This window comes from Corvus moneduloides, chromosome 17 (assembly GCF_009650955.1).
Source record: "Corvus moneduloides isolate bCorMon1 chromosome 17, bCorMon1.pri, whole genome shotgun sequence".
Lineage (NCBI taxonomy): Eukaryota > Metazoa > Chordata > Aves > Passeriformes > Corvidae > Corvus > Corvus moneduloides.
This window is the reverse complement of record NC_045492.1, coordinates 6,230,914-6,355,318: the sequence shown is the minus strand read 5'-3', so window position 1 is coordinate 6,355,318 and position 124,405 is coordinate 6,230,914. Positions and strand designations below refer to the sequence as shown.

Here is a 124,405-nt window from a genome sequence, read left to right as displayed (position 1 = left end):
TTACTGGGGGCAGATGTTGTTACTGGGGGCCGTTGCCTGAGGGGGGAAGAGAACAGGGAGGAGCCAGGGCAGAGCAAAGCACTTTCCAGCCTCACCCCTCTCATCACCTTCCTGCACACCCTGAGGAGCAGAATATCACACCACCAAATAATTCATTGTCATCTCCCAGTCCCTAGAAAACTGCTCCTTGCGCTGTATTTATGCAGCTGGGTACCAGTTTGGCCCTGCTCCCTCTCAGTGCTCCTGGGTGAAGTGTGCCTCAGTTTCCCCACTCAAACCAGCTTTTCCAAACCTTCCTGTTTCCATCCTCACCAGTGCCAGTGGTTCAGACTGAGAGCCCTCACACAGCCCTGAGACACATGCTGGCTCCCTGGGCCTGCACTGCCCTCTCCCCCATCCTCTCCAGAACCTGCCCCTACAACCCCGTCTAACTGGACTGGCTTTATTCCCTGGCACTGGCAACAGATCCAAGGGTGGGAAATTATCTCCAGGTTCCCAGATTGCTGAAGATGGGGCATGACAAAGCCAAGTGTCATAAAGCACAAGTTCAGATGTCCAGATCGCTACACACCTGTGCCTGCAAACCTCTGGGTGATGCTCACAGGGCTTGGAGAGGAGCAACAGCTCAAGAAGCCCCAGTGCTCTCTGAGTCTCCTGACCGGTTTGGAAGTGCGACACACCTTGCTAATTCTCGAAGTGACCCCCAGCTGTGCCTACTTTGTCCAGTTTGGGCGGGCACCCCGGGCTCTTGTACACAGCAAAGGCTCCTGGGCTCTGCCTCTGTACAGGCTACATAACACCCAATAGGCAGAAATTAATTTGTGCTCTCCAAAAAATAACTGAATACCTTTAAAGAGCCATTGCTGCTTCTTTCCATGAAGGTTGCAAGGCAGGCAGGACACCTTCTAAGCATTTTAAAGCCAGTGTCCATCACTCTGGCCATTGATTACACATCCGCCATATCTAAAGCAGTCCAAAAAAAAAATCCTAATCTCAGCTGAAAAATGTTCTTAAGGAGCCGCAGGGGTTGGAGCTGCCCCGGATTGCCGAGCTGGCAGGCAGGCAGGCAGAAGGCAGGAGCCTCGGCTGCTGACTCCTCTATTGAAGCGATGCGTGCACGTTTCCGTGGGAGCCCCGCCACGAGCGGGGACGGGCTGCGAGCCCACCCCCAGCCCCGGCGCCGCTGCCGCCACTCTCTGCTGTGACCCCGCGCCCACCGCCCCGCGCTGCCCACCCCGGCCGGGGAGCTGCAGCTGCCCCGGGAGTGATGGGCTGGCAGGAGCCCATGTGATGCTGGGCTAGCGCCGCTCGCTCCCCGTCCCTCTCCCGCTCGCTCGCTCGCTGTCATGGCGACTCCCAATAATGTTACTCCCACCAACTGCAGCTGGTGGCCCATCTCGGCGCTGGAGAACAACGCGGGGAAATCCACGGAGAGGGAAGAAAATCACGACCCGACAGACCCCGCTCTCAAATCCCAGGACAGACTGGTTTTGTACCACTGGACCCAGTCGTTCAGCTCACAAAAGGTAAAGAAAACAATCGCTCGGCCGGGTTCCCGGGCGAGAATCGCCTCCAGTTCCCAGGGCATCCCCTTGCTTCGGGAGGATGGATGCACTCGGGGGAGAGCGAGGGTCTCGGCCCCGAGGCTGGCCGGGGCAGCAGCGTGTGGCCAGGCAGGTCTTTGTACCTTTTAACAGCATCTGCCTGGGGAGGGATGGGGATTGGGATAGGGATGGGGATGGGGATGAGGATGGGGGGGCTCAGCCAAATCTTGCCTTTGCTTTGGGATCACGGCTTGCATCGGGAGCCGCCTCGGCTTTGTGCTCGCTCCCAGCCCCACACTGGCGTGGCCGGGAGCGCAGACAAAGGCAGAGCCGGGCCCGGGACCACCCTGCTGCTGCGAGAGGGGAGGCAGCCCCGAGCCAGGCTGGTGCCCGGGAGAGGATCCCGGACCCCAGCACGCAGCGATGATTCACCCCTGACACTGCAGCAGTGCCCTGGAAATTCTATTCCCGGGGTGCCCCAGCAAGAAATCCCGTTTTCCAGACAACAGTAAATGCTCATTTTGCAGCACAGCAGCTGAGTAGCAAACCCAACCTTCTCCCCGGCCCTAAACCCCTCATCACTCGTAAGCCATTAATACCATATGGAGAACGGGCTATTCGGAGGGCTGGGTGGCGGAACACCAAGTTCCCCGGTGCCAGGGCCTCCCCGAGCTCCACAGCCCGGAGGGAAGGCCGGGGCAGTGGTGCCCGTTCCTGCGTGCAGACACAAAGGAGGGAGGATGCCCAATGCAGCAGGGTGGCTGCACATGGTCGGCCCGCAGCACGGGACTGATGGGCTCCGGATCCGCACTGGCGGGGGATGCTCGTGCCCGGCTCCCCGCGGCACCCCGCGCTTGCTGTTATTTTTTGTCTCGCTCGTTTGGCCGCCGGCAGAAGGGAGGGAGCGGTTGAGGCACTTCTTGTACAGGGTTTCCTACAATCGACCTCACTCTGCGGGGCAGGACACAGGGCAGGGGATAGGGCAGGGGACACATAGAGCCACCGCACCTGCTGGCACCGGCACTGTGACAGGCTTTGTTTTGAAGTCACTTGCATGGAAAGAGCACTTGCTGGTGTGATGGACATCGCAGGGTGGGGAACAGTGGAGGCTCCTCAGGACCCCCGTGCACAGGGGTTTTGCTCGGAGCAGGCTACAGTCAAAGCTTTTCCTCTTCTGCCCCGGGAGCTGCTTGGAACCACCCTCCATGGGCACAGCACTGTTTGTGGGAGGGATTCTCAGTCCCAGCAGGACGTGGCCTTGTCTGCAAAGGGATTTTTGGAGTTTTACACAAGATGACACCCATGCTCCCGGTGTAGAGAGCACCTGGGGGGGGGGGGTCCAGGAATGTTTCATCACCCCTGTCTAGCGTCCCACTTTGGGGCGCTGGCAGGGGCTCCCCTTGCCCTCAGGCACTGGGTACCCTGGGCTGCCTCATGCCCAGCAGCTGCCTCCTGCCAGGCCTTCAGCCTCAGCTCCTGATAGCAGAACAGGGAAGCACAGGGAGCTTGGGGCTGGTTACCTCAGGTGGTACTGGCTGATGTTTATTTTTCAGCTGGGAGGAAAAGGCCAGGAGTGAGTTGAGGGACCCAGGCTTTCTCTTGTTTGACTTTAAAAGAAAAAATTAATTTGCCATTCCTGTGAATAATTAATGACTAATTCCCTGGGAACTCTGAAATACTCACAGAAATGCTTATATATGTTAAATTGTATTTATAGCTGCTGCTAGTCAGATGAAAACAAGTACTTTTCCCTCATTCAGTGGTTCTGTAAATCATGGCTTTCTCACATCCCCCGTGGGGTTTTTTTTTCATGTCTGACATACCTAGTTCATAATAGTCAGGTTTTATAACCCAGAAGCCTAAAATGCCATCCCTGAGTGCATATTCAACACCGGCTCATGCACAGAGCAGAGCAGCAAGATCAGCCCTGAGGGCTGGTGATTAGGGTGGGGATGGGGATGGTGATGATGGCCCACATCCAGTCCCATTCCTGCCTCCTCCTGCCCCTCTGCAAGGGTGGACTCATCTTTCCCACCCCTGAGATGTGTGGGTCCCACCCCGCAGTGCTGCTTGCTGGCCCAGGGCTGAAAGAGGGCAGTGGCAGGGGAAGGGGGAGGCAGAAGGTTTGACACAAGAGGTGTGAAGGTGCTGGGTGGTGCCCTCGAGCTGATGTCATCATGGAGGAGGAGGAGGAATGCTGTGCAGGGTCACAGTGGCTACCTGAAACTTCCCATGGAACAGAACCTTCTCCCTGCTCAAAATGTGCTCAAAAAGCCAAAGTCCACTCATGAGAGTGGGACATACCTGAGTCAGCATCCAGGTCTCCTTCAGCCAGGCAGCAGGACTCATTGGGTGCACGTGTAAGGCATAACATTGCTGCAGCCTCTGCTTCCTCCTCTTCCTCCTTTTCTTCCTCAGGTATGTGCTGGGCTATGCTGGGATCCACAGCAGCATCACTCATTCCCCCCAGCTGGGGAGCTCCTGCCTCCCTCCACCCACTGCTGAGGGATTGGCTCTCAGCCCTCCAGCTCCTCTGCCTGTCACACAGGCCACCGGCGACCAGGGAGGATGGTCCATGATTCTGAAAAGACAGGATGGGTTTGGGTATCCTCTCTTTGCTGGGAAAACAAATTCTTTCTTGGCTGCCTGGATTTTGCAGCTGTCCCATGGCGACAGCTGCTTGGCTTCTTGCAGGGCAAGCACATGATCCTGGCATGTCACTGTGCTTAAGCTTTGGGGAAGGGTCTGGGGTGTAACGGGGTAGGGGGGACAGGGGACCAGCTCGGTGCATGGGGCTGAGCCCTTTCCCTGGCTTCTTGCCCCAGGTGCGGTTGGTCATCGCAGAGAAGGGGCTGCCCTGCGAGGAGAGGGACGTCAGCATGCCCCTGATGGAGCACAAGGAGCCCTGGTTCATGCGGCTCAACCTGGGCGAGGAGGTGCCCGTCATCATCCACAGGGACAACATCATCAGTGACTACAACCAGATCATCGACTACATGGAGAAGAACTTCACAGGAGGTAATGCACGGGTGGGGTGTGTCTCGGAGGAAATTCGTGTCTACTCCAGGTGCTGTTTGCTAAATGAATCCACTTTTTCCTTTAAAGTTTTGTCTTCACCCCAGAAGATCAGCAAGCCACCAGCCCTCCCCAGACTTCTATGTTTTCCCATGAAATGGAAGAATTTCCAGCAGAAATCCCCTGCTGGAGGGCTCTGAGGGGTGTGGTAGCTCAGACTCCCCTCTTTCTGTCCTGGAAGTCACACTCCCAAACCTGACAATGTCCCATGGTGCATGGTGGCATCTCACCAGAGTCCCCTCTGGGGCACCGCCCGTGGGAACACTTCTGTACTTTGGCTCTGGGTAATTGTATGAAGGGGCCATAAGGGGCCCTGCTGAGAGAAGGTGGCTTTAAGCCGTGTGCTGCTGCCCCTCTTTCCCCTTCCTCAAGGATTTCTGGGCCCCTGGCCACGGGCAGGGGATCCTGCTGTCCCTGCTGCTGCTGTGCCTCAGAGAAAATAGCCTCTTTAAAGTCAAACACAGCCAGCAGTGCTGAGGACCATGGGAGGATGATGTGACACAAACCCAGAGGAAGGGACAGCCAGGAGAGGGAAGCTCATATTCCCCCTGGAGCAGGGCTGCAGCCTGTGGCCTGCTGAGCCCGGCACACCAGGATGCCAAGACAGAGCTCAAAGTCAGCTTTGCTCAGCAGCTGCGGTGAGCAGCCTCTCCCCAGCATCTCACACCCCTCATTCCCCCAAACCTGGGGGCTGCCAGGCTGGGCAGGCTTCAAAGCTGAGCAGGGATCTCGGGCTGTGCCATCACAGTGTTTGCCCCAGCACCCATCCCCCTTGCAACAGAGACATCAAAAACATCTCAAAATAGCTCCCGAAGCAAGGGCACCTTGCCAGCTCAGCTGCTGTCCTCTCCCGGCCCCGCCACTGTGCTGCTGCTCCATGGAGGCACGAAGCTCGCTCACCGGTGGGGCAGCAGGGATGGGTCCATCAGGAGAATCCCACACTGGCAGCAGGTCCTAGGGAATGGCAGCTGCTTTCCTGCCTGGCAGCAGCCCCAGCATCAAGGAGCATCAGGGAGTGTCGGTCCCTGCACCACTTCACCTGGTCTCTGCAAAGGGCAGGTGGTCTGACATACGTGACAACAGGCTGTCCCCAGCAGGAGGGGGACACAGAGCTGTCCGAGCGCTGGGAAACTCCTGTCATTGAGATTTTCCAGCCAGGTGCAGTTTCTTACCTTTTTGCTGAGAAATGGAGAGGGGAAGCTCCAGGGAAGAGGGCCCAGAGCATCACTCCATGCTCCATGCTCTGCTCCATCCTATTGCCCACCAATGCAGCTGCCAAAAGCATTATCAGGATGTGGCAGTGCTGATCTGAGGGGGAATCCTCACAGGGGAAATGTGTAGAGTTTGAAAAGGCCTTTACAAGGTATTTTTACTGAGTTACATTTTCCCCTGGGCTGAGAGCATGGCCTTTTTCAGCTGCTAACACACACTGGGGGCCAGCTATCAGTAAAGGGTGGTGTGTGGAGAGATATTTTCCTTTCCCCAGAATAGCTAATAGGTGCCAATAAGCCACATTTGAGGGTGCTTCTCACTAGAAACCACTGATGCATTGACCAGGGCAATGTTCCCCCTGCGCCAGTGTGTCCTCCAAGGTCTGCATCCCCTTGCACAGCCCATCACTCCCTGCTATATGCAACAGCAGCCCATATGTGCAGGTTGCTGTGGCATGTAAAGGCAAGTCAGGCACCATCCCAATGATAAACCTCCCTGGGATGTGCTGAAGGTCGTGGGCTGGTGGCCAGCATGCCACTATTTCATTGTGGTTGCTCCATCTTCCTGCGGGATGGGGCAGTCCCTCTGGATGTGCTGCTCCCAGCCTCAGCCCCAGCCGGTCGGTACTGGCCAGGAGCCCTGTGGAAGGAGCACACAGGCTATAAGTCAGTTATTGTTTTGTTCATCTGGTCACTTTTCTCGGATGGAAAATCCCTGCTTGGAGAGCTGGAGCCCAGGCAACACAGGCAGTGAGCAGCCCATGGACAGGGAGGAGCCACCCAAACCTCCCCTTGCTCAGGGGACAGTGACACTGATGCCCATCGGTGGGAACAACTCTGTGGAGCCTTCCAGCAGGGACAGTCCAGGTCAGAGCCATGAGATTTGCAATACAGGAGGTACCCAAATTTGCCTGGCTCCTATCCAGCCATGGGCACCAGCAGGCACGATAATGGCAAAGCAAGATCCTTGCCAGGTGGGCACTGCCATGCCTGCAGCCCAGCTCCTGCCACTGGCAGCAGGGCTGGGCAGAGCACAGCTGTCACTTCAGGCCCGGAAATAAGGGGCTGCACTGGTCACATCTGCCAAAGTCCTTCTGCAAATGTGACCTAACTGAGGTGGAGACACCGGCACGTGGAGAGCCCAGTTCTGCAGAGAGGATGTTGGCAGTAGAGTCAGAGTCCCGGTGGTGGATTTACTCACTACCTGTGAACTGCTTTCTGCAACACCATAAAGATTTATGATCCCATAGAAAACTGGACCTGGTGCTCTTGAGAGAGACAAGAGCAACACTTTACTTCTTGTGGTGTCACCTGCTGTGTATTTTGAGCTGAAAGTGTAATAAAAGGCATGATGCAAACTGCCATCCACAGAAAGTGAATAAAACCCAACAAGGCAGGGAGGAGCGGAGCCAGCCAGGGTGAGGGATGTTCCTGCAGCTGAGACACTGGCTGAGCATGGAGGGAAGGTACACTGGGCTCCTTTGGTCATCTACTCCCATTGCCCATTTGGGGATTTTTAAGGAAGCCCAAGAGAATGAGGTACCTCACTGCCACTGGTGTAAAAACTATATAACTCAGGAGATCCTAAACTCAAATCTCCATCCTTTAGCTCGTTTCTGCAGAGCAGGAAGATTGTTCTCCTATCCTAAGAGATGTGAAATTACAGTGTACAAATCCAGAGGCTGTGGAGACTCAGGGCTGGCTACATTGACTCCAGGGATGGGTTTGCCCATCTCTGGGCATGGGCTGGCTGCACTCCTGGCCAGGATGGGCATCAGGGAGGGAGAGGGCAGAGCATGAGCTACAGATTTGAGTGAATGCTCTGCCTCAGCCAGCCCTGCCCAGAGGTATCTCAGCAGGATTGCACACTGCTGTCCAGAGCGGGCTAAGGAGCCACTAACAAGCGCTTGAGCCCTCCCAGGTCCTGCTAACACGTTTCCCTTTGCCCTGGCAGAAAACGTCACGCAGCTGATCCCCGAGCCGGGCAGCCTGCTGCACTCGCGGGTGCTGCAGTACCGGGAGCTGCTGGACTCGCTCCCCATGGACGCCTACACGCACGGCTGCATCCTGCACCCCGAGCTCACCACCGACTCCATGATCCCAAAGTACGCCACCACTGAGATCCGCAGTAAGTCGCCTTTCCAGCGGGGCTGCCCAGGGCTCCCCAGCTCCTTTAGGCTCGGTGTGGCTCCTCAGCCCAGCCAGGCACTGTGCTCCTGCTGCTCATCTCGCCTTTCTACCAAAGCAGGCAGGGACACAGCTGGGAAATGGCAAAGCACAGCCGATCTGGGAACTGCAGGCATCCTATAGAGGCTTCCTAACTCAGGGGGTGTCTGGGCTCCCATGGGCCATGCACTCTTCTCCTCAGCTCTTTCTGGGGCACAGGAATTTGCCCCTCTCCCTGCAGTAACTCTAAGGGCATAGGTGGGAGAGTGCAGCCAGATTGAGTTGCAGGCAGTGGATGAATCGGCATAAGTCTGTGTACCTGACCTTCAAGTGCTCATGAAACATTGACGATGCTTAATATAACTGAATGGCAGGGATTGCTCCTGGAGAGAATTCCTTGCCAGAAAAGCGACCTTGTCGGGAGGGTATTGGCATGTCCCAGGTCTCTCCCTTCCTTTAGGCTCTGGCCCCAGGCTGAGCCCCTAGATAACACTGTTCCCACCCCCATCCCTTCGGTTGCCTGGGTCCCAGATGGTCCTGCTGAGGTGGGATGCACTTGTGCACAAAGAGAAATAGGCAGTTCCTGAGGTGCAGCTGCTGGTCTGCCCTGCCTCTGCTGACACCCATCACAGACAGCTTTCCCCATGTCACCAAGTGTCACCTCCACCCCCAGACCTTGGGCTGACGCAGGCCAGAGCCCTTCCCCTCCCCAAAGGGTGCTGCTGTGATGGCTTCAGCCTCTGTCTGCCTCACATCGCCTCCCCAGCACTCTGCCAAGGTCCCTTGCTTATCTCTTTGTCCAAACCTCCTCACTGGTGGCATTTTTCCCAAGCCATTGGAGGGGTATGAACAGGTCCTTCCTCCCAAGCACATCTTCTGCACCCAGGCAATGGCTCAGCTGCCCTGTTCAGTGGCTGCTGAGGGAAACTGATGTCATTGTGTCCCGAGGAGAGGGTGAACCAAGGTTCCAGGCTCTCCCAAGGGGAACAGTGGAATGAAATCAGGATGATATCCAGATTTCTATCTGAGTTGCAGCCCCAGGAGAGCTGGTTGGCAGCCTTAGCAAGCACAAGCTCAGGGCAGAAAACAGGGAAATTCAGCATTTTATGGCAGTGTACAGCCTGCTGCTGGCTCCCACCCCAGCCAGCCCTGGCACCTCCCACACCAGCACACTGGCAGAGCCAAGGCCTCCCTTGTTGGAGGGAACACGGAAGGAAAGACAGGTGGTCCCTGGCAGGAAGACATTAGCCCAACTTTGGGTAATTTATGCCTTCCCTTAGGTGTTACTCTGCCTCTAGTATTCTTTTCTTCCTTTCACTCTGCTTCTTTCCCTTTGTTAGCTCCTTTGCACAAAGCCCTTCCCGTCCTCCCTAGGCGGGGGCTAGGAGAGGCAGAAGGGTGAGCATCTCTGCCATGCTCATGGTGGGCATCCCTGGACACCAAGCCAGGGCGGGGCAGCTCCACCCAGGAGGGGGCATTCCCTCCCGTGCCACACTGCTCTGAATGTACACCCAAGTGTGGGCAGGCAGCTCGGACATCCCAAAGGTTCAACCTGCTGGGGATGGAGCTCAGGGGTTATGGGCAAGCTCAGGGGTGTTCTTAAAACAGTAAGCAACAGACAGAACTTCCAGCAGCTCTAATATGAATCCAGGAGGGAAAATGAAAAGCTGAAACTCCCCCTGAAACTCCCAGGCTGGGACTTACCACAGGGAGACGGATCGGCCACACCCCGGAGCCAGCACTGCCCTGTGGATGGGATGGCTGATGGAGCCACCTGCTCTCAGATGTGGCAGCAGAGGAGTAGCAAGCCATGAATTTGGCCCATTTTAGCTCTCTGGGGTCTTTTTTCTTGGTGCTACAGCAATATTTTGACTGCAGGACAAGGTGCTTTGCTATCAGACACAGATCATCCCAGCCCCTCTGTCTCCCTCCAGGACATTTAGCTAACGCCACCACGGATCTGATGAAGCTGGACCATGAAGAGGAGCCACAGCTGTCTGAGCCTTACCTCTCCAAGCAGAAGAAGCTCATGGTGAGTGGGTCAAAGTCACACACATCTCTGGTGTTGGGGGGACATGACCCACAGACCTGCCGTAGGCACCTGATGCCTTGTGTCCCTGCATCCATCCATTCCCCATCCTAACCCTGCTCTCTACCCAGGCCAAGATCCTGGAGCATGATAATGTGAACTACTTGAAGAAGATCCTTGGAGAGCTTGGGATGGTGCTAGACCAGATTGAGGCTGAGCTGGAGAAAAGAAAATTGGAGTACCAAGGTAGGCACCGGGCTGTGTTTATGGGGTGTTTTTCCACACGAGGCTGAGGTGCAACACCAGAAACAGCCAAAAGCTTTGTACCCGATGAACAACTCCCATGGAACAACCACTGGTGGGTTTGGGGCTGCCACTGGGCTCTCCTGGTTTTGGGTACACTGATGTTGTTGCAGCCATGGTCTTACTAACCTCTGGCAAACCACCCCTGCACCCTTTGTCACAGGGGATAGCAGGATCCTTGTCCTCATGGGTCCTCTTTGGGAGCCCCAAAGTCATCACAGGGTGATGGCAGGTCCCCTCTACTACAGCAAGGGGCTGACAACAACCGATGCTCTGTCTGGTTTAGGAGGGAACAGATTGGGAACAGTGCACCATGAGGAGCACTGGCTGCTGAAAGTGCAGGGATGGGAACATATGATGCAGCCGAGCCCCCTCACATCACCAGGCTGTGACACATCCCAGTGGAGCATGGGCAGGGAAACCCAGGAATGTGAGGGGCCCTGGAGGGGAGAGCCTTTCTAGAACCTGCGTCAAATGCCAGCAGGCAAGAGAGAGGGACACCGGCCACCCCTGACATCAAACACGCGGTGCTGGGAGCCTGGCAGGCAGGGGTGCCTGGGCAAAGCTGGGCAGTGCTTGTCCCCCCATCACCCTTGGATGACGCTGTCCTTCCTCCTCTCTTCCCCACTGCCGGCAGGGCTCAGAGCCCCAGCCCCGGGAGGGCTGGCAGCTGCCAGCGCCGCGGTGCCAGATCCAGAGCAGAGCCCAGACACAGTTAATCAGGGGATGGTCCCACAGCTGCCCCTGCCCTCGGGGCTGGCCTTGCCTGTGGGGAGCCGTGCGTCACTCTCGGGGCCACACTGGAGGTGTCAAGGTCAGGCCCTGGAGGGCATCGGGCTGGGGATTTACCAAGAGCCCTGATGTGCTCACAGTGGCATTCTGCCTTGCCCTAATTTCCTCAAACACCCTCATTAACTGCTGTGAGGGGTGGCACAGGAGAATTTAGCCTAATGAGGTGCCCTGGAGGACATCCCAGGTGCCTGGAGCACAGGGATGGCTGCTGCTGCTGCTATTGCCAGCACACAGGTGCTCCAATGCCTTCAGTCCTTGTTTGCTGCTCCTGCCCTCTGCTCCAGAACCCCGAACTCCCACACCGTGCTCATGGCCAGGTCAGGATCTCAGCAGTGGGCACGATCACCACTTTGGCAACTTCCCAGGAGCTGCAGTGCAGCAGCTCTACTCCCACGCAGCCCAGGCTGCTGGCGATGCAGGAGGGAAGAGGGTGGGAGGTGCCGCAGGAACGCCAGGAGACCCCTGCCACAGGCACCCCATTGAGCTGCGACAGGCTGATCCGAGCTGGGGCTGCTCTGGATGAAAGGAGAAGAGTTGCCTTTGCCTGTGCTCCCACCCCACTCTGTGCTGGGCAGGGGTGCAAGGGGCTGGGGCAGCCCATATCCAGGTCCAGACCTCAGCAGAGGTGCAAGCCCAGAGCCGGGAGGAACAGGGGTGGATCACAGCTCTCTCCCGAAGTCCCACCCTCACATGTGCTTTCTCCTTTCACCTGCAGCAGTACCTGGGAGTGAGGCAGCTGCCTCAGTCCTGCTCCCCTCACCTCTTAGCAGAAGCACCCACAAGCTCCCCACCACACCCAAGAAGCTCTAGCTGCAGCACCCCCACAAGTCATTAGTCACTGAAAATATTTATTGACTAATTAGGCACAGGCAATCTGTCCACTCGGGCAGTGCCTCCAGCAGGATTAGGCAGGCTGCCAAGCAGCTACAAATGAGGGCTGCTAATTACCCCTAATTGCCCTGGCCTGATCCTGCAGGCAGCCCTGCAGCACCAGTGCCTGCTCTGGGATGCTGTACTGGGGCCTCTCTTCTCTTTCCTGGTATAATAGCCACAGGACAATGAAGAGCCCCAGAATTAGGAATTAGGAGCAAAGCTGACTGAGGGTGGATTTTTGTGTCCCTTCTGATTTTGTTACCTGCACCTTCTTTCATGTCCCTCAGCTCCATCCCAGCCCTGCTCCTCGGTATTGAAAGGGCGCTGGGCGAGTGCTTAACAACATCCTGGCCTGAAAATGCTTTTTCCAGCCTAAAAGCAGCTTGCTTTATTTTTGGATGTCTCTCTGGTGGGGTCATTTCCAGGATCACCTATTATCAGGGGCTGTCAATCCTTCGATGTCTTTCTTCATATCCTGCACTCACATTGAGCTCTGTCTCCCCCAAAAGCCTGGCTCTTGGCACAGATGTGCTGCCAGTTTAGGTGTTCTGGAGCAGGGTCCCTGGTACAGGAGAGAGAACAAAGGCAGAACCTCCCCAGCAGCACACAAGGGAGAGCAGCCAGGCCATCTAGCAAATGGTTTTGATTCCTGAGGATTTCTCACATCCCTAAAATAGGACAAGTTGGCGTGACACTCCTGAAGCAGCTCCGGGTGCAGCCAAGGGCAAACACTGCTGCTCTCCCCGAGCACTGACACAGCAGAAGGGGTCACTACACTGCATCTTCCTAAGTGGGACAAAGGGCTCTTTTCCTGGGTACAGGAGGATGCCATCTCCTGCTGCTCTTGACTTGGGGAAGAGGCAGCAGAGCCACTTTGCAGCCAGTGATTTGTATGTTCACAGGGGCTATAAATTACCATCTTTCATTCCCAGCTTCTCACACCCCATACCCTCCGTCACATAACCTGGTAGATGGGGTCTGAGCTCCTGGCCCATCAAAGAGCTGGGAAAAAACCATCCCAGATCTAATACAAATGCTCCAGTCTGTGCAGACCTTTTGAGCAAAGCTTTAGGTGCTCACACAAGGGATTCTTACCTTTGCTCTGTCTCTTCTCTCTCCAGGGCAGAAGTGTGAACTTTGGCTCTGCGGATGTGTCTTTACTTTGGCCGATGTCTTGTTAGGAGCCACCCTGCACCGCCTCAAGTTTCTGGGACTCTCTAAGAAATACTGGGAAGATGGCAGCAGACCCAACCTACAGTCCTTCTTTGACAGGATACAGAAACGCTTCGCCTTCAGGAAAGTTTTGGGAGACATACACACCACGCTCCTCTCTGCAGTGGTACCCAATGCCTTCAGGCTGGTCAAGCGGAAACCTCCCTCCTTCCTTGGAGCCTCCTTCCTGATGGGATCTCTGGGGGGAATGGGATATTTTGCTTATTGGTACTTAAAGAAAAAATACATCTAGTGCAGACTGCTTGGTGTTTAGTTTGGTGTCTCTGTGCTGTGTGAAATTATGATGAAGCCTCAGTAACTGTAATGAAATTTGAAGCAAGGTAATGAATAATTATATTGTTTAATGTAACATTCCATAGTCTAGAAGTAGAAACCTATACTGCAAGGAAATAAGACAACAACAACAACAACAACAAAAGCATCAACTTGTAAATGCCTTTTTTAGGTTTAAGTATTCAACTCCAGCGAGAGGCTCAAGGGTTCACGGGCTCAGCCGTGCCCACCGGGAAGCGGCACTGCCTCCAGCACCAGCCAGCTCCAGTGGGAGAGACAGGAATCCCAGGAGGCTTCCCGACACCCAAGTTGACTAATGGGACTTGGATTCTTGATCCTGTACATTTGTTTTTCCAAATTGTTCACTGGCCACATTTCACACATGCAGGTAGTGGGGACTTTCTTCTTCTAGAAGGTGTTGTGTTGTTGTGCTCAGAGGCTTTCCTGGGAGCAGGGTGCAGTAGCTGGTCACAGTCAAGGTGGATTTCTGTTCTTCAAGTATCCATTTAAAAAATTATTTTCATTAAAAGGAATATTTTTTATTGAGCTGCTCTTAGAATGTATCCACTTTCTACGTCTGGTTTTGGTGGGCTTTTTTTTTAAAGAATTTAATGTCTGTCTTTAACTGCCGCACTTTTTTCTTGAGATAAATCATTTTGACTTCCATCCTGAATTCTGGCACATGAAGGAGATTATTGTTTTAAGCCTTTTTGGCTCTGTCTCTTGAGTTTTCTTTCACGGATTTGCAAAGCATCTTTCACCAACTGAGCATATTTGGACTCTGAAAAAGTACAACCATTTTCAGAACTTTTCAGCACTTTCCTGAAGGTGCTTTGGCTTTCTTCCATCCGGGGCTCTTTTCTGTCATTTCCTCGCTGTGTGTTTTCTTAGGGACACTTTGCACAGAATCACATTGATGACTTTCTTGTGCCTTTTGCATGCTGGAAAGAATAACGGGCCTCACTGCTACTCATGCTTTGGAAACTGAGATCCTCAATAAACCATATGGGAGGAGTAATGGCTTCGCATCTCTAAATGTGTTCCACATCCTTCTGGTCCTAGTGCAAGGCATGCCCGAGGGCAGTGGGATGTGCAGGTGGTTTGTGCTTTGGCCCATGTACTGCATTGGTATAAAACTTGCATGGAAATTATACGTATTCCTCTTCCAAGCACTAATTTCTGTAAGCACTCAGCCTGCTGGCTTTCCAGGCACTCCAGTGATCCCTGTGAGCCATGCTGCATCTCGGGGCTTGGGAACGTATGCCAAGTGTGGCTGAAAGAATAGGACTTGCATTTGCCTCTGATTCAAAAGTTATCTTTATGTGCTTGAAAGCAGCAAGCTTTCCCCAGGAGCTTTTGGTACAATCTGGCAGCCATAGAATTGGGAATATTTAGCAGGAATTACCAGGGATAAGCATGGAGAGAGTGCAAAAGGCACACATTTATACAGTGCTTGCCATAAGGCTGGCCTGACAGACTTCTGGAATACAACAGGCTCTGTAGAGCTGCAGAGGCTCTGTGTCATCTCGTTACCTCCCTGTGGTTAGGGCCACACTTAAAATTGGCGTGTGGGAACCCAAATCCACCACCTGCACGTGCATACCTTGTTCCTGCAGCTGAGGCTGCTGAGTGACACCTTGCAGACACACGTTCTCTCAAATACATTCAGTATTTGCTTCGTGGAATCAGTGACTTCAGAAGAAATAGTTCTTTTCCTTCTGTTTGAAGAGGGAGGGCGGTTGGGTGCCCTGGCCTCCTCCTTTCGCTGAATCTGAAAGGTGTAAGAAAATGAACTGTGGGTCATCCTCTCTTTGGTCAATTAGCTGGTGATGAACTCCCCTGAAAGATTTATAAAGATACACCAACATGAAACCCTTACCAGGATTTCATCCTTTTACCTTTGTTTGTCCTACACACACACTCGCTGGTGATTTCCAAAAGCTGATAAAATGCAGAAATCTGGTGTAGAAAAGAACATTAACAGGGTCCAAGGCCACGAAACCCAGAGGGAAGGAGAGCAAATACTTCCTCCATTCCTAGGATTTCAGCCCAACAATGAGGCAGAGGGAAGCTGCTTAGCAAGCCTGCTGCTGGTTACTTTGCTCCTTGATTTTATTTATTTTTGTACTTCAAACCACAGAATAAATTTAAAGTCATGGTGCAAATCAGACCTCTAAACACTGGAGAAAATAAATGTGTGTTTTGCTCGGAGCACACTGTTGAAATGCAACTGTTACAAGGAAGCCAGACAGGTCCAGTAGCTGGAGCAGGGCATGAACAAGAGCTGTCACCAGTGTTGCACTGTGGGCTGCTGGGGAGCCACAGACGCTGTACTGGTGGATTTTGTACAGGTTCTCAGCTAGATACAGTCAATAATAAGCCTTTGCTCTGCACCAAATTTAAAAAAAAAAAAAAAACCGGCAAAAATTGGTGCCACTCCCTGTCACCAAGCCTTGTTTTCCTGCCCTTGTAATGAAAAAGTACCAGGACTTTGCTCCAGGGAAAAGCAATCAGCGAGAGTGATAAAAGACAATTACTGTGGCAGGCAGGGGCTGGATTGATGTTCGAGATCCCACGGAACAAATGTCAGAGCCCCGATCAATCCAGATTAGCCCGTTGCTGTAAGCAGCCCTGTGGTGATTACAGGCTGGCATCATAAAAAGTTGCTCTTGCTCCGACGGATCTCAGCCTGATCAGACCTTTTCTGCTCCAGTTCCACTGCAAAGGGGAACCCACTGTACAACCTGGCCATGAGCCAGGCACTGGCCCCATGTTCACTGCCCAGGGCATGTTCTGTACACAGAAACATGAAAATGATGGCAAAAATCTGTTTTCTCACTCCGGGACTTTATGCTTTACTCTCAGCAAGGTGTGGGGTAACAGCAGCGCCCAAGGGGAAAGGCAGCAAGGTGAGGCACCTCAGAGGTGCTATTTTATATTTTAGACAAGAGGAAATGGCTCCTGCTGCATCCTGCACCCAGCATTTCTGTGTACCTGACCCAACCCCGGCCAGGGTCTTTCTTTACTCGAGATGTATTTATTTACCCAAGCAAATTTTTATCCTTTGAAATCCCTGAGTTTTAGAGACAAATGTGCTTTAAGGCACCTCGGTGCTTTAAAATCTGTATCTGTGCTGAAGTGTGGAACTTCTCATTATCAGAGGCATGAAAATCACAGGCTTTATGTCAAGTCCAAGCACCCCTGAGATGCAGCTTCATGACAGAGTCTCTCCCTCCTGCCTCCCAAGCCTCCTGTTTAACGGGCTCCCAGTGGTCACATTTGCAGAGCTGCAGCTTCTGAAATCTTTTTATTCCTACAGGATTTGCTCAAAAGACTCAGTTATGAAAATTGAAAACGTACGCGTCAGCCTTACTGCTGGCTGGCAGCGTTTTCCTTTGCTTGGCAAGGGATGGAGGAGACCTCTCCATGCAGAATAAAGGATTTCAACACCAAGCTGGCCAGAGGACAGGGAACACACCACAGAGCCTCTCGCAACTTGCCAAAGAAATTGAGATCAAGAGCTGCCTAAGAATATCTATTTGGTGACCATTTGGTGGCCCCGTCAGAATTTATTTGCCGAGTGTTCCTCTGTTTTTGAATGAATAAACCATCCTTACCACCCAGCTGCAATTTCGGAATCCAGGCTACAGAGGGAAGAGGGGTGGTGTAAGAGCTGCTCCTTCCTTCCTTTCTGCTGTGAAAGTAAATGAAGGATTTCCTCACAAAACACCAAACAGAAAATATTAAAGCTTGTGAAAATATTTAACATCAGGTTGTGTTTGGTGGCATTCACTGCCATCATAAGGATCAAAGCCAAAACTGCCCAGACTGGATCCACAATGCAGGCAATGACAGCAACTAAATCCCTCAGGTTGCTGAAAGATATATGGGATAATATGAATATGGTATTTTGAGATGGCCAGGGATAATATAAAATATGATAATATGAAATTAAAAACAAAAACCCCAAAGTAACAGGATGTACAACCAAAGAGCTGACTATTGTAACCCCAAACCTGCAATTTCCTGCGGCATTGCTGAGGAAAATAGGGCCATTTCCATTCACAGCAAAGCTGCTGTTGTTACAGAAGTCTGTAGAAAAGCTCCTTCTGCCATGGTGGGACAGAATAAAATCCCCAGTTCAGCAGCAGTGCCCAGGGAAAAGTTCAAATCCACAGGTGTGCATGAGATTGAAAACATCTGTGTATGCAGTGAACAGGAATAGATCTTGTATCCTTGAAAGATTTCCTAAAGCATGGCCTCAGTGGCCAAATTGCAGATGTTTCAGACCCAGCCATTTGTAATTCTAAATCTAAGGTTATGAGCAGTAATGAAAACACACAGGAACTTGGATTCTCTGATAAAGCACATTCATGACAAACACATTTCCTGGTTTTCCCCTGGTGCTGATCCCCAAATGTGCCCAAAGGACATTTCACTATCGTCTTTCATTCTTTTAGCTCGCTTTCCTCTGGAGGATTAAACAGAGAGAAAACAGCCTGCACTGAACAGCTCCCAGTGGAAGCAGGAATAGCAGCTATGCCATAAATAATGAGGATGAAGAATTGCTCTGTCAGAGCACAGGTGTCCATCACTGCAGCAGTACCTGTGTGCTGCTTGCCAGGCTCTACCTGCAGAGAGCAGATTATTTCCATTTCCTTTTCACTTTGGTGCTGAAGAGCTTCAACAAGCAAAATGTCAACCTCCACCCACTTCTCAGGAGCTCACAGCATTTTTTCTTCCTTTTTGTTCCCTCTGCACAATGATCTACTTTCAGCCCCTTTTTTCTTTACCCCTCTCTGCTGTCCTACCCCTTTCCTCCCTCCTGGACTCCCTGGTGTCCCTCTCCTGTCACAGGGAGCAGGCAATGCGTGACCATCTCTCAGAGACGCTCCTGTTGTCAGGAGTCCCTGGGTTGTCGAGCTCTGCATCAGTGAACAAATCACCTCCCATTCCCCCTGTCTGAGGAAGAACTGCTAAGAAAGGAAGGAGATGGAATCTTGCTAAAAACTTCTTAACGAACAGCACAGATCAATGACTTCTAAAACATTCCTTTAAAAATAACACCATCCATCCCCCTACTTGCATTGCCTCCCCTTCTCAGCCCTTTCCTACCAGCACCTCATCTCTCCTGTGACCTAAATCCTTTTTAGCTCCAGAAGAGTTATCCAAATAAAGCTACTTTGCAATCAGAACAGAGTGTAAGCAGGTTTGAGGGTGCTATGTAATGCTGCAGGCAGTTCTTGACACAGAACCAAGTATCCTGCACAGTTAAGTGCTGTTTTGCACACACTCTTTACATCACAAGGTCATGGCACTCCACTGCCAGCCTCCTGAACACTCTTCTATTTTTGCTTACCAGAAGCAATTTCTTTCCATTCTGTGACCTTGGATCCAAGCACTACCCAACAGCAATAGTTTTTTTTCTTGGACACAAGAAAAAAACCTCTGAAAACAACAAAGAAAAACCCCCCAGTGAGCAAAATAAACTAAAAAAACCCCGGCACGATTTTTTCTCCTAACTTTCAAATCATGACAATCAACAGAAAAAACCCATATATTCTTAAAAACTTCAAACATCTATCACTCCCATTCTTCTAAAAACTGAATCAGGTCAGGCTGTGACAAAGCTGAAGCAACAGAGCTGTGCTCTAGAGTGACACGGTACCAAGCCCACACCACATCTGTGCTCGCTCCCATGACCTGCAAAACCTGCAGAGTGCAGGCCCAGGGTGCCATTCCCAACAGCACAATCCTGCTAGGTGTGGGAACAACAATTCACACATTTGGATACGGCCAACAGGCTCTGTGGGCTGAGCATCATCCTTATTTTCCACTCCTTTAGCACAGCTTTCTCCATCACAGTCGACTGTTCTGAGGCACAACCTATTTAGCTGAATTTTCCCCGGCGATGAATCACGACTTAAGCCTGTCCCAGCTACGTTAAGCCTTTCCCAGCTAGGTTAAGCCTGTCCCAGCTAGGTTAAGCCTGTCCCAGCTACGGTCACACCACGTGTGACCTCTCGGTGCAGTCCCCGTGAGATGGGAAGGCTCTGCAGGCAGGGCAGGACCCAGGGAAGGCATTTCGGAAGAGCTGACATTTACACTGAGGATATGCCTAGTTCCTGCTCTGACATCAACCATGACTGAGGGAATACACAGCCCAGACCTGCAAAATTAACCCAGACTGGACATGGGAAAAGGCTTCGGAGATGTGAGAAAAAAGTAATCGTTTGTATTTATTCTTGTTCCGCATTTTCCTTTCTTCAGCCTTCACCACTGGGGGGGATCCTCAGTTCTGCCACAGATCCCCTGCCACTGGACACATTGCCAGGAAGAGCACAACAGTGAAAGGGCATTTTTCCAAGTGCTGCTTTCCCATGATACCCAACACTCCTGAAAGACTGGTAAAGCTCTTCCCCTACTGCTTATTTCCTGTGCCATGTTATAGTCCCAAAGCTTTACAGAGAAGTTATGTGGCTCGTTACAAGCACATGGCATTGCCTCTGTTTTGTGATGGACAGGGGGTAGTTTAAAAATAAATAACATTTCAGATGAAATATTACAATCACGTAATTGCCTGAGATTTCATGGACTGCACTCAACCTTGATGGCCATTTCCATCTCTGCTTTTCCAGCTTGTAAACTTCATGCTCTGATTCCATATTTCATTTAATCACTAAGGCACCCTTCCCATATCCAAATTAATAATTTCCTGCTAAGCACCTGGGTGAAAGTACCCTTCACTGAAGTGAGTGCCTGCTCCCCAAGAGAAGGACAAAGGTAACTCTCCTAATGCATCGAGCTCTGCTGTCACATCACCTCTTTCCCTCCTGGAGCTCAAGCACATCAGGTGCAGTTCTGCTCCAATAAATAAACCACGTGCTTTTCCTCAGGTTTTCCACCAGTACAGTGACAGAGCAGCTCTGTTTAACAACAGTTAAACATCAGAGTCACAACAGCCTTTTTGTATCTATTAATTACTTTCATCTTAAGCTTTGCAAAATACCTCAAAGAAGGGAAGGCAAAATACTGAGAGAGAGCACGCATCCAGCAGAGGTAAAGAGCATTTATTACTAATCTGTGCTCCAGGAGGAGAGATGAAGCTATGAAAAGAAATAATTCTAGGAAACAGGTTTCTGAGCAAAAGGAGATAGCACAGGGTGATCAAAGAGCTGGAAAAGGCCTATTGCAGAGAAGCTGCAAGGAGCTACTTTAAGCTACAGTGGAAAAATCAGGTAATATTTCATGAAGTGACCATAGATTTGTGTTCACAACTAAAGACTGATTTTCCAAAATATTTAACGTATCTCAGCACTTTGTTCCATTAAAGTGCACCTCAGGGCATAACTGGGTGTTTCTCACTTTGCCACCAATTGCCACACACGAAAACAGAAAACAGGATTCTTTTTTTGCAGCCACCCACAACCCAAGTTTCAGCACACACACATAAATTGGGAAACCAGGAATATCATTTAGCACCAGTGAAGCATTCATGGATCACATTTGCTTAGAACAAACTTGGAGGAACAATCAAACCCTGGGTTCAGACATGTTTAAAGTCTGAGCTGCTCACATGGCTCTTATGAAAGACCTCAACTTTCCTGTTCGCGTGATCTCGCCTCCAGTGACGCAAACATTTGAAAGAGTCCCAGGTAAGTGAAGAGTGAAATGAATCCTAAGGCAGTTTTCCTTCCCACTGTGTTCTACCTGTTCCCAGCAGAGGAAAATGTTCAAGGCACCAAGACCTTCCCTGGCCACAGCAGTCAGGCCAAATGCTGCTTCTGTGAAAGAACCATTAAACATTAAACAGGGCCCACAAAATAGGCCAAACACAGGCAATGACAAATTAACAGACAGATGTTGAAATATGTGAAGTATTGGAGGCAAAAATTCCCTAGGTAATTCTAGAGACAGAAAGACAGCTCTGTGAGAACAACAGGAATACTTTAACGCAGAAAAGCAAAAAAACTCCACCCCAACACATGAAACAAACCAGTAATACCTGTTGAGAGCTGATTTGTGCCTTTGGCAAAGGATACCAAATCCAGCTGCTCCCAGCACTGTTTCTCTTTGGCTGCAAATCTGTTGTGGAGAGGCTGCAATTTTTATTTTAATGATAAAAGTGTATTTGGGAGAGAAAAGGAAGTCAGATAAATGTGATGGCAAATATGAGAATGAAAAAATTTGCAACCTTTAGTTTCCAGCTGAAGTACAAGGAAGCAGATTCCTACTCTGGAGTAGAGTCAAAAAGCACAAGTAACGCTCTGGAGCACAAGGGAACTGTGCACCAAGAGCTGGCCCATGGTGTCTGGGTACTGAGAAAGACACCAAGATTTCCAAACTCCCAAGCAGTATCAGCCCATGGGAATTTTCCCACACATTTCAGTGGATTAGGCTTCCCCTCTGCTGCAATAAACCAACATCCATGTCCACAAAATGAACTGCTTGGTGTAACAGGCACACATTGGGAAACTTGCTTTAGTCAGCCATGGCTTTTGTTTTGTTTTCTTTCTAAAACCCTACACTCCTGAGAACCTGTGCTCTGTTAACCCTTTCAAACAGTGCAGAACCTTCAGTGCCAGTTTGATCACACAAATTCTGGGGTCTGGATCGTCCAGGGAAGTGAAGAGCAACAATGGCATCTTTACAGACATGAGGAACAGATTCTCAAAGACACAAACACTGATAAAAGTTTTCAAATGTTTTTCATTGTTTAAATAAGACAATAACTGTATCCTAACTTATTTCCATTTAAAAAAATAATCTGCATGACACTGGTTAAAGTGGACAGAAATATCCACAGTGATTGCACAAAACATTTGTGAAAATGAACATCATTTCAGCAAGTCAGTTGGTTTAAGTAAACAACATTTCCTGTTCCAAGGGCTTGTCTATACAGCAAAGTTACATAAAGATAACCTAAAATAGAACCTTAATGAAATTAATCATAAAACCTTCTGGGTATATAATCCTTTTTCATGGTGAAAGTGGCTTGCGGTCTAGCTTAGCTCTGTTGGGAGCAGGCTTAAATTACATCAAAAGAGTGTCTGCAAATAAATTTGCATTGTTTAAACAAATTTAGTTAAACCCAATATGAGTTAATCAGTGCAATTTTCAAAGAGTCAGCTTAAAAGGCAATTTAATATAAAACCAAGAGCAGCTTGACAGAAAATACATAACCCCCTGGACAGATTCTTTCTGAGAGGTGATTTGTTCTAAGGACACACAACTCCCACCTGCCACCAAATTCAGTGGAAATTCCAGTGAATTTAGCTCTCCTTAGAGGCAGACCAGAGCGTGGAGCTAACACTGCTGTAGGAATTGCAAATGCTTCCACTCTCTTGCTGGAAGAGAGATGTTGAGATGGCAAAATGTGCCAGGATTGATCTGTGGAGAATCCCACCCTGTATCCAGAAAAAGTCACCTTGGAGTCTGAGCGACCCCACTGTAGGGTCAGTGGAGGTGACCCACAGCCTTGCCCACAGACCCTCCTGGCTGTCCTGTCATCACTGTCAAACACACTTCGTGCAACTGCATCATGAACGAACCTTTATGAAATAATAAAAAGCTTTTTGAGATAAAACCTATGCTAAACATCTGACTGATAACGATGAGCAAACCCATCTCACCCCTATTCATTATCTCATAGCAGGGTTTTATTCAGTAGTGGGTTTCCAGCCACATCAAAAGTGGCCACAGCTTTATGTGCAATCAAAATTAAATAGCTTATTGGTATTGCAAGAATAAATATTGCTTCAAGCACATTCTGCTTTGCAGCTCCCAGGATAAACAATGCATTTCACTCATTATCAAGCAGACTATTTGGGAAATAGCGGGATAAGCTAGCTTGTTCTGAACACCAGAATTCCACTGTTGTTCTTGTTGAACTTGTGAACAAACCCAAGGAATTTGTTGTTGCAAAGTGTGCAATGGATTAGATTTTTAAAAAATTAAAATCTCAATCCTCATACTAGACTTTTTAGCAAAACAGAAAGGAGTTTGGGTTTTTTAGTGTCAAGAATAAAATGACAAAATATTATTACATCTACTTTACCTAAGGAGAAAGTTAAGGCTTGTTTTTTCAAGAGTTTCCTTTTCGGAGGCAGGCATGAATTTAAAGTCACAGTCTGCTTAAGACATTGCATCTCAGATTACTCTCTGTTGCAAAAGGTGCAGGCAGTAATGAGGCATTTCTAGCAAGATAGTGTTTTTAACACTTGAGAACGTGCGATGTTCCAGTTTCACAACAGAACTGCTTTCACAAGAATTGATATTTTTGCAATGCTTAGCAGCACTGTGATTATTAGAGCTTTCCCATAAGGCAATACAAATAGGAACATTGAAAAAAGCATGAGGTTTGGATCATCCACAATATCTCGACATAATTCAAAAAGGAAGAGGGAGAATTAACTGAGATAAACCACGCTCCCAAAGATCAAAGGCCTCTTTTAGCCTTGGGTCTGCTTCTCCATTCATTAGTAAGAGAAAGAAATTCAGCTTCTGATTTCTCTGCTGATAATGCCAGTTGTCAGCTCCTAAACAAGAGCAGACCTCTTCCAACACCAATGTTTTTTCTTCTCCCAGGGAAGAAGCTCATTACCACCTGCCAGCCAATGGCTAGTACAGATCTGGTTTCCTCCAACCCATCACCTTGTTCCTTACAGTGGAAATACAGTAACCATTTCTACATTCAACTACTCCAGTACTGAAAGCAAAATCCCAAACATTTCAAACCCTCTTTTATCTGCTATAGCTGTATTTCTTTGAACTCAAAGATATATTTGGAAGAGGTAGTCCAGGAGAAAAGGGCTTTAAATACCAAAATCTGTATGTCCCATACCAAGCTGACAGACCTATCAGCACACCGAGAAGCTTTTGGCTGAAGTCATGGAAATACAGCGCAGTACAGAGGAACATGAACACCCAGATCACGGTGAGGGAACACAGGGAAACAAACAGGACGTTGACCACCACACGCAGCTTGGAGCTGTGGTCCATGGACAGCGCTTCCAGCACAGCCACCTCCTCCAGGATCATCATGGCACAGTACGAGAGCAGGAAGCAGTGCCCCGAGATGTCGAAGCCGTTCCAGACGCCGCTGTCCTGGCGGCACTCCCGCTTGGAGGCGTAGAGCCGGCGGGGCTGGCCGGGTTTGCCCTGGATGGAGCACTCCCCGGTGAGGTTCTCCACGTACACGAAGAGCTCGGTGCACAGGTACCACACGGCCGTGCCCACCAGCAGCGCGCTCAGGCGCCGCAGCACCAGCAGCGCGCTCTTGGTGCGGCCGTACCGGAACTGCCTCCGGGCCAGCTGGTACGTGGTGAGGGCGATGAAGGGCAGCAGCAGCCACAGCGTCCAAGCCCAGGCCACCTTCACGAAGTATCTGGCAGAGGAAAGGCAGAGGAGACACAAGCACGTGTGAGACGCCACAGCAATGGGGCAAGTGGTGGAGTGCTCAAGGTCAGTGTTCGGAACCATCTAAATTAGACACTTGTGCCCTCCCCTCAAAATACAGCTTAGCTACTGTCTTAACTCTCTTCCCAGTACTTCCCTCAAGCCCAAAACCCGAATACTTCCTTAGGCAGGTACTTGTTCCCAAGGCAGCATTCCCTGGGACCCAGAGCCCTCATTCATTGCAGCACACTTGCAGCTCAGTTTTGCAATCACTTATAGCCTACAAACCAGCTCAACTCTGCCCTACTCAAAATGCAGCTGCAAAGATTGTATTTTTAGCTTGCTACCCTGGCCACAGTAACCCCTTCTCTGATTCTTCCACCATCTCAATTATCCTTGCTTACAAAGCCTTTCACAACCTCAACCTCTTAAGATAGCCAGAAGGACTGGCTCTTTCCCCTGATCAGCCTGTGAAGCTTTTCCTCTCTCATGTCCTTCTAAATAAATGAAGCAGCACAATGTGCCTGTTCCTTTACTGTCCTTTCAATTGATTAAAGCCTTCTTTTGGCATACAGAAATCCTTCCATCTCTAAATTCACTCTCTGCCCTGAAAACTTCTGCTGTCACGCCCATAAAATCTTGAAAATCAGCTGACGATGTGCTGATATCTTGTTTAACAGAAGACAGTATCACGTAACTAGTTCTCTTTTCAAATCTTAAAACTAGAGCATGTGTAAGTGAATTTATTAATGAGTTAAGGAGGCCACAGTCCAGGATCTTGTTTCTCCCATCAGCACCTTCCAGTGGAGCTTGCTTCCAATCAGCTGGTGGGAGAGGTGAAGCCCCTTTGTTACCCAGAGTCCAGTTAGAAAACAGAGAACTGAATTCTGCTCCATGGCTGAGCTATGGCCAGACACACACAGTCATCATTTAATCCCCACCTGAGCATCAAAGGCCAAGCCAAACCAGTCTAGAGTTCTGCACCTTCCTTATGACCCCAACAAACCTGTCAGGGCCTTGCCCAGGATTTTGAGTACCTCCTTCACTCTTTAATTTTACAGGAGAATTGATGCCTGCGTGGCAACTACAGAGGCTACCATGGAATAGTAATTGAAAATAAACCTCCCATTTTATTTAAAATGCAAAAAAGGCCACCAAGGTTACTGCTGACAAACCAGGAGGCAAGGAATTTGTAGGGAAAAAATATTTGCTTCAGGAACTGTCAATACAGATAACCTTCCTCTATTTAAAAGAGAGAACTGAACTGAAATATGCTTTTACTCTAAGATCAATTTCTCTCTAAGTGCTCCTGTCAATTCTCTTTCAATCACACTAAAAGCAGCTCCTCTCCCACGTTACCAAATGACAAATTTGAATCAATAAAGGCCAAAGTTCCCCAAGTCACAGAGGAAAACAGCAATTTTAGTTCTACTTTCAGACCTGTAGCAGGACAGCACACGTGCTCTGGCCCAGCTCATTGCTTCCTTCAAAATGCTCAGACTAGTTTTGTGGAATGAGTAAGCCAGTTAGATCATAGCCCAAGTGCTAGGAAAGGATGGCAGCCACTCTGCTTCTAGGAAGGATGCTAAAAGACCTATTTCCTTCAGCTGGGTTTTAGATCAGCTCAGTAACTATCACAGAATCACAGAATATGCTGAGCTGGAAGGGACCCACAAGGATCATGGAGTCCAACTCCTGGCCCTGCACAGGACACCCCAAGAGTCACACCATGTGCCTGAGAGCGTGGCCAAAATGCTTCTTGAGCTCTGGCAGCCTCGGGGCCGTGACCATTCCCTGGGGAGCCTGGGCAGTGCCCGACCACCCTGTGGGTGAAGAACCTTTCCCTAATATCCAGCCTAACCCTCCCTTGCCACAACTTCAGGCCATTCCTCGGGTCCTGTCACTGGTTGGCAGAGAAAGTGACATCAGTTTACTCAAATACGAGGAATTATCTGGGAGTTTAAGAAGGAAAAATCCCCTCCTTTTACCCCCTTCCAATAAAAACTGAGCGAGAAACGCCGGGTATTCTGAAACCTCTGAGTCAGGAACAGGCAATCTCATCATCTGAAACACCAACCCCGGCCCAGCGCGGCACACGCGGCCATCCCCGGCCCCCAGACCCCCTCCGGTTGCCCCCCGCCCGCTCAGCCCGTCCAGCACCGTCCCTCCCGCTCGCACCGGGCGCGACCCTCCCGCCCCTCCTCACACGTTGAGCGGGTTGCGCTTGTTCTGCAGCGGCGTATCGGGCACCAGGCCGCCGTCCTTGAGCGCGGAGCCGAGGACGGCGATGGCGAGCAGCAGCGCGGGGAGGGGGCGGCGCACCCGCCCCCGGGCCAGGGCGGCCCGCAGGCAGCGCCCGCTCCGCTCCAGCCGCTCCATGGCCGCCACCGCCGCCGCCACCGCCCCGGGCCCGGCCCCGCCCGCGCCGCCACCGCCCCCGCGCGGACACCGCCGGCACCGCCCGCGGAGCGCGGCCCCGCGCCCCCTGCTGGGCTCCGCGGGAGCGCGCCCGTACGCGCGGAGCCATCCGCACTGCTCCGCGCGGAGCCATCCGCACTGCTCCGCGCGGAGCCATCCGCACTGCTCCGCGCGGAGCCATCCGCACTGCTCCGCGCGGAGCCATCCATGCGAGCCATCCATACGGATCCACGCGGAGCCATGCATACGGATCCACGCGGAGCCATCCATGCGAGCCATCCATACGGATCCACGCGGAGCCATCCATACGGATCCACGCGGAGCCATGCATACAGATCCGCGCGGAGCCATCCATACGGATCCACGCGGAGCCATCCGCACGGATCCACGCGGAGCCATCCATACGGATCCACGCGGAGCCATCCGCACTGATCCGCGCGGAGCCATCCATGCGAGCCATCCATACGGATCCACGCGGAGCCATGCATACGGATCCACGCGGAGCCATCCATGCGAGCCATCCATACGGATCCACGCGGAGCCATGCATACAGATCCGCGCGGAGCCATCCATACGGATCCACGCGGAGCCATCCGCACGGATCCACGCGGAGCCATGCATACAGATCCGCGCGGAGCCATCCATACGGATCCACGCGGAGCCATCCATACGGATCCACGCGGAGCCATGCGCAGGGATCCATCCACATGGATCCATCCATACGGATCCACCCACACGGATCTATCCACAGGGATTTATCTGCATGTAGATCCACACGGATCTACACAGACCCATCCGCATGGATCCATCCATACGGAGCCATCCACAAGGATCCATCCATACGGATCTACACAGACCCATCCACATGGATCCATCCATACGGAGCCATCCACAGGGATCCATCCATAGGGATCTACACGGACCCATCCACATGAATCCATCCACACAGATCCATCCACATGGATCCATCCACACTGATCCATCCACAGGGATCCTCAAGGATCCATCATCCACATGGATACACATGGATCTGTCCCATGGAGCCATCCCCACGGACCCATCCCCACAGATCCATCCACGCAGTTCTATCCACACAGATCCACACAGATCCATCCACAGAGACCCACACTGATCCATCCATGCAGATCCATCCACATGAATCCATCCACACAGACCCACACCGATCCATCCACACAAACCCATCCACGTGGATCCATCTATGGCAGTATGTCCATGTCAGAGGAAGAAAGCTGTGCTCAGAAACATCCGTTTCCCACCCTTGCCTGTTGAAATGAGAACACAGACAGGCTTTTGTATCTCTGCCCTGAGGTGCATGATGCTCCCAGAGCAGAGCATCAGAAGAGATGCTCCAAGGGTTTGTGTGCTGTAGCATCGGTGCCATGGAATCATGGAATCTCAGAAACACAGAATATTGAGTTGGAAAGGATCCACAAGGATCACTGAGTTCAACTCTTAGCCCCGCACAGGACAGCCCCAAGAGTCACACCACGCGCCTGAGAGCATTGGCCCTTTACAAAACCATGTCCCCAAGTGCCACATCTGCACATCTTTTAAATGCCTACAGAGATTGTGACCCCTCCACTTTCTTGGGCACCCTCTGCCAATGCTTGTAACACTGTTGGTGAAGAAATTTTCCCTAATCTCCAATCTAAACCTCCCCTGGAGCACCCTGAGGCTGTTTTCTCTTGCCCTATAAAAGAGCAAGCACTACTTTTAAGTAAGGTACCAGTACCTCTGAAAAGAGCGTCTCACCATGATATTAATGAGAAAATCTGAGCTTTTTCTTAATTAGTAGAATTATTTTAATTTTTCCTAGGGCTTAGGAGGGAGGGAGAAAGTATTTCTGGAGCTGTTAAGGCTCCCACGCCTTTTCACTATCCATGTTTATGGCTGAAAGTGGTGTCCAAACACTGGCCATTGCTGTGGTATTTGAGACCTATTTCATCTATTGACCAGCTGCCACTGTCATTTCAGCTTAGTTTTTAAAATTTAAAAAAAGCATCAGCAAGAAGAGAAATGGCTCAATGAACAAAGAGCCTTTATTCATCCCAATGGCCTCAGTAAAAAAATGTGAGGGGAGGGGGGGAAGCAGACCCTATCGGAGACAGGATGGGAAAGTATTTCTTGCCAGAGCACATTTCAAAGCTGTTTCGCCGTCATCATCGTCAGCAAATCTGTGACAACATCTGGGCTGAGAGAGCAGAACAACACATCAAAGCAGCCCCAGCAGATATGGAGGGTTTTGGCTAAGGAGGTTATCCAGGGTAAATGGCATTTGGCAATTTATTAGCTGTTGTTTTTAATGAGACTGCCACGGCCATGTCTAGCGCTCCCAGCCCCAGCACTGCACCCTGAATTAGAAACGACAGGCAGCTGCGCTCACTCAAACGAGTGAGGATGAGAGGGGCTGGGAGCAGGTTTCACAGAGTCCGTCATTGTCTGCCTAAATCCCCTCTGCCTTTGAAACCTTGCCTCCTCTGCTTCCCAGGTTTGGGCCTGTGATCTCCAGACTGTTTGCAGTGCCGGCGCTGGAGGTGGGAGCTGCTCGGCTGGCTGCTAATGAAGCGTGCTGTGGTGTCTGCCACACGCAGGGGGATTTCGTAAGCTTGGCACCTGTTCCAGATGAATGCAGTTGATGGCACGGGCTGGAAATGTGTCTATCCTCAGCCCAGCTTGAAATGTCTGAGGATTATCTCTGTAAATCATGGATTCTCGCAAGTGCACTGAGCAAAGCTCAACTGGGTGCAGGTGTTCTGCAGATTTAGAGAAAATCTCAGCTTTCAGGCCGTGTATTTGTTCCTATGAGCACCAAGCCAAGGCCAGGAGACCTTCTGAGGAGCTGACTGCCATACCTCTGTAAAGAATCAGAGAAACAGAATTTAGGTCTTTTAAAACAGCAGAAAAAGCTTTTATTCATAAACAAGGACTAAGGTTTGTTCTAAGGGAATTGCAGAAGGTTCCTAAAAAGCTCTCATGGATACCTGGTCAAGCTGTGCCAGGTATAAACCATACTAAACTGAATTAATTTGTCAGGTACAGTGGATGTGGCTTTTGCCTTAACTTTTTCCTCAACCTCACCAAATCCCTGCCTCATTCAAGCTGAAATCTTTCGGACTATTTGATTTCAAAAAACTGATTTGGGGGGTCAGTTTTTTTTCTGGTTTAATTTGAACCAAGGCCTCCAACAAATTGCTTCTCTTTGAGAAATTGCATTTTGCCTCTAAAATCCAGAGGGACACATTCATCAGGGGCTGTAGAACAACTTTCAGAGCTGAAGAGTGGTTGGTAAGCATTGTCCCTGCATGCCCAGTCACCCAGAGCTTAGGACACTTATTTAGACAGGCAATAGGGAGATCCCAGCTGCCTGAGCAGAGATTTGAAATAGGATCCAACAGAGTTGAAAAAAGCATCCTCACTCATGGGCTGTGGTAGGTTTGGGGGATATCTTTCCTGTTTGTAGAGTTCATGAGGTATCAAGCATTTCACTATTAATTAGAGCGAGAACAATAACACTCAGAGTTGTTAATTATTTTAAATAATTAAGTTGCTTAGAAATTTTGTCTTGTTTTGGTGATTCTGTCAATTATCTGCTAATCATTTTGAGTGCAAAGAAGTCTGTCTTGTTGATGTGAGACTACCGTATGGATACCTTCTGCAGAACTGAGGCTCCTCATCTGGAAGCAGACACTCCTGTTTCAACATATGGTCAGTGGAAAGACAGCCTTAGCAGCCCTTTCCAGGAGCCCAGGGCAACTGTTCACCTAATTTGCATGCTTAAAATTAGCTGTGGAGAAATTCAGACCTTCTTGGAAGACAGTGGCATTCTGCTCAAGTGCTGCACTGTGATCTGCTGTCGCCTCGAGGCTGAGAAAATGATGCTGCAGGGGGGTCACAGCCTCACTCCTCAGTGTCATGAGACCCCCGCTCACAAGTTCATCCTGCTGATCACTTAAAAATATTACAGGCTAGAAAGTGGCAAGATTGTTACTGAAAAGCTGATTATGCCTTAAAGCCATCACAGGATGAGTTACTGGAGTTTGATTCTTCAGCCCTTTGACAAAGCTCTGCAGGATGTTCACCCGTTGTGAGTGCCCCAGCCAGGGAGTGTCCCGACACTTAAAAATAAATTGGCAAAGGTTGGGAGGTTTGCTGTGGAACAGGACCAAGACATTTGAACTGAAATCTCAGCCCAAACAGTCAGACTAAGCCTCTTGACTGTGGTAAATAGGAATCACTTTATTTTATGAGATTTCTGGGTTCACTGCTCTGTGTTGTGGCCAAGGAAGGATGCTGTGAGGACAAGGAGAGAAAATTACAATTTTTTTTTTAAACCAAACTCAAGCAATGGTTCTTCTCTGACCCAGGTTTGGGGTAAGGTGGGTTCTCACAGCCCAGTCAACCCCAGAGGGAAAGTGTGCTCAAGGGGCACCAGGAGCAGATGGTGGGTGCCCATCCAAGTACCCAGCCTGTCAGGACTGGCAGAGCCACCAGCCTGTGTCCACACACTCGGTGGGGATGAGTTACCCCAGTGGTAACAACCCATTAGGATCTGGGAGACCTCCTGTCTTCCCAGCTCATCCTCCTGCCTCACAGCAATTCCCACAGCCTGCCAGCACCTGCTTACCCAGCCCTGCCTGCCCAGGGGCCCTTGCAGCCCCCAGCCCTTCCCTGGGGGAGCCAGGTGCTCATGGCACCTGTGCCACTCATTCCTGCCGAGCCTCCCCTGCTCTCTGTTTTCCTTGGTGAGCACTGCTCACATCTCCATGATTGATTGTGTTTGAGTTTGATCCTGGAGTGTCTTGGGATGTTTGCATGAGAGGTGCTACATAAGCATAATTTGGGCTGTATTTTCTTTGCCTAATGGGAGCTTAAGATTGAAGTTAAGATAGTTTTGGCCCTTTGCTGAGACACTGTCCATCAACCTCAGTGCTTTGAGCTCCGCAGCCTTCTCTATTCACTGCTGGCTTAGGAAAAAAGATTAAAAAAAATAATATTGTGCTTTGTTCCTTTGTGTCAGTGATGCCTTTGAAATGCAGCCCAGGGTGGAGGTGTAGCAGCCTTTCTCTCACACTGGCCTGGATCTCTGTTGCCCATCTCTGATGGGAAGGGATGCTCTGCCTGCAAGCCCCAGACTTGCCATCGGTCCAGGCAGAACCAAGGCTGACCTGTGAGGGGATGATGTGTTGTTTACAGTGGAGACACTGAGCTGGGAAACAGAAGGGAGACACTGGTAACTCATCACCTGTGTGGCTGCCCAAGTAAATGGGAAACGGCTTTCCCTGTGCTGAAACCCCAAGAATTTTAGAAAAAGGTGTGGAAGTGAACCCCAGGGAGTTTAGACAGACTGAACCCGGCTGGACCCAGCCTGAAAACCTCTGCAGGTCACGTATTTTTCCCCCAACTCTTCTCAAGTGAATGGGAAGGGTATGATCTGAGCTGTAGGGAATTTGCAGCATGTTTGGTGGTTACATTCAAAGATCAAAATATTTTGGTATATGGGGCAAAGCATAAGAAAGAACCAATTCATTTTTCAGTGGTGCAAACTTTATTAATGCTAAAAATTAATACATCTTGCTACAAAATATTTACATTTCTTGTTTGGCACAGCCAGATCACAGCAGAGCAGACTAATGACAGGGTTTGATTTACAGGAGAGAATGGTCTTGTGACAAGCATGAGGAGCCGAGTTTAATTTGTGGCTCTGACAAACTCCCTTCCCAGCCACAGGCCCTCAGACTCTGTATCCCCACACCCTGAGCAGAATATGGGAGAGATTCTGTTCTTCGCCTTCCTAAATGTCTTTCAGAAAAACTGGTGAGGTTGCAGAGGGCTGTGATAATGGTCTGAAGAGCTTAAAAATAAGCAGAGTTCACAAAGATGTAAAATAGCTACTCTGCCTAGAATATAGATTAAGGAGCCCATTAGCAGATGAAGTGGGGATGAGATTACATGTGAAAAAATACATGTAATTCATGTGATTAAGTGTACATGCACTTGGGCATAAAATGGTCTTAATTACTCATGTTTATTTCTAATTACCTGACTTCCTTGAGCAGCTGTGGAGGCTGCACTTGCAGCTCCTTGATGAAATACTCCCTTTTTTTTTCCACAGCATATAATTCACACCTTCTGTGTTTGCCAAAGAACCTCCCCAACCCCACACCTGTGCATTTGAATTAATTTGATTCTCGATGTGTTGTCGTTCAGGGGTAGCTGCTGAGAAGTTTTTCCCTGCAGTGCTCTCCCAGCAGCAGTTACTGGGAATTAACTCCTGCCCACACCAATTAACCTTCCTGTTAGCCATGCACTAAAAGCATTATTTGTTGTTGCCATTTATTCCCTTTCTATAAGGATTATCAAGCATAGATTAAAGATCACACAAAACTCAATGACAATTTCCACTAAACCATTTGCTGGGTGGCCCTTGAGCTACTGTACCAAAAAATTGCTTTTTTAAAAATTATTTTTAGATTAAGAAACTACTGTTTATTGCAACTGATCGAATATGGGAAGGAAATGATCTGTGCTTATTAATTCAAATTCAGAAATATGAACTTTTCAAACTTCACTGGTGCATTTTTAGCTCATATATTTGCAGGAAAGAATCAGAGTGTAAAATTTGGAAGTGAGTTTGTGTTGATTAGCTGCAGGACCACAGTTCACAGTCCTGGTTTCTTGACTGGAGACCATGTACAGCCAGCCACAAAACATGAGCTATTTCAGTCCAATATATAATTACAAATATTGAAGTATAAATCTGAAATATATACATACATAATATTTAATCTGTGCTTTACTGGCTTGGATAATGATAAAAGTGTTGGCTGGAAATGTGATTTGGGTTTTTCCTGACCACAATGACCATTGAAATGCTCTGCAGATAAAAAAAATAATTACAAAGATGTCCAAAGGGTGTGCTGAAGAGCCAGTGCACTTAGTTCTGTCACAGGCTTAATTTGGATTCCCAATATTACAAGTTACTGTTTTTAAAAGTTATTTTTTCAGTTTTTTTACCTATGCACTCCCTGTGTTCAGTGAGCTGAACATCTCTGCTAACCTTGCCATGCTCTTTCACCAGAGGGCTGCCCCACATCTCAGCCTTTGGCAGAAGAAACCAGGATGCCCCAGGCCATGGAATTCATTGGCGTGGTCATCAACCATGGGTGGCATCTGAAAGACAAGACAGGCAGAAAGGCACTGAGGTGAGAGGATGTGTCCGTGTGAGGGTGCTGAGCAACGCCCAGGTCAGCCATCCCCAGGGTTAGGGCAGGGAAGGGATAAATTCGCCTCAAGAAGAAGCCCAGAACTGTTCTGGTATCCAGTCTACATTATTTTCACACTTTTTCCTATCCAGGACTCTGCCCTTCGTCATCTGCAGGAGTTTTGGAGCCCCATGAACAGAAGATCTGCTGATAGGGTTAAATGCTCCCAAACATCAGATTAAGCCTGAGGTGTCTGTGAGCTTCTGTACCTCCTCCTGAGCATCTCATTGCATTTCACTGTCAGGCACGAGAGGCTGGCAGGACCTTTGCTGGTTCATTAGGTCTGGCCCAGTTTTTCAGTGCGAGGTGGCCCAGACTGGCTGCTCTTAGCTTTTGCCAAGGAAGCACATCCCAGTCTGCCAGGCACACAGCATCTCCCAAAACACAGCAACTCAGCCTGCACCTTACCAAATGGAAGGAAGGTGTGGAGGGTGGTCAACAGTGCACAGAGACCAGACCTGGTCACCAACAGCCCAAGGAGGAGGAGGAGGTAGGTGATGAATGTTGTGCTCCTCCTGCCTAGACTCTACCTGTTCTGTGAATAAACAACATTTTTTTCCTCCTCTAGCTTTAATTCTGGTGAAAAATAAAATTAAAGCCAAATCCTAGTGCTTTAACTAAACCAGAGCATTTACCAACTTCTCTTAAAGAAACAGGATTCTTTTCACAAATGCTTATTTGTACAGTTCAAACAAGATTTTTTTTTTTAAATATAAGCCCACCACAGATGTGCAACTCAGCCCAATCTCTGTTGACACCACTCAGAGGTTAGGAACAAAAATACATGAGTAGCATGTTCTGCGTCTTTGCTGGAACAAGGCCTTTCTTTGGGCTGATTATTTATTGTAGGCCCCAAACAATTGGCAAAGCAGATCTTACTCTGGGGTGGGAAGATGAGCAGGACCCTGTGAGATGATGGAAAATGCCAGGAGTGCACCTGGTGCCCAAGGAGGAGGATGGGGGATGCAGTTTCCCTCCTTGTAGAGCAGAGTTTGTGCGTGCTGGGGAGAGCTCGCTCCTCCCAAGACGTCAGCATTGCTGGGGCTTTGAACTGCACTTCAAAGCTGGGGCTGGAGTGAGGTTTCTGCAAACCCAGAGAAACAGGTAAATATTTGTCAGAGTCACTCAACCCCCCTCATCACCTCAACGGTCATCTGTGCGAGACAGCTGGAGGGGTTTCGGCAGGCACAGAGGGGAGCCTTGTTGGTTTACTGAACCACTTCAGGAGGTGGGCAGACACAAAACACTGTGGCGAGGAGACCTGGAGCACGGTCCATGAACTCCTGCAGACACCTCATCCTTTCCATCACTGGAGCAGGCAGAGGGGAAAATCCTTTCCTTGTCTGGGGAGAAGACCAGTCCTGCTCCCAGCACTGCTGCTGTAGCTTTATAACCACTTCATTCATGCTAGTTCCTCCAGATGGGCATCAGCTGCTCACAGAGCACCAGAGCACATTGTATCTCCCACCTGCTACTGCAGATTTAACCATGAGCATTGTGAGTCACCCATTCCAGCAGACACACCATCATATAACACTTCCATGAATTTATCAAGTTCTAGCTTCTGACGTGCTACCAACCCATTGCAGGGGGACTCAGGGTGTTTATTTTGGAAAGAGGGCTTTGCTGGACCACTCTGTCCATGATGTCTGTACTGCAGCAGCTGGTGGAGGGGGAAATGCAGATACCCAGCCACCAAACTACCCACCAACGCTCCCAGCCTTACTCTTCCTTATCAGCACAGCATGGAAATGCAGCTTAAATAAGAAAAAGGGAAGGGAAAAAGGAGAAACAGCTGAGCACCAGATGAGATGAACGCAGATGGATGGGGCTAGGCTAATTCCTCACACCCCTGCCCAAGCCTGACCCAGCATCCTCACTGCTCGGACATGGCCCCTGGGGCAATGCCACCCTCCCTTTCTCTCGGCCAGGAACTCTCAGCTGGTTCTTAAAAACACCAAAGGATGTGCAGGGGCTGTAACGGGGTCCAGCTGGGAACATGCAAAGCCCCTGAGGGTGTTTTTGAGGGACACGGGTTGAGAAGATGCTGGGGGAGGCTCTGGGGTGCCACCCTCGCAGTGCTGGGGCACTGTACTCGCACAGGGCTCTCACCTCGCCTGGTTTCAGGGCAGGGGAAGCACAGGAGGGGCCCGACGGCCCCGGCAGGCTCCGCTCAGCAGCAGCACAAGGGCAGCAGCCGGGGCAGAACCGCGCCCGCCTCTGCCGGGGAAGCGGAGCGGGGCGAGGGCCGTGCCAAAGGCAGCAGCTGGCTCGGTGAGCTCGGTGTTTGCTGTCTGAGATGTTGGCCCCGGGGCAGGTGGGTTCTGTCCTTCCTTCACAGAACACCTCCCTCCGACCTGCCAGGTGCCCCTGCGGGGGCTGGCACCAGCACATCTGCTGGCGCCGGGAAGGCTGGATTGTACCAGCCTGTGCGGGATGGTTCAGCCTTGCAGCAGCGAGGAGGATGAGCCAGCATGAACCTTATCGGCCCTGGTCCTCAGGGGCCACCACAAGCGCAGGTCCCTGTGGGATGTGTGCTCCTGGAACTGGGGTGTGCCCAGTTTCCTCCCCGTTGCTCGTGGCACACAGGCAAGGTCAGACTGATGTCTGGATGTGTTGGCACAAGCCACTGTCAGGCCTCTGTGTCACGGTGTGGGCACAGGCTGAGTGATGGACAGAGATGCCAGTGAGCTGCAGGGATCCCCCATTCCTCTCCTTCTTAGGAGGCTGGACACAGGGACAGAGGAGCTGCCAGCACTCAGACCAGCCTCAGAGCAGTCATCTCCAGATGAGGTGTCACACTTCCAGGATTTCCTGGGACTCACATGTCAGCATGTCCCCTGGTCAGGGAGGAAAGACCCTGAGGAGTGTGTCTCCCTTCTGAGAGAGATGTAGAGAGAATCGCTCCCACTTTGGGTGTGTTCAGAGCATCCCAAGAGTCTCAATTTCTGCTTTTCCAGATTTTTTTCCAGCTTTGAGCAAAGTGGTCCTTGCAAACTTCTCAGCCTTCATGGTTGAACCTGAGAAATTTCATGTCTAGGCAGAGAGAAATCTGGTGGATTGGATCCAGCCATCTGGACGTGGGAAAGCTTGGAAGTCCCATGAGAAAAGGGAGATTTCTTGGCAAAGATTCACGATACATCTTTATGGGAGAGTAGAGGGGAAATACAAAATGTCCATCAAACCTCTCACCTTCTGTAGGCAGAAGTCAGGAGGCCCCAAGATGTGCAGGTACAGCAAGAGATTTTAGAAGTGAGGAAAAATATCAGAGGCTCCTTTCAGGTTTGGTTCCAGGAACTGGCAAGGGTCACAGAAATCCTGCACAGTCCTGCCCTGCTCACCTGGAAGGGCAGGACTGGCTCTGATGCAGGACAGGTCACAGGCACCCCTCAGAGCACTCTGGTAGATGTGATCAATCAAGATGGGAGAGTATGGGCAGAGAAATATGTATGGGAAGCAGTTTGCTCAGTGTCACACAGGAGATCAAAAGGTTCCAGATTTCATCCCCATGTCACCTGTCAGGTGCTCGCTCTGCTTCAGCACCGCTGGAGAGAGCTGAGCTGCTGCTGTTTCCCAGCCTTGTGAAGAACTGTTAATACACCCAGAGCCTCTGTAGGCACATCCTTCCTGCCCAAAGCCCCTGAATCACCTCCAGATGCCCCTGAGAGCTCCTGTGCTCCATCTTTCCTTCTGCACCACCTTCCTGCACTCACCAGAGCCTGCTTTTAAATCCCCCAGGCTCTGGATGATCATCACCCGCCTAAGCTGCATCCTACTCCCTGCTGGACATGCCCCAGGCAGACCCCGGGGAGAAGTTACACCCATCCCAACATCCCACGGCGTGAAGAAACGCTGCAAACATCGCCCTCTCCCTTCAGAGCCGGGGAGGAAAAGCAGCATCTCTTTTAGCCCCACTGTCATTTAATCTGAGCCAAACAAACACGGGCAGCACTTTTCTACAGCAAAACCATTTTTCAGCTGGAGACAATGAACCTTGCACTCGAGGGGTGGTCAGAGGTGCCCCAGTGGAGGCCTGGGCATGCGAGCCCAAGAAGAGGAGCAATAGGAAAAAGACCTCCCTGTGCAGCCACGAAAACCTGCCTGTGAACCCGTGCCAGGTGCTCAGTTTCTATCTTAATTTTGGTCTTCAAAAAAAGGGGAACAGAGTGAATACACAGGGGCTGCAGTCAAGCTGTGGCACACCCCCATCCAAGCAAGAAAATTACACGGTGAGGCTGCCAGGGTGTCCTTACTTCACTTTGCTGGGTCTGGGCTTTTGGGGTTGGGATCCACTAGCCCCCATCCAGCAGCTGATCCAGCCCTTTGCTGGAGCCACAGCACTCCCAGCCATTACACAGGTAGCACTTACTGTGTCAGGTGATGAGGAAAGACATGATCTCAACTCACCCCAGAGGATGAATTTTGTGCAGGCTGCTGAGATGGGAAATTCCCACCAGGGCTCCTGGGTGTGAGCAATGGGTGTCCCACCACTGAGCCTGGAAAACAGTCATGTGGAGACCTGGCAGCAGCACAGTAAAAACCCCACCAGCGCCGTGTTTCCAGGGCTGTTGGTTCTGGCATGTGTCTGTGGGCACAGCTGGATGTGGGCTGCACCTGCAGGGGGTGTGCAGCACTGCTGTGGGGCAGGGGGTCCCTGGTTGCAGCTGGTGAGGAGGTCACAGCTGATGTTCAGCTCCAAGGTTTGGGTCTACCTCGGTCTCAGCTGACTCATGGTGTGATGCGTCCCTCTTCCCACTGAGCTGTGAGTTTCTTCTCACCTTGGCAGTGTGCAGCAAGACCATCACACACCCACAGCGCCAGGCTAAACAACAATTTGTTAGCAAGCAGCAAATTAACTATCTTCCAAATTGTGCTGAGAGGAGTTTCCGTGTTATTTAAGTGAATTTCTAAACTTAGCCCAGTTACTGTAAAAAAATACCTTTGCGAGCAACTACTGTCCGCAGAGCTTGACTTCAGAGATGTTTATTTCTAGAGCTGGTGGAAAAATTTCTCACCTTTCAAAGGTTCCAAATATATCTTGGTGCTGGCTGGAGCCATTGGCCTTCAGAGTTTTCTCACAGGCAGTCGCAGGCTGATGGTGGGACCACAGCTCTGACAGTGCCACACGTGTTGTGGGGAGAGGTGGGGGGCTGACACCCCCCTCTTCACCAAGGAGTTCATGAAGCATCATGTCAGCCTTGAGGGACACCTTAGTTAATACCCCAAAACAAGTGTTTTTTACTTCAGGACTCAAAAGCATTAGTCCTGGCCAGTTGCACCACTAAAAGGAGCTAATTGCAGTGCCCAGGTCGCTTTTGGAGAGGGGTCAGGAGCCAGACTGAGGGCAAGGCTGCTCTGTGCTGCCCTGCTGAGCCCAGCCTGGGTGGTCAGACCCACATGTGCAGGCTCCTGCCCACACTCTCGACTGCTGGCTCCCTACACCATCACTATATATAAATATATATAAATTGGGAAAGGTTTTTTCCACCTTAGCAAATACACAAGCAGAAATTGTGGGTTATGAGAGGACATTGCACCTGAAGCAGAGGCATGTGCTGGGCATCGTATGAAAGGCTCCAGGAAAACCCTGTCCCTGTTGATGGTCACCTCTTCTGTGTGAGATTTGACTTTTCCAGTAGCTCTTCCTCTAAGATTCAGCTTAGCTCAGAAAGGGATTCAGCATCTACAAGGAACTGTTCCTAAATAGGAAGAAGGATGACTTTGGAGTCCTCAGACTTCAGGACTGATGTCAGTTGTGTTACACCTCAATGCATATTTCACTCCTGGGAGATCACAAAAGAATGTACAGGACCTCAGCCTGGCTTTACTCAAGTAACAAGATGTGGAGATCAGATCTTCCAACCTCCAAGTCAGATGGAAGATCTCCCTTCATGATCTGTTAGGAGGAACTGAACTCTGCATATGCTGAACCTCTACAGGGCTCCCAAAATGCAAAAATCCATCAAAAGCCCCACTTTCCTTCCCTTTCAGGGTGGGCACCAAGGTAGCTGAGCTCTTGTTGGTGGGGTGGGATGGGGGGAAAGGAACATCTTTCAGCCAAGATGGAAAATGAGCCTGTCAGTTGATCGGAGGGGAATATTTTACTGGAGCAACAGTGTTTGTGCATTGCTTGGGGAAGGTTTTATTCAGACAGGACCTTGGTTTCATTTTATTTTACCCCAGTAAAGAGATGGCTCCTGCTATGGAAATCCACATCAACCTGCTCCAGGCTTCAGAATGCTCAGGGACCACAGCAGATCCTGACCCTCAGCACAAGGACAAAGCCCTGCTCGGTTCTGTATGGGCTCATGTCACTGTCTGCCACCTTGGACTGTGGGTGATGAGTGATGCCCAAAGCCAACAGATGGGAGAAATAAACATGACAGAGAAATCCTGCAAGTCCCATTATGTCTTATTCTGGAACGAGCTGCTGTCTGTTGGTCATAAAAGCATCAGAGGGCGTCTCTGCCAAGAGAGTGCTTGAACGCAGTGATTTATCTTTTTTGTTCCCCCCGATGCTCATTAAAATGGGAATTTGCCGGCTGCTGCTGTATCCAGCTGAATGCGTGTGCTTCTTGGCTCCCAGCAAGGTCCTCGCTGCAGATACCGTGTGCTTTGGCAGCCGGGCCAGTCTGGGCTGCAGGATATTACGCCTGGCAATGACACAAACCCCTTCCAGTTCCTGGAATTTGGATTGTCTCGCAGAGTGCTGATTAAGCAGTGCTTTCAATCTGCACCCAAGACAAAACCCTCGCCTTGCCTCCACGCAGAGGCTCAGCTGCTGCGTGGCAGAGGGAGCTGTGGTGGGTTCACTCTCCCCGAACCCCAGGGAGACAAAAACTAAAAAAAAAAAATTAAAAAAAAAAATCCCAAATTAAAAACTTTGCATTTCACAGTGCTGGATGAGTATTTGCTGCTCAGGGCTCTGTCTTTTGTGAAATAATAGATCATTAAAAACCACCCTCCCCACAGCACAGCCCCAGTGCCCTTCCTACCTCAGTGTACACTTGGCAGCAGCTGCACCTCCCAGTCTGCCCAGTTGAGATCACGGCTGCATGTCCCCATCTGCCTTTTTAATCTGCTGGGAATGAAACTTCCTTTAGCAGCCTCACTAATGAGAGAAGCACTGTCCTACCGCTGGCCCCTGGAGCTGACACTCCTGTCTCCATAGATGAACATGAAATAGAGGTGTCTGCAGGACTGGCAAACTGGGGATGGCACTTTGCCCAGCACCTGTGGAGAGGTGGCTGGTGTTTTAGGGTGGTCTGGTGCTGGAAGGTGAAGCTGAGCTGGTTAGACCCCTACAACAGGCAGCCTGGAAAGTCAAAGGGCTCTGGGAGCCACCCTGACACCTTGGCATGCCCAGTGCCATCCACAGCACAGCACAGCACAGCACAGCACAGCACAACCCCCCACAGGATACCCAGCCCTGCTGGTTCATGGAGAGCTGCTGCTCTCTGCACTGAGGAATCCCCTCCTGCAGTGCTGCAGTAGGGCCAGAGATGCTTCAGCTGCATTTTCCCTGTCTCCTCGCTGGCACAACCATCATCCCACCTGCTGGGTGGGGAATGGATGGAAATACCCCTCTGGCAAATGTCTCAGCAGTTCCCCAGGGCCCACAGCATCTTGAGTTGCTTTACAAGAGAGAGAATGCCAGGAAAAATATACAAAGGGGTCTCTTTTGTCAGAGGCTCCCAGCAGGGTGAGGCTGTATCGATACAGCACAGCAGCTCAGCACCTGGGCATTATTCCTGCTCCGTGCTCAGGTCTGTGCCTCCCTGAGCTCCTGGTCAGCTTCTGCTGCACAGCAGGTCTCTGAAGCAGCTGGGTGCAGCCAGCCAGGCTCTGGGACATGCTGTCAGTCCCTGCACAGACAGGAGTTATGGGTCTGGGATCCTCAGTTCTTGTCCCAGTCAAAGCTGTGGGGATGAGCAGCAGTGACCTGCTGCTGCTGTGGGACTGCCTTCTCCCGGCACTCCATCTCTGTGCCCCTTGCCAGCTCAGGAGTGGGAGTTTGTCCTTGCTGCTCCTCTTTATGCAACTGAAGAGCAAAATCCTGTCTCCAATACCATCTGTGGTGAACCCAAACCTGGTGAGGCACAGGGGGACCAGCACCTCGCTTACCTGGGGCACTGCACCACGGGGGGATGACAGCAGCGAGCCCTGCTGCAGTCACACATGGCCACCTGTGCTGGCTCTGAGCACGGTGGGAGGAAGATGTGACAGGCATTGCAAGCAGCCCCTGCAGGTGTCTCTGTGACCTGCAATAACTCAGTTGTCCCCTGGCATCGTGACTGTGTGGGATGTTGTAGGGAATCACACTTGATGCTGCAGGATATGGCTTTCAGATGCTACAGCCATTTCCCCTCCCTGGGGATAGACACATGGACACAGTGAAGGGAGCACAGCCCACTGTTTTCCCCTGAGATAACCCTGGTTGGGCACTGCCAGCCCAGGTCAGTGGTGGGGCCCTGGGCAGAGTCCCTGTGGGCTGTGACAAGCCCCAGTCCTTGGGTTACACACAGGTGGCAGTGCCCAGCCCAGCAAGTGGCTTCATCTATAACAGGGAGAGCTGCTGGCCCAGGGACATGTGTGGCCACCAGGTCCCCTCCCAGCCACCCCCATAAAGGGACATCTCTGCCATCTGCTCAGCTTGCACCAAGGTGAGGTGACCCTGGGGCTCCTGGCAAGTGCCAGCTGCCCTTAGGGGGGCAAACCCCCCTCACCGATGTGGATTCACTTCTCTATCCACTACTTCCAGCAAGATCCTAGCTAGGGAATGAACAGGAAAGAGACGACTTTGGGAATCTCTCCCTGCAGGTAGCCTGAGCAAACCCCCAGCCAGCAGCGAGGAGCAGCCCCTCTGCGCGCCGAGGCATCGAGCCGTGCTCTGCTCGCTCCCCCCGGCCCCGTGCGGGGCTCCGTGTGCCTGCGTGAGCCTGTGTGCGCCGAGGCATCCACCAGCCTATAAATCTCCTGGCAGAGCTCCTTCCAAACTTCAGAACATTCCCCGGGGGAAGAGTTAAGATGCAGCTTGTGCGTCAGCGGCCGCAGCGGGCTGCCCGCCGGGGCTGAGCCGAACCTCCCGCATCTGCCCCAGCAGGTTGTTCCCGGAGGTCAATCCCAATCCCACCGGCTGCCGCCGCCGGGCTCCGCTGCTCCTGGCTCAGTGCTCACGGTACGTAGTCGCGGGAACATCCTCCCGCTGCTCCGGGAAGGGCTGGCAGGGATGCTAGGAGGTGCATCGGCTGCCGGATGAGGGGATATTCCAGCGTTTTCCTTTTTTTAAAAAATAAAATACTCTGCTTTTGCGGTGGCTATTTTTCTTTTCCTGAGTTTAAAGAGTCGTTAGGATTTCTCGACAATGCTTTTAAGTCTTGCCGTGCGTTTCTTTATCTGTGCGAGATTTCTGTTTGTGCTAGGGATTAATTCAACACACCGAACTCCTGGGAAGTTACAGGGCAGGCGGCTGCACTGACTCTCAGCAGGCTCCTAAATATCCCCTGTGCCACAGGTACGTGCTGTAAGTGAAAAAATGGGGGAGACTTTCTACCGATTTTATCTTTTTTTAAAACAAGCAAGAAAACCAATTCCCCAGGCATCTCCCTGACAGTCCTGAGGAATTTGCTCTGATAAATAAGGTTATTAAGGAGATTAATTTTAAATATTTATTTTGAAAAGGGAAAAAAGAAAATTTGTTTCCACCTTATTTTGGGAAGTGGTGCTTGCATGGTGTTTGCAATCCTGAGTGGTGCCTGTGTTGTTTTCTCTTCTAGATCTGCACACCAGCAGCCGAGACCAGCAATCCCCCTTGTCCTTGCTTAACTCAGTGCAGAGCAGAAATCTGCTGTCTGATCCCACTGGGCGGGCTGGCATGGCTGTGCTCCACTTGCACCTGTACCTCACGGCCTTGGGCTGCTGGGTGACACAGCTGTCCAGCTCCTTCCTGCTGCCCAACGCCACCGAGCTGCTGTCCCCGCCCGAGGGCACGGCCGCGGGCCTGCTGTGGGGCGAGGGGGTCCCCCGGAGCCGGCGGAAGCGATACCTCTCTCCCCACGACATGAGTGTGATTCTGGACTACCACAACCAAGTGCGGGCACAGGTGTCCCCCCCTGCTGCCAATATGGAATATATGGTGAGTTGGGCTCTGGCAGGGCAGGTTTGGGTCCACAGCTCACCTGTATGTCGGAGCCCCAGCCTAGTAGGGATGTCGGGGTGCTGGCCTGATTCCTGGCTGAACACATGCCGTGGGGGATGTTTTATGTCCCAGGGGCACAGCACACCCATGAAACCTCTGTGCAGGAGGCGTGGAGTCCCAGCACAGAGCTGTTTCCCCATGAGGGCAGATTTAGGATCTGTGGGCCTGTGTCCAGGACATCTGGGAGCTTGCTGGCTGTGGGATGGCAGGATCCATCCAGCTGAGCTGCAGAGGCAGCATTAGGGGAAGGGAGGTGGCTACAAGCATGAAAAGCTCAGGTCTCAATCCAAAGCCTAGGTAGGAGCCTCTGCCCTAACTGCATCTGTGAGGGATGGTCCCATTGTAACCTCCAGGGTCCCTTTTGAGTGTTGCAAGTGGTGCCAGTTCCCAGGAGAAGAAATGTGCAGGAGTGAGTCAAAGAGGGGCTGCACAGCCTTGACAAGTTGGGCGCCTCCACACAAGGGTCACCCTGGGGAAGAGCTTTCCCCACGTTCTGTCCACCCTGCCTGGAGCTCCTAACCCAGCCCTAAAGGGCCTCCAAGAGGAGGGATTTCCAGCCTAAACAGGACAGGACCCTCAGGGCGGGAGGTGTCACCTGCTCCTCTGCTCCCAGGAAGGGGACCGGAGCTCCAAGGGAGCAGCTGGGTGGTCCCTGGACGTGGTTTGGGAGAAGCACACAGCAACCCAGCTTGCTGGGTACCAGAGCAGGTCAGACATGCCTGGGAGCATCCTGCACTGCTTCTTGCTTGGCCTAAATTCCTGCCTTCCAAAATAACTCACACAGGCATCTCCCCAAAGTCGTTCAGGATGGGTGAGGAAGCTTTAAATAATTCATGAAGGAAGCAGCTGTGCTCACCGGTCCGTCTGTGGCCAGGGCTGCACTGAAGGCTGGGACAACTGTGAGCTGCAGCAGCAGCACAGGGCTGCAGGGTTTCACCCCTGTGCTCAGCTCCACCTTGTTCAGGAGCTCATTCTTGGAGGGGATCACACACAGGGCTTGCAGTGCTGCAGGGCATCCCTGCTCTGCCATGTCGTGTGCCCAGGAGCTGTGGTGGCAGCTGGGGAGGTCTATTGCTCCTGGACAAGCTGCTGTGCTTCCTCCCCCTGGGTGTTTTCTAGCCTGATACATGGGTCATATTTTTTCGACATTCATGGTGCTCAGAAAGCCCCCTGAGCACAAGGGAGCAGGTTTCTCCTCTTCCCACCTCTGGGAAGCCAAAACTCCTGCCTGCCCTTTTCCTTTCCCCTGGCCAGGTGTGGGATGAGCGGCTGGCCAGGGCAGCGGAGGCGTGGGCTGCACGCTGCCTGTGGGACCATGGCCCCCCCCGAGCTGATGAAGTATGTGGGACAGAACCTCTCCATCCAGTCGGGCAGGTGAGTGCCCTGCAGGCAGAGTGAGCTCCAGGGAAACACCCACACCCCACAATGCTGGAGGAGGAGCAGCAGCAGCAGCCCCTCAGTCAGGGAAAAGAGAGGCTCCGAGCTGGCATTGCACGGGAGTGAGGTAGAGCTGAGAGGCACATCAAGGCCCCCAGGGTGGAGGAGGAGGGCCCAGCTCTTGCAGAAGGGTAATACAGGAAAGCAGAGGTGCCTGCTGCTCTTTTGGGGAGTATGCTATTACTCCCCTCTCTGCCAGGCACACAGACCAGGGGGATATGGATCCTGGATCTCCTCCATGTGGCTGAGCACTCAGGTGCCTCTGGTCTTCTGGCCTTGAGCACAAGTGGGCTTGGCACAAGGATGTCATTACCCCCTTTTTCACAGGAATGCTCGGTCCCAACGGGCCCTGGCTCCAAACCATTTCTCTCCTCCACTTCCTCTCTCCTCCGCTTTCCCTTCCTTTCCTTCACCCATGACCTCTGCTGTGGAGGAGACCCACCTTACCTGTAGCCCTATTGCAGGTACCGCTCCATCATGGACATGGTGAAATCCTGGCACCAGGAGAAGCAGCACTACTCCTTCCCTCACCCCCGCGAGTGCAACCCCCGCTGCCCCTCCAAATGCAGCGGCTCTGTCTGCAGCCACTACACGCAGGTGAGCACTGCAGCCCCCCGGGATCCAGCTGCAAAAGGGGTCCTTGTGCAGCTCACGGCCCTTCTCCCAGCAGCAGCTGGGATCCAGGATCAAATCCTGGCAGCTGCCAGCTTCCAATCAGGCAGCAGTCCTGGCAGCTGGCAGTGTGTCTGCTGGAGGTATGCAGGTGATGCCATCCCACCCTGGGCCTTTCCAGCATTTGGGCTGTTGCAGGAAGGTCCCAGGGGCTCACAAAGAACTGAGGAGCACCTGGGACCTTCTGGCCAGTTGACAAGGAGGTTTCCATTGTTTTAAAAGTTTTTCCCCCCTCCTTTGGCCTTTTTCTCCTCACTGCACCTCTGGCAACTTAAAGGTGGTAAAGAGGAAAAAAGAAAAGCTGCTTTGTACTTTTGCTGAGCATGAATCCTCTTCTCTGTGATGGAACAGCTTTATAGCACCCAGCTGTGTCCAGCTCCCTGGGAATGTGGCCCCTTCATCCCCTGGCACATCCCCAGACAGCCTGGCCAGCACAAAGTGGAAAACTCCTTTGTTTCTCTGCCTGGTGGCAGAGCTGTGCCCACCCCTAATTACCTCCTCTTCATGGCTCCAACCTTTACCTGAGCATCTGCATCCCCATGTGGCTCATCCATGGGGATGCTCAGGGATGCTCTGGGTTGCAGAAGGGCAATATACAATTTTTATGGAAGAAATTCAACCTGTAGAGGTTTTAGGAGGTGCTTTTGTCTTTGCTTGACATCCCTGAGTGCAGGGTAAGCTGCTGGCCATGATTCAGGGTGAGGTTTAGGAGCTAGTTTGGGTAAATTGGAGCAGTCACCGAGACTCTGCTGCTCATGGATGTGAGCTTGGCAAGGCAATCCCTTGCAGGGCAGTGCAGGCTGCAGGCAGGGAGGGAGAGCAAAAACTCACCCTCTGGTAACAAAGCACTGCCTGTGATGTGATGGCATCCAGCCAAAGAGATTGGGGCAGTTGGGATGCGATTCCCTGGTGGGACAGAGCCCTGCACTGGGGCTATCAGCTGTGGGATGTCTGGGTGGATGGACACCAACAGTGTCTGTTCTCTGTCCTGGCACAGATGGTGTGGGCAACCTCCAGCCGCCTGGGCTGCGCCCTGGGCACCTGTGCCAACGTGCGGGTGTGGGGCAGCGTGTGGCGTCACGCCATCCTCCTCGTCTGCAACTATGCCATCAAGTAAGTGACTGGGGGAGAGCTCCCCTGTGCCATCCTCCCTCCCCACGCCGGTGTCAGCAGTGAGCTGATGATGCTCAGAGGTGATGCACTCCTCTCTTTTTAGGGGCAACTGGCTGGGAGAAGCGCCCTACAAGGTGGGGCGGCCGTGCTCAGCCTGCCCCCCCACCTACGGCGGGGGCTGCTCCAACAACATGTGCTTCACCGGAGTCAAATCCAACCAAGTCAGCTGGTTCTAGGGCTGCGGCCCCAGGAGGAGCCCTGGGAATGGAGATGGGGTGAACAAGAATTATTTATAACACTGACCCCCCCGGCAGCCCGGCTGTCCAACCTGCTTCATCCCTAGTGCCGCGTAGGAAACTGCTTTTCTAACACACCTCTCCAGCAGTGTTGTCTGGCTGCTTCCCACTTTGGAGGAACTAGGGACAGTTCAGGTCTGTATTTTCTGAAATAGGGATGGTTTAGGGGTGCACGGAGGGCGTGGGGCTGGCTGGCATGGTCCCTGCTCTGCAGATTTGGGGGGCTTTCCCCACTGCCCCCCCGGTGCTAAGGCAGAGGCTGGCGTAAGTGAATACCAAGATGTTCCCCTCGTGGTGAGCAGCTGGAGAAGTGGGAAGCCCCGAGCATGCTCCTGCTTCACGGCAGCCCCTCTGACAGTGGGGCCCCCAGCTCTGAGCCCCCCAATAAAGTAGCCTGGAGACCCCCATGCTTGTGTTGGTCCTCCCTCGCTCGCAGTCTGGAGCCTCGGGGTAACACCGAGCCAGTGCCTTTGCTCTGGTTTTGGGAATAAGCAGCAAAGGGGTGCAGAATCCCTTGGCGGGGCCACGGGCTATGGGCACAGGAGATGCCTGGGCGCTTTGCTCCATCGTGTGGGAGAAGCCAGCACTGCTGGGGCACGGGGTGATGATGTCGCTGAAGGGCCACAAACTCCCTGTCCCACCCAGGCTGTCCCACACAATCCCACTGCTCTACCTCACCCCCAGTGCCACTGAGCACCCCATTATCCACATCCTTCCCTCTCTAGGACCTCTCAGCACTCAGCAAACTCAGAGGTTCCTGAATTCCAAGGCCTTGGATTTGAGCATCCAGCTGTGGATTCCTGTGCTGCAGCCCTCTGCATCCAGCAGCACTCTCCCCCCTGCATGCTCCCTTGGGATGTGCTTTTCCATTCGGAGGAGCAGATATCCCTAATTTTTCCCCCTCAGGGCTGCAGGGTTTCAATAGCTGAGGTGTTGGGGGGATCTGAGACTGGCCAAGACCCCTCTTGTGCTTCCTCCAGCCTGGCCTCTTCCTGAGATGTGGAGATACAGAGATATGGAAGGCTCTGTGCTGATGGACGATCACTTTTTCAGCTCCAGCTCAGGATTCCCCACGTATTTGGTGTCCTCTCAGCAACAGTTCTTGAACATGGCCCTGCTGGCTGGAGCACAGCCCCTGGCAGCCCAGACTGCTCCTGTCATGGAGCCCCCAGTGGCACAGGGGCTGCCACAGCCTCATGGGGAGGTTGGGGAGCCCATCTGCAGATCTGCCACCACGAGGTCCTGGGTGCTGCAGTCCCAGAGGGAGCCCAGAAGTCCATAAGTGGCTGTGGCACCTTGTGAGTACCCCCAGTTTGGGGAGCAGAGAGAGACAGAGAGGAGCTGCAAGCAGCCTGTGCCTGGTCCTGTGCTCAGGGTATCACCCTGCATCCCACCACAGCATCCCCGCAGCTCCCCATCCCCAAGCCACCCCTCTAGTTTGGCACCAGGCAGACAAGCCCTGACTCATGGCCGGGGCATTTTGCCCCTTGTGCCTCAGCCAGGCTCTGCTCTGCCCTTGCCAGTCCCCACACTTGTCCCACAGCCTCTGGCCCCCCATGCTGTGTTTGCCCTTCTCTGGACACAGGCTCAGACCTGATTTTCCCATCTTGGGCGGGCGATGGCACAAAACCCGGCAGTGCCTGGGGCACTGCAGAGTTGGATCCGGCTGCCCCGACTCCCTGTGGCCACGGGTGAACCCCAGCCCGGCGGCTGCCCCGGCCTTGACACCATCTGGAAGCCGGAGCCCCAAAAGAGTCCAGTAAAAGCTGTGTTTGAGTTTCTAGCTTGGCAGCAGTTACTATAGCTACAGCAACGGCACCTTGCAGATTGGTTTCCATAAGAGCTTGGTTACTATTTAACATCTCCACCCACATTAGCCCTGATTAAGCGAATCAATAAGATAACAGGAGAGGCAGGTTTCCTCGCCCTGCCTCTCCGCGCTCCCTCCTGCCTTCACCTAGTTCCTTAGTGAGAGACATTTTTATTTATTTATTTAGATTTCTTTTTTATTCCTCTACTTCCTCTGGTTTTTGCCCCAAGTCCCCATAGCAGTAGCCGGCGAGACATGGTCAATGTTAGCACCCAGCTAAGCGCTAAGATGGAGGCTCCATATGGTGAGTACAGCGTTCCCATCGCCCGCGCTGCCGGCCCGGCGTCGCTCGCGGGAAGCGGGGCTGGGAGCGGGCAGCAGCCCTCAGCCCCACGCCCCAGCCCCGCCGTGCTGCCCCACTGGCTCAGGCATCTGCAAAGGCTGGAGATGGAGGCAGGAGAAGGGTTCTGGTTGATTTTGATATGATATAAATCCATCTGTATGCGTGTTTTCTCTCTTTCTCTCTGCTTGACCCAAAGAGGAAGGCACGTGGCCGAGGGAGCAGAGCAGCCCCACGTGCTGGCAGAGGGGCTGCTGCTGCTGGGCTCGCAGCAGAAGTGGCAGCAGTTTAGAGGAGGTGACATGCTGCTCTAGGACACGCAGCCAGCCCTTATGCACAGGCTGCAGGTAGCCCGTGGCACACCTGGGCTGCGTGAGTGGGCACAGCGGGCGCCTAGCAGCGCCGAGCTCCCGCCGAGGGCCGGCGTTACGGCTGGGCAGGTTTCCCAGCAGGGAGTGTAGTGCCTGGACAAACGGCAGCCTCCAGCCTCTGCGGGGCAGAGCATCAGGTGGCACAATGCTTCCTGGGCACCGGGCCACAGTGAGATGCCCGCCAGGCCTGTGTCCGTGCTCCTGGCGTGGCACAGTGGGCACCAGCCCGGAGCAGCCCCGTGTTGTGCTCCTTGGCTGTGCCAGGTGCCAGCTGCCAACAAATGCACATGGGTGCCGGGGGACAGGTGCCCCTGCCCGGGCTGACAGCAGCTCACTGTTCTCCTCAGGATGGGTCATCTGTGCCTGTGTTGCAGCATCCCCACACAGCTGGTTTGGGCCCATGTGTTCTGGGAACCCCGGTTCCCTGGGCATGGCCAAGGTGTAGAGTGAGGTGCCAGCAGCTGAGGTCTCACGAGGTTCTCCATCACATCCTCGTGGCTCTCCAGCACTTCCTTGTGGCTCTCCATCAGATCCTCATGGCTCTCCATCACTCTCAAGGGCTCTCCATCACTTCCCCTGGCTTTTCATCACACTGCACGGGGCTCTCCATCATACTACCTTGCCTTTCCTCTCTCTATATTTCACATCCTGCTCCTCTTCTCTTTTACAAGTGTGCAGCCCCTGCCCAGCCCACCTTCCAGCTCTCATGCATGCAGACCCAGATCTCAGGAGGGTTTGTGGGACTCCCAGGCCATGTCATCACACTTTGCTCATGGCTTCTCTTTGGGTGGTTGCTTCCCTTGATCCAGGCCTGCAGCCTCCCACAGATGTCACCTCCAGCCCTAACCCACCCCTGTGGTGGCGTCCACGCTGCCTTGTGCCTCCTTGGCTCAGCACTCCAGTACTCTGCAGATCACTTTATTTTGGGTCACATCCCCCCCATGGTGAGCCATGGCCAAACACGGGGCTTTATCAGCATTTCAGTGGGTCCATGGCCTATGGTGATGGAAATGTGTAGGAATTGTATAGGATCTGCAGTAGTGTCCCTGGGCTGGGCTGGAGCAGGCAGCTGTGATCAAGCAGTTATGGAATGCTGAGTTTTAGCCTGCTTTCATCAGGTTGCTCATTTGTGCTCTGGAGGAGCTCTGTTCACCCCTGCCTCTGAGCTGCAGGAGCCAGCAGCAGGAAAATGCCCAGAAAACTGTCCAGGTTTTGGTCTGTTTAGTGCAGGTTGTGTCTTTGTGTCCAGCTAGTGCTGCTTGGACAATGTGCAAGGAGCCACATGGGGAAAGACACATGTGAGTGAGTGGAACAAAGGCTTGATGCCTCTGAAATGTGCAGAGGGTTGGATCCTGGAACAAGAATTGGCCCAGGAGTAGCCAGTGCTGAGCATCCTCCAGGCTGAAGCCCCTGCTGCTGGTGGGAGATGGCTCCTGACCCACCCAGCTCACAGGGACTGACTTGCACCTCATTTGCAGGAGAAGGGGAGGCTCAAGGGATGTTCCCATCAGCCTGGGAGACAAGGTGGTGCAGGGTGGCCAGGTCTGGCTGTCCCCACATCCAGGGTGCCTGCATCCAGCTTTGCCCCAGGGTGCAAAGCCAGCCTCATTTCTGCAGTGAGCAACTGGCTTTGCCTGACAGATGCAACACATGGAGCTGAACATGCTCTTTAATCACTTAGGATGAAGTTATTCTGGCCACTTGCAGCTGGCTCTAATGTGAGCAGCCTCTTGCCAGCCCAGGCACATCAGCAACCTTAGCACAGGCAGGCAAACATTTCTGACAGCAATTTTCTCCTGAGTCTTTAAAAAATATTTTATTAATTTAGTATTTTTATTGATTATCTTTTTGAATTTTTCAGTCTGAGAGTCAGTAACTGAGCCACATGCTGAGCTTGGGCAAGTGCAGGCAGAGCTGGGTGCTGTCGGGTGGATGGGGAGGAATCGCTGCCCAGCCCACCTGCAGCCGCTCTCCCCATCTGCTCCCGTGGCCCAACAAAAGCAGGCTCTGGCCGGCACCCGCTGCAAGCCTGGGGCCAGGCAAGGGGGAGGGAGAAATAATAAGAATAAAAAAGCGAGATGGGCCTCCCAGACTAAAGCGAGAGGAAACTCAGAGTGTTGGCAGAAGGAGGGGAGTCCTCATAAATAAAACGGGTGAAAAAGTTAACCAAATAGAGGAGAGGAAGGGCTGGTGGGATGGGGGACTGGGCAGTGCAGGCTTCCCTGGCAGCTCTGTGGGGCTGGGTTGGGGCTGAGCAGCAGAGTGGGCACAGCAGCTGGGATGCACCATCCTGCAAGTGGCAAAGTGGTGGCCAAACCCTACCCAGGGCCACTGGGAAGTTTATTATCTGGCAAAGCAATGGGGTATCTCACACAGCAGTGGTGGTTCTGAGCCCCAGCCATGCCCACAGGGATGCCCTTACAGCCAGCAGCTCCCAGCCCTCAGCAGGACAGGCCATGGAGCTGGCATGGCTGACAGAGGCACACCAGAGTCCTGCAGAGGAGCCTTCAGCCTTGGAGGGGGTCACCGAGTTATTTTCAGTTTCTTCTGCTAGATGAAAAGATTTTTCTGATTTTCCCTTCTCCCCATCTGTCTTAGGAGCTTCAGGATTTCAGCATCCATCTGAAGCCAGGGATATATTCTAATGGGGAAGCTTGGCACTGGCACTCAGCCTCGGGACAGCGAGCAGGTCTGGCCCTCTCTTGGCAGTGGTGGCATCAGTAAGAGCAGAGAGTGGGGCATCCCCCCACTGCAACCCTCCCCATCCATCCCTGCCCCAGACTGTCACCAGCATTTCCCCTAAACCATACCTTGGGAGCACTTATTTCCCTCTCATCAGTCCTGTGCCTTGTGTAAAGGACTTGGAGGATGCCCTGACAGGCAGTGACAAAGGTGGCCTGTCCCCAGCACCCTGTGTGAGTCCCAGGGAGGAGAAGGGAGTGATGCTGCTGCTCTGGAGAGAGGTGGAGTTGGAGATGGATCCAAAATCCTCACCAGCACCTGCTGAGGACAGGCTGTGAGCTGGAAAAGGCTCCACTGGTGCTAAATCCCTGCAGGAAGCTGAAACAGGTGTGTGAGGAGGTAGAGGATGGAGAGGGGGCAAGGTGACCATCTCCTCCTGGGCAGTGAGGAATAGATGAGCCCCTTGATCCACCTTTATACTCCTGATCAGACGTGGCCACAATTTGGGCAATTGGCCTCAATCCCAATGCAGGCAGCACCACTCCTTCATATTTTGGATCTTCTCAGAGCCGGGGATCCCCAGGGCCGGTGGTTACAGCAGGGAGCAGCGCATGATCAGGGCTGGCCCTGATCAGTAAAGCAGCTTTGGAAAACAGCTGAAAAATGCGAGACGTCATTGCTGCTCAGGAGCTCTGCTCAGATGCAGGGACTATTCTCAAGTGAGAAACATAAGAGGAGGCCGATTTTCTGAGTATTTTTAATTATCACTGACAAATGCATCGAATTTTTTACAGGTATCCTCTAGATATGACCTGAACTGAGCTTCTCCTCCTCAGCTGCTCTTTAATTCCCCTGTTTACTCCTTGTTCTCTGTGTCCATGCCCTGGCAGCCATCAGGGACTGATGTGTGTTAGGACACCTGGCACAGCCCCCTTCCTTGTCCCCACTCTGGCCATCCCTGTTGGCTGTTGGGGTGGCTGTAACACTGGTGCTGGCAAGGTCAGCACTTTCCAGTGCCCAAGCAGGGTATTGGTGCAGCCAGGAATAAGCACAGGTATTTGCTGGGATGCAGAAGGGACAATCACTGTGTTAGCACCTTAGCCTGAACCCGAGAGCTGTTTGCTGGTGCTTGGTGAAGGTTTCCTTGGGGAAGCGCTGGGGATGCTGCTCAGTGTCACCGGGTGTCTGCACTTACCCACAGGACTGTGACTTCTCCCACCTCATTCCATTTATGGGGCCAGCAGCACACCCTCAACTTTGGTTTTGCTTGAAACACAATGGTATTTTTATAGGGGGAGTGAGCCCAGAGGGCTGCTGTCAGCAGGAAACGAGCTCCAGCTCTGGAAGTTGAGTGCAAAAGGCTCAGGAAGGCTTGAGGAGTGTCTGAGAAATGTTCTGAGCTCGGCAGGGCAGGTGTAGGTCTGCAAGTCATACTCTGTTAGTCATCTGCTGACATTTCTTAAATGGCATTAAAAAATGTTTACTTAGCATGAGTGCAAAGGGGTGGTGAGTGATGGTGGTCCCACAGACAGTGAGGGCTGGGTGAGTTTCTTTTACATACAGCAGTATTTGTAGCAGGACCAGGGCCAGCAGTGGGGGACAGGGCAGCACACAGGGCAGATACAAGGGGTACATCAGGGGATGCCTGCAAGTATCTCTGCTGGCAGGCTTGGGGTTAGAACAGGGCAAAGACTGCAAAAAAACATCCATGACTGTTTGTGTTCGGGCTCCTTCTCTGTTTGCTTTCCTCAAATATTCAAGCAAACAAGGCTCCTGGCAGAAATGTATGTGGAAATGGCAAATGTTGCAGAATTTTCACGGAAGGAAAATTTCAAGGTATCGGTTGTATGGTGAACCTGGGGCTGAGGGCTCTGCTCTCCTGTCCTGGGCAGAGGCACCAGGGCCTCTGAGCAAAGCTGGGTCCCAGAAGCAGTTATGCCCAGGAACAGCTGCTGTCCAAGCTTCAGCCTGAGCATCAACAGAGATTACTCAGCAAATCCCTTCAGGAAATACATGTCTCAAAAAATAAAGGTAGGCTCAGGATGCTGCACCAAAGGTGTGGGAGGAGCAGCTCCATGCAGAGCAAGTGGCTGTGGAAATGCACCAGCAGTCAAGGAGCAAACAGATCCTGGCTCTGTGAGGCTGGACCAGACCTTCTGTCCCAAAATCCTGCAGGCACCAGAGGGATTCCAGCTGCATCCCCTCAGTAACAGAGCTCTGGTGCTGAGGGGCAGATGGGGACCATCGCTGTGAGCTCAAGCCCTCTGAGCCTCCAGCACCAAGGTGTCCCTGAGGGCACAAGTGGTGCTGGCAGCTCCTGTTGGGAAGAGGACTGGAGGCGGGGAATGGGTGACAGTATGTGCCTTCATTATAGGTGACCATGCACAGCCCATCTCCTCTGTGACGATGCTCTGGGAGCATCTTCTCCTTCTCTGGACATCCAAGTTGGTTTGACAGCCTGATTTTCATCACAGCCCTACAGACCTCAGACCTTGCTCACCCCACCCCAGACTTCCCAGGGCAGCACCTTCCCTGCAGCTTTGTCCATCCATCTGTCAGGGTGGGTGGCTCATCTCCTGTCACTGAGCACAGGGAACCCAAACCCACCAATCAGTGGTGGGGACCAGCGGGCACCTTTCACCTGCCTCTGCACCAGAAACCTGTCCCAGCCATGGGTGTGTGCGAGATTTTATAGGTGATAACCCCTGGGAAAGTGGGAAACACAAGGAGAGACGCACACTCAGCTTCCTGGCGTGGCCCAACGCTCTGGTTAGGAGAGCCAATGTCAACAGATAGACCTGAAGGAAGGAGCAAAGCCAAATACATGGGCACTTCTCAGAACAAGAGCTGTAAAACCTGCACAAACCTGAACAAGTGCCACAACACCGGTTTATACGGTCAGAATCAATAGTCGAGCCCACTCAACGTGTTTGCCAACACACAAACAACAGCCACCGGGCCGGGTTTATGGCCCAGTGCCCTTCATGGAGGCAGAGCCTGGCTCCTCCTGCCCCACTCAGCCACATCTCTCCCCCTCTGCTCCCAAGGGATGCTGATCATTTTGTCCCACAGTCCCCAAAGCCTTGATACCCCATGATAAGAGGCTGCTGCTGCTCCTCTGCAGCATTCCAGCCTGCCCTGGCTCCCAGCCAGCTGGACAATGTCTGTATCCCACCCAGCAGCTGGGATGGCAGCATCCACCCCACCACCCTGGTGAAAAGCAGCAGCTCAGCACGGGAAGAGGATTCACTGGTGCTCACACCAGCCAAGGAAATCTTGCCACGGGCAAGGTGAGGCTGAGTATAGTGTCAGGTTAATGGACAGGGCAGCACCAGGGGGCTCAGCAGAAGGTGTAAAGTCACAACTGCTCCATGGAAGAAGGCTCTGCCAGTGCTGCAGGTCCCCATCCAGCTGAGTGGCCTCTCACCTGCAGTCACTGCAGCTTAAGCAGGTCCTGTGCCAGGGACAGGTGTGCTCAGGTGGAGGTGGCCCAGCAGGGAAGAGTGGACAAAGCACTGATGGACACCTGAGAGAACCAGCTCATGCAGGGTCTTGTGTCGTCAGGGTAAAGGCAGCAACAGGAAATGAAGAGTGGAATAAGGAGGCAGGAGGGGCAAGGGGACAAACAGCCAGGCTTCAGATCCACAGCCCTGGCTACTCCCCCTCCTAGAGTCTGGGACTAAATGGTGGTGGGACCGAGGTGCTGGAAGCAGAGCCGGGTGTTGCCTGTGGCTCATCCATGGGTGTGTGCTTGGAGACTGCCATCGTCTGGGAGAAATGTCTGTTGACTTGGGTGTGTGTCCCTGTTACAGCCACTAAAACCTGTGTGGCAACACAGGGGTGCAGGGAGGTGTCATGGGGTTACACACAGTTCAGTCCCAGCCCTGCCCTCGATGCTGCTCCCTGCTCCACATGGGAATGTTGGGCATCAGCCCCCATTTCCAGCATGCCCCGTCCCTGGGCACGGAGCTGAGGGACAGAGCTGCTGGTCACTCCCCATTCCTGACTCACCAGGAGCATTCTGGAGTTTCTGACTATGGACACTCCAAATTAACTCAAATGCACCTCAGGCAGCCCTGAGTGGAAGCAGAGGCTTGTGGAGACAGGACGGGAATGGTTTAGGAATGCTTTTGCTCCATTAGACTTGTGCCTTTGAGATGATGCTTGGGGTCTGACGTCTTGAGGGCAGGATTGAGCTCTCTTCTCCTTGGCACAACAAAAGCAGACGTGGGCCTGGAAGGAAGAACGCTATCCAAGGAGGAGGGAAAATGCAGGAAAATGGGTGGTTCAGATGGGTTTGTCCCTGTCTTCTGGACACAGAGGCCGATGAGACCCGGCCCCAGTCAGGTCACGGCCATGCAGCCCAGGGCTGCATTCAGAGGTGCCCAGGTCTCCCTTCCAGCAATTCAGTCACTCAGTGCCTGTGAAACCCCAGTGAAGTGCCACTGTGTTCCCTCACCCAATTTTCCTCCTCCATTGTAAACAGGGCCACACATGCCAGGACACACTTCGGCCAGAGGAGAAAACTGGGTGCTCAGCAGCCTCCGTGCTCCCCTCTGGACTGAGCCATCCTGCGTGTTGTGATGTTAATTGGGAGGGGAGACCAAGGTTGTTGCTCAAGGATATGGTGTTCTGGCTATTTATACAGAAACACTTTAAAGCAAAAGCAGTCAGCCGCTCCCTGAGGAGCCAGCCCCACTCCTGCTGTTAGACACACCCAGGCACATTTTCTGGATCAACCTCCAGAGCTGCACGTTTAATCAGGTACTCCCTGCCCTAAAGAAACCCAGTGGCAGGCCAGAGACCAGGGTGAGAGACCTCAGAAAGGTGGCCCAGAAAGCAGCGGGCATTGCTGCACGCACTGGCAGCGGGGCACAGACCCAGAGCCACCTTATAATTTTGCTCCGGGTAGTGGCCAGAACCCTTTAAAACCTGCAGCACAAACTCCTGCTCCCCATCAAATCTCATTGTGACCAGCATTAAGGGATTAGCCTGTCCCTGCCTCTGAGCCACAACCAGCTCCTGGGCATGGCTCGTGCCCCGCTGCCTGCGGGGGGCTCGCTGGCTGCACAGCCCCATCCAGGGAAGAGACTTCCCTAGCTCTGCCCACGGAGCTGAGTGCCCCGGGAAGATGAATGGCAGCAGATACGACCTGTTCCAGGAAACACCAGGTACCCCCCTGCTCCCCCAGCACTCGCAGCAGGGAGAGAAGCAGCTGCATAACCAGTGCTGCAGAGTTCATGTGAATGACGGGCATTGACAGGGTCTCCAGTGTGGATTTGGAGCTGCCAAAATATGCTCATTCCTACTGGCATCCCATCCGATGGGACCCTCATGTCTCTGGTTTGTGTTTTGCTTTGTGCAGGGTGAACATGCCAGGTTTGTGGGTGGTGATGGCTCATGTCCCCAGGCTGGTTCTGGGGCTCGAGAGAGAGCATGGTGGCATGGTGGGTGCTGTGACTCCTGGGGGAAGAGGTGGCAGAGTCAGGCTGGCATCCCGAGGACACCCCGGTGATTGCCTGTGCTGTTTGGGAAATGATTCAGTCATTCTCAGCCCAGTTCCCAGTGCCTGGCATTACTGCCCCGGGCTGCAGCCTCAGCAGGCCTGGGGACAGATCCTGCCACTTGCAGCACAGCCTCTACTCCTGAGCCAGATCTGCAGCGGGACTTCCCAGCCCTCATAATGAAAGCTTAGAAGCAACTAAGAGAAAAACACTTCCAGTGCAAACTTTACTAGTTGCATGGAGTCCTTACCAGAAAGCTTTTTAGGGTTCCCCTCTGTGGCCCCCTCCAGGCAGCTCTGTGCTCAGCCCCTTGGCCCCAGCACCCACGGGGAGTTCGGTGTGGAGGCCAGGAGGCTGGGTGGGCTTAGGATGCATCAAACATGTCCAGGTTCACTGCCAGCACCCTGAGGCACTTGGACATATTTGGTGCTTCCTGAGCCCTGGACCCCTGTGCCTCACAGCGCCTCATCCCCAACACCCCAACAGCCTCCATTCCACTCCGGGACTCAGCAAAAATTGTGGTGCTCCTCTTGCTTGAGCAACTCCTCCCAAGCAGGGCTTGTGCTGGCAGTGGGGTTCGTGCCTCCTGGGGTAGCTTGTACCCCCAGTCACCATCCCACAGGACGAGCTCCCCATGCCAGTGGGGAGTCACATGCTGGGGGCTGCTCCCAGCAATACCTGCGCTCTTTATCAGCTGGCAATTGATTTAGGAAAGTTCATGGCTTCAGCGTCCCATGATACGTTTACGAGAAGTGGTTCATTTCCTCAAATGATGTAGTTTATGGTCATAATATATTTTAATTTCTTTATGATACAACAGGCCAATGGCACTGGGACTTGCAGGAATGTAAAGGAACAAACAACAGTGTTATCCAGTGTTGGAGATCTAGGTTGAATACTCCCGGGCTGATTAGCAGTTTGCCATGTTTGTTAGCTGGGAGCCAGGCAGTTGGGCCTGCAGTGTCCTAGCCATGTGTTTCTGGAAGTGTAGGGATATGCTGTCCCTCATGCAACAAACCTTGCATATAGAAGGCTCCCATGTTCCCATACCTTGCTTTCTGCCGTGTTTTTCGTTTCTCTGGCAGTGGAGGGGAGGGTTGTGTCACACAGGAGGGTGTGTGGTGGGCGTGCAGCTGCTGTGGACATAGAGCTCCCGAGTGTTGTCTGGCTCTCACTCACCCCTTGCTGTGCTCTGGTAATTGAGGACATTTGGGACAAGACAGGCTGTTCAGGCACTCTGCACACTCCTGCAGAGAAAAAGCATTTTGCACTAACTTGTTTCCTTTTGTCTACAGAAACCAGAATCTCTCAAATTTTAACTCACCACCCCTTTGTGTTTTCTTTTTTCCCACATCCAGCCTACCTTTCCCAATTCAGACCTGCCAGTGTTCCCACCTGCAGCAGCCTCCCTCCTTCCTTGCGCTGCCTCCTGTCAGGCACACATGGCCCTGTCCTGAGATGTTCCCTCAAGTTCAGCTCCCCAGCTGGGCCTGACTTTGCCAGCCAGCCTGGGGCAGGAGGAGGGCAGCTGGAGCTGTTGGGTCCAGGAAGATGCTTTTTGCCCTTGAGGTGCCCTTGACTTGCCCTCCTCCAGGGCCATGGGCTCAGACTGTCCCCTGACACCCCTGCCCTGTTGCAGCTCTCCCTCCACCCCAACAGCATTGCAGTCTTTTGCCTTAATTTGGAGGGAAGGCTGATCCTGAGAGCCGCAGCAGCCACTGGAGGTCACTTCCAGGCGTGGCTTGCTGATGCACCCACCTTTGCAAAAGATATTAAAAAAAAAAAAAAAAAAAAAGGTAAAACTTGATGTGTAACCACTGTTGATTTTGGCTGTTCTTTTCCTTCACCTATTGCTCCACAGCTGGAACGATTCAGGGGCTGTTTCATGTGTGTATAACGAATGTATAAAGTCAATGAAACATAAAAGCCCTGCAAACAGCTGGCAGGGCCGAAGGGAGAGATTCCCTTGCCTGCCAGACTGAGAGCTCAGTATGGATCCTTTTCTTGGGAAGCTTCAGGATTACTTCAGGCCCAAAGGAATCATATCCACCTGCTAAACAAGTTCTCCCCAGGTCCAGAGCGGGCTGCTGAGATCCCTGCCACACTAAATGTGTGAGCTGGTGAGGCATGGAGAGCAATAAGTGTTTGTTGCTGGCAGCAAACCCTCTCTCCAGTGCTGCTGCTTCCCTGAGGCTCCTGTGCCCCCATTTAAATGGGGCTTAAACCACTGGATTTCAGTCAAGCTTCTGCCAGTGTAGTCAGTGAACTTGGAACAGCACATGGCAAAGTCAGAGCTTTTCTGGACTTCCTCCCAAGTAGGCAGGAGAGCGTTTATCAGGAAAGTGTCTGGGTCTCTGCTGGGTTGGGGTTTGGATGGAGTGCAGTGTTCATGGTGTAGGGTTTTAAGGGGGCAAGTGGGATCAGTGGTGGGAGCTGTAGCTTGGGCCAAGTTGCAGCCTGTGGTTTAATGGAAGAAGATGAATCTATTCCCCTTCCTCTCTTGGTCTCAGGCTCATTGCATGATTTTACATGAAAACAGAGCAGACAGATTTCCAGAGTCACAACCGCCGAACTGCAGGCCCCAGAGCCAGATGCTGCTTTTGGGGGCTGCAGTGCAGGCAGAATGATGCCAAATACACATCAGCAAATGCCCTGGCATTTTCAAGAACAGCCACCCTTCTGGGAACAGCTCAAATTTACTGTCCTTGCACAATAACAGATCCCAAGAGAAATAATAATTACTTCCTCAAGAGTTCAGAGCCCTTGTTAGGCAGGATAATAAACCCCTCTCTGGTCCTGGGATGAAAGGCAAGCACGGTGTTATCACCAGAGCAGTATATGCTGAAATGGTCTGTCTGTCCCCATGTCTGCAGTTCTTTCCCTACTACTTTTGCAGAGCAGCTACTTATTTTAGCCCAAATAATTTCCTCCAGGCCAAACATCATCTCAGCTTTGGCTGAAATGCACATGTTGCTTTTGGAGAGGAGTTCAGGCAGAGTGTTATACCTTCTTTAGAGTAACTCTTCCCCATGCCCAAAAACTGCCTTGATTCTCCATAGGGGGATTTTGTGGTCTGGGGACCCGGACAATATTGCTTGGTTTGATTACTTTTTGACAACTTTGGTAAGAAACAGCGTAAGGTTGCAATGAAGCTGCCTCTGTCACCCTGAGCTGTGCTGGGGAGCCTGGGGTACCCCCACATGTCACATGCTCATCAGTGACAGTGTACCTGGGGTCTGCTCAGGGATTGCCTCTCCTGGGCATCACCCCCAGCTCCAAACAGCAAATCTGCCCCAGCCCCAGCGACAGGCGCTTCAGCCCTGGGGAAAGTAAATCACCAAGAGTGATTGCTGTTGAACAGGATGATAAAATTGATTGCATCTTCCCCAGGCAAGGTCAGGCACATGGCTGTGGTCTCCTGCCTCTCGTTGCTGGATCTTTCTGATCCACCTGCCTGGATGGAGCTGGTGGATCACTCTGGTTCACCTCCACAAAGTGTTTTTCTGGGGCAGGGATGTGCTGTGTGCTACTGGCAAGGGCCAAACCTCTGCTGAATGATTTGTTTTCCTGGAGGCTTCTCACAGCTTCTGGGGACGTTCTGGAGAGGGACACGGGAGCAGACCCCCATCTGTGTGTCTGTCATATGACTGCCCAGAGCAGAGGCAAAGCTCTGCCCCCTGAGCTGGGGGCTTGTGCAGCTGCACTGACCTGCAGCCCCCCAGCCCCAAGAAATTCCTTGGAGCTGCTTATTAACGCACTGACAACTCTGCTCTGCAGTCACAGCACGCTGAGGTAGAAGGCAGGAGGGTTTGACAGTATGGCCTAAATACCCCTGTTTACAAAAAGCCTGACAAAACACAAGCCCTTGGCTTTATCTTTCCCATTTGGAAATAGTCACCGAGCAAATATACTCAAGGCATGAAAGGAGGGGGGTTTATATTGACTTTAGAAAAAGCTGTTCTTTAAAAACAGGAAAAAAAGCTCATCCTCGAGCTGTGCAGACCCAAAAGTCTTGTGTAGGGACTTAAAGCATGCCTGCTAATCTGTAGCAGTTCTGTGTGAGCAAGTCATGCAGTAAACTGCTCTCTGTTAATTTTTTAATGCAGAATAAACAGGTCAAGAAATGATTAGCATGAGAATAAGTTGAGCTTAATTAGAAGAATCAGAAAAGATGAGAGGGAAGAGGCAAATTGGAGTTATCAGTTAACCATACGGAGTGGCTCTGCCTCCACAAGCTCATGTTCCCTCTTGTTTTTCATCCCCTCTGAAGCAGTTTTTTTTTTCCCCTTCCTTTATTTAAATGATGAGCCAAAACTGCTGGTACAAGCACAATAGAAGCCCTCGTTTCTCCTTCTCATTTTCTATCTGCAATGGCTGGCCAAATGAATTGCAGGTGATAAGGCTCCTACCTGGTTATTCCCGAGGTTCTTCCCAGAAAGGAAGCTGCTGACATTAAGTGCAAAATCCGCTTTGTGCAAGTACCAGTGCTGTGCTCCAGTGCAAAATTTTTGGCATGATCCCGGGAGATCCAAGGACTGAGCAGACACATCCATGGGCAAGGGGAAGAGCAGTCCTCGGGGCTGCTTGAAGTGGAGTTTGGTCAGTGGTCGGAGATCTATATTCTCAGATAGGCAGGACTTTGTCCACAAACTGGAATTTGAAATTTCAAAGGGGAAAAAAAAAAAAAGGCAGAAGGGACCTTTGCATGTGTGGAGATGACTATGCTGGTGACGTTCCCCTGGGACTTTTGTTCTTTGTCTTGTAACCGGGCTTCCTGCTTCCCCACAGCTCGCTTGTGAAATGGTGATGGGATGAGCAGGGCCCTGATCATGTTCAGGGCTTTGCTGCTCTGCAGAGGCTTCAGTCCTGAGCCCATCTCTGCTTCACGTGCATGTGGAAAAAAAAGAGCCATGTGAAATATTCCAGCTCGACAGTGGCCTTGGAGCTGCGAGTGACACGGGAGGAGAGATGTGGAGTCAGGGCTGCCAGAGCCAGCGATGGCATTGGTGATGAAAGCTGAGGCTGGTCCTGCTGGCTCTGGGCACTGGCTTTTCTGCTGGGCATTTCTTAAGGATGCAGAGCTGTGAGAGAGAAAAACAAAGAGCAAGAGGGCCCCTGGTCGTGGTCCATGCTCAGAACGTCTGCAGGCAACCCCAGACTGGGGGGCTTGGTCAATCCACTGGCAGGCAGGGCTGTGTCCTGCATCAGGCAGGAGAGATGGGCCAGCAGGAACTGCAGGGGCTTAACACACACAGGGGCATCAAAAAGACAGAGCCAGGCTCCTCACAGGGTGCATGGCTGGAGATCAAGGGGCATAAAAAGTGGAGAGAGGTTCAGCCAGTGTCTAACCACAAGGACAGTCAAGCACCAGCTGGCTAGAGAGGCTGCCCTCCATCCTTGGAGGTGTTCAAGACCCAACTAGATAAAGCTGCAAGCAACCCATGCTGCTCTCACAGCTGGCCCTGCTTCCAGCAGGAGCCTGCAGCAGAGACTCCGAGGTCCTTTCCAACATCAATTATCCTCTGATCCTCCAACAGCCTATTCAAGAATCAACAGCGAGGAGCCCCTTTAAAGGAGCTGCTCCCCTGCTTGACATGCAGAGCTAGCAAGCACAGTAGGTGACAACATCCTTACCAAAAATGCTCTATTAAATACTCTGTTCCTGAGCCTCACCTATTGAGAAGCACAGATCTTATTTTCAGGGAATCCCCTTTAGGTTTGCATACATTTGCCAGACGGGGATATATAGATAGGGCAGAAATAGCATCATGATGTGCCAGTGTGGGAAAGGATTTACTGCTCAACAGATAAAAATTAAATAATTACTTGGCACAGAACAGCTCATGACCCAGAGCTGTATCGGTCTCCTTTGCGGCCATGTCCTGACATAGGAAATGGTGGGTGGAGAGTACATAAAATGGGGACAGGAGAGAGGAGTGGATCTGAGAGCTGAACTTCCCCAGAGTACCTGGTCTGGGAACAGCCCTCTTCTATCAGCGGGGGTCTTCCAGCTATGAGTTGTCTCTCTGTGGAATAGAAATAACAAAACATCTTCTGTAGCCAGAAGTGTTTGAAACAGCCCCACAAGCAGCTGTTGACTCAAACATCTCCCACCTAAAACAGCTACAGGGCTATGGGGTCCTGCTGGCCAGTAAAAGCCATGGCTACATTGGCAAGTTGTCCCAAAACTCACCACGCAAGGATAGCAGGGGGAGACAAGGACTCCCCAGGCAGAAGATACCAGGGGAGACATCATCTCCATCAACAGCCTGTGCCCAGGGAGCAGCCAACTCGTTTCCATCAGAGCCCATCTCCAGGGCAAAGGAAGTGCAAGGTGTCCTTGGCTGGTCTGGCCCTCGACCTCCACACCAACATGAGGGATTTGGGAGGGGGCACTGGTGACCCACAGAGGACACTGGCAGTGAGAAAACAACAGTCAACACAACCCTGGGCGGAAAACACCAAGTCCCACTGACAGCCCTGGCCTCATGAGCCACCTAATGCTCTCCAAACTTCCCTGCTCCTTATCTGCCGCTCTCCCGCACATGCTGCCTCTCTGATTTCTATTCCTGGCCCTTTTAATCCTTCCTGCCTGGGAAGCAAATGGCCTTTGCAGCCTCCCTGCTCAACAGGCTATTGAAGTAAAAGGTTTGTTTTGCTGAGCAGAGCAGAACGGGCCCTGCTTTTACGATATTTTACTAGACGCTGTGGCAAATCCTGCACATATTTGACCTGGTGTCTGTAGCATTTATCTAATCAAAGGGATCACCGTGGCCTGGCCGGGATTGGGACGGAGGTCCCTGGGATGAGGTTATGGAGGGGGCTATGCTCTACTCTTGCATCTCCATCCCAGTCTGCACATCATAAAACCAGTTTTTGGCAAGGAGTGTATCTGCCTAAAGGAAGAGCCATCAGCACATGAGCTCTGGCCTGTCCCTCAGGAGCACTGACTGAATGACTGTTTTCCTGCAGCAAAGGGTCATTTATCACCATTGCCAGGTCAGAAAGCAGGGGCTCTCCCCTGTGCTCAGATTCACTCCTGCAGACCTGTAGCCTCAGGGTAGAAAAGTTGTTTAGAAGTGCTATGTAGGTCATGGTTTTTGGGGGACAGAGGGCTGCTTGAACAATTCTGTGTGCTCCTAAAACGTGAATAGCAAATCATCACTAGCATAACTGCCCGAAGGCACGTACTGGTGTGCAGCCAGAGATTTTGGTGTCACATTGTGGCAGTGATGCCACCAGGGCCAGGGCAGCTTGTGGTGCCAGTGGTGCTGGGGCTGCACTGGGGTGCCTGGGAAGAACAAACACAAGGCACTGGGAGCCCAGATCAGCAGCGTGTGGACTCAGTTGCCGCTGGTTGCGAAACCATGGGGCTGTTTTCAATGCAGAGTGAACTGATACCAAATCATTAATTGCTGGTTCTCTTGTACCATGCGGCCAGCGCCGTTCAGAGATCGATTAAATTCCCACTCAGTCATCTCACAATTGCACTGAAAAATCTCATTTCTGGCTGAAGTGGAGGAGGGATGTGCCATGGGGCAGCCGGGGAGGAGAGCACAGGCATCTCTGGCCCCCACTGCTCAGCACCAGCAGGGTCAGACCCAAGGTCTGGGCGAAGCACAGAACCAGTGTTGGTGCTGACAGCAGCCAGTGCACCCGCAGAAGGAAAACTCCTGCTGCTCTGTTGTAACATGTGTCATGAAACTTTTATGACGTATCAGCCAAAAGCCAGGGCTGGGGGGTGTCTGGCATAAAGTGATTTCAGCTCTGGGACAGGAGCCACCCTGGCAATTCCCAGGGTGTCTGTGCCACCCCTCGGCCCCGCTCGCTGTTCGGGCATGGCAGCAGAATGGGATGTGTTTATAGGGCATCCAGCCCCTGTAAAACTTGGTTTATAGGGAAGTTAAAGGAGTCATACGTTTTACTTTACATAGCAACGTGTAAATTTCCAGGGGGGAGCTGACCTTCTCTGACCGTGAGGGAGAGAAAAGGAGAAGGAGTGGAAGGGATGGAGGGAGCAAGAGAAGGGAAGAACAGGGGTGTAGGCAACCAGTGGTGAGGAAGCCAATGACAGAAGTGAAGAAGAACCTTGTTCTCCTGGTAGGGCTTTTTCCAAGTTTTCCAGTCCAGGTATAATTAAGAGCAACACCAGCAGCTCAGCATCAAGGTCAGTAGCCCTTGGTGAGTGCCTGCTCTTCTGGTGCTGCCTGCACCCAGGAGCCAGGATCAGAAACGCCTTGAGATTCAATAATAAACAGTCAACAAGAATCACTGCTGCTCCACCAAAAAAAAAAAAAACAGCTTAGCAGTATTCGGCAATGGGTGAGATGATTAAAGATTAACCCCCCTGCCTCCTGCCTCCACCCCTCTGGGAGTATAGGCCTTGAGGCTCAGCAAATCCTTTCAGAGAAATATCTGAATTAAAAGACAACAGGTAGGGGACGCAGTGAAGGCAGAGGGAGGCAGGAGGGCCAATAGCCTGGGACAAGGGAATCGGTACAATCTGGCCCGTGTTTGCCGAGGATAATGCGCCTTTCCAAAGCCCTCATAGACATGGAGATGGCAGATTATAGCGCAGCGCTGGACCCGGCGTACACCACCCTGGAGTTTGAGAACATGCAGGTGCTGGCTATGGGCAATGGTAAGTCCCCTCTGTCTTCTCCCCTCTGCTGTGGTGGGATGAGCTGGGGGCTGCAGGAAGAGAAGTCCCTGGGGTGGCCACAAAAATGCTCCGAGGGAGGGCAGGAGTGTCAGATGGGGAGCTCCCAGCAGTTCACTGGAAGGTTTCTGCTTCTCCCGGGTGAAAGTAGAGAGGGGAGAGCAGAGCTGTGTCTGGTACAGGTAGGATGGTGTCCTGCAGCCCAGAGCCCTTGGGAGCAGGCACATACCAGGAGCTGGGTGGAATGAGAGGTCCCCACCAGACATTCAGCCCAAGGAACGGGGCTAGGGCTGAACATGGTGAGGGTCTCCCACACTCCAGCCAAAAGTTTCTGAGTGAAGTGCTGTTGATGGTTTGCCAGACAGAAAACTGACCCTGTGTCTCCAGAGTCAAGAGCCAGTCCTGCTCCAGCAGGAGCTGGAGTTAGGTTTTCTTGGAGCAGAAAGGCATTTAGCACCTGGTAAGGGTGAAAATCACTCTGAGAAGTGATTTAGGCACTGCCGCTGCAGCTGCTGTGAGGCCACAGCCCTTCCCCGGTGCAGTGCTGGGATGTGGGGTGGCATCCCCTTTCCTGGCTCAGCCCCCAGTAGGAAGGACAAGGAGACCTTGAGAGGACAGACAAATGTTCCCATCCCTTCAGGAGGGTAGGATCACACCTAACCCTCCAGAATTCACAGCGCTGGCCCACCCATTTGGGGACCAAAGAGTCTTGGTGATTAAATGCTCAGAGATAACAAGAGATTCCTCTCCAAGTCCCCCCTAAAGTCTCTCTAAATACGAGGTTAATGACTAAACAGAGCCACAGAAAGTGGCCCTCCGAGCCCTTTCCTCCCATGTGTTGTGTCACTGGGGCTGCTGGACACCGATGTCCCAGAAGGGCTGTGCTGGTGGTGTGGACTCTTCCATCACAGCCTGTGTGGGTCTTCCCTGGGTTATGGCTTTGCTCTGTCATGGATGTAACACTGTGGTGCCAAAGTGGCTCTGCTGTGCAGTAACCCCTGCCACTCTGGGTCCCAGCCCCTTCTCCACTCATGGGGGCTGGTTCTACCCATTCAGGTGCCTCGGGGCCAAAAGTTGCCCCCTTTGGCTCTGCTGATACCCATCTGGACACTCTGGGACAAGCCCAGACCTTTCTCCCTCTCCATGCCCCTCTCCCACCCAGCAAGCATCACAGGGGCTGTGATTTGCCCCCCCAGACCCAGGGCTCCATGGGGCAGGGGGACAGGATAATCTCCTGTGACAAGATCCAGTGTGCTGTGGTACTCCAGGGGTGGGTGAGTCAGCTGGGGCAGGCAGCACCAGCCAGCTCCTCTCCTCTCCTCCTGGGCCCAGCTCCAGGCCAGGGACAGGCCTTGCTTCCAGGGCTGTTTTGGCACTGTAGCAGCGCGTGTGCAGGACACACCTCCTGCCGACCTCCACCTGCAGAACCTGGGCCTCTTTTGCTGGCCAAGGACCACATCAGAGCCCAGCCACTGCCCTGAACAGCTCTGCAGCTCCAGCCCCGGGGCAGCTGCTCAGCAGGGACCAAGTTTGCCTCTCACAGGCAAAATGTGTGTTCAGACAGGCTCAGGGACCTCTTGAGTAGCTCCTGTCCCAACACAAGGCTCACCTGTGAGGTCTCAAAGACAGATTTTTTTCTTTCCTCCGTTTACCTTAACCCCAACCACTTCATTGCAGCAGCGAGAGCCCACATTTTTGGCACATATTTGGCAAAATAAACTTAATTGGAAAATTATCCATTAGGCAATATTTTCATTGTTGTTGACTATTAGACTGAGATGTTGCAATTTCTTTGATAAGAGTGCCAGTTTTTCCTGTTCTGTGTTCATCTGATTACAGCATGATAGATTGCTAAAAAGGGATTTATCTGGGCTGTCACAGAGACACAAGTAATGGGATTACAGGCAGATCAGCTCTTCTTCTCGCATCTAAGTCCTATGTTTAGCTGAAACTGGGAATTTGACTTTCCTTCTGGAGCGGCCTGCATCCAGCTGAGCCCTCAGGATATGTATGGAGGAAGGAGGTTTTCAGAGGCAAGCTGCTCACGGGGACAAGAGACAGCCAGGATGGCCTTGGGAGAGCTCAGGGCTTTGGGAGTGGAGACAGGAGCTTAGCACTGGTATTGCTGTAGCTGCGTGACAGGGTGTGCCAGGCAAGGACACAGAGAGGAAGCAAACTGACTCAGAAAGAAATACAGGAGGGACACGAGGAGCTGGAAAGACAGAAAGGCAGGGAAATGAAAGATGCTGCCAGAGGTAGGGAAGGCTCAAGAATTCCTGTGCTCGCTCACTGCTGGTTCTGTGCCAGTTGCTCCTGCTGAGGGGTGGCATGAGCAGGATGGGCAGCACCTGCTGAAATACTAATTTCTCTACAAAATAGAAGCTAAAAATGCAGCTCTGCCCCTGCCAGACTTGCCTTGGCCTCCCCAGCACCCACAGTTGGGGAGCCCAGCTGGGACCAGCCTTTCTGCTGGGTGCCGTGGGAGCAGTGGCTCCTCCAGGGAGAGCTTTAACTGAGTCCCTACCAAACCCAGAAATCAGAGGCCAATAGACTCAAGCATTAAAAATCCCAGCAGGTTTCTATGGCTTTGTAGATCCTGGGTATGATTTGTGACTGGCATTTCCACTGAGGAAGGGGGATGTGCTGATACAGAAAAATGTACATGGGAGGGGACAATTAGATCAACTGAATTAAGGGCTGATCCCTTCAGCCTTGAGGTTTGTTTGGCTTGCTGGAGGGGTTTAGAGTAGCCCTTGTGTGGTTTTCAGCCTTTCAGATGTCCTTTCCTCTAGAGGCTGCTGCAATTCCTCATCCTCCAAAAAAAAGCCCTGCAAGTCCCAGTCTCCCTGGGTCTGTAAGGACCACAAGACAAATCAATGTCCACTGTGATCCTACCAGACGCTGCAAGATACCCAGCCTACAGCCTCCTCCATGCTGGAGTGCCACCTTTTCTTTCTTTAATCAGTCCTTCCTTGTATGGGTAGCCTTTGCCCACATGAGTTTTCCAGCTGAAGTCATTTGAGGTTGTTATTTACCTAAAGTCTTGTTCTCCCAAAGAAGGGCTGTGCAGGCTGGAGCTCTATGCTTGCAGAAGGGAATGGTCATCTCATCTGCTCAGGGCTGTCCTGGGCTCTTTCAGTGCTATAACACAAACATCTCCCTAACAAATCAGCTGCTCACCCTGAGCTGTAATACCTCAGCTTTAACTCTGCATCAGCTTTTTCTCTGGCCACAGTACTGCAGCCCAAAGTGTCTGCAAATCCCTGAGGAATTTTGGCTCTGCCCTGTGTCTCCTGCAAATGGGCTTCCACTTTATCTGAAGGCATTGCTGCAGCCAGGCCTTTGGGAAGAGGGGTCTCACCATGCAATACAGGAGGTTTTAGTGCACTCAAAATGCAATTACTTAAGCACTCAGAGCACCCACTTCTCCTTACACACCCCTCTGACTGGCCACACAGCCAGGCTGCAGCTGCCTGGTTTCTCCAAAAATCTCTCACTGGTAGCTGAGTTAGGAAATGTTGGCTGGCTGTCTCACTGTCTCCTTCTTGCTGTGTCCTTCCCCAACCAGACACGTCTCCATCAGAAGCAGCCAACCTCAACTCTTCCAGCAGCATCGGGGTGAGCACGCTGTGCGCCATTTGTGGGGACCGCGCCACGGGGAAGCACTATGGGGCTTCCAGCTGCGATGGCTGCAAAGGCTTCTTCAGGAGGAGCGTCCGGAAGAACCACATGTACTCCTGCAGGTAAGGACAGAGGGCACAGACACCTGTGGCTCCGACAGAAGAGCCTCTCACAGCTCAATGGCAAAGCCCTCAAAGTGCCGCAGCATGGCCTTCCATCCTCCCTGCATCCTCCTGCACTCTTCCTGACCTCAGCCCTCACCTGGGAGGGGTCAGTGACCACTCTGACTTTGGGACTGCCCTCCACTGATCACTGGGTAAAGACCCTGAGAGGTCTTGCCCCATACTTTAGGGGCCAAGCACATGTTCTTGCAAATGGGTATGGCCAGCCATGGACATGGCCAGCAAGCAGCAGGGGAGAAGCCCTGTTTCAGGGACTTAGCACCTCACTACTCAGTGTTCTGAGTGCAGCACAAACCTTGCCCACTCCCTGGGGACAATCCTTCTCCATCATGAGATGGAAGTGTGCCTGGAATCCAGCTAAAATGCTGTCACTGCCTGTTACATGATGCAAGAACATCTGAGGAGCACCATGAGGGGCAGCATAATGTGCACTCTTCTGAGGATGAGGCACTCGTGTTGCTCCTGAAGCTCATGCACTGCACCTCGTGCCATTGGTGGTAGCCCATGGCTCTCCTGTGCCATCAGCCCCTGTGGCCTGCTTGCTGCTGGCTTTGAGCAGCCCACACGTAGAGAGTCACAGAGGAAAATGAAGAATCCTCAGTACACAGTGTCTAAATCCCATGGGCTTTTTGAGTCAGTTACTCCTGATGGCCTGACAGCCACTTGGAGAGCATGAAGAGCAACATGACTCTAAAATCTGAGTGACGGAAGGAAGCCTGAGGTTTATGAGTGCCTGTGAAGCACATCATCATTTGCACCCCAGGGTTATTTAAGCTGGCTGCCCAGGGAGCCCCCTCACCACAACTCCATCAGAAAAGCCAAGGTGCCCAGTTTTTGGAGGCTGAGGCTTTTATATGCACTACAGAAATATTTTAAAAGCTGCTTTCAGGCATCCATTTGGGAAAACCACAGCTTTGGGGATTTAAAAAGCACAGCAGAAGGAAGCCTTTTCAAAAGCTACAGAATCGAGCATGGCTGGGAGCCCTTTTCCAGCTCTGTACTCCTTTGTCTTTACCCTGCAAGCTGGATCATCCTGCTGTAAATTAGAGCAAATTTGCAAGTGAAATTCATGCTGCAAGTGGCCACCAGGCTCATGAATCACACACATGGGAGATCAGTGTTTTCCTCACCATGTGCAGAGGATTTGGTGACACAAGCTTGGAGGGAAGGAGCTGGCTGCTTCCCAAGTCCTCTCTGAAGTGCAAGTGGCAGCAGAGCAGTTTGCACCCCAGCGATGCTTTCCAGAGGTCAGAGCCAACCTGTGAGAATCCCAGACACTGCCCTGGAGAGATGCGGGGACTTAAAATGACTTCTTAACCTCACAATTTGGCTACTACAACCTTCTACCTCTTCTTTAGATCCCAGTAGATTGGAGGATGAATGTCTTTATTCTGAATTTAATTTACAACAGCAGCTTCCAAGTTGGTTCTGACCCTCCTAGATGACACTTTTAACTTCCTGGGGCTTGTTAGTCCTCCACAGACATCCTAGCCCTATTGGTTACTGAGTAAGACCAGCAGCCTGGGCTCCTGCATGTGACTCAGCTCTAGTCTGTCCTTATTGAACATCCAGAGGTAGAGGGGAGGGCTGAGGTGTTCAGTGCAAAAAAGAAACCACAGGCTAAAGCAAGAGTGGAAAAATCACAGACTGGGGCTCCTTTCTCAGGGTGAGCCTCTGGGAACCTGCTTTGAGCATGTCTTGGAGCTCAGGGCTCTGTCTTGTCTTGCCTTCAGGCTCAGTCTTGCTGCTCCTCACACCTTTCTTTTTTCCCAGGTTTAACAGGCAGTGTGTGGTAGACAAAGACAAAAGAAACCAGTGCCGGTATTGCAGGCTTAAGAAGTGCTTCCGAGCAGGAATGAAGAAGGAAGGTGGGTGACGGTGTGGCTTTCCCCCAGCAGCAGTCACTCACGCTGGCTGCGTATGTTTGAGGAAGCCCTTGCAGCCCAAGGCTGGTCCCAGCCAGGTGCACACTTGCCCAGCCACCTTAGCCCTGTTTTCCCTTCACAGTGCTCTCCTGGGCACAGATCCTGACCCCCACCACAGGGGGATTTAGGGAGAGGCCACGCCTGTATCTCAGAACTGCCCGTGCTTGCACACACAAATCACACCCAGGGTTCTTCAGCTCACTCTTGCCCACACTGACACACACATCACCTGGGCTCCAACATAGCCAGTCCATTGGAGGGGGTATGGGAATGCTTCTCCACATCACTGAGGAGCTCCAAAGAAGGCCTGGAAATTTGGAAACACTTTGGTAAAACTGCTCCAAGTGCTGTTGTCCCAGAGTGACCACAAAATCCACAGCTGGATGGGTGAGTCCAGCAAAGGTCCCACTGACAGTTTGCACCTTTTTCTTCCTAATAGATATATAGGTTCTTGCTGACCCTCTGCAGAGAGTTTAGTTTAGTTTCAGCCACAGCAGAAAGGATCCACAGCAAAGTGGAGCATTTTTGCTATTTAACTCAGTATGAAAAGAGTAGAGATATCCCTGCATGGCCCATGGTCAACCCCCCGGCTTCCCTACCGCCCTGTCTCTGCAGCCCTTACAAGTCCCCATGGCAGGATTCTCCCCTTGTTTAGCCCTGCTTCTCAGGAGTGGTAGGAAATCCACTGCTGGTGACCCTGTTGGTGGAGGGACAAACTGCCAGGAGCAGAGCAGCTGCCCAGCATCCCACAGAGCTCACCCCAGTGATGTCTGCAAAGGGACAACTGGGAGGCTTGTTCCATGTTGTTCCATGCAGGGAAATTAAACCCTGTGCTCCTCCCAGTTCACACCGCTTCAAGGAGAAACTCTGGAGTAAAAGGGTCCTTGAAGACAGCAGGGAAGTACCAGTGGTACCTGGGTGGCTGCAGGAAGACCTCTGAGCAGGAACATTTATTCCCTGTAAAAGGGCATGAGGCATCTCAAGCAACTTCTCTTGACTTTTCCTGAAGAATATAGGAATCCTCCTCTCCAAGCAGCGTCCGCTCATCCCCTGCCCAGAGCCATGCTGTTGTCTGTTAATATTCAATAGAAGTTACATTAGGTGCATGACCAGCTAATACTGAGCAAACATTTGGAAAACATCATGGCGTGACTGAACTCGGGGGCCTGCTACTGATAACAAGCGGCATAACCTTGAGAGCTCCTATTTACAGCCGCTGACTTCAGGGCTTTTCTCCTGGCCCAACCTCATTATTGCTTTTTATCAGGCAGATTTATACATCGAGAACGTATCAATCCAGAGAGCCACCAGCCTAAGGCAGGGACTGTGCTGCTTCCCCTGCCATGGATCAATAGCTTATTTGAGCAGATGGCTTTGAGTGGCGTGGCCAGGGTGAGTTACAGCCGGCCCAGGCCTCGTGACAGACAGAGCAGGCAAATCCTCCCCTCAAAGCCCAGGCCCTCAAGACTAGACCAAACAGGGAGGCATGCTGGGGTCAAACCTGTCCTGGGATGCTTTTACAATAAGGTCTGAGAGAGCTCTTTTGCTCTGGATGGATAAGCAGGAGCAGTTCTGCACTTCCTTCCTTATTGTAGCTTAGACAGAAGTTTTCCAACTACACCAACCCAGTGCAACAGCTTTCTGAATGGAGCTCACAGGAGTCATGTGGGCAAGGAAACCTTGCAGATACTCCTCCATCTCACACATCAGCTTTGGGCTGTATACATCAACATGGCCATCGTTTCAGACCCCATATCATGAAATCAAAAAGCTCAGATACTTTGACAGGAAATTTTCACACTGAACTCTACAGGTGTTTGGGTTCTGAATCTAATAAAGTCTAATAAAGCAAATAAAAAATCAGAACCACCAGATGTAGTCAGCTCTCGCTGGCATCCCACCACAAACCAGACACAGCTGCACCTCCGCCCTGCCTGGCAGGGAAGCTGGGAAACTGCAGCTAAGGAAGGGGAACGCCAAAAGTCTGTGCTAGTTTTCGGTGTGCATTGCCATGAACGACCTGCAGCTCAGCCAAAATCCTCTCTTGCAGCTGTACAAAATGAACGGGACCGAATCAGTACCCGCCGATCAAGTTACGAGGACAGCAGCTTGCCCTCCATCAATGCCCTCCTGCACGCAGAAGCCCTGGCACAGCAGGTACCTCTTCTTTAGCAAATACAAAAGCATCAGGCACTACCTGGCTTGTAGAGCCAGCTGAGTATTTAATAGCTGAGTCTTCAAATTATCATCTCTTTCTAAGTGGCTTATCTGCCAACTCAATGCTGATTTTTCAAAAATCATTTGTTACCTGAAACCATTCCTTTAAATCTCCTTAGTCCAGAACTCAGTTGTAACAATATGCAGTGATTTGTTCTGCTTTAACGGGACACAGGAAGGCTGGAGAGCTGGACAGAAGAAAATAGGGTAGAATCATTGCAATCCAAACAGCTGCGGCTGCCTAAGCCCACGAGGGGCTGGCCTTGTATGAGCAGCCTCCCTTCCCTATGGGCTGTTAGGAACCTTGGATTCCTGCACAGTTTCACGAGGAATTGGTTTCCTGCTTGTTTTATGCAGATACCTTTTCCAGTGCTTGCTTGAAATTCCCTGTTTCCACTAGCACACTGCCAAGATTCATTTCCTAGAGCGTTCACCTTGAAAAGATGACTCTGATTTAAGAAACTGAATACTGCAAATGGTGTACACAGCTCAGTGCTCTCTGGGAGGACACAGGACAGGATGGGCATGCACAGTCTGCAGGGAGGGTTTGTCTGTGAGAACAAGCGATGAGGATGGAGTTGTCCTGGAGGCAAGAGCTGCCATTCTTCATGGGAGCAGGGGAGAAGAGCACTCTGTGTCCTGGGGAAGATGAACAGGGGGTTGAGTTGGCAGTCCATGCTGCTTCAAGGGTCACGCTACCCTGAAGGCTGCCCTGGGAGATGCTCCAGGACAGGACGTGCTGTGCTCTGGGCTCCACATTAGGCTCAGGCTGTAAGGTCCACTTCCCCATGGAGGGGATATGTCAGAAGGGCCAAGGGCCAATCTTGTACACAAAAAGCATATCCAATCTCATCCCACATCTCAACTTGTCCTATGTAGGCCCTAATATATTTATATATCCTATAAAAATAAGATTGGTGCCGCTCCCAGAGGTGTGAGATAATGGGGTCTCGAGCCACCAAATGTACAAGAGAAGGACATTTCCGGGGCTCAGAGTCCTGCAGTGCCATCACATGTAAGCAGGGTCTGCTGATAAAAACCACAACCATTGACAAATCTAGGGGAGCTTCTGCTCTCCCACAGAGCACAGAGAGACTCATTAAACAAGGCAGGCTCCAGCACGGTAATTGGTAACTTTTATGTGCCTGGCTAATTAGAACAAGATACTGCTGAGGAGCTGCTTTCTCCAAGATCTAGGGTCACTCACTCAGAGGTCTTTATTTATTTGCTAAGCCTTCCGGGCCCTCTGATTAGGGTAATACATGGTGAGATTTTTACAATCTTATTTATTCAATAATAGCTGGTGAGCTGGAAAGCCTCCAGGTAATGCAACCTGAAAAAATAAAAAAAAAAATGCAGGTGGCATTTGAATTCCATTTCCTTGGGGAGGCTGGCAGGGTCCAAGCTGAAAATGCTGGCAGGAATAGGACAGGAAGAGCTGATGCTGTACAAGAGCACAGAGGGCAGGCAGAGGGCAGTGATGGGGTTGAGTTAATTGCTTACAGAAGCATGAGGATAAAGTAGTGACTAAGGGCAAATTTTTAGATGACCTGGGTGAGCAGCTATGAATGAGAGCCAGGGAGGAGGTTGGGTGCCTGGTTTGGGGGGGATGTTCTGTCCAACTGTGTGACAGTACTTGCAGACTTGTCAGGCTTGTCCTTTGCAAATGAAATGGGCCCAGTTGCAATCACAAATAATTCGCCATTATGTGGTCCAGCTGTGGCTTGTATTGTGGGCATGTTTGCACTTGCCCAGGTTTGCCAGAAGGACCTAAAAGCCAGTGGGAGGTGGGAGACTGTTATCTTTAAAGTCTGTCTTTAGCTATTCAAAGTGGATGATGTCAAATACTAATGACCTGGTGCTCACAGAAAGCAATGCCAGACCTGGAAAGCTGTGGCCTGGTGTGCTCACGATGACTCAGGAGTGGGGCAGAGCCTGCTTGCCTCCTGTGGAAAGCAGACACGGCAGCTCTGGCCAAGCACTGGCTCTGGAGAAGGGTGGAAGGGGGAACAGTTCTCTGCACTTTGGTGGGACCAAGTAGCTTGTGCAGCAGCAGTAGGTGGACATGTCCTTTCTACTGGCGAGGCCGACTGCCATGCCAGCCCCTCTGTTCCCTCCTGGATCTTGACTGAGCACATTTGTTCAGTGGGAGGAAGATCCTGGCTTTAGGAATGTTTCTTCTGTGCTTTCCAGTCTATTCAGGGAATTACAGTTTACCAAGATGATCCACAGCCTCTGCTCTGCAGCATTTCATGTTCACAGATCCCCAGCTGATCTCAGTTTAAATGAGTCTTGCTGGGTCACCTATTCTGGTAGCTGGGTTTGTGCAACAGAAAAAAGTAATTGTCGATTCTGGAGTCTTCATCAACACAACCCATGGGCTGGGGATTTTCCTGTCTGTGTTTCCTGTGTGGCACTGCCAGCTGAAGGGTCTCTTCTCTCCTTCCAGATATCATCCCCGGTTCCTGTGATCAACGGAGACATCCGAGGGAAAAAGATTGCCAATATTTCCGACGTGTGTGAGTCCATGAAGCAGCAGCTGCTGGTGCTGGTGGAGTGGGCCAAGTACATCCCCCCCTTCTGTGAGCTGCCCCTGGATGACCAGGCAAGTCCCCCCATCCACCCCACCTCGCTCTGCCCTGGCAAAGGCAGTGGGGAGCCAGAGCCAGCTGAGACCTTCAAAGAAAATGCTCATTGTGCACTCTGTTATCCTGACTGCTGCAGCTGATTGGGAACAGCATCCATACAATGGCAGCACAGGCCAGGCATCCATACAATGCCAGCACGGGCCACTTGCATGTGCTGCTAATCAGCCGATGAGCACAGCCAGATAACACTGAGCTCGAATTAGGTCCCATATCAGATGAGCATTTTGGGGTCACCCAGTCATTTATTAATTATAGTTTGCGCAGCACTTTGAAAGCCTGAAGTGCTATACAAATGCTTGGGGTAATCAGAATTAGCATGACAGATTTCTGGCCTAAGGTCTGCCCAAAACTTAAAATCTGCCTGTCTCTTGCTGCTTCCCACCTGGGAATATGTTTGTATCCATGCTCCCAGCGTGGAATTTTGAAGCTAAACACTAGTTTGCTCCCAAGGCAGTAGAAAATCTTTATCCAGGATTAAAAAGCAAGCATATATTTGCATTTAACAGAAATTACTAACATGACATTTGCGGGTTCCCTAACGAAGATAAGCACAGTGGGTTTGGTGTCCTCTGTAGAACTGCACTGCAGGATCTCAGGCAGGAAATGCCTCCTGTGTAAGTCTAAATTTCAGAGGTCTGCAGCAGGTGTTGAAGGACATGATATGTGCCCAGCCTTGACCAGCACGTGTGGCTGTGGTAGCACTTCTGGCAGGGCCAGCACAGGTCCTGTCACAGGTAGGAAGGTATTTCCAATCTGCCCAGGGTACAGTCACAAATCCAGCATGTGTTCTCTTCAGCTAGGACCAGTCTCCAGCTCTATTGGTCTAGGGGTAATTTTTATATAATGAAGAAAAAGGATGTCCAATTGAGAGAATCCAGCTGATCAAAACCCCCTAAATCCTAAATGTGAGCTCTTTAGTAACCACCCAGTAGCACCCAGAGCTCTGGGGAATTCAGTGCTCTTAAAATGGGAGCATGTTTCCTTCTTTTCTATTGTGTGCAAGTGCAAAATCGTTTTAAATTATAAGAAATCTGTTAAATTGCTAAGGAAAGTACAATTCATAAATTAGTGAAACCAAAATGGACTCCAATGGCAAATGCCATTTACACAGTAAACAGGCTGCAGCCCAGCACAGCCCTGGGGCAGCTCTGCACAACCCATCACATCCTTGTGCCATTTGGAACAGAGGCCCTAAACCTGGCCAATAACTCTGCAAACTACAGCAACTTCCACATGAGCTCATTTTACAGCTGTGGGGCTGCAAAATTCCTCAAAGGAGAAGACAAAACCTAAAGATGACACAGTCTCAACCCTGCCTTCCCACAAGGGAGAGGCTGCTCCACAGGCATGAAATACATCTTTTGTAGAAAAGATCATACCCAACCCCTCATTCTCCTTCTGCACTAAAATGTCAAAATTACCGTGTTTGGTGGGGCAAAGCCATTTCATCTCAAAGTTCAAGTTCATCTTCATTGTGTTACAGCTGTCTGTTTATCCTAGCTCACAAATGATGTGAAATGATGTATCTCAGGTTCATCACTGCAAGAACCAATATCAAATGAGATGGTTTTGCCTTGTTGAAATAATTGACTTTAACCCTGCTCAAACAAGCAAATTTTATGGACATGAAAAAGGTAGTTACAAACTGAACCTTCTTGAATTTGAATTAGGCAGGAAATTTCTAAGTGAGAGCTTCACTCCCCCCTGGGACTTGCAGTTTTCTCCTTGTCGAAGTTTCATCAGGTAGGAAAGATCAGTTTTGTGCAGCTCTGGTCATTCCAAGCAGCTCAGCTAACATATCCACGCATGTTTGGACAGCGATAGAGAGAGGCTAGATTTTGGCATCTAGATAAAGATTCCCCAGTATCATGTGTGCACAGTCTTTTTGCAAGGATCTCCACTCTGTTGATTTTGCATAACCTTTTTTACCATCTGCAAAAAAACCCCCACATCCCTCTCCTAGACATCAGCATCTTTCCTAACCAGAGCTCTCTTCTGTGGGTGATACATTCTCCTGGCATTTCTAGTAGGGTAAGACTTCTCTTGGCTTTGTCAGATGCTGAGGATAACACACCAGAAAAGGGGACCATTCCCATCAGGACATACTTTTCAGCATTTCTCTATTAATGTTTAATGATTGTTTTCTCCAGCAGAAGCTCCTGGCTGGACATTAAGAAGCCTCTGTGTCAGGATGTCCAATCGTTAACTTCTCTTTCTGCCTAAATCTCTGAAATTTTTAACTGAAGGAGGGCAAAAGATTCAGAACATTCTCAGGAGCCACTGGAGGGTGTAAGATGAAACACTTCAATCATTAACAGCAGGGGAGAAAAACATCCCTTTGGCTTCCCTGTCCCCAATTCCTGTGGCTGTGGAGGGGACGAATGGCCAGGGGGTGACCCCACCAGCCAGCTGGACATGGGTCCCCATTGAGTGTGATTTCAGTGGGAGCTGGGCACAGCCCAGAGGGACAGCGGCTGTCCAACAGCAGGGGATTGTACTTCTCCCCACTTCCCAGGATGGAGTGTGGTCCCTGGTTCTGCGCTTGGTAGGAGCTGTCTGCAAACAGCCCACTGTGAACATGTCCCACACTGGTGTGAGGTCCTGGGACAGTCTAGGATGGTCTTGCTCATGACATGTGTCCTGAATATGGGATATTTCAGGTGCTGTCTACTATCTGTTGGTTCTGCTGGATTTATAACTGGTTTAGCCCATTTTTTGATCTCTTTCTCTGCCTGTAACTGAAGAGGGGCCCTCACTCCCCATCCTTGAGTGCAGTACAGGAATGCTGAGCTTTCCCTCTTGCTTACATGAAATCAGAGCCTTGTCTCAGTCTCTGCGTCACCCAAATAACTTTTCCCTGCCCTTGCAGGTAGCACTGCTACGTGCACACGCAGGGGAGCATCTGTTACTGGGAGCTGCCAAGAGGTCCATGGTGTTCAAGGATGTCTTGCTGCTAGGTAAAAACTGCACTTCTGCTCCCAGCCCATCTGATTCTGTGACGCTTCCCTGCTGGGGTGAAGGAGAGGGTGGTTCAGTGTTCGTGGACATCCTTTTTGCAGGATGGTGGCTTGAGCTGTTCTGTACTTTAGCAAGCCCAGCACAGCCTTTGAGCGCAGCTAGGCCTGGCTGACATTGACATCAAGGCCACAACATGTGGCAAAGTTGGGGACTGTGAACATTCATGGTGCACCCCGAGGTTTGTGTAAGCAGGCTGTGGCGGGATTGAGGAAAAAGTTCTCACTGCTTGGTCAGCTTTTCCTCACTTGAGTGGCTCCTGTGTAATGAGAAGCTGCTCTGAAAATACAGATCAGAATTTCTGGTGTTCTGAGACAGGGTAGGGGCAGAAGGAGGAACTTCTTAATTCCTCCACCCCCAAAATTATCTCAGCATTAGTTACCTGCATTTTGAACTCCTTGTCACCCTGGATAAGTCTTGAGCAATGACAAGGTGATGGTCTCTGTGCCGCTTCTCCGAAGGAAATGATCACATCATCCCACGGAACTGCCCTGAGCTGGTGGAGGTGAACCGTGTGGCCATCCGCATCCTGGACGAGCTGGTCCTCCCCTTCCAGGAGCTGCAGATAGATGACAATGAATATGCCTGCTTGAAAGCCATCATCTTCTTTGACCCAGGTATGCCCCAGCTTGGTGAGGGGTTACCATTCAGAGGGGACTAGTCTGGGTTATGCTGGCTAACAGCGGTTCTGAGTGGTAGAAATGCTGCCTGGTCTCCTCTCTGGACCAAACTGTTCTTAGAGGGAGGGGAGAAGTCAGTCTAAGAAGAGAAAAATTGTCCATCACAGCAGCCGATGGGGAATCAGAGGCAGCTCACCTCAGGCTGTGCCCAGACTTCATGCTGTCACTGACAGGCAGCCCCCAGGGGAGCAGCCTGGCGAGTTTGCTGTGTGGGTTGTTGCAGATGCCAAGGGACTGAGCGACCCGTCCAAGATCAAGCGGATGCGGTACCAGGTGCAGGTGAGCCTGGAGGATTACATCAACGACCGCCAGTACGACTCGCGGGGCCGCTTCGGGGAGCTGCTGCTGCTGCTGCCCGTGCTGCAGAGCATCACCTGGCAGATGATAGAGCAGATCCAGTTCGTCAAGCTCTTTGGCATGGCTAAGATTGACAACCTGCTGCAGGAGATGCTGCTGGGAGGTGAGTACTTGAGGGTCTGACAAGAGGCCTCTCAGTGTTCCCCGTTTATTGTCCCCTGGAGAACCTCCTTAGTCATTGCTCCCTATCTGGAAAAGTTAGAGACAGCCAGTCTGCATGTCAGCCCTTAACTCACACAAAATCATCTCCCCTGTCCTTGACAGGGGTAACCAAGGGTCCTCTATCTCTCCTCACCTAAACAGATGCATTAGCTATGCTTCTATTTACAGAGGCATCCCCAGCCCTCTGCACATGGATAAGCTTTTCTGTGCACTCCCCAGACTCCTACCAGGCAGCCATTTCACCAATCCTCCTCTGTCAGAAGGGACTCATCAAAACAAAAAGGTCTTAAAGCTCAGGTTGAAAGAATGTGCCAGATTTTCTAGTGGGATCATCCAATGGGACAAAACAAAATGAAAAAGTTCCCACTGTGCTATTCTTTACATGGAGGTGGGACTCAGGAGTATATAACCCTGCATAAGAGGACATGCAGGCAGCAGGCAGGGGTTAGTTAGTTCAAGGCATCCATGGAGAAAAAAGGGAAGGGTGTGCTCTAGTCACCTCTGTACAAGCTGGTCATGCACAAAGCCTTGGACACTTGGGTGGGTCTGCCCATCCAAATTGTCTCCTGCCATTGTGGCAATTAATGTCTTATCCATGTTCTTAGGCTCATCGAGTGAAACGCCGCACGCCCACCACCCCCTGCACCCTCATCTGATCCAGGAGAACCTGGGAACAAACGTCATTGTGGCCAACACAATGCCTCCTCAGATGCACAACGGGCAGATGTGTGAGTATATCCAGAGAGACAGAGCTCCCAGGAGAAACCAGGAGCTTTTCAGGGTGCATGTGGAGGTAGTTTCTACCTTGCACAGAAATTTGCAAGCAAGACAAAGTTTCTGGTAATGAGCATGTGAGAAATTCCTATGCAGAAAGGAGGGAAAGACAAACAGAGAGGTGGGTTAGATTAGATTAGGCCAGACTAACTGATTCAACAAGATAGTCCTTGGCAGACAGTAACTTTTACATAGCCCTTAAGGGATGAATGATCCCATCCAGAGCTTAGTGAAATCAGTGGAAAGGCTCCCTTCCCTTGAGTGGTTCAGACACACCTCAGTTTGTCCTCTGCAAAAACACAGGAGAATCTGGCCCACCACATGGGGCCACCACTGGGGACCTTGTGCTGAGATGACCTTGGCTGACCAAAAATGTGGTCAGTCCAGGCCAAAACATCAGCAGCTCTCCTCATTTGATATTGGTTATTGTGGTTCTCCTGGGGCATCAAACCATGCCTGAGTGTCTGGGCTGCCCTACAGCAAACACACGAGCCCTTAAGAGCCTCTGCTGTGCTGACACCTGCACGACTGAGGACAGATCTCAGTGCTGTCAGGTTTGTGAGGCCCTCTTCTAATTTGGTTTCTCCCTCTTCAGCTACTCCAGAAACTCCACAGCCTTCTCCACCCGCGAGCTCAGGACCAGAGCAGTACAAGCTGCTCCCTGGAGCCATTGCCACCGTGGCAAAGCAGCCCACCTCCATCCCACAGCCTGCCATCACCAAACAGGAGGTCATCTAGCAGCCCACACACCACCTTTGGAAGACCATGTGGGAGAAAAGCCTGAACTGACTCTGCCACTGTGAAAAGAGAAGCCACCCAGAGGTCCCTGGGCATGAACACACGGACTTGCTTATTGGACTGACCACCACCAGAAGCTGTCTGCCTGCAGCTACAGACAGCATGTCCCATGGGCAGCCCCGAGTCCCAGAACTAAGGCTGAAGCCTTGCTGAAACCCTCAGTCCTTGTAAGGAGAGCCAGATTCCTGCCTCCCTCTGTGGGGAGGTCACAGTGACTGGCTGGGGATGGGCTGTTGCCCCACTGTCACCTCAGTGCTGGTTCAGCACACACCAGACCCCATGAACAAGCAATTTCCTGTGCATTGCGAGTGGAGGGCTTCCCTCCCACGGCCGTGCCAGCCCCCCTGACAGTCCCCAGTCCAGGCAGACTTGGTGGAGGTGGAAGCTCCCCCAGGAGCATCACAGCAGGTGAAGCACATGGGGTTTGCCCAGGCAGCACTGGCAGAACCGCTCCTCAGCCTTGGCTAGTCCCAGGTCTTTGTGTGGTGTCACCCTCCAGCACACTAAGCCCCCCCAGCCAGGTCTAACAAATCTTTTCAGCTGATGCTGGGGCAAAGTTTGGCCCGCCAAGATACTCCACTGCCTTTTGAAGGGTTTTGTTATTTCTGTGCCATGCCTGCCCTCTCACCACAATGCTCAGAGAGGCAACCACTGCCAAGCTCTTCCCTTGCACCACTCACTGCCTCCTGGGAATTTGAAGGACCATGGGATTCCAGAGATTTCCACTAATGGGATGGGGTGACCCCCTTTACAGGCTGGCAACACTGCCCAGAATATCACTGGTCCAACTACCGCTACTCAGCAGTCAGAAGAAGACCACTGGATGCCTATTTGGGAGGAAGTGGGCGAAAGATGTAGGAAGGGGAGAGACCTATGAGGGTGAGAAGAGCTTGAGCCTCACAGATTGGACCAAGTTCTTGGGCTTCCCAACTGCTGAGAGCATTGGGACCCAGGATCTCAGTTCAGACCCAGCTTTAATGCTAGGATATGCCATACAATCTACTTCTCCAGTGCAGTGCCACTCCTTCAGCTTAGAGTGAGTGGCTGATAACAGATTTATAGGTCTTCCTAACATGATAAGAATTCGTTATGACTCATTCAGACCTCAGAGTGTTTGAGAGCACCAACTTCAAAAATTCAGTTCTTGGAGTCCTGCAGACAAAAGCGACAGAGGTCAAGCAATAACCCTGTCTCACCCAAGCCCCTTGGGTCTGCCCCAGCCTTGGGTCTGCCCGCCCTGCTCTGCTCCCTCCTGTCCCTGTTTCTCTGTGCCTGCCTGTGCCAAAACCCTGCAGATCTGACCTTTGGTTTACAGCTGGAATCAGGAAAGGAGCCCTCCTGCACCCAGCCCCTGCTTCTCCAGGTGCCAGCAGGGCTGGAGCACCCAGAGCCCTGCACCACTGCAGGCCTGAGTCATTTCTGGCCTCTTGGGAGGATGAGGGTGGTGGAACCACGGCTGCCAAGAGGTCTCTGGTGGGGACAAATCTGAGCCAGCTCAGCCAGAGGAGCTGCAGGTCTGTCCCTTGATTTCCAATGCAAAAATGAAACACCTCGTGCTGGCGGTGTCAGAGGTATTGTATGGTCTCAATGCTGGTGGCATCGTACCAAGTAATTTATTGCAATGATGAATCCAATCATTTTCTGTAAATTATTTTGTAAATCACATTGATTATTTATAATTGGGAGATTAAATGAAAAAAACCCCAACCCTGTAATAACCAGGCTGTCTTTTCCAACTGCAGCAACCTTTTTTCCTGTACGTAGACATACCTTGTGGGGAATCCTTTTTGGTCCATTTGCACCAAGTATTCCTCGATATTGTACATTAATTTTTGCTGGTTTCTGCCTTCCAATGGAAACAGAAGAATATTTCTTCACAGGAGTTTGTATTCATTAAAAAAAAAAAGAAAAAAAAAGAAAAATAAATGCAAAAATATTTTCTAACTTTTCCCAGACAGATGGATTTCTTTCTTCTGGGAGGATTTATTTCAAGTCGAGGGGCTAACCTCCCTGTTGCTCTGAGCACAAAGCATATGTGTATAGAGAAAAAAAGCCCAAACAAGTGTTTGATGCTGTTGCCAGCTGTTACTATTTCCTGGCAAGCCCAGTGCTAGCTGGTGTCTGTCCTGAAGCCACGTGTGCTGGAATCGTAAGACTGAATGACAATCCCAATTTTCATTAAAAGAAAAACAAACATGAAGAATAAATATTTGCTTCCATGATTCCAGGGAGCTTAAAGGCTTGAAGTAACCACATTCTGAAAGCCAAGCAAAGGATACTAAAATATGTTATTCACATTTCAAACATGTTCATTTTTATATCCCTCTTGTATTTCAAAGGTAATTTCTGAGCACTTTGGGGTGGGTGATTGTGCTTTGGTTCAAACACAGCCACCCTACTGCTGGCAGCAGGTGAGAGCCAGACTGAGCCTATGGGGCACAGTAAGATGATCAAGTGAAAGTCAATTTATCACTGGTTGTAAAGGTGAAGAAATACACTGGCAATTAGAGAAAGCTCTTAATGACCTGCTTTTCTGACCATGGGAGCCTGTGCTCAGCTGTAGCATGCCCAGGAAGAGAACAGGAAGAGGGGAGAGAGGTGTAGATGGCTGTAAAGATTAGGTCTCTGGGAAGGAACAACATCCAGCATTTTCAGCTCTGATCTGCAGCAGCTGGCCCTCATGTTCCCCCATCTCTCACCTCTGATGAGAATTGAGGTGGGCAGTCTTGTTCCAGGTACAAGGGATGAGAAGCAGCCTGATTTCCCATCCCATTGGCACATCCAGTGGCTTCCCAGTGAGTGTCATGCTGGTGAAAACTGTCAGCAGGGATGAGACCCAGACTGCGTTTGTGGACTGTGTGGAGACAGCATTTAGAGCCTGTCTGTACTCTGAGTCAAGGATGTGGGAGAATAGGACAGATCTCAAATAACATGCCCTCACTACCTGTGCACCTGTGATGATGCAGAGCCCCAGCACCACTGTGAATGCTTGAACAAGGGAACCAAAGGCAGTCACAGGACATGTTATCCCAGCACACACAGGACTGAGAGGTTAGTCCAGTCAAGAAAAAGAAAAGGAGTTCGTTCATTCTTTTTAATGTGGAATAAAAACCCCCTGGGACTCCTCTGCTGTGATCCATGGTTGGTTTTACCTGGGTATGTGCCCTAAAAACTCCACATATGTAATATCAAATCTTTGAAGCAATAAATTCTCCTGGACTCCTTCCCATGAACTTCTCTATCAAGGTTGCCCTTTACCTGGTTAATCTTAAATCAGTGCAGTTCCTACAGGAGATTTCTTATTGCTGGATTCAGCTCACTTGGAAAAAAAAGCCCCATGAACTGTCCCAGAAGCAACCTTGTCCTTAATTGGCATCCTTGATCCCAGCTCTCACCTCTTTTGTCACTCCAGCCTGGAATTATCCTGAAACACTGGTCTTGCCACTCGTGCGCTGTGTTTTATCCTGCTGGATTCCTTGGAGCCACAAGCAATGTCCCATGTCACAGGAGATGGCTGCTCCTGAGTATTGGCCTTTGACACACAACTTCCTTACACTGTTTTTGAACACAAGAGCTTTCTGTGCCTGCAGCTCAGCCTAGGGATGATTTCCTTGAGAGCACTATCTCCGGCTGAGGAATCTTTTCATGATGTCCAAAGATCTGTGAAAGTGGTATTTTTAGGTCCTTTGGCCACTGTGAAATGCATTCTTTTCATATTCCTTATATAACTTCCATCTGAAAGAGCCAGCAGGCTTTGGAGCCTTTTCCACAGCTTTCATATCTCAGTGGGATGGGGGGGGGGAGGGGAAATGGCAAACAAGTTTTATGGCCTGCATATCATCTCTGACAAAAGCAACTATTGCTGCTATTAAACTTACAAGTGCACACACAGGCACAGATAGTCATGAACACCAAGAGGCAGCAGGGACAGCTCAGCAACGTGGCACTGCTGAGCCAGGCAATTCCATGTGCCAGGCTGGCCAGTTCCCTCAGGGCTTAATGCAAATATCACCAACCTGTTGGGGAACTCGGGCCACACACTGCACAAGCCCATTCCACTCAGAGAGGCTGGAGGAGGAATGGTAAGGTGTGGGTATGTTTAAAATCCCTCTCCCCATTCCGAATTGAGGTGTGACCCTGACAATCATAAACACACCTAGCACCTGAAAAATTGCCAGCCAGGCCAGTAAAAATGGCAATATATTGTCAGCTTCGTTATGTGAGAGTGAGCAGCAGAGCTTGGCACAAACAACACTGCAGTCACGACCTGCAGTTCAGGGTCCTGTGAGAGAGAAGAGGCTGCTGGGACCAACAGAGTGCTCCCAGTTCAAGCCCGGGAAAGAAGAGCTCTGAGTCTAACCTGGGTCTGGGAAAGAAGGTGGTTTGGGAAATTTTATTTCCTAGGCTTACTCTGGCTTTGGATCTGGAGTGATGCCAGTCTTGCCTTATCATGACCAACATCCTCCAGAGGCCTGAGGGCACCCCTAACCTGGAGATCAGTCATGGGTTACACAAAGCCCCGGGCTCTGCTGCCAGGCTCCACTCCAGCCCCTCACGTCTGGTGGTTCTGCCTGGCTGGAACCTGCAGTCCCTTGTGACCCCATGGATTCACAAAGACCAGGGACCCCTTGCCAGCCTGGGGGACCCCACACCAGATGAGGGATCTGGTGGAGCTGTTGTGATTCCTCAGCTCCTCCTAGAAACTGATCTGCACAAGAGCTGCCTGAAGGAATGCCTGAATAGACACCCACCACAGAAAACATCCCAGGTCAGACAGGAATTCCTCTCTGCTGCTGCCAACCCAGGTGTCAGCACTGGCTGGAACATGACATGTTCCCCCTCACTGACCGGGAAAGTCATTACAATAAGGTAACTCATAATACTCTGTTCCTTCCCAGGACTCTCCAAAATGTCACTGTGCCTTAAAAACATTTATTAATTAATCCTGCTGACAGGTTACTTACTGTTAACCACTGACATGGAGCACACTGGTTCATGCATATCCTAGAATCCACTCACAGCAGATTTGCCCGGACAAGCAACTGAGAAAAAGCTTGAGGCAGATGCAGCAAAGAGAAACCTTAGTGCCAGACCCAGAATGCCTGACTCTGAACTACAGCACTTCCAGCACAGATAAAGGATAACCGCTGGGATCCTTGCTTCTCTCTTAGCAATATTTTAATGGGTGGGATTACAGTGGCATTTTCTCACCTGGGAGAGTACACAGGAGACCTGCTGTGCTGCACACCCATGGAGGAGGCAGTGGAGACAGCTCAGCATTCCAGGCTCTTAATTTTCCATTGAAATCCTACTATTTCTTGCATGCAGCTCCTCCCCTCACAGTCCACCAGGCAGCTGCATTCCTTCACCCCAAGGACATGCAAAGATATCACCCAGGGGTTACTCCAAAACCCAGCCCTGCTTCACTCCTTCCCACTGATGGGCTTGTGATGAACCCCAGGCTGAGAGCCCCAAGAGCAGGAGCACCCAGTCCAACCCAGCAGTGCTTCCCTCATTCTGCCCCTGGAAAGTATCCTCCACCATTTACAAACTGGTTTCTTGCAGGAGCAAACCTGAGTGTTTCTACTGTTCTAACAGCTGCAGCCTGTGCCATGGAGGGGCTGCAAGGAGCAGTGCCAAGGTCCCTGGGCAGCACCATCACAGCCTCTTGCAAGGGTTAACCCTGCCAGGGACCCATCCTGCCTCGGAGACAGCTGCTCTCCTTCCAGTGTGCAAGAGCATCGTGAAACACAGTGAAAGGGAAAGCTCAGTTCAGAGTAAACTGGGCGTTGGACTAGGTGACCTTTAAAGGTTCCTTCCAACCTAAGTTATTCTGTGATTCTATGAAATTAAACTACAGAAATCCTGTAATATTTAAAACATTCAGAGGTCCTGCCAAGCGCATTCCTCGCCAAGCTTTTGCAAAAACACTGCTGGTCTTAAAGCTGGTAAAGCCAAGGAGAGGGAAGTCTTCCCTCAAAGCCTGGGCTGGGTAAGGCTGTGTGTGTGTCTCACCACACACTGGGCTTTCTGGGGGTCTAACAGCACCTTAGCACAGCTTTAGGTACCTGGGTGGTGGGTGCCTGCCTGTGTACAGCTGCCTTGGCAGCAGATGCCACAGATTTGTGTGCATTTGCACATTAGTGCCTGTTTCCATAGTTGTGCATGTGGGTCTGGCCTGCCATTTGTGCGTGGGGAGGGCATGAGCAGAGCTGGGATGGTCTCCTGCAGCGCGGTGTGTGCTGCTCCCAGCTGAGGCTCCCCTCTGTGAGATCCTCTCCTCACACCACCACACGCAGGGTGACAGCAGGCATGGAAGCCTGTCCTGGAGGATGCACACTTCCAGGCTTTGAGTGGAATATTTATGGTAATTTGGGGCATATTTTCCTAGTCACTTCATCCTTTGAGCACAGAGGAACAGCTGTTGGATTGTATCACAGCCAGGCACCATGTCTGGAGCCTGGTATGGCCCTGCCTGGGGGGATTAGTAGGGACTGCTGCTCCCTTACAGCCCTTTCCATTCTGCTGGATTGGTGCAGGAGAAGCAGCTCAGGCTGGAGATAGAAGCCTCCACACTCAGGCAGACCTTGTCCAGCACTGCAGCATGAGTGGCTCTCTGCTCTGATGCTGAGTTGCCCAAAAGTGTTGTGTGGTTTGTGGGGCCCAAAGTTTCCACCTGCAACCCAAGGACCAGAGCCCCTCCTGGACTGAACTGCTCACAGATTATCTTTATTACAGGACTGTTATGTTTGCACAGTTTAGTGATTTAATATCAGTTTAAAGCTTTCTCTGTGAGCAGTGCTGTTTGAAGTCATGCTCTCGCTTTTCAGCCTCAGCTTGCCAAGACTGTAAAACGTTTATTGCTAATGGTGGAAAAGCTTAAAGAAGCCAAGATAACTTTCCCAGGCTGGGTATTAAGACTGGGATCGGATAAGTAAATAAGTGAAGAGTATTACATGGACTTCATTAAATATCAACCAACACCAACAGCCACTCATTTATAACACAACGGCAGAGCATGGGAGCACCCAGGAGCGGAGCTGAGAAAGGTATGAATCACATGTGATAGGAGAGATGAACATGAGAAGGGCTGGATTCCCCATGGGGCTCCACTTGTGGTTCCCAAGGTCACAACATAACTCCTGATGAAAATTCCTGCAAAGACTGTAGGCTTGGACCTGATGGAGTGCCAGGGTTGGTGGGGTTCATCTCCTCTCAGCTGGGGAGGGTTGTGGGCATGTGGTGCTGCATGTCCTTCTCCCTTCTGATGCAGTGGACAAGGACAAAACTCTCCTTCCTAGGAAGGAGAATTTAAATTCAGGCTACAGCTATCACGTCTCCTGGGACTGTCAGTTCCTGGATGCTTGTTTTCAGTTTTTAGCTTTTACTTCCTTATAGACAGGTTCTGCCTTTACTGGTTTCTAGTCACAGGATGCCAACATCAGGAAGAGTAAATTACAGAAGCTCTTGTCACAGTTCCTGTGATTTCTTGTGCCAGTATTTTCAAACTCCCCCAACAACTTGGCTTGATGCTTGAACCTCCTCACTTCCATTCACCACCCACCGCTCTCCATGAGTTCAACATTCCCCACATAAGAAAAACTGAGGTAAGGTAGTCACTTCATTTGGAAGCCATCCCCAGATTATATTTCACTTCCAGCTCTTCCTCATTATGCAGTATCCTCACTTCTGCTTTCCTTCATCATTCTCTCTCACCTGCCTAAGGTTCTTACTCTTATTTTAACCTCATTTTTCATATCTCTCAATTGATTGTTACTGGTTCTCCCTCATTTCCCACCCTTCTTTTTCCCCAAAACAGAGCGTCATTCACATGTCACTCCTTTCAAACATCCCTCCTCACTCCTAACACCCTGCTGCAGCAGCCATTAACCAGTCAGGACTGGAACTGTCACCTCCCTGCTAAATTTTCCTCCCTTGTTTGAGAGGTGCAAATTCCAAGTAGATTTTGCAACCTTTAGCATAAATTCCTGCTTGCAGCTCCAGTATTTCCCAGCTGTTTGGTGTTTTGAAGCCTTTTCTCAGGTCAGCAATTAGCTGGATCAGGTGATTCAGGAAACTGTCATCCCTTCAGCTGTGAGGCCATAGATCCATCTCCACAGCACACCCCTTGTCCTCTCCCCAAGCTATGTCTGTAGCTGCCAGATTCAGGCTCTTAATTCTGCCCTGGGACCCCAGGTCCCACCTGGCTGCTTCTGTCACACTTGTGCTGCAGGTTTCTGTGTCTGGGAGCTGTATGAATGGAAATGGGAGCAATGCAAAATCTCTTGTCCTCCTGAGGTCCCTTCCAACCTCATTTATGCCACAAATCTACTGGAAAGGGCATGGAGCAACATCACAAGCACATCCAATTCACTCAGATCCAGCTTGAGGCACCAGTTTGCCAGGTTGCACCCAGGTCTGGGCTTGACCATGAGCACAAGCTTGAATGAAAGTGTTCCCCTTCCCTGGAACACCTCTCTGCAGGTGAATACCAGTGACACGCTCCATTTGTTTCCATATTGGCATATCTCTTGCCAGGCACAGTGTCACTGAAAAATTGCCTACTTTGGAAGGATGAACCCTTGGCAGAGAAATAAATCAGAGTTCAATCTTGTATGCTGCAGAAGGGCCTTGATTCCCACTGCAGGTTCCTGGGATTCCCACTGCAGGTTCCTGGGATTCCCACTGCACGTTCCTCGGATTCCCACTCTTTGTCCAGCTATCTTTGACTCCCTCTCCTGGCTGAAAACACGGGTTACAGCCGAGAGAGAAGAGCAGAAACCACCGCGCTCTAGGGACGGTCTCTTCTTGCAGGATGCTGAGGCGTTTGCAATCTAACGCTGCGTCCCTTGATCTGTGGGGTGAAGCGTGCCATTTCCCCCTCCCCAGCACTCCCTGGTGAACCCCTTTCTAATGCAGCAAACCTGGGAGCGACCATCTGTTTTATTACAAATTTCACGCAGAGAGGTCAGGCATCACCACCTGACCTCCTGTGGGATAAGACGGTTTTCTGTCCTGTCAAAAACCAAACCAAAGCCAAACTACCCCAAAAATCTCCCTTTACTAACATTTAGTCCTTCTGTTGTCGTTTAAATCCAGGACACAGCCGGGACGTTTCTCTGGCCCTGCTTCCATCCAGCTGTGCTTGCCTGGATCCTGCTGTGAGGCTGCCCTAGCTCTGGTCAGCGGTCCCACATCGGCTCTGGTTGGCAGGGAGAGGCTCCCGGGCCCGCAGATGGTGCTGTGGCCCCGTTCTCGGCTGCCTTTCTCCTCTCTTCGGGTCGCTGCTGTCTCTCAGGTACCGGCTTGGCCACAACGGGGGGACAAAGGCTCTGCTTTGACTGGAAGAGGCCCTGGGATGCATGTATATATAAAATATATATGATGTGTAGGTTTTAATACATTTTATATATATATATAAAATGCATTTTTATGTAATATGTGATTATATATTATATATAAATAGTATATAATCTGTTGATTATATATAGGTAAGTACATATGCTGTATGCTATATAGTTACATGTATTACATAGCAATATTATATATTATATACGCACATAACACACATATATACATGTGTACATACATATGTATATATACATATATACACAGATATATATATACACAGATATAATACACCCATAATAAAAATATATTTCACGTATAATACATTCTGTACATATAAAATTCATTTTATAAATGCAAAATATAAAATGTATTTTATAAAATGTACGTATTTTATAAAATATATGTATTATTTGTCTCTATATATGTGTATAGACGTGTGTATATATATGCGTGTATATATTTATATGTATAGATGTGTGTACAGATGTGTATGTGTATATGTACGTATACAAAACTCTGCCTTCGTGGCTCACGGCAGGAGGCAGTGGCCTGCCGTTGTCACAGAGCATGAGGGGTAACAGAAGGACAGCTGTCCCTCCAAGAAGCGGCCCTGTGGCTCCCTGTCGCTGCACGGGGCGGATGACAGAGGGTCAGGAACCCCCTGCCTTCGGGCCCAAGGCCGAACCGCACCGGCCCTGGGCCCGCCGGGGCCCGCGGCTCTCCCGAGGCCCGCGGCCCCGCCCCGGTGCCGCCCCGGGGCCATGGCGCAGGCGCGGCGGGCCCGTCACTTCCGCCGGCCGGGGCCGTTCCGGGGCGGCGGGGCCGGGACGCGGCTGCTCCGCGGGAGCTCCGGTACGGGCGGGCTGCGGCCCGGGGCTGAGGGGGCCGGGGCTGAGGGGGCTGGCGCTATGCGGGGTCTGGCGCTATGCGGGGTCTGGCGCTATGCGGGGTCTGGCCGCACCGCACCGCACGCTCCTCGGGCGCTCGGGGGCTGGGTGCTGCCCAGCCCAGGCTGTAACCGCGTGAAACGCGTCCCCGTGAGCGGTCGCGGGGCCCATCCCGAGCAGCCTGGGGAAGGTGAGGTGCGAGCGCGCCGTTGAGAGAGAGGTCTGTCGGTGCAGGAGGAAGGCGGGTGTGGGTGACAAGTGTGTCCCTGTGGCGGGCGGTTCCTGCGTGACAGCCAGGAGCGGTGTGGTGTGCTGTGAGTGATTCTGAATGCGAACAGCTCAGCAAAATAAAGCCATGTTCCCCTGCCAGGTCCAGCTACAGGAATCATGGCATTTTCTAATTTTTCACTCATCTCTACCCACTTGTGACTGCATTTGGAATTTCAGCTCCCGGGTCAGACATATTGGCCTCACGCTGAAAAGTTAACGCTAGATTAAGCCAGCTTCAATACCCATGCAGTGCTGGCAGAAGAGTCTGCAATTTTCTTACTTGCTCATCCAGTCTGTGCACTGCAGGCATTTCGTGTATTCCTGAATGCTGCTCCTGAATTGCTCAAAACATTCACCTGGGTAGAGGTGCTGGGAAGTGCATGTGTTTGCTAGAGAAGTTAAGGAAAGCTCCTGGCTGTCTGGGCTTAGATGAGGGAGCCTCTCAGAAGAGGGTGTAACTCGACCACATGTGAGAATCCTGCCAAACTGGGATGTTGGCTTTACTTTAGTTTCCAACTGGACATAGGAAATAACCGTTAAGGCAAATTAAATTCTGTGTTTTGCAATGAAGCTGTGTAATTCTGTACTTTATTTGGTTAGGCTTCATCCAAGGCAGCTTTCTACCTGGTAGGTAGGATAAAGAGATTAGAGTAACTTGCACTTTCTAATCCTGGTAGCAAATTAAAATGGATGGTGTGTGACTGTAGCGCTGGTTCTTGGAAAGGCAACATCTTTAGTTAGGAGACAGAGGGATACAGAACATAATAAATAGCAAATAATCAATGTGGTTGCAAGCCTGTGGGTTTGTTTGTCACGTGCAACACTTGTTTTTTGACAGATTCCTCTGCATTATGTCAGGAGACAGTGACTGCACCAGGACAAGTCCGTCAGCGGGGTCTCCATCGGACAATGAGCTCCTGCCAGACCGGCCAAAGTACGTTTGTACCCTGTCTCCTGATCTCGTTACCAAAGCCCGGGAGGAGCTCCAGGAGAAGCCTGAATGGAGGCTCCGTGATGTGCAGGCACTCCGAGATATGGTGTGCAAGGACTATCCTTCCCTGGGTACGTGCCTGGACGATGCTTTTTTGCTAAGGTTCCTCCGAGCCAGGAAGTTTGATTACGATCGAGCGCTTCAGCTCCTGGTGAACTACCACACCTGCAGGAGGACCTGGCCAGAGGTGTTCAGTAACCTGAAGCCATCTGCAATAAAGCCTGTCCTGGAGTCAGGCTTTGTCACTGTGCTGCCTCACCGGGACCCGCAGGGACGCCACGTTGTCTGCATCCGCCCAGGTACTCAGTCCTGAGTGTCTCTGTTCCCCATCCTCGAGGTGTGTCTGGGCCAAAAGCCTGCTCCCTGTGAACAGTGGTGACTTGCACAGTGTGTGGGCTCTCTCAAATTTGAAAAGCTATCTTGGGAAGGGACACGCTGGTCCTTAGCCAGCATTATTCCAGTTCCTTTTCCTCTGTCAGCAATAAGTGCAGTCATGGCAAAATGAAAATGCAGTGAGGTCGATGAAATGTTAGGCAATTCAAGAAAAATTAATACGCAGTAACTCAAATTGAAACAAGGCTGCTGGCCTACCCTTAGAAACTCATAATTTGTTTTTACAGTAAGCGGAGAGAGGAGCCTATAGCTCTGACTCCTGTGTAAATAATCAGTCTTTCATGTGCTTTTGGTGCTGCCAGGCTTGCTGTAAATTTGTTTTCATTCATTCTCCTCTTTTCCATTTACCTGCCTTCTTTCTGAGCTGAAACTGCTTTTAATGAGCTGTGCTGGCTGGAGAACATTGGGTTCTTAAAACCATTGCCTTTGCTCCCTGAAGTGAACACGAGTTGCCATTTTCCTCTTGCTTAAGAAAGGCTGCTCTGAACTAGAACTGTGGCTATAAAGACTAACTTTTGAGTCCAGGAAAACAGAAAATCAGTTTTTTTGGAATGTGTATTGTTAGCTTATCTTCACTCTCCGACTTACCATCCCTGTCTTGTAACCTCAGACAGATGGACACCCAGTAATTATCCGATTACTGAGAACATTCGTGCCATATACTTAACCTTAGAAAAACTCATTCAGTCCGAAGAGACCCAGGTGAATGGAATTGTAATCCTGGCAGACTACAAAGGAGTCAGCTTATCTAAGGCGTCTCATTTTGGTCCTTTTGTAGCCAAAAAAGTGATTGGAATTCTTCAGGTAAGACCTGAACTGGTGGGAAAATACACTTGTGCATTGTAAATGATTGCTTCTGTGTGTAGAGTTCTTGACTATGTCACCACAAACTTCATCATCTTGGCTTTCACTAGCAGAGTTAACCATGTCTCTGCCCAACCAGTTTCTCACACCCTTAAAGCCAGCTTACCTCACTTGCCCCTTTTTTTTGACTTTCGCATCCCTAAAACTTAATTTGCATTAGAAATGCAAACTTCGAGTTGGAACAGACAAAAGCAGTTCTGCTAGGTAGTGGGAAGGAAGAAAGACAGCAGAGAATTACAGTTAGAGAGGAGACAGTCAGGAAATGGCCTGGTATTTAAATGGTTCCTGTCAGCTGAGATGGAGCTAACCATGGGGCAAGTGCAGGTTCTAGCTCAAGTGCTGCTGCAAAAATTTTAAGAGGACTTTTGAATGGGTGTGATTTGAGGAAGGATTTCCATCCATGCCCTGAAAGCAGAGGCTTCTTTAGCACAGGGGCAGCAAAAGAGACAGTAATGAAAAGCATCTCTGCCTGGATGTGTGGAAGGAAAGTGGTGGAGAGCAAGTTAGAGCAAGGGTGTAAACACAGTGAAGCTGGTCAAAACAGGAAGGGGAAAGGACTGAGGAGTAGCCTGGCCAAAATGGCAGGAAGGTTTGATGATTTCACTTGATGTTGGTACAGTCTGGAGGAATGAGATGAGAAAACTTCTCTTGAATGGGTTCATTCCATCATTACTTTTGTTCTGGCCTGAGCTGGTTATGTCCTTTTTTGTATCCATGGGGGGATCAGGGAAGATAGGGTGAATCAGGGGAGTGTATGGAAATGAGACTGGTGAGTTAAGGAATGCCTTTATAAGAACTCACTCCTTTACATTATGATCTAAATGTGTCATTTAACTGTAAGCCCATATTTAATTTGTACAAATAATGCCATGAGAGTCCTGCTGTTCCTACTGGAAGATATTCACAAAACAATAGCTGGACTTGGGGAAGGACATAAAGGTATGGTGGAATAGAAATGTGTTGCATCAACCTTGCTGAGCTGCAGCTCCTGTAAAGATGAGCTAATTCACTGACGTTCCTATGGAGAAAAATACTCCAGCTATGCCTGTTGTGTGCTTTTCACTCCAAGCACTGGCTGATTTGTATATGTAGAGCTGGTTAGAGGGAAAGAAACTTCACTGAGTCCTTAATTGTTGATCATGAGCTTTTGCCCTTGAAAAATATTTCTGCAAATAAATTTCTGCAGCAGAAATCCCATAATTAGCTGCTGTTTTAAACTGTCCTTTATGGGAAACTGTGTGTCCTAGCAATATTAGGTTCCTTCTTTGCATAAAAACACTTTTTAGAATATGTTGGGCACCAAATCTAGTTGCTGGACACACTGGTAGAAGCAGCCTGCTCTGGCACTGAGTGTGATGGACTCCTCAGGAACTGCAGACATCACTTTATTACTGCATCCTCATCAGAGCTGGGAATACCCAAAGGACAGGGATTATCTATGTGTATTTGTCAAGGCAGATAAATATCAATATTAGAAATTAGGATCTACTGACAGCAGTGTATTTTTTGATGGAGGGTTTTCTTGTCCCTTGACCTTGTTTTTATGCTCACAGATGTCATCCTAGGACTGCTCTCTATAACAAGTTGAATTTCTGTTGTTGTACTGGTTTATGTTGGTACCTCAGATTAAAGTTGTGTGCTGGCAATCAGTCTCAGGAAATTTTAAAAAGAGAAAGATGTTTTTTAAACTGCATTATAAAAATCTTCTTTACCCTTCAGGATGGATTCCCCATTCGAATAAAGGCTGTTAACATAATAAATGAGCCTCGTATATTCAAAGGTATTTTTGCAATCATCAAGCCTTTTCTGAAGGAAAAGATCGCAAACAGGGTAAGGATTTGTGTAATTTTAATATTAATGTTTGTAAGTTCCTTGTTTGGCCACTATTAGGTAAAAAAGAAAAAGAAATTATAATACTTGACAGCTAGAAAAATGTTGGTGCCATTTTACTTTCTGCTTTAAATTTTAAAAATATACGTATTGGGAAAATTCTCTGTGAGACAGAAACTTTGAGGAATTCAATATTGTCATAATATTAATATGGAATTTTAGTACATGTGCTCTGTATCCAGGACATTATCCAGGACATTTGGGCCCAGTAGCACTTTGTTTATGAGGTGCTGTCAAAGGAAAACTGTGTTGCCCCTTCCTTGCTCTTTTCCCTTATGCGAGGGTCCTGTGTGGCACAAGTATCCTCTCCACAGGACTGTGGTTGCCAAGGATGATTTTTTTTTTTTCCCACAAGGATAAGTACTTTCAACCCCATGAGTGATCTTGGGGATGAACTGAATTTGGAACCTCAGCCCAGGCACATGTCAAGCCTCTCTTGCTGGGATTTAGTCCGCACTAGGTGTGGATTGTCTCAGGGCTTCTCTCACTGGTGTGTCTGACTGCACCTGCCGACTGCTCTGTGCTGCCACTTGCCCATAAACACATCACTCCTAAAATTTGTTCTTTAGCTCAAAATAAGCTTGTAGGCTGACTGTTCCAGCAATTTGCTGTGAAGTGTTTGATGTGCACTTTTAAAGCTCTTTTGCTTTCTTTCTTCAGTTTTTTCTTCATGGCTGTGATCTGAATTCCCTTCACCAAAACATTCCTCCAGTGATCCTTCCTGAAGAGTACGGTGGTACTGCAGGCAAGCTGGACATCTCTGCCTGGAATGAGCTGCTGCTGGCCTCTGAAGAGGACTTCCTGCATGATTTCTCAGAGCTGGTGCTCCAGTGTGACAGCTCTTCCCACGACCTGCTAGTGAGTGGAGATGCTGATGAAAAGCAGTGTGATGATTCCCTGCGAGGGATGAAACCTCAGCTCTATTACTGTTACTAACAAACCACTGGAGGGAGGTTTTCCAGCACAGTTAAGATCTGCTCTGATAGGTGATGTTGTGAACTCTGCCTTACTCCTAAACCTGCAGTTTAGGGACAGACTGCTGAGGCACTTTACACTGTAGAACCAAAGGAAGCTGGAGAGGGCACAATGGGGGCAGGGCAGAGTTCAGGGAGGGTAAAAGCAAAGAGCACAAGTTATGTAGAAGACTTGAGGCTCATCAACCTCTGTGTGAATGATGCAAACTGGCTTCTTCTTTCTAATGATAAAGGGAAAAAATTATTGCAGATAGGTAAGCTTGACAGTTTCTTGTCTCCGCCCCACACAGGTGAAAAGTGAGGATGATTTATGAGCTTTGTGATCATCTGGTCCCTTCCCCTTCTGCAAATGCCAGTAATCCAAGACAAGAAAATGGCTTTTGAACCCTGCAAAATATAATTCTTTAGTGAAGATTGCTTAAAACCATGAAAGTCTAACTTGGCCTGTCCTCTGTCACGTGGTTCAGATTGTGAGTTGGTGTTTCTGAAATATCTCAGTGAACATTTGTCTCAAATTAATACAGAACAAAATTTACTCGTGAATACCTGTTTGGAGATCATGTCTTAAAACTTCCTCACAGTTGGAAGAACTGTGACTGATGGATTAACTACCATAATATCTATACCAAGGTTTATACAGCAGATGCAATCTTCATTTTCAGAAAACAGGAAGTTTTTCAGATCATTTACTAAAGCTTTTGATTGGACAACAGCTTCAAATAATGAGGTTTAGGACCAAATAAAAGCAAGCTGTGTTAGCTACCTTCCCACATTGACAGTTCTTTTCTGATTGAGATAAGGAATTGAGTAAGTACCTCATACCCAGGATTTGTGAGGAGGTTTTGTAGCAGTTGGCATGTGATGTATAGAAGGCAATACTTCATGTAAGACAGCAAGGTGCTGCTTTAGCTTGTTACTTCGGGCTGAATTTGAGTTCTATGTCTGTGAAACCAAATGCAGACAGGCTTTTAAAAAGCACATTCTTAAATTTCCTGATATTGTAGCATTTTGTTCACCGTGCTTGTCAGCTCTTTTGTGAAATGTTACAACTTGGTTTTTAACTTTGTTGACCTCTTTTGTCTTTGGTTGTCATGTTCCTGTATGAAGTTAAGACTTGAATCATCTCTGTGATATTTACCCATAATTTGTATCCCTGTGCTTCTAGGTCTTTGTCTAGAGACAGAACTAACATTGATGTCAAACCAGGGTAAGATACCTGTGTCTAAATAAGCTGTTCCCACTCCCCAAGTTAATTTCGTTTAATGGTCTTGAATTAGAACTTAACTCTCAGCACACTCTTTGCACACGTTTTTCTGCACTATAATGGTGTGGAGATGGGAAACGTCACTAGGACGAGGAAAGCACAGTCTGTTACTTCAAGATGAAATAATTCACTATTTGGTGGAAAAGAACATCCCTTCTAATTGGGAACTTATCACTAGAGCACTTTCTCTGGATGAAATCTTGATTTAGTGCCAACTGTGATTACAGGCACCAGTTACGTTTCTGTAAATATAAAACTAAATTATCTTGAGGATCTCAGACATTCATTTTTCAAAGTGCCAAACTCTGTTTTGAATGTCTTTCTTCCTCCCAGTCCCCTTGCAGCATGACTGCACTGCCAAAAGGAGACTCCTCTACCACTCTAACAACTTCCTGACCTGGCAGCAGACCTCATCCTGGAACTAAGGGGTGGCAAATGCCATACCTGTCATCCTGACATTATAAAAAGAGACTGGGTTCTGAAAGAGGGTAAAACCATGCAGCTTTTTTCTTTTCTGGGTGGCAGTTCAGAATCTGTAGGAGCAGAAAACTTATCACGTGGACAGTTGTAGATTAAAGGTGGGAAGAGATTAATTTTCCTCAGTGAAAGCATCTCATTTTTCTTACCTTTAGAAGTCAGTTGTAACTCCTCTTTGATAGCTATTACCTTTAGTGCAGGGAAAAAACAAGCTACCATTTTCCTCCACTAAAAATAAGGTAAGAGTGCTGCCAGGCAGCTCCTCCTTTGTGGCCAGAATATGCTCTGTGTTTTGCAGAAATTCAGTTTTTTGCCACCTAGAAGCCAGTAGCACACAGCACCAGGACTTGGACAGATAAGTGGCTGCCCACACTGCTGAACTGCTAGAACAGAGAGAGTGGTGCTTCTGTTGTTTTAGTGCCTCTTAATTCCAGTCACAATGTACAACTAAAAAAGATAGAATGGACATTTTACCTAAAGATGAAGGCCTGATAGTCTTTCCTTAATTGTGCTGCAGGGTTGCAAGTGGGGGTATATTAACTGTAGGAACAGCTACTTTCATCCCCTTATGTAACTACTAGAGAGGGAGGTTGAATGTTCAAAATTCAATTTAGTGTCCTTCAAAGACAACTAAATCTAGTGGTGTTCAGCAGATGGCTGAGGAACCTCTACAAAACTCCCTTTTTTCAGGCTTTTATATTCTCTTGCATGCCTTAAATAGTAGGCAGACTAGATCCACCTCACCCTCTTCTTTCCCCTGCTCACTAAGAATAAAGAATATGATTTAAACATAATAAATGAGGCTATATCATTGTGCTGGGTTTGGCTGGGGTAGAATTTTCTTCACTGGAGTCGGTGTGGCACTGTGTGAGCGAGCAGTCACAGTGCTGGCTGGGGTTAAACCACCACAGTTGCCAGTGCTGAAAAGTGCCAGTCTTGTGCCTCCAGAACCTCTTTTTCTTAAAGCTGGCAGTGGATGTCAGGATGCTAAATTAAGCCAGGCTTTACCAGGAATCTCTTATTCGTAATTTGCTGTTCCTTTTGGCTTTAGAACTCAGCCAGGAGTTGCAGCTTTGCTGAGCTGTGTCTCTAACCAGTGCTTGGCAGGTCTTACAGAAAGCACAGCTCTGGCTTATGTGTGTCCTGGCTACAGAGCTGAGAATGTTCTTTGAGCTTTAGTACTTAGTAGCAAAGAAATCAGTTTGTACCCAGAATTTCTCATGTGAGCATTTGGAAAATAAACATTTGTGTCAAGTAGAGCACCTCCTTATCTGCAAGTTAAGAGAATAGCTAGGAAAAGCTTACATGGTGGGGTTGGTTTTTTGCTTGGGGGCTGTTTGGGTTTTTTTACAGCACAACAACCACGTTTGTTTCTTCTTCCCACTTGAAATAACTTTGTTTTCCAAGGTTATATGCTTTTCCCAGTACATGAGCCATCCCTGCCAAATCCAACACATCATAAGGAACGATACTTGAACTGAATTGGCATTAGGGGGCACAAAAGGTAGCTGCAAACTGTACATAAAAGTACTTGAATTTATACTCTTGCAAATGGGTGTTACAAGCCCTGAGGTATTTTCAGGAACTGGCTGAACTGTTGTTTTTGTTAAATCTCATTTTGGCATGAGTTACTCATCGTGTTGTTCAAATATTAATTTTGCCTTCTGTTATATGTGGGCCTAGAGGTGTTGGGTGGTTAAGTGTACATCTTATTTTGAAAAATTTATTTTTATATTGCATTTTATAAAATGAAGTCATCAAAAATGTGTAATTTTATGATGCATGACTGGGTGATTAAACATATTGTAACAGCTGCTCATTTGATATTTTCAATACGTTTGTCTTGTGTCATGTTGGGATATTTTACTGTTCACCTCAAAAACAACACACAAGTTCCACATTTACACACAGTTGCTACTACACATAATCACCACAGCACTGCCTTAGCAAAAGGTGTTGCTTTCTCCTGGAGAACCGAAGTTGAGCAACTTCAAGGAACAGGCTTTGACAGTCAGGTACTGTTTGTTTCAAAAGAAATATGTCACTTGGTATTTACTGCATGGAGAAAACACCCAGTCACATCCAGCTGGACACTGCAGCAGCTGAAATAACTGCTGTTTCTTAACACTTCAACAGAGCTGGGCCAGTTTCAGTAGTTAGTCTGCTTTATTCAAATGACTTTACAGTGCAAATGCCTTAGAGCCAATAATAATAGTAATAATAATTCCATGTATGTTACTTTCATTAAGCACATTGGACAAGTGAAATCAACCAGTCAATAAGCTCAATTTTTCCAACATAATCATAAAGTTGATTAAGCTATTCATACACTTACCACTCTATTTGGCAAACATCCTAAAAAAGAAGTTACCATAGAAATTGCCTCTTAAAAAAGGCAAGTTTGTCTTAAAAAAGAATTAAGAGTTAACTAGTTTTTCAACTTCAGAGATCTTTCTGGTGAGGAATAAGGGTGCTTTTTTTGCCACAACATAAAGTAATTTAAATAAACTTCTCCTGTAAATAAACTTTTGCAGTGGAATGTAGAAATCAAGCAGCATGGCTTACACTTCCAGAAACTGAAGCATTAGCATAGTAGTGCATTATGCTGATTATAATTGTTCTTTAAAATATATTACTTCATATTTAACTAAATGTTAACTTCTATTCAATAGAAGGTTGTGGCTATTGGACAGAACAGATAATTTCTTTTGTGCTTTGACAGCACAGCTGTAGTGAATTTTAAAAATGCAATAATAACCCTGGTAAAGATTAAAACAGAAAGATAACTGATAATTCTGATGCTGCATCAAGCATTATACAATATGTAACTTTCTATCCAACTGCATTTTAATACCAACATAAGAAACAGTAACTAAAGCAGTAAATGAACATTTTGGCTTTCAGCAAAGAGTTGCCCACTTTTGTAAGCTCAGACAGGTGCAGGAACTTAACTGAAGTCTCTATTAGTAAGGACAAGAGGAGCCACTAAGGTCCAAAGATAGAGAAGCAGACAAACCCAGCTGGAGGCTATCTTCACCCACACGGCCGGCCACTTACTTGTCATGGTTTTGAAATCTGCATCAGGGCTAAAAAGTAAGGAAGTCCATTAGTAAACACAGAAAGCACCTCCCACTGTTCCTTGGTACCTCATATGAATCTGAAGTGAGGGCAATCCTTTGGGACACTCCAATGCAAGACCCTTTCTGAGAACATAAACAACTAAACCAGCAGTTTCCTGTGGCTCCTTCACAGGCTGTTGTTCTTGGGACACAGTTTTCAAGCCTGCTTGCCCATGCTGATGTGCTGCTGTTGAAGGAAGGATTTGCATGAGCTGTGCAATAGACTCCTGGTGGCTGCTGATCTCTAAGTGTATTTGCTAATTTATATAATGTCCTGGGAGCAGTGGCTTTTAAGCTGACGCAGCAGAGGGCATGTCCAAGCATTTCCAAGAGATGTAGGAAATCACATCTCTGATACGCAGCATGTATGGCTGTCCCTGCACATTTTTCCCAGGATGAAGAGCCTGGGACAGCAGGTTGGCCTCTTAACAAACTCTTCAGGAGGCCACCTGAAACCAATTCCACATGTATCCCTCCTGCTACTCATCCAGCTGAAGAATGGCAGCCACACTTTCTGCTCTGAAGTAGTGCCCTGGAACCACAGCTGCTGATTGTGCTGCACGGCCTTCTTACATGTTAATTCAGTAACACTAAACCGAGAAGACACAACTCTAATGCAACTAGCATAGGGACAGCACCTTCACCAGCCTGACAGGAGTAGCCCACAAGGCAGGAGTCTCCTATCCACATAGAAACACTGGCACATAGAACCCATCACTTCCCATCTGGCTCTTACCTGTACCAGTTTGTGAGTGTCATCATGATGTAAAGAGAAGCAAGGAAGAGCATGAAGAGGAAGAAGGTGTAGCTGTACTGGACCCCGTCCTTCTCATTGTCCGTGACACGGCGCACTTCTCCCTCGTCGGCAGCCCCGCTGCCTATCCCCACGGTCTCCTCCAGAATGGCAGTGTCACTGCCAGACAGTGTCAGCTTGTTCACCTGGCTGTTACTTGAAGAGCGGATGCTGCAATGTAACCCAAAGAGAGACACGGTCAAAAACTCCTTTTACAGTCAACTATGTTTGCTAATAAGCAAGTCATGGATCACAATGAATGTCTGGGACTAGCAAATAAATTTTTTAAAATCTGTTTGGAAACATAAGGAAATTCCTCAAACTGTTTTCATCCGAGCTTCTGTTAACCTAATTAAACAGCGTTCCTAGTCCCGGATCATAGAAAAGTGTGGTTTGGAAAGGACACTAAAGATTATCTCGTTCCAACCCACCTGCTGTGGGCAGAGACACATTCCACTAGACCAAGCTGCTCAGAGCTCCATCCAGCCTGCCCTTGAACACTTCCAGGGACGGAGCATCCACAACTGCTCTGGACAGCCATTGCAGTGCCTCACCACCCTCACAGTAAAGAAATTTTTCATAATATCTAATCTAAACCTACCCTTTCAGCCTTAATCCGTGCCCTTGTAAAAGTCTCTCTCCACGTTCCTTGCAGGCTCCCTTCAGACACTGGAAGGCCACCAAGTAGGTCACCCCAAAGCCTTCTTTTCTCCAGGCTAAACAAACCCAGTTGTCTCAGCCTTTCCTCACAGGAGAGGTGCTCCATCCCTCTGATCACCTCGTAACACATGTTGTTCTGTTATCTGGATTGGGTTTATAAAGCTTATCCTCATCCACGAAGCAGAGCCACATTTGGCCTCGGGCCTGAGACAGCAGCTGGATGCAAATAAATGCAGGTACATTTTGCACTAGACCCAAAATCAAAGAAAAGAGGCAGAGAAATCCCAATTCTTTATCACTGGATAGCAGTGCAGCTCCTACCTGGAATATAAGAGGCAAAGGACAAAGATAACCAGTCCAACAACACTCTGGGCATCCCACCACTGCAGGGACTTGGGCGGAGCAGGAGTGGCAGGTGGGACGGTGGCATTGGCTGGAACAGCTGTGGGTGCAGCTATCTGGGTGATGATGTTCAGCAAACTTGGGTTACAGCTTCTTTCTGAAAGGGATTTCAAGGGAGATTAGAGAGATGAGCTTTGCCAGCATTTAGCTAAGAAAAGATGACAGGTAAGCTCACAATTTTTCATTCCCTTTAACTGCTGATCTCTTCGATTCTCCAGAGGCAGAAATTGCCTGCAATATTTTTCCTGCCTGTGAGCTAGACACAGGTATAATAAATAAATAACATCAGAAAGCCCTGACACTTTCTTTTTTCCCCCCTTACAAACACTCCAGTTTAGTTCTGTGAAGAGGCAGCTTGATGGTTTCAGTCAAGTCAGCTTTTCAGCCTCACTGGATTTGATCTGGATAGATCAGCAATTCCCACAGGGTGGTCTCTAATAACCATTAGCAGCTTCTGCTTGCACACCAAAATATGTGACTCAAGACACGTGTTGCTTACCAGGCTCATTGGACATGGCTGCCCAAGTGAGGTACATGGTGTAGAGCGTGATGACAGAGGACTGAAGGAGGCCCGAGCGAGGCTGATGTTCCTGTTCCAAAGGAGAAGAGCAAGCCAAGGTCAAAAGGGCAAGTTTTACCTAGGGTTGGATAGTTTTACCCCACTGCCACAGATGCAACAACTACTAGCATGAAAACCATTGCTTTAGAAATGCATTGGGCTTTGTTCTATGTTCAAAAAATTGGAAGAAACTCCTTAGAGTTATATCATTTATGCAAAAAGCAACTCAAACACAGAAAAAATAAGCAAACCAAATACATTTTTTTGGTGCCCAAGACTCAGTTACAGGCTCTTACTGAGTTAATCTCAACCTTTTCAAACAATTTTGTAGATGTGAATCTAGCATGGGATTTGAGCAATACCAGTTCAGAATCGAGTAACATGCAACTTTCCTCTTACATTAAACAAGCTTGCCCCTAATTTCAAAGCCACAGTATTAAGCAAAAAAATCTCCAGCTATTTTCTACTCCCTAACAGATTTCTCTGTTCAACCCAGGGCCTTCACCACTAAAAGCATGCCAGCAGTCCTCCACATGGAAACAAAGTCCAAAACCATGTTAGATGAAAAAAGCCTCTCTTCAGAAAATGTGTCACTATGCAGCACAATAGTTTCAGACCAAGATTTTTTGGTTTTAAGTTCCTAACTAGCACAGCTATGATAGCCAAGTTTTAAAGTTTTTATGTCTGACTGAACTGGTACTACATCCTTCTCACTCCCTGCTTTGTATGTCAGAAGAAAAGAGCAGAGCAAAGTCATACCTGAACTTTCGGAAGGATAGAAACAATGGAGACAGCAATGCACAAGATCATGTTAACGCTGATGAATAACTTGTTCTCAGTGCAGTCATCAGGCTTCGTGTAGAAAACGTAGAAGAGAACAACAAAAACCAGGGACAAGGCATAGAACAAGCTTGTACAGGACAACAGAGCTGGAGGAAAAAAATTTTTTACATTACACGTATAGTTTTAATAGTACATCTAAAGTGGCTTACACTGCAAGACAATCCCTCACCTGGCAGTCTGGGTCACAAAACTAGACTAGCAGAATGCATTTTTTTAATGTATGGCTAAATTTCTGCTTGTGCTCACTAAGCAGCATAGCTCAGAGGAAGGCCAGTGCTGCCATCAGGGGAACAGGACTTGCCTTCCAGCAGCAGTTTAATTAGTTTAACTGGTATCAGGCCACAGTGTCATAATGAGAGAGTGCTTTTTGCACACTTCTCATGGACATTTATCTGCCCTGAATTCCTGTGCTCGAGGTCACCCGTTTTTGTTTCCACTCTGCTCTTTGTAAGCTACAAAACGCTGCTGCAGCATTCTTAGTTATGAGCTAAGAACCACAACAATTAGCACTTTGTAATTAATGACCAGCTGGGGAGCAGGCACCAAGGCACGCTCGGTGTGGTACTGCAGCCACTGTCATGGACACAGCTGAGCTCCTGGGGACACAGAGGGGACGTGCAGAGCAAAGCTCACATTTGAAGAGAACCAGGCTCTGAGCTCTGCACACGCCCTGCAAACCAGGCCAAGTGTGGTTCATTAGGACTGTCAAATGTGCTACTCACAAGCCTACAGTATTTTGCATTTTATTGAACAAGAAAAAGGAAACATTGCTGTAAATTTCAGGTGTTTAGAGCAGTGACTCAGGGACACTGTGGAGTTTAATTCTAGGTATGTCTGCAAACCAGTAAATGATATTCTGCAGGGTAGTGGCCAGTACAAACAAACCCTTTACAGGTTAAGATTCCTACCTGCATACCAGCATTTAGAATTCCCCTCTTCCATTCTCTCCACCCAGCTCTCATTCCAAGAGTGAGCAAAATCCACAAGTAGAACCAATTGGATAAGAATGAAACAGAAGGCTCCAGAAACACCAATCCAAAACCAAGCTAGAAAAGGGAGCAAGAAAAAAAAAGGTTAGCTTTCCCCATGTGCATGCTACCTCAGTTTAAAAACAAGAAAGCTCCTAATTATACTGCACACAAATAATGAAAAAAACTGAAACCATATTTAGAAATGCAGATGCTGTTAATCACTTTGGCTTCAATCCTGCAAAAGCATGGAAGGAGTCCCAGCTATTTAGGGATGCAGCCAATGCTGGTCAAGCTGAGCATGGGAACGTTTAGCCCAACACGTTTTCAGAATGAAGGCAACATCTAACGTGGCATCTTTGTGTACATAAGTGCCATCACGCCACATTTCTCTGAGGGGCAGCAACACTTTCAAGTTCCTGTGATGTGGCCAGACAGTAGAAGTTTCCCACACAGATTTTTCAGAGACTCTAGGGAAGTATTTAGCACTGGTCAGTGTCATGAGTCGCCCCAGTCTAGTGTTAGAAGACTCAGCTCTTTAGTGACTGTCCCATGAAGTAGAAAATTATTAATAACCAAAACGTATGTGGTTGAAAAGGGATTTCTTATTGCCATAATTTCAGCTGGTCATCAAAATACTGGATGAACCAAGACACTCCAAAGAAGATGGGCAGAAACTGCATCTTCTACAAGAGAACTTTCACTATTGCCTATGAAAATTTACTATTTTTTTTACTATTTCCATAATAAATCTATGAAAAGGTTTGAGCCTATTCAAGTCAGAATTCCATGACAAATATTAACCGTACCTCTTGTGAAAGGCCCTTCGGGGATATAAAATGCTCCAACCATGATAGCCACAATGGCAGCTATTTTGAAGAACCAGAACCTTTAAAAGAAGATAGAAATCATAACTATTGGTCCTACTCTTCACACAGTCAGTTCACACACAGTAGCCATGTGCTACATGACCTGTAAGCAGCTTGGTCCTGCTCCAACCAAGGCTTTGGATCATATGATCCTGTTGACTGGGGAGACTGAGGACTTCCCATCCCTGGAAGCATTCAAGGCCAGGCTGGATGGGGCTCTGAGCAACTTGGTCTAGCGGAAGGTGTCCCTCCCCACGGCAGGGGGTTGGAAGTGGATGATCTTTAAGGTCTCTTCCAACCCAAACCATTCTATAATTTTACGATTCTATGCTCTCCAAAGGTCCCTTTCCAATTAAAATGACTCTATGATGATTCAGTCATCTAGCCCAGAACTAATTCAGTTCAATCAGGGAATTGGAAATCAGGAACCAGTTTCTGCTGGCTGAGTCAGACTGGCCTTGAGAATGAACCAGTTGAGTGCCAGAGGCAGCGCAAGGTTGGAGATATAAACTAGCTGCAATCTGACATCTCTCTGGAAACAAAGAGCACTGCCCTTTTGGTTACCCCACCTCAGAGTGACGCCCTCAACCAGGACACTGAACACCTTACATCTTCTTAAATAGGAAGCTTTCTAGGAGACTAAAGCACTACTCAGTACTGGGTCCAAAAGAAACCTGAGGCTGTCCATGTATGCATAAAGGAATTTCCACTGTGTTCAGCAGAGAAACTGGAAGGAGGAAACAAGCTGGAAAGGCAGCCAGCTGGCTCACACATACCCATTGTGTATCGAGGCTCTCGGGTCATTACTGGTTTTCACTTCTATCATGAGCAGGGAGAGGAGGAAGAAGAACATGGCCATGGCAAAGCTGACACGATAGACAGCTCTGTACCCCACAAACACATCACAGCTGACAAACCCATCCAAGTGGGGGATCTGAGTGTGAAGCCCCTCATCACAAAATCCAGGTATCTGGGTAAAGACACATTTCATTGTGAGTTTACATTTGCTTTTGCAATTACATTCTTTAAGTCTGTAACAGCCAAGGCTTTCAGTCAACAATCTTCTGGGAGATCAGAGAACAAAAGACTTTGTGCTCAGACCTTATTATCAACTGTCTTTCCCCATGTCAACACTTCTCACCCAGGAAGATTAAGATACCACAGCAGCAGGCTCTGATAACGACTGACCATCTCCATGTCTGGTCAGACTTCAGAGACCAGGCATGTACTAAAAAAGGAACATTCACTGAATTTGCTGTTTCAGCCAGAAACCATTCAGTACATGCAGCCTCTTAACTCGGAAACAAGGACACTTGGGTGTTTGTGTCTCACACAAAATCCATTTCAAGTAAAGAAAATCAATAGTCACTGGTACAAACAATGGCACTTAAAACAGTCAGAAAGAGGTTTTTCCCCTCCATACCTTTTTCAGCTGCTCTTCCATGCCTGGTGCCAGCATAATGCAGGCAAGCACGGTACTGAGGAGGAGGAGGAAAGCATAGATAAGACGTGTCACTGTCGAATTCTTGCTGTTGGGGCAACATCGGCACAGTAAACACGAGGCACCGCTGCACAGACAGGGAATCTGAAGGGCAGAGACAGGAATAGTAAGGGCATTCCCATCGCAGCTGACACCGGCGCGTTAGGCGACAGCGAGAGGAAAACCCGAATTCCTTTTAGAGACACTCCACTCTGGACCGCACAGATAAAGCCGCTAATCGGCGTTTCTGACTGACAACACCCGGAGATAACCGCGTTTATCGGCCTGGGCTGCCCCTGGGGCCTAGCCAGGGCGGGCCCCGCCCGCCAGCGACCTGCCCCGGCCAGGCGGCCCCCGGGAAGGACACCGATGGCTCCAGCCGGGCACCGCTCTGCTCCCCGAGGCTGGAGCCGCCCCGGCGGGACCGCGACTGCGCCCGCGGGGACTCAGAGTGCTGACTCGCTCCCGGCTCGACCCCGGCCGCCAACAGAGGCACCGTTCCGGGCCGGACCCGCTCCTCAGGATGGAAGGGAACGTTCAGGGTGTGAAGAGGCAAGTTTGGGGTGGGAGGGGAGCCCCGCACTCACCCAGCTGGCCAGCGAACAGACCCCCAGCACGGCCCCCATGGCGCCGCCGCCGCCCCGCCGCCCGCTCCCTGCTTCCGCCCACACCCCGCGGCCTTACGGGGCGGCGCCAGGCGGGCGCTGTCGGGAGCCGCCGCCGCCGCCGCTCATTGGCTACCGGCACGCTCGGAGGCGGCCGCCCGCCAATGAGAAGGCGCGATGCGGCCGCGCGCCAAGGGGAGGAGCGGGAAGGTCGGCGCAGGGCGGGGCGATGTTGTTTATCAGCACTTCTTCCGCCTTCGCCGAGGGGAGGGGGGAACGCTGATTGGTTGAAGGGTCAGCGGGTGGGCGGTTCCTAGAGCATGACAGCCAATGAGTGAGGCCGATTGGCAGCCCGGCAGCCGGGCCGCACCTGCGGGGGGCGCTCGGCGGTGCCTTGGCGCGCGCAGCCGTTGCTGTGCAACGCGGGCACCGGGAGGGCACCGGGAGGGCACCGGGAGGGCACCGGGAGGGCACCGGGGCGGCAGCGGGGCGGCAGCGGGATGGCAGCGGGATGGCACCGGGGCGGCACCGGGGCGGCACCGGGGCGGCACCGGGATGGCAGCGGGAGGGCACCGGGAGGGCACCGGGATGGCACCGGGAGGGCACCGGGAGGGCACCGGGGTGGCACCGGGGTGGCACCGGGGCGGCACCGGGATGGCACCGGGCGGCACCGGGAGGGCAGCGGGGCGGCACCGGGATGGCAGCGGGAGGGCACCGGGACAGCACCGAGCCGCCCCCGCCCCGTGCGGCACTGTGACAGAGCACACCGCGTTTCCCCGCCTCTGGGCACCGGCAGCCCGCAGGGCGCCCTGGCGTGGCCCGTGCCCCGGGTAACGCTGAGCCCTCGGGCCCCGCGGGGCGTGACCCGGTGCGGTGACAGGCGTCACGGCCGTGCGAGTTACAGCCGCGTCACCGCTGCCCTAACCGGCGGCACCGCGACAACCGGGATGCCGCAGGAAGCGAGCGGGAATCCTCCTGCCGCTTCATGTAGAGCCTGTGTGGGTCGTGGTGCGAGCAGTGGCCGTGGCCCGGGGGCTGGCGACACGGCTGTCACCTGCCCTGCCGGGGCCACGCACCTGCTCAGCCTCGCGAAGCTGTTTCACCGGGGCAGGATCTGTAACTCATTCCCACTCTTGACCGATCGTGACAACAGACACAGGTGCTTGTGCTCCAGAACTCACATCACAGGGTGTTCCAGGCTGGAAGAGACCATCGAGTCCAACTCATAGCCATGCACAGGACAGCCCCAAGAAATCCCACCATGTTCCTGAGAGCGTTGTCCAAACACTCCTTGAGTTCTGGCCGTGACCACTGTCCTGGGGAGCCTGCTCCAGCCTATCCTTCAGCCTTTGGATGAAGAACCTTTTCCTACTAGCACTTTGCGGCCCCTCTTTTCCTCTATGATTTGCTGAGCACTGAAGGGTGTCCATGAATTTTGGCCTGTATGGTTAAACGGACCTCTAGGTGGAAGTGGGAAAGCTCAGGAGCTTTTCAGAGGTGAAGTTTCTCAAGGAAACACTTCTGCATCAGTTCACACCAGGCTCAGTTCATACCTGGAGGTGCATGGCTACAAAAACTACAGATAGGCTCTGTTAACATGGAAGAAGAGGAAGGTAGAGGAGCCAGGTGAAAAGAGACCTTGTTTTTCAGCTGCCCAGAGTACAGGGGCCTCCCTGGGTCTGGATTCCCAGCACAGGTTGCAGCCTGGAGGAGTTGGAGAGGGACAGCTGTGTGACTTCACTCCTCCTGACAAAAGTCTGGGAGCAAATGAAGTGGATGAGAGTTGGCTGTCATGATATAACACCATGAGGATTTGACCAAAGTTTGCACAGAGGTTTAGGAAAGCAGTTTGCATTGTCTTTAATTGGCATTAGTCTTGCAAAATATCACAGGGCAGGGTCAGAACTGACCAGCTGGTGTTACAGGATATTTTCTGGCTGTAGCAGTTCCAGCTATTGCACATCACTTTACACTCTGTCAGACCCTTCACACAGTCCCTGTTCAAAAAACCTTCCATCACAGAAAGGCACTAACAATCAGAATGACAGCTTTACTGCCCTCTAAAATTGCCAAGAAATGACAAAGAGCATCCAGTAAACCAGCCACGTATTTTCCACAGCAGTTTTAACACTCAGAATATATGAACACTATGTTAACAGTATAATCTCTCTTGCAATCAGCCTTATTCATGAGGACACACAGGCTTCTTTCAGAAAAAGGTCACTCCATAAATCATAGGAACTGTGCTTGCTTCAGATAATATATGAGCCTTTATTGCTAATGTATTTTTATTACCCTTCTGGTTGCACCAGCTGGATCTCTAAGAAAGCTTTTGCCACATCCCTGCTCCTTCACTGTTTGTTCCAATGAATATGTGCAGAATAAAAGCACAATCACAAATCCTGTGTTCCCTTCCCAGTAATCCTGGGCAAATAATTCAAATATATTGGAATATTGTGTATTACTAATATAGTGATGAAACTCATCTAAATCTTGAATCTGCAAGTGTTTTCTTCTCAGGACATTTATGAGACAAATAGTTTTGCAAAGTACTGTGGGATCCTCCACTGGGTTATGCTGGGCAGAGACAAGGGATGCAGATAAAAAGCTTTTTCCTTCCACTGTCCACGTAACAAGAGATTTCCAAGTGCTTGTTTTACTTGCCATCATAAACCCTCTCTGATTCTGCATCACATCACCTAAACCCTACATATTTAACAGGAGATAAGGATGAAGTCAGCCTAGGGATGTCAGCTCTGGGAACGACACAGGATATGGCAGGAGGTTATCCTGGTTTGTACAAAAATACCCTGCTCTGGTTTGGTAATCAGCTCTGACAGCAGAATGAAATGGTGCATCCCTTCTGTATCTATACATTACATCCCATACATATGTAAGTTGAAATGCCTAGAATAAACCCCTTCGAATTAGGTAATACTTAAAGGAAATGTGTCAGATTTAGTCATTTGAAAGCAGTTCTCTGCAGTTCCTTTGTGCAACTGAGCTCATAAAAAAATGTCACTCAAGCTTGTGCGTTAGTGCTATTCTTGTTACTCTCAAGGGTCTCCTTTCTGTGATAACAAAAACGCAGAATTTTTCCTGATGTTCCCCGGAGTATTTGAGGGTTCCTGCTCTGCATGCACTGTGTTTTTGCAGGTACCAGATCTCACAGACACATTATAATTGAATAATCCTTTGACCATCCAGAATCTTTCAGTCAGGTGATGGGAACAGCAAATTGGAATGGCTGTGCCAAGCTGTCTGTAAAAATTAAAAAATCATAATCATACATTGTGTTTCTACAGTAGCATTGCCTTGACTCATGTACAGGTCTAAACATCTAACTGTGCTCTGGCCTGCATAAAGTTCCAAATTTAGATGTATCAGCATCAGCTTTCTAATAAAATCCTCCTAATTATTTGGCTTCTGTAAAGTGTTTAGCTTTAAGCTATATTTACATCTGTGCTTTGATTTGATCTCCAGAGCATAAAGCATTGCAGTTTTCTTGGGACAATTGCTTTTCCAGCTGTTTAGTCCAGAATTTGAGTTGAGCTCTGCTCAACCATTCAGATTTTAACCAGTGTTTTGAGAACAGCTGTCAAAGCCCTCATCCACGAGGAGGTTAGTCATGAGATAATGGGCAAAATACTGCTATGGCTGGCACCACCAGTGGGTTTAATTAGTCTTTAAACAATCAGAGTTAACAGCTTCTACCAAATCATGATGTACCAGCAGGGTAGGAAGTCCTGTCAAGTATAAATATTGTTAAGTTTGTGGATGACTTTCACTGGTGTGTGATCTCACCGTGTGCTGCCGTACAGGGGCTCGCTCACCACTGCCAGGCAGAGACCAAGGGCAGCTCTCTGCTGCCTTTCCCTGGGGACACGCAGGTGAGTGGTGCCACTGGCCTGGCTCATCTGCGCACACAGCCTGGCTTCACACTCACAGCCCCCTGATCTGAGACCAAGGAAAATCAACCTAGGCCATGCCCTCGAGTCTCCAAATACACAAGCTGATTTCTCTGCAGTCCTTTGCTCATGATTTTATACATCTCTTCTCCCCTTGACTGCGTGCTCTCTGACTGTATTAGCACCTGCCTCTGCACTTCTTAGGCTCTCTATTTTCCTATCATATCATGGATACGTGAGTCATCTTATTTGTGATCTGCTGAGCTGAGTGAGAGTCATAGTAGAGTTGTGTGCTTCAAGGCCATTAGTAACGCAGCTAAAACTTGCATAATATATTCTTCTGTGTCTAAATCCCTGCGAGATTGAGTAACTGTTTTCTTTTTCACCCCAAGTGACTATGCAACTGGATGAGTCACTGCTGTTATGATAGAGGAATTGTAATCTCTGTGTCTTTCCAGTTTTGTTTGGCCAGAAATTTATTTTATAGGACACCTTTGTTCAATCTCCTCTAAGTCTTTATGTGTCACCAGAGACCTTTTTACTCTCTTCAGTTCGCTTAAGATCATGCGCTCTGGTCTGGAAACTGCATTAGTTTAGGTTATTGGTGAAACAGATGGAGAAAAATGTTCACCTTAATCTAATACCCTGGAATGGTATTACTGAGTTCTTTCATTATTTATGGAAGCATCAGTGAAACTTAAATGTATTGACAAGTATTCAAATAAAATTAAATAAAAGCTTATATATAAAAAAAACCAAAAAAACAAAATCCAAAAAACCAGCAAACCGCCCAACAACAAAACATAAACAGAGATAGATTGGAGGGAATATTTTGCACAAAAGATCTGCAGTGACATCTGTGAATGAACCATGGAAGGCACTGGCAACAGATGGCTGGTAAAAAGGAGGAGGAAGTGAACAGTTTAATGATAGGTGAATGTGGTACCCCTGCAAACAGCGCTGGGTGCTCAGACAGGGCCCTCAGGGGCGCAGGATCTGACCCAGACGGGGCTGGCACCGTTGGATCAGCCCTAGCCCTGTACTGATGTGAGCTGCTTGTAACTGTCCCAGGAGGAGTCTTGGAGCCAGAGGCATTGCTGGAGCTGGAACTTTCCCCCATCCTGGCACAGCATCAGCCCCACAGAGCTGAGCTGGGCTCAAGTTTGGTGCTGGAGCACCTCAGGCTGTGCAGAACATCGAGGACCATGCTTTTAAGCAGCCACTTCAAGAGTGGGTAGCCACAAAGCAAGCCAATCTTCCACTTGAGCGTTGCCCAAGCGCACTTATAAATGTTGCAGAGTTTATAGTTTCAAATGGTTTAATGCCTTTTCCTTGCTTGATGTATTATATTTTTATTAAGGCAAGGTTTATTTCCCCTGTCTCTGTGACCCCATCTCTCCCCTGAGAGCCTGTGCTGAAATCCAGCTGGCCAGTCTTTGTGTATCAGCAGTGGCTGCAGCAGAACAACTTCTAGTGAAACAACAGTGGGAGGAAAAGTCAGGAATTTCTTGATTTAATCCTGCCTTGAGCAGTGACGAGATGTGTGGCTTTAGGTGAGCCACAGGATTATGTGAGTCAATATGTAATGTGAGAAAATGAGCACATCCCAGAGTCATGGCAGACTCTGTTCATTCATCTTTAAATGCAGCTTAAAATCCAGTGAGTGCCTGACCCATTTTTTTTCCTTGCACTGAAAAGAGCAATACAGAATCACACTGGCCATGATAATTTCTTTTAGCTGAAGATTTTTTTCCCCTTCTTTTCTGTTGTCCCCCCCACTGCTACTTTCCAAGATGCTCTGAAGGCAGTGAAATAGTTCTTTCTCATAAATCTTTTAAATCATGTAAATCCTCCCAGCATACCAGCTGACATTTCAGATGTTGCATTTTTGCATTTGTGCCAGGAAGCTTTGAGCATGTTACAGTTGCTTATGTTGTTATATTTTTTTAAAGAAGGCAAAACAGTTCCTTCCTCTTGTGTCTCCAGCAGAGACTGTTTCTCCTTGAGAGAGGAGTTCACATGATCATAAAGATGCGTCAGATAAATCCCTTCCCACGTTTGATATTTGCTAAGTTGAATGATTGTTATTCCAAAGCCTTAGCTGGGATGGTTTTGTGATTTAACATCTCCAGAGCAATTTTTTTCTTCTATTCACAAGCTTTAAAGAAATAGTCTAAAAACTAAAACCTTCAACTTAGAAAGACTCAACTTCAACTTAGAAACACTCTCGGCCATGTTATCTTCACAAATATTTCTCCCTGTTTGTTTGTTTAAAGTTGGCCAAGAGTTCCACAAATACTTTTAAGATAACAAAAATGGGCATCCAGCTCAGAAAGGAACTCTGTATTTAGAAACTCTGAAATACTGCTGGGGGGTTGGCTGTGCTGTTAACTCTTTTCTGGTTGTTCTGAACCTCCATGGCATTGGGGAATGAGTCATTACATTCTTCTTTATCTAACTGTTTTTCCTGTCCTAGATGATTTAGAAGAAAAAGTGCCCTGGGGAAGTCTAACAGTACAATGCCATGCTAGTCACATCTCTGGGCTCAATAGAGTTGTTGCCCTAGAGGGTGTAAATCAAGCAATTTGCAGAAGGCAGCACAGGGCAAGAGCTGACAAGGCTCAGCATTCACAGAATCCACGTGCACTGGGGGCAGAAACAGCCACAGTCTTAATCTTGGAAGGGAAGGAAGGGGAAGAACTGAGGGCTGAGTGTTGGTTTATCAGGGGATCTTACAACCAGCTTCCTGCTGCAGAACGCACTTGAGAAAACTGAGCTGCAGATGCACGCAGTCATTTTAAAGTGCACGTTAAGTGTGTCATGTTCCTGCAGCCCTGAGCGTGTCCATAGGAAACAAAAGCAGGTCACTGTGCTCAGCGTGACGTACACAGGTGTTTTGGTGGCAGAAACAGAGTCATTTCCCCCTATTAAATATAATAGTGCCGTTCAGAATTTGTTGGCTTTTTGAGATAATGGCAGAAGTTTCTTCAGACTCTACGGACAACTTAAAATTTTCAATTAAAAGGTGTGCTGGTATAACTATATTTCCTACCTTGTTTTCTGGGGCTTTTGCAGAACCCAGTGCCACAGTACAGTTCTTGTGGATATTTTTTTTTCAAAGCTGTTTTCAAACATGTATTTTGTATCATTACAGTCTTCAAACTATTTGAAGCAAGATCCATTGAAGCGATGCCCCTGTGCACTTCAGTGTATGCCACACTAACAGTGGGTTCTGGGCTGAGAAATAGTCCCTGCAAGGACTGAGCTCTCCCTCCAGCCAGTGAAGGTGGACAGACAGGATGAATTACTCTCTGATACCTGATCTACCACTGTTCCCTTAGTCCTGGCCTCTACTTACTGTCACGGGAACTTTGATGTCTTATTTTTAGATGAGCTTTAGTGGCTTTAAAATTAAAGCCTGATTGTAGCCGGGTATTAATTTCAGTGAAAAAAATAATGTGGAAAACCTGACACATGCTGGTCAGCAAGGAACATGCTGGGCACTGGGAATCTCAACTCAATTACCTGTCTGTAGGGCTTGAAATTTTACTTAGTGTTTTATGGTTAGGCACCAGCTGATGTGAAGATGTTGCTTAACTGAAGAGTCATTATTTACCATTAATAAAACTGATACCATGACAAATTGCTTATGGTGTAGATGTGCTATCATGGCAACGGTAGCAGAAGAAATTATTCTGCCTGGCTTGCAGGCTTGTCTTCATTGTAAATAGAAAAATAATGAGGCTGTAATTACCCAGCTTGGAACTAAACGAACTCAACTGAAAGTGCTGAATGATTAAAGATGACTCCCAACTGCTTCCCAAATGTGGCTTGTTTGGATACCTTCACTAACAGTGCCAGCTCCTGGCTCTGGCTGGGCTGGATCCCTAGCCAGCAGGCACAGCTCAGTTGTTTGGACTGTGGTGGTGTCCCAGTTTGAAGTCCCGTGGAACAAATAGTGGTAAATATTCCACAAGCCTTGCCAAAAATGACCTGTTTACACGAGGAAGTCAGCATGCAGCGAACTGGGATGAAATTCAGAATACACCAACCCCTCCGTATTGTTTCTTGGGGTAACAAACCCTATCATGTAGTAGTTTCCTCTAAAATAGTAATTATTTTGCACGTAGGATCACACACTTCTCCCTCCAAGATCCAACATTTCAATATCAAATCTATCAGGTTTCTCTAATTTTGCATCTTAATTTTATCTAATAAACCAATAGATTCAAGAGTCTGTTTTTTTCTCTTGTGCAAATGAAGATGGGAAAAGCGGGTCTGTTATTTTATTAATTCTAGTTCTCAGTTTCACACAATTTCTTGTTAACCAATAACAACACAACAGCTAGCAGACTTAATTCCCAAATTGGTTTAGATACTGAAAAGCTGGTGACTTTTTGTCTTCAGGACATAAGTGGTGTGTTTGGTGGAGCTCTTGGAGAGATGGGGATGAACTTCCCCTGCAATGAAGAGGCATAAAAGAATGTTTCCAGGTACCCAGCTGGCTACTTTCTTGTTCAACTCATCCTTCAAGACAGCTGAGATTTAATTATATTATTAATGATAAATTACAATGCCTGGAGACTTGGATAAATAATAACTAAAAGGGCCTCTTAGCCACCATAAAGTGGATTTTCCCTCCTGGTTGCTCAGTTTGAGCCCTCATTCCTGCAGGAAAACAGGTAGTGCTGCAGTGGAGTACACACCTCTTGTCTGACCTGCACGATCTCCTGCTTGTTGCCATAGAGATGGAGAGCTGAGGCAAATGCCTGTTTGGTACCACGTCCCCTTTGTCAGCAGCTCAGTCCCTGGGACCTACGGCCAGTGTGGGACGCGGGCAGGTGTCCAGTGTGTTGTGGACCTTGCTCCCTGGAACACACCTGTGCAGGATGGGCATCACATCAAAGTAGGTTCAAACAGGGAAATGTATCTTTCCATACAGCAATAACAGCACAACTGTCACACTGATGGCTTGCTGCATACCTGGCAGGTCACATCAGTGCCACCACCACTGTGTGCAGTGAGGAGCCACTGGGCGCCACAGCAATTTGGGCAAAGGGTACTTTGGGTGGTGACTGGCATTTACTTCTCACTCCGAGGACAAGGAACCAGCCCCAAACACAGACTTTTAGATCAAATATGACTGACAGTTTGTGGCCCAAGGCAGCCTGGATGGTGGCTTTTATTAAAGGGTGTTCTGTAAGACCTTCATGTGAGACATCTAACTCGTGACTGTGTGGAGCTAAGGTTTTAACATATAGCTCAAGAAAGCTGATGTCGACTTAAGCGTCATTGCTAGAATCTGATGCAAAGACAATTGATACTTTATCAGGCCAAGTTTTACAAAGCTGAAAAAATTTCTCAAGAGATGTTATAAAAAGAAATTATTTAATCCACAAAAGTGAGTGGCAACAGGGGTCTGTATGAAAACATTTAACTCTGTCTCCAAAAAGACATGATTCTGCATAAAAGTGAAAATATTACACTTGTCCAAGAAAACCCAGCCCAACTTTGGGAGACAGTAAGAATCTGAAACAAATATAGCGAACGAAGGGAGTAAGTTTTGAAAACTGGAAATCCTGGAATAACCATAAGGGAATAGTCATGACATAAAGAGCAGTAGATAAAATACTTCTCAAAGCAGCAGGGAGTGAGACTGGCCATGATTAGGTGAGGAGAGACCCACGAAAGCATTGGATGTGATGGCCATGGAGGAGCTGTCAGGAGCAGAGCAGACAAGGTTGAAGTTCTGGGCTGGGTGAAAATCTGTCTCTGTAGCAGTCATTTAGCCTTCTGTCCTTCCACCAGCAGCCTGCCAAAAGGAGATGATAGTACAAGTACCTCTTTAACTTTGTCTGTCTTGGCTGTTTAAAGGAGTAAGATTTCTGAGACTGGGGCTGTGCCTTAGGACCTACTGCTTCAGTAGGGAGGGAGCGTTTGAGACACTGGTGTAACCCACTGAGAACTGATGGCTCTGCCTCCTGGCAAATCCCATGCCCCACAGCGCCCTGCATTCCTCCCAGGAGCCAGCACTCTCCCCTGCCCACAGCTGGTAAGGAAGAACAGGGCTCTCTCAGCCACTGTGTCCGCCCTGGGGGTGGCAGAGCCTTTCTCTGGGCTACCCAATATGCAGGGCAGCCCTGTCACCACATCTTACACCTTCCTGTGTCAGCCACTGCACACCTGTGCAACACGTGGAACCCAGGGCATGTTGCCAGTATGGTGCTGGGAGCAGAGGGCTGTGAGCAGGGCCTGAGGGAAATGCTCCCAGGTCACCAGGCAAACCCTGTTGGGTTTTTTCTATGTACACTCTTGGCACAAGCAGAATATTTTGTTCTCTGACCAGAACACAGAGCTCTTCCCATGGAGCAGCCTGAACTCCTGCTGCTCACAGACAAAGTCACAGTGATGCTGCACTTCCCTGATCTCAGTGTCTGTGGCCTCGGGAAGAGCTAGAATAGATAAATGGCACCATGTCTAAGGGCATGGGACAGTACAGGACACAGGAGCAGCCTTGCTGGGCTCATCCTGGCTGTTGCAGTGGTCAGCTGCTTCACAAGAAGGCATCTGGTTACACGTACTCCCTTAATTAACCAACGTGGAAAGCAAGGAAACATAACAGGAGGTTAGGCTGAATTTTTTCCCAACCATAGGTAGAGAATGAGTATATGGTGAAGCCTGAAGATTGCAGTCCTTTGACTCACACAGAGGATTAATAACATGATTTTGATCCCTCAGTGTTCCAGAGCAGGAGGCCTCTTTTCAGACTTTGTGGAATAAAGTCATATAAAAGCCAATTTAGCTGAGAACACAAGTTAGAATCAAAATATTTACTTGTCTGCTGCACATCAGCAACAGGAATCCTTGTCTGGTTGCCAGCCACCGGTGAACAATCAGCTGTTGGCTGGGTGGCTCTGGCATGTATTAAACACTGACAGAGATGACTATTTGTTTCTCATTTATCAGCAAACCCCTTTGCTCTTCAAAAGGGAGAGACACAGCTGCCAACCCAGCCTGCTCCTTGATTTCTTCCAGCCACAGTCTGGCAGAATCAGAGGGACAAAGGGAAGAAGTACCTGTTTGTGCACCTCAGCACATCTCTTGCTTCCCTGCCAGCAACACCTGCACAGTGAGTCTTGATCAGCTTAAGCAATACCTCTCCTGCTGCACCTTCTCATCCTGACAATCATTTTTAGCTTTTTCTGTATATCTGACCCCTCCCAGCAAGCAGAATGAACGTATTTAATTAATACTTGCATGTTCTTTCCCACTCTGAACACACCCTGAGCCGACAGAGACGTTATTCACGCTGTGCCCTAGACAAGAAAGCTTTTACCACAAGGGATGATTTTCTGATGAAGCATGTGCTGGATGTGTGACCTTTGTGGGTTTACACTGGAGAAGCTTCTGGAGTCCTTTAGACAAACAAACCCCTGACCAAGCAGGATTGATGCGCATTTTGTAGCCTTTGTGCTGTGAACCAGCTGCCGCGCTTGCTCCTGTCAGCAGCAGGTAAAGTGCTTCTTACAGAGAGTGTGTGAGGGACTTTGGAATGTGCTGTGGGACCCCTCGGGAAAAATGAGGTGTAGAGCAGTGCTGTCACTGCCTGGGGACTCTGGCTTGCCATGAGGTCCGAGTTTGAGATCTGCTTGTATTTGTTGCAGCTGCAAAGAGATAATTGTCAAGTGACTTCTTTTGCAAGAGCCTTTGGACAGAAGGGATTTTGCAGAAATGAAAGATGAGAGGGTGCACGTTCATGATGGGCTTCCAGCAAAGCCTTGGAACTAGGCTTTGGGGATTATTAAACACAAAATTCATTTATTTTCTGAACTGAATACATTCCCTAGGGAAAAATGAAAAAAAAAAAAAAGAAGTTTGGGCTGAGACTCCCACCTGTCTAGTTGGGACAAACCTTTTGGAGGTGTTTGGCACAGAGGCAGAGAAGATAAGCTCAGTGGAAAGAAGTGGCCGGGAAGGGGGAAGGGATGAGCTCGTGGAGTGAAATTGCCCAGAAGCAAAGCACAGCCACTCACTTTGCAATGAAAAGCTTTATCATCTCTGCACAGATTAGTGCAGCTAAAAATAACTTCAGCTCAAAGTAAACAGTTTTTTGAGTGTGCTCTGCCCTGCTGGAATGCCAGCCCTGCACAGAGCCACCATGTCAGCAGCCACAACCGTGTCCCCACGGTCCCAGTACCCAGAGGGGCTCCCCACAGCCCTGCTCAACTCCTCAACCCTGCCCATTAATAGGGGTTACCCTGGAGGGGGGTCACTAATGAGTTTAGCCTCATTACAAGCTTTTTTGTGTTTCACTTGTTGAACCTTTCTGGATGAGCAACTTCTATAAAAACAAAATGGGTCTGAACACCGGGTAATTCATTCAGAAATCCCAACACCCACTCTCTCTTCCCTAATCAACAGCAAACTGTCCTTCCCTTGACAGCAAAAAGAGTGGCTTGTCACCAAAGCTGCATTTACTTGTCCGTTTCTCTTCTTCTCATGAATCTCCAAGTGAAGTTGTTATTTGATGGCTTGAGACATCCACTCTTTCCTTGGGGAGCCCAGCACATCATTGAAATATGTTCTGTGGGGTTTTTTTTGGATGAAAAATAGTTTATTTGAAGTATTTATTTTATGGGAGGAAGTCTAGAAAAAACCCAGGTTGTCCCATTTTTTCCATGCGTATCTTGTGCCATTCCACATTTCCTTGCAATCCTGATGACATCAAGTGACACGGAGACCTCAGTGCCTGGGAAATGCAGCGGGAAGCTGCTCTTACG

General features: G+C 49.9%; 6 protein-coding genes and 1 long non-coding RNA gene across 11 annotated transcripts; 4 read left to right on the top strand and 3 right to left on the bottom strand.

Moving 5' to 3' along the window:
* The first annotated feature begins 1,050 nt into the window (after positions 1–1,050).
* GDAP1L1 (ganglioside induced differentiation associated protein 1 like 1) lies at positions 1,051–14,517 on the top strand. Its single transcript, XM_032127241.1, has 6 exons — positions 1,051–1,526; positions 4,370–4,562; positions 7,785–7,958; positions 9,931–10,028; positions 10,157–10,271; positions 13,115–14,517. The coding sequence occupies exons 1-6, from the start codon at positions 1,347–1,349 to the stop codon at positions 13,456–13,458; spliced, it is 1,104 nt and encodes a 367-aa protein (XP_031983132.1). The 5' UTR covers positions 1,051–1,346; the 3' UTR covers positions 13,459–14,517.
* A 7,671-nt stretch (positions 14,518–22,188) lies between these two features.
* FITM2 (fat storage inducing transmembrane protein 2) lies at positions 22,189–27,284 on the bottom strand. The gene is made up of 2 exons (XM_032127133.1): positions 27,103–27,284; positions 22,189–24,885 (listed from the first exon to the last, which is right to left on the bottom strand). The coding sequence occupies exons 1-2, from the start codon at positions 27,273–27,275 to the stop codon at positions 24,243–24,245; spliced, it is 816 nt and encodes a 271-aa protein (XP_031983024.1). The 5' UTR covers positions 27,276–27,284; the 3' UTR covers positions 22,189–24,242.
* Positions 27,285–43,522: 16,238 nt separating this feature from the next.
* On the top strand, positions 43,523–48,707 carry R3HDML (R3H domain containing like). The gene is given in 8 exon segments (XM_032127114.1): positions 43,523–43,775; positions 44,020–44,111; positions 44,374–44,732; positions 46,050–46,115; positions 46,117–46,169; positions 46,697–46,829; positions 47,902–48,017; positions 48,121–48,707. Coding segments are annotated over 6 exon segments (762 nt in total). The 5' UTR covers positions 43,523–43,775; positions 44,020–44,111; positions 44,374–44,471; the 3' UTR covers positions 48,254–48,707.
* Positions 48,708–50,225: 1,518 nt separating this feature from the next.
* Positions 50,226–85,952, top strand: HNF4A (hepatocyte nuclear factor 4 alpha). 4 transcript variants are annotated; one of them, XM_032127111.1, is made up of 11 exons: positions 50,226–50,427; positions 53,433–53,523; positions 71,248–71,422; positions 73,256–73,350; positions 75,458–75,564; positions 78,074–78,229; positions 81,142–81,229; positions 81,749–81,904; positions 82,191–82,427; positions 83,092–83,214; positions 83,856–85,952. In XM_032127111.1, the coding sequence occupies exons 1-11, from the start codon at positions 50,425–50,427 to the stop codon at positions 83,996–83,998; spliced, it is 1,374 nt and encodes a 457-aa protein (XP_031983002.1). In that variant the 5' UTR covers positions 50,226–50,424; the 3' UTR covers positions 83,999–85,952. The 4 variants fall into 4 exon arrangements, with proteins under 4 accessions (XP_031983002.1, XP_031983003.1, XP_031983004.1 ...); XM_032127112.1 differs by lacking the exon at positions 53,433–53,523; XM_032127113.1 differs by lacking the exons at positions 50,226–50,427; positions 53,433–53,523 and adding an exon at positions 58,496–58,687.
* Positions 52,636–63,749, bottom strand: LOC116452532. Its single transcript, XR_004243527.1, has 3 exons — positions 63,430–63,749; positions 60,071–60,267; positions 52,636–57,749 (listed from the first exon to the last, which is right to left on the bottom strand). It is a non-coding gene; the product is annotated as an uncharacterized LOC116452532 (long non-coding RNA).
* Positions 85,953–94,208: 8,256 nt separating the features above from the next.
* On the top strand, positions 94,209–103,252 carry TTPAL (alpha tocopherol transfer protein like). Of its 2 annotated transcripts, none has more exons than XM_032126671.1 (5): positions 94,209–94,261; positions 95,405–95,856; positions 96,561–96,754; positions 98,534–98,644; positions 99,365–103,252. In XM_032126671.1, the coding sequence occupies exons 2-5, from the start codon at positions 95,418–95,420 to the stop codon at positions 99,638–99,640; spliced, it is 1,020 nt and encodes a 339-aa protein (XP_031982562.1). In that variant the 5' UTR covers positions 94,209–94,261; positions 95,405–95,417; the 3' UTR covers positions 99,641–103,252. The 2 variants fall into 2 exon arrangements, with proteins under 2 accessions (XP_031982562.1, XP_031982563.1); XM_032126672.1 differs by lacking the exon at positions 94,209–94,261 and adding an exon at positions 94,382–94,486.
* A 314-nt stretch (positions 103,253–103,566) lies between these two features.
* Positions 103,567–111,800, bottom strand: SERINC3 (serine incorporator 3). The gene is made up of 10 exons (XM_032126670.1): positions 111,700–111,800; positions 111,056–111,217; positions 110,409–110,602; positions 109,573–109,652; positions 108,704–108,841; positions 107,712–107,881; positions 106,893–106,983; positions 106,313–106,490; positions 105,275–105,502; positions 103,567–104,505 (listed from the first exon to the last, which is right to left on the bottom strand). Exons 1-10 carry the CDS (start codon positions 111,736–111,738, stop codon positions 104,367–104,369), a joined length of 1,419 nt encoding a protein of 472 aa, XP_031982561.1. The 5' UTR covers positions 111,739–111,800; the 3' UTR covers positions 103,567–104,366.
* Positions 111,801–124,405: the final 12,605 nt, after the last annotated feature.

Excerpts from the sequence above, each read along its gene's own strand:
- GDAP1L1 (XM_032127241.1), top strand. The coding sequence starts at position 1,347 with ATGGCGACTCCCAATAATGTTACTCCCACCAACTGCAGCTGGTGGCCC. Across the intron at positions 10,029-10,156 it reads CCAAGCAGAAGAAGCTCATG|GCCAAGATCCTGGAGCATGA; the intron begins GTGAGTGGGTCA and ends CTCTCTACCCAG. Across the intron at positions 10,272-13,114 it reads AAGAAAATTGGAGTACCAAG|GGCAGAAGTGTGAACTTTGG; the intron begins GTAGGCACCGGG and ends TTCTCTCTCCAG.
- FITM2 (XM_032127133.1), bottom strand. The coding sequence starts at position 27,275 with ATGGAGCGGCTGGAGCGGAGCGGGCGCTGCCTGCGGGCCGCCCTGGCC. Across the intron at positions 24,886-27,102 it reads AAGCGCAACCCGCTCAACGT|ATACTTCGTGAAGGTGGCCT; the intron begins GTGAGGAGGGGC and ends TTCCTCTGCCAG.
- HNF4A (XM_032127110.1), top strand. The coding sequence starts at position 67,547 with ATGCGCCTTTCCAAAGCCCTCATAGACATGGAGATGGCAGATTATAGC. Across the intron at positions 73,351-75,457 it reads AGCAGGAATGAAGAAGGAAG|CTGTACAAAATGAACGGGAC; the intron begins GTGGGTGACGGT and ends CCTCTCTTGCAG. Across the intron at positions 81,905-82,190 it reads CATCATCTTCTTTGACCCAG|ATGCCAAGGGACTGAGCGAC; the intron begins GTATGCCCCAGC and ends GGGTTGTTGCAG.
- TTPAL (XM_032126671.1), top strand. The coding sequence starts at position 95,418 with ATGTCAGGAGACAGTGACTGCACCAGGACAAGTCCGTCAGCGGGGTCT. Across the intron at positions 95,857-96,560 it reads CGTTGTCTGCATCCGCCCAG|ACAGATGGACACCCAGTAAT; the intron begins GTACTCAGTCCT and ends TTGTAACCTCAG. Across the intron at positions 96,755-98,533 it reads AAGTGATTGGAATTCTTCAG|GATGGATTCCCCATTCGAAT; the intron begins GTAAGACCTGAA and ends TTTACCCTTCAG.
- SERINC3 (XM_032126670.1), bottom strand. The coding sequence starts at position 111,738 with ATGGGGGCCGTGCTGGGGGTCTGTTCGCTGGCCAGCTGG. Across the intron at positions 107,882-108,703 it reads TTCTAAATGCTGGTATGCAG|CTCTGTTGTCCTGTACAAGC; the intron begins GTAGGAATCTTA and ends TTTTTCCTCCAG. Across the intron at positions 105,503-106,312 it reads CTTTGCCTCTTATATTCCAG|CATCCGCTCTTCAAGTAACA; the intron begins GTAGGAGCTGCA and ends GTTACATTGCAG.